The sequence below is a fragment of the Meles meles genome, chromosome X, assembly GCF_922984935.1.
Source record: "Meles meles chromosome X, mMelMel3.1 paternal haplotype, whole genome shotgun sequence".
Lineage (NCBI taxonomy): Eukaryota > Metazoa > Chordata > Mammalia > Carnivora > Mustelidae > Meles > Meles meles.
In genome coordinates, this window is record NC_060087.1 from 128,519,499 (window position 1) to 128,639,202 (window position 119,704).

The window sequence follows — 119,704 nt, forward strand, 5'->3', positions numbered from 1 at the left end:
CTGAAAAGAAATTTAAAAAACTAAATTATGAGATTAAAAAAATAAATAAAGGAGCCACAGCCAGGCCGGAAGCATGCTTCGACGCTGGAGGGCGGCCTTCCAGCTCCAGCTCCAAGCCTCCCTGTCCTCCCCCCGACACCACCACCCCCCACACTCAGACACCGCCCCCATTCACTGGCCTTCCCTTGCCTTCCCTCAACAGAGGAGGCAACGCAGGCCCTGGGGCCACCCGTCCTCTCAGAGCCCACTGCAAAAGCACGGCAGTGACCACACCGTGGCAGCAGTGGTGCCTGTGACAAGGAGCCCCAGCGGCCGGGGTAGCCCTGGGGCCCTGGGCCAGGGGTGGGGGAGCTGGTGACACATGTGCTCCACAGTTCCCGTGACAACAGAGAACCCTGGTTTCAGCCAAAACGCACAGGACGTTTCCTGCTGGGACAGTCACGGATCCAGGGGCCGGCCTGTGAACTAAGTGGGCCCGTCCAGACCTTTCCTGGCTCTCTCACCCAGCGGATGCAAAACGAGCAACCCCGCAGGCCAGAGCTGCTACTGGCGGCCGCGTTAGGGACCCAAGGGGACCCGGCCTCTGGAGGAGCGCTGCGGGTGACCGTGGTGAGAGGCAGGAGAAAATCTGTATCCTGGGGCCTGTCCCACCTTTGGACTTCCTGTTATGAGTTAATAACTTTCCTTATTGTTTCAAATTTTTAAAGTGGGCGTAAGGACATTGCAAGCTGAGGTGATGGACGAAGGCCAGGAAGCTGAGGTCTGGAAGGTTCCACAGGGCTGTGCTGCTAGCAGCGTGACAGGACCTTGGGCGGCAAGTTTACGATGCTACAAAGTAGGAGCCAGGAGGCCTCTTCCCAGGCCACTGAGGGCTGCTCAAGGCAGATCTGGAGCACACCGGCTCTGGCTTCAGGGACCCAGCCCGTTGTCCTGAGCGGCAGACTATGTTTCCCGGTGACTGGCAGCCTCTTCCAGAAGCCTCGTGCCTCCCCGGCCCCTCTGGACTCCAGCACCTGGCTCACTGAAGCGTCCTCCCTGCACCTGCCGCCCCAAATGTGTAAGCTCTGGCTGGAACGTTATCAAGCTCGAGTCTGGAAAAGAGGAGCGGGCCAAGAGTGTCCGGCAAGTGACAGGGAAAGAGGCTGGAGCCCAGATGAACCTAGGATCTACAGGCGTTCTGAAACGCAGGCTGCGGATCTTCCATTTGATCCAGAAGGCAATGGGGAGGCCTAGGGGAGTTTTAAGCAAGAGCCAGACTGTGCAGATCTGTACTTTACAAAGATCTCTCCAGCATCAGGAGGTATGATTGAAGGCTGTTGGTCAGCGTGTAGACCAGTCCCTGTCTGCTTCCAAACTGGATCTGTAGCAGTGTTCCAGGGCTGAGAGGGGCCGAGCAGGTGGAAAGCAGCAGCCCAGCCTTGGGCCCTCCCATCTCGAGGCTGATCGGAGGGCTGCAGCGACCTGTATACCCTGGGACCTGCCCTGGGAAGGGAAGGTGGTCCCTGAAAGCCTAATTGTTCTTTCTGAGGCTTTTCACAGACTCCCTGAGCTTCAGAGAGCATTGGGGAGAAGCAGGACCCAACACAGCATCAGTGCTCATCTGCCTATTTGCCCGCTAGTCAAGCCCATACTTCTGGATAATTCCACATGCTGCGGGCCCGGAGCAGAGATTGTTTTCGAAGTGACTATGTTCATCCCGCAGCAAAGGCTGCCTTTTGCTGTTCTCTCTGCCAAACTGAGCAGGAGCCTTCCTACACTTTGTGTGCCAGCCCCAGAAATCCCCGGGGAGGGGGGTTAGCCAGGTGTGAAAAGCCATAGAGGGCCCTAACCTCATATTTTCTGGATCCTGGTCCACAATGGGGTACAAATAGCACACGTTGATTTGGTGACTCCTCTCAAGAGTGAGAACAGCAAGGGGAAGTTGCAGGAGGACAACCGTGGGCTCACGTGGGAACCAAGTGAGCCTTCGCCTAAAACGGAACCTGAGGAGGACTTGCAGTCCTGGGACCTGAAGGGACATTAGGCTGAAAACGCAGCTTTTGGTTTTGAAAAGACAGGCGAAGCTTGCATGACGTCAAATTAACCATTTGAAGCGAACGATTCAGTGACATGGGGCACATACACAGTGTTGTAAGACTAAAATAGGTATATTTCCAGCACATTTCCACCACTCCAAGAGGAAAACCTCTGCCCGTCAAGCCATTAGTGCCCCAGCCCCTGGCAGCCTGTCCTCTGCTTTCTGTCCCTGGGGATTTGCCTACGCTTCCTATTTCAGAAATGGAGTTGTACAATCCATGACTTTTGGATCTCATTCCTTTTACTTAGCATAATGCTTTCAAGGTTCATCGGCATTGTAGTACGCATTTGTACATCATTCTTTTTTCCTATTTAGGTACAACTGACATATAGCTTCCTATTAGTTTCAGTGTACAACACAATGATTTGATATTTCCTTCCTTTTTATAGTCGAATAATAGCCCATTGTATGACAATGCCACATTCTAAGCTTCTAACCACAGATGAACATTTGGGTTGTTGCCGTGCCCGGGGAGCAGAGACACTACACCTGTGGGCGGTGTGGGGCCAAGCGCCCCAGGATGGACAGGCTCCCTCCATGCCCCATCCTGGAGCGTGGGAGAGCCAGGCCCCAGCCCCGCCAGCTCCTTCTAAGCCATTGCACTCCCCCACCAGGTACTACGAGGAGTGCCTCCCCCCCTCCCCGTGGTGGCAACTGAAGGACAGTTAGCAGGCGCTGCATCTGAAGAGGTTACGTTCCCCCTGGCATTTAACCCAGAGCCTGGTCTCCAAAGGGGCGGCATGAAGTGGGGAAGCCAGACTGGAAGGAACTTCCCAAGAGTCTGTGGCAGGAGGAATTACGAAGGGGGAGTGCAGCCGAGCTGCGGACGTGAGCCGGTGCGCCTGGCACGTGCCTTGGCCTTGCTTGCTCACCTCCCTCTAAATTCCCACCCAAAGCAGGTGTCCTCGTCGTGAGCTGAACCCCTGTTGTGTTACTCCAGATCCTACGAAGGCAGGATTGCTGCTCTAAGCCCCAACCCCGGTAGCGAGGGTCCTTCCCTTTGCATGGTCCTGAGAGTGGTCTTGCCCTAGGGGCCAGGCCACAGCCCAGGGCCACTGGGTCAGGACATATAACCCGCAGCCACTACAGGCCTTCTCCGTGCCAAGCCCTAGGCAAGAATGCAGCAAGGACAAAGTCACTCAGGAATTGACTTGACCTCCACATCCTGAAAACCTACCATGTGCCAAGAACGGGCCAGACATGGTCTCCTGGCCTCCTGGAGCCTCCTAGAACCCACATGCTGGGAGAAAGACAAGAAGAAATAAAAGCAAATACGACAAAGAGAAGCCACTTCACACCCTCGAGGATGGCTACAGTCAAGATGTGGAAAATAACCCTGCCCATTGCTGGTGGGATCGTGAAAGGGCTTGGCCGCTGTAGAGAATGGTCTGCCCGTTTTTCAAAGAGGTTACCATACAGTCACGGTTTGATCCAACAACTGACCTCTAAGGTATATAACCAAAAGAAATGAAAACATACGTTCACACAAAAACTCGAACACATGTTTACAGCAGCACTCTTCACAAAAGCTGAAAAGTGAGAACCCAACCGGCCATCACCTGACGAATGAACAAATAAAATGTGGTCTAGCCACACAATGGAATATCTTTCAGCCACAGAAAAGGATGAAACGTTGACACCGTGTCACAGCATCAGCGAACCTCGACAACAATGGCAAATCCGGAGAGAGGGAAAGCGGTTAGTGGGTGCCAAGGGTCCAGGGGGTGATTACTGATGGCCATGGGGTTTCTTCTTGGGGCGATGGCCACAGTTTGGAACCAGAGAGAGATGATGTTTGTACCGCATTGTGCACGTACTAAACGCCACTGCGTTGCACACTTTAAAATGGTTATTTCATGTGAGGTGAATTTCATCTCAGTGAAAAAGACATGATTTGATTTCTGCGGTGATGAGCACCATGTAGACATCGAAAGAAAATAAGCCGGTGCGGGTGGGTGTTAGACAGGGAGGTCAATAAAGGCCTCTCTGAGGAGGTGACATTTAAGCTGAGACTTGAAAGTAATGAGTCTGTCACCCAAGAGCTGGGAGAAGACCACTCCATGGGGATAAGATGAAAAGGACTCGGACTCCATCTTCACAGCCCTGTGAGGGAGACAGAGGCCGAGAAGCGTCACGCCCCAGGTGTCGTGGGACCCACAGGAGGGCACTGACCCTCTGTGTGAGGCGCCAACGACAGGGGAGGAGAAGGTGGAAGTTATGAACACGGAAACGATGATACCATCCCCGGTCGGAAAGAGCAGCACCTCCGGGTGCTCAGCCCTGGTCCCAGCCAGTTCTGGTCAGGCCACCGCTGAGGTGCTGCTGAGCAGGTTCTCGGCGGCATCTATGGGGAGTCTTGGCCACTTGCTGGGTCTCTGTAGGTCTGGGAGGGGAAAGCAGAGCCAGCCTTTCCCTCTGTTCTCCTGCTGTCCATGGGAGTGTTGGGTCCGGATGCAGAGGCCTGCATTTCATAACTCACAAGTATGTCCCATGTATTTTTGGCATGTGGCTAATCCTAACGCCCCGTTCCTACCCAGGCCTGGAGACCAGGAGCTCCATGCAGTAGCCCTTGGCCTGCACAGAAAGTGCTGTAAGCCACCAGGCCCATGCCATGGGGAACAGGCAGCCCACATGTTTTGCTGGCCAAGCTTTGTGATTTGAATGTTGGTCAGCCTTTTGCTTTGAGCCAAAGAATATCCTCAGAATTCTCTTTGCTGGTGACAAGCGCCTGCGTGAAAATGGTGAGTGAATTCATCCTTTCGGCAAGCTCTATCAAAAGAGAATCACTGGGGGGTACCTGCCTGGCTGAACCTGAGTTCGAGCCCGATGTTGGGAGTAGAATTTACTTAACTTCAAAAAAGAGAATCACTGGGAGAGATCTCCGGGATCACCTCATCTATCTCCTCCCCCCCTCCCAATTTAATGAATGGGGAAACTGAGGCCTAGAGCAGGGATTGAGCAAGCTGGTGGACACAAGGGTCACGTGCCAGGACAAAAAGGAAGAGTTAAGGCACTGAATTCAGAGAGAACAGTCTGAACCCCCGTGTCAGCACACACCTGCTGTATGACCCCACACGTACCGTTTTGTCTGTCTGGTCCTCAGGTTAGCCATCTGTAAAGGGGGAATAACATGGCCTCTCAGAGTGGTGAGGTTGTGCCACGTAAAGGGCGCAAGGCTTCAGAGGTGTTTGGGAAATTGACCAATCCTTCCTTTTTTATATGTGTTCCTTCGTCTGTGGCTCAGGCCACTCAATTAAGTGGCCTTTGTGCTTGGGGCATCAAAAAAGCCTAGCCAAACAGGGACCTCTGGAGAGGCAAATGGCCACCGCACACCCCTTCCCGGGTGTATGCCAAACGGGCCACAGGAAAGTGGGCACCAACCCCTGGAAGGAGCGTTGCAGAAACAAATGAAAGGGCCACTTGTCTACCAGTCAATATCCCTTTCAGAGTCCAGGCATGTTCCCGGTCAACATCAATAGAGCAAGGCAGAGAGCTGAAATTCACCGTTCTGTTTTCTTTTGAGTGACATGGAATGCTCTTTTTCTATGCAAAATAAAACAGAACAACCCATGCCATTGTTCTGACATCAATTCAAAGTGCCTTCGGTGGGAGCTGTCCCCTCCCACTCCGCCCCGCAAGGCCGAGGCCCTTCCAATCCCCAGCGGCTGGATAAGCTCCAGCTAGGTTTGCCAGGGAAAATGCAGGAGTCCAGTTACATGGGATGTTCAGATAAACAAGAAATAATTTCGTAGTGTAAGTATGTCCTAAAGATTGCACGGAACATACTTATACTACTACAAAACTATTCGTTGTTTATCTGACATTTAAATTTAACTGGGCATCCTGTATTTTTATTTGCTAAAACTGGAAACCCTAGCGCCAGCCAAACCAGGCAGGAGTTTCGACCGGCTCCTGGCCACAAATCTAGGTCACTAGGCAAATTGCAGCAGGGGATAAAGCCTGCCTGAGCTCCTGAGCTCCAGCCCCGGCCGCCCAGACCTCCAGAAGCAACCATCTCGTGGGACAGCACTGAACTAGGGACACAGCCAAACATGTTTGCTCCCATCTGTGCTGCCCTACTGACGCAGCTGAAGGGTGTTCAGCTCCCAGGAAGCGAGGTCTCCGCACCCAGTTCAAAAAGCACTCGGTCTCAGTGGTGGGTCCTTTTGGAGCCACTACGGCAGACTGGTCAGCCTCCCTCTCCCAGCCCAGGCAGCAGCCTGCAAACTTGGCCCTGCCCGGTTTGGGAACCGGTCCTGGTCAGGGAAGGCAGTGTGACAACAGATTTTCCTGCAGTGCCTACTCGCACCAAGCTATCTGGGAGGCTTCCGAGCCAGAGAGAGAGTGGGGAGCAAAGAGGATGCAGTCCCTACCCTCCAGGAGCCTGAGGACTACCATATTCAGAGGACCACTTCCGTGCTAGACACTTTCATAGGAGACATTGCGTTCGGGCCTCGGAATAATCCTGGTGCCACTATGGCCATCCATCTTAGAGATACAGACTAAGAGGCTCAAACACAAGCTAGGAAGTGCAGGTGCCAGGATTTTGGCCCAGGGTTTTCAGATTCCAGGATGCAGGACTGTGCCCAGAGGGTGCAACCACTGCACCAGTGTTCGGGGGACATCCTGGGGAGGGCGGGGTCTGTGGCCCTCCCTAGAAGGGGGCAAGGGGTTTCTAAATAAGGAGGCCTTTGATGCTGGCCTGTAGAACTGTAGGACCTTGCCCATGTGGTAGTCCACGGAAGTAGGGATGCAAGGTACACCCCCAGAACAGTGAGTGCCAGTGGGAGGGCAGTGATGCTGGAAACAGTGGACGCTGAGATTTGTTTTATCAAGTCGCTCAGGCTTACGGTGTCCTCTTAAAGTGGCCCCTGTAGTTATTTGGCACAAGCTCACCCCTCCTTAGCAGGAGAGAGCACGCAGCTTCCTCTGCCCCCGCCCTGTTTTACAAGCCGCACTGCAATCGCAACCGAGAGCTCACAGACCCTCCGGTGGGGACCCCCACAGTGGGGAGGCAGCCAGAGCCGCCAGGCCTCAGCCTCAGCAACAACTGGCAGGCTTCCTCCATCCCTCCTTTGTTTCTTCAGCAACAAACCCCGCCGAAGCACGTAGTAGGAGTGACGTGTTAGGTGTGCGGTGAGAGATCCAGCCTTGACCTTGAACCACGGCGGCCCTCCCTCTCTAAACTCATCTAGGGTTCCGGCCCCTCTCCCTCCGTGGGGCGCTCTCTCAGGGCCCGGCAAGGTGAGGCAGTTGCCCCCTGGAGCTTCCCCGACGGGGAGGCAGGCGCAGGGGGTGGGGTGGGGGTGGGGTCCCTGGCGGGCGGCAGCGTGAGGGGAGCAGGCCTGCCCAGCTGAGTCCCCAGGCTGGCGTCGGAGGGGCCGCCTCCCGCTGCGGCCGCCCAGGGAGTCAAGGAGCGTCCGGTTCCCTCCGGCCTTGGCTCGAGGGGGGAGTCCCCGCCGGCCTCCTGGCAGTCGCCACTGTGCCCAACCCACCCGCGCAGCGGCCCTCGGGGGCTGGGGCTCGTGCCAGGCGGGCAGCCCCCCGGGCGCCAGCCGCGGCCCGCACGCCGCTTCTCCGCCCCGCCCCGCCCCGCCCCGAAGGCCCCTCCGCCCCTCGGACGCGCGCCTCGGCGCCACCCCGGGCCCATGACCGCGGCCCCCGCCGCCTCGCTATTGGCCGGGCGGGTCACGTGTTCGGCCGCTGGTCCCGCGGGCTGGAAGCCTCCCCTCACGCCCTGGCCCGCTCGGGGAAGGGACGGGGACCGGGGAAGGGGAAGCTTCCCCAGCGGCCGGCCTTTCCCGCAGCACACGGCCCGGATCGCTCCCGGGGTCTCCGGAGGGCGCCTGCTCCTTCCCCGCGCCCGGCGCCCACAGCCCCCCGCGCTCCCTGCCCTGCGGCCTCCTCTCCCTCCAGCCCGTGTGGCGGTCGTCGGCACCCCAGCTCACTCATCCCGTGCCAGCCGGGGCCGGCCATCTGGGAGACGTGGGCCTCAGTCACCAGGAACACAACTGCGGAGTCCGGCAACACGGGTTTAGGGTGTCAAGCCCCCGCGCCAGGACCTGAACACAGAGTAGGGAGGGAAGCAGGCAGACTCTTGCCCATTCTACTGGATAAAGCCAGACACGCCAGGCCTCTCCTGTCACAAGTTACCCCCGATGTGAACAGAGGCGTTTGTCCTGGCGGATGTTCCACTCTTAGGGCGTCCCTGAGCTCACCCTGCCCTGAGCCCCGAATGCGGCGGGGCTCCCTATGGAATAGGAGAGGGTGGACGAGCCGGAGCAAGATGAACCAGTCCGCAAGAAGCTCCAAGCCCAGGCGAGAATACGTGAAAACCCGTAATTACCCTGGAAGCCAGTAAGTGCTGCTGGGGGAGGCGCGACTGTGCGCCCCAAGGAGGCCATGGGAGCAGGCCAGCCCTGTGCGGAGAGCGGGAGAGCTGAGAAGGGCGGCAAAGCTCCTACTTGCTCGCCAACGCCTGGGTCATCTCTTCCCCAGAGCAGGCCAGAGCCTGATTGGCTGCCCTGGGGGTGTGGGTCAGGGGTGTGCGGAATGCGGTAGGGGGTGGAAGTCTGGGCACAGTGGAATTATGAATAAGCAAACAAAAGGGTAAAATAATAATGATTCAACTGTGACCAGACTACGGCCCTAGCGTCAATTAGAGTCCCCAGGATGGTGCTCCCCTCAGTTGAGTGTCTCCCCAGCGTCTTGGGGCCGCAGAGCAAGTGCTGACCACGGGTGTCCAGCCTGTGGTTTGCGCCACTCAGCGTGATAAAGGAGGGGCAGCCTCCAGCAGGGGAAGGAAGGAACAGAGGAAGTAAGATGAGTCCCACCCAAGGAATAGCGGCCTGACGGCTATATGCTTTCAGGAGGATTTCTAAAAGGGGCTCCAGAGCCCCACAGCAGGCACAGTGCCCTGAGAGCTCCAGGTGTGGAATCCGTTATTCTCACCGCCCCGCCCCCCCCTTCCCCGCTTCAGGGTGCGGGGTGAAAAAGGGAGGGAGCCCAAGGGTGGCACTAGAGGGGGCAGGCTCTGGGTCCAGGAGGGGAGTGTGAACTGCTTCTGCCCCAGCAAGGACTCAGGGCTTCTGCAGTGCAGGTGTGGCCCCAGGAACCACAGCAGCGCCCAAAGCGGCTGTCGCTCTTGACACCCTAAGCCCCTGCCCTTGACCCATACTCTTGATTCTTGTGCCTCCTCTAGTCCCCTCTCCAAGGTTACCTTCGGCAGACCTGGCCTGCTTGTCCCGCGAGCTCTCCCCATGCCGGTTGCTGTGCAAATGGAACCTCTTAAAGACAGTTGCCAGGGAGCACCTGTGGTGGCTCAGTGGGTTAAGCCGCTGCCTTCAGCTCAGGTCATGATCTCAGGGTCCTGGGATCGAGCCCCGCATTGGGCTCTCTGCTCAGCGGGAGCCTTGCTTCCCCTTCTGTCTCTCTGCCTGCCTCTCTGCCTACTTGTGATCCCTCTCTCTCTGTCAAATAAATAAATAAATACATAATCTTGGGGGAAAAAAAAGACAGTTGCCAGGACTTTTTTCCATACTGAGGGCCCTTGACTGATGTTCTACGAACTACACTTGATGACCTTAACCCAGTCCAGCAGCTATCAAAACGCAGAGAATCATGGGACACGGAGAAAGGGGATCTGGGGTCCGTGGACACCAGTGTTCTCTGGACGCGGGTTATACAAGGCCCAACACACAAATGTACATGGTCCACATAATCTGGCCTAAAATAAAAATGCTAGCCACTGTGCGTAGGAGGAAATGACAAACTAGCAGGGATTTTGTTTGTTTGCTTTTTCACAAATTCGAGGCATTCAGGGGGGAAATTATTGGAAAAGTCCAGATCTCTCCGGAAGCAGGCACACTCCCAAGGATGACTGAGGCAATCAGTGCCTTCTTTTTAGGTCCCATAAATTAACTACAGAAGTTGGAGGCCTTGGGAAGCAGCCCATCAGTCTTGAAGGTGAACGTTGAAAAGACCAAGACCAGGGGCGCTCTGACTCCTGATTTCGCATCAGGTCATGATTTCAGGGGTTTGGGATGGAGCCCTGGGTAGGGCTCCGGAGAGTCTGCTTGTCAAATTGCCCTGTGACCTTAGGAAGGTCCCCGCAAGCCTCTGTGAACTTCCGTTTCCTCATCTCTAAAATGGGTTAATAGTCATCCTAACCTTGCAGGGCAGTGATGAAAATTTAATAAGATGATAAATGGGAAGATAGGTTCAGGGCTCAAGAAATGGACACCCTTGTCAGAAACAGAGCTAATAAATAACCCTCAGCCTAAAAGCAGTGGGAGTCAGGCTAGAGGCGTTTTGCTCACATAGTGACGGCTCTTCACCCTTCGCGTGTCACTGAGGCAGAGTTCTCATATGGGGTTTCCCAACAGTGGCTCCCCAGTTAGAACTGCCCGGACCCACCTGGCATGGGCTTGACCGTGCCCCACTTCCCATTGCCCTCTTGGCCGCCTGTAGGTAGAGAGTGCAGCACAGACCATGTGGTGCGGGAAGATGGGAACACGGGGCTGCTTTGGCTTATGTTCATCCACCAAGGTCATGCTGGCCAGCCTAGGGTGGTTAGGCTGGGGTACACAGAAGGGCCAGAGCTGCTGCTGAAACCACTGTGGGTGACACCTTTTTGCCTTAAGAAAGAAGGGGAGGGGGGGCACCTGGGTGGCTCAGTGGGTGAAGCCTCTGCCTTTGGCTCAGGTCATGATCCCAGGGTCCTGGGATCGAGCCCCGCATCGGGCTCTCTGCTCCGCGGGGAATCTGCTTCCTCCTCTCTCTCTGCCTGCCTCTCTGCCTACTTGTGATCTCTGTCTGTCAAATAAATAAATAAAACCTTTAAAAAAAAAAAAAAAAAAGAAAGGAGGGGAGGGGAGCAGAAACCATCCCGACTTGTCGCCCTGCTCTTGTCCAGACTTCTCTTGGTGGCGTTCTAGACCTGCGGGACTCCAGCACTCGTGGCCAGCCCTTGCTGAGAAGCCCAGAAAAGGCACGAGGGACAAGGAAGTGAGAAAGCAGCCAGTTTCTCTGGGGCGGCAGGGCTGGTGCTGGAGTTCACCCTGAGGTGTGGGGAAAGTACTGTGTGGTCTGTACCTCCTCTTCGGAGAGAAGGTTAAATAGAGGGTCTGGAAAGCCTTGATGGAAATCCTTTCTAGAGCTGCCAGAACAAGGTACACAAACTGCGTGGCTCAAAACAACAGAAACGTCATGTCTTGGTTCTAGAGGCTTGAAGTCCAAAATCAAAGTGATGGCAGGGTCATGGTGTCTCTGAAGGTTCCAGAGGTGGATCCTTCCTCACCTCTTCTAGCTTCTGGTGGCCTCGGGCACTCCCTGGTTTGTGACCCCATCATTCCGATCTCCGCCTCAATCTTCACATGGTCTTCTCTGTGTGTCTCTGGGTCCTCTCGGCTTCTTCTAAGAACACTAGTCATTGCACGTAGGGCGCACCCTAAATCCAGCAGGATTTCATCTCAAGATCCTCAACTAATTACACCTGCCCAAACTCCATTTCCAAATAAGGTCACATTCTGAGGTTCTGGGTGGACATGAATTTTGGGGAGACGTTATTCAACCCACTACACATTCCTAATGGAATTTTGCACCAATGTAGACATTTCAGAAATTATCTTTCTTAGGTATTATTTAGGAGGATGTTGTTGATTGAGCAAAATGTGCTTCAAGGTAGCTTCCAAGGGATGCTTGGGTGGCTCAGTCATTAAGCATCTGCCTTCAGTCAGGTCATGATCTCCGGGTCCTGGAATCAAGCCCCCCATTAGGCTCCCTACTCAGTGGGGAGTCTGCTTCTCCCTCTGCCTTTCCCCCTGCTAATTCTCTCTCTCTCTCTCAAATGAATAAATAAAATCTTTTTTTTAAAAGTAGCTTCTGTTCTCACCAAATTTCTCTTTGAAGGGATAACCACAAAAACACCCTGCTCACTGCTCTTTGCCAGTCCCCAGAAAAGTACCAGGTATGAAGTAGGCACTGAATAAATGTTTGTTGGACGAATGAATATAATTAAATTCATTTAGTGCCCAAATGGACTTGCCCTTTGGCTGAGAGAAGCTGGCAGTGGGCACAAAGTCCTAGGTTTTCCCAGCTTCTTACAGAAAGTATTTTTCAGACACATCCAACAAGTATAAAAACAGTCCGAGCTCAGCCTCTCTGGTCTGCCCCACCCATCCTCCTCCGGTCCCCAAGGTACTTCTGAGGGCACCAGGAGCCATGTGGAAACTCATATTGTAGGTCAGAATCAGAGGCAAATGAAATTTTTAAGCGCTGGCGATACCTTGCACACAGCACCATTGACAACCACCCCTAAAATTCACTCTGGAAAATTAAACAGCTTTTTATTCCACCCCACAAGCATTTACTGAGAGTCAGCCCCCACTGCGTGTTCTAATAGAGAGTGCAATTGTTGTCTTGCAAGCCGGGTGGTGAAAATGGTTTGAGAGTGAGGAAATACCCATTCTATTAAAGGGACCCCATTGTTTTGGGAATGCATATTTTGTTTTCTTTGATTTCCAGAGGGGAAGCGTAATACTAAAAAGGTATTTTTGAAACTGCGAGGAGAGGGGGAGAAAAGCCGAAAAAGCATTTTCCATGTCTAATTGGACTAAATTGAGGGTCTGGGGTGCTAGGGTTACTGTTTTGAAAGAGATCGTGCTGCGTGCCAGCTTGCCAAGTGGTAGTAATTCCCCATGACCTTCAGGATAGTCTGGGCCCTCTAGCATGGCATTCTTTGGCAGCTGTCACCATTTTCTGCCTTGCTCTTAAAGGCTGAATTGTGTCCTTCCAAAAGATGCTGAGTTCCTAAACCCCAGTACCTGTGAATGGAACCTTATTTGGAAATAGGCTCTTTTCAGATGGTCGAGTTAAGATGAGGTCATTAGGGTGAACCCTAACCCCATAAGACAGGGTGTCCTTATTAACAAAGGGACATTTGAACACAGAGACAGGCACACAGGGAGAAAAGCGTGTGAAGATCCCAGTTCTGCTGCCATGAGCGAAGCAACCACCAGAAACTTTCCTGCGAGGCCCAGAGCAGCTCCTTCCCTAGGACCTTGCCCGGGAGCAGGGCTCTGCCAACGACCTGATCTCAGCCTTCCAACCTCCAGGACTGTGAGAGGATAAATTTCTGTTGCTTAAACAATTCAGTGTGCTGTACTTTGTAACCAGCAGCCTGGCAGCCCAGAGGAAAGGAACGCACTCACCTTCCATCCCGGTCCCTTCCTCCATTGCCCATTGCGCCCTCCCACTGCTCTGTTCCCTAAATACTCTCTGCACACTGGGCCGTCATGTGCTTTGGCTGGGTGGCGGGGGCGGGGTGGGAATCCTGCCTCCGGGGTTACCAGGGACAGTCCCAACTTCTACTTGTCCCAGCATAATAGTGAATAGTATCACTTGTGATACTCTTCAAAAAGTATACTTTTCACAAGTATCCTGGTGTGGACCGTGTGTTCCATGGTCCCCCTAGCATTTGTCTGTGCTAACTCCAGCTTCCAGGGATCCTCCTCCCCTTTTCTACTGGGTAAACTTTTACTTGTTTGGTCAAAGGCCAGCCCAAACATCCCTGCCTCTGGGAAGCATACCCTACCTCCGCCAAGATGTCATCCATTCACTCTCTGGGTTCCCAAGGGAGTTACTACGTCACGGCAGCTCAGACGTGATCTTCTCAGAGATGCCTCCCCAACACCCTAACTGATCCGGTGCCTTGGTCACTGCTTTTGGTCCTGGACCCTCCTTCCTGCATGGCTTGTAGTCCAGATTGTGATGAGCTATCTGGGGGAGTTCATGTCCATTACAGTAACCTACTACTCGCCCCAACCTGTGGCGCTGGGGACCATGTCTGTGTCCTGGTGCACAATTTGAATGAAAAAGCACGTTCCTTTAAGTGTTTGTCATCCCCTATGAGGTTGTCAGTTCTTTCCTGTCTCAGCTGTATCCTCATCTCTGTGCCGCCCCTTAGCGCCTCATACTATGTTTAGAACATCGGAGGTTCTCAATGCCTGCTTATTGAGAGAGTGCTTAATTTAATTGAGGAACGTAACTCAGTGGCTGTACAATACTTGAATACTATTTGCTTCCCTCCTTAAAGGGATACCACATGATACTGGGGTCTTTCCGGACAACAAACACGACTGGGACGACGATCCCTCCCAGCGCGACTGTTCCACTGGGAAAGAGAGATGATATTGCTATAGTAGTCTCCTGCCCAGGATAGCTGCAATGTGAGAGAAGATGTGGGAAATGGCCCATTTCAACCTCTGATCCGGATGATTTCAGGGGAGAGCTGTTGTAGAAACGCACGATGAGTAACTACTCACATGTATTCAGTCACTGAGAATTTATGAAAGGATTTTTAATTTATCTGAGCTACATCAACACCTTTATGAACTAGCTAGGGCAGGAAAAGAAGGGCTGGAAGCTGCCTTTATTTAAAAAGGTCAAATTGCACGTCTTCAAAGTCATGCCGGTGGCTGTCCAGGAGGAAGCTTTTTTTTTAAAGATTTTATTTATTTATTTGACAGACAGAGATCACAAATAGGCAGAGAGGCAAGCAGAGAGAGAGAGAGAGAGAGGGAAGCAGGCTCCCAGCTGAGCAGAGTGCCTGATGTGGGACTCGATCCCAGGACCCTGGGATCACAACCCGAGCCAAAGGCAGCGGTTTAACCCACTGAGCCACCCAGGTGCCCCCAGGAGGGAGCTTTGTAGCTAGAAACTGGGGTTGTGTGCTCCGCTCTGCCGTCTACCAACGCAGTGACCTTGAGCTCCCTGCAGTCTCTCTGAGCCTTGCTTTCCTCATCTGTAAATGAGGGAGGATCACTTTATACATTTGTCTTCAAAAGTTGTTAGGTAGACCAGGTAACAAGAGGGGTTGAGAGTGGTTGGGGGACTTGAAAGCACCGGATATACTAGGGGCCTTCGGAGATGGTCCTCTCAATAAACCCAGAGAGTTTTAAAAGAAAGAAGGAAGTATGGTACTGGCATTAAGATAGACGTAGGAATCAGTGAAATAGAACTGAGAGCCCAGAAATAAATACACACACGTATGGTCACCGACTTTCAGCAAGGGTGCCAAGACTACTCGGTAGAAAAAGAACAGTCCTTTCAACAAATAATACCGCAACAACTGGATATCCACAAGCGGAAGTATGCAGTCGCACCCCTATCTCACACCGTACATGAAAGGTACCTCAGAGTAGACCACAGATCTCCACGTGAGATCTAAAACTATAAAACTCTTAGAAGAAGACAGTGGTAAACCTTCATGGTCTTGGATTTGACAACAGTTTCTTCAATATGGCATCAAGAGCACAAGTAACAAAAGAAAAAAATAGATAAATTAGACTTCATTGAAGTGAAAAGCAACCATCCAGAAAGTGGAAATACAATCCAGAGGATGGGAGAAAACTTTTACAAATCATATCTCTATAGTGGGGTAGAATCCAAAATATGTATTCTTACAAATCCTCAACACAAAGACACATAACTCAGTTTTCAACAATGAGCAAAAGATCCAAATAGACACTGTTCCAAAGATAATATGCAAATGGCCAGTGAGCTAATGAAAATACGGTCACCATATTAGTCATCAGGAAGTACAGATCCAAGCCATCACAGTGAGGTACCACTTCACACCCACGAGGATGGGGAGAATCAAAAGGACAATTAACAATTGTTGGTGAGGATGTGGAGCCATTGGAAGCCTCACACACTGCAGGCTGGAATGAAAAATGGTGCAGCCACTTTGGGAAATGGTCTGGCAGTTCTTCCAAATGCCAAGCATAGGGTTACCATATGATCCAGGAATTCAACCAGTGTGTAGCCAAGACAAATGAAAACAAGGGTCCACACAAAACCTTGCACATGAGTGATCTTGAAGTATTATTCACCAAAAGATAGAAACAACCCAAATGACCACTGAAGGATGAATGGATAAACAAAGTGTGGTGTGTGTATATGTAAACAATGATGTACTGATTCGTGTTATAACATGGGTGAACCTTGAAAACGTGATGCTAGGTGGAAGAAAGCAGACCCAAAATGCCCCATATTGTAGGATTGCACTTTGATGAAATGTCCAGAATAGGCAAATCTACAGAGAAAGAAAGTAGATTGGTAGTTGCCCTGGGATAGTCAGGAGGTAGAAATGGGGAATGGCTGCTCAGGGGTATGGGGTTTCTCTGGGGATTGGTGAAATGTTCTGGATTTAGATAGTTGTACAGCTCTGTGAATACGTGAAAAAAAAATGGACTTGTACACTTTACATGGGTGAATTTTATTGTGTACGCAATATCTCAATAAAGCTGTTAAAAGGGCACCTGGATGGCTCAGTGGGTTGGGCCTCTGCCTTTGGCTCAGGTCGTGATCTCAGGGTCCTAGGATCAAGCCCCGCATCAGGCTCTCTGCTCAGCAGGGAGCCTGCTTCCTCCTCTCTCTCTCTCTCTCTCTCTCTCTCTCTGCCTGCCTCTCTGCCTACTTGTGATCTCTGTCTCTCAAATAAATAAATTAAATCTTTAAAAAAATAAAATAAAGCTGTTAAAAGAGAGAGAGAACACAGGCAATGTCCTGTGTTGGGGGGCAGGGGTGAAAGGGATGAGTCCAGGACTGGGAAGGAGGAGCTTAGCCTAAGCGGGCTTCCTCATGCCGCCCAGAGACCAGGGCTTTCCTGGAGCTCCATTCGCTGTCTGAAAAGTTGCCAACCCCTCATTCCCAGGCACTTCAGCTTTGTTCGCATGAGCCCCATGGCTGAGGAAAGGCACGTGAGTGGTCCCCAGGCGTCCCTAGAAACACTGCCACTAGAAACATTAAGTATTTTACTCCCTCAGGGCCCCGACTGAGGCAGGGGTTAGGAGTTGGAGAAGTGGCTGAGGCTCCATCTGGAAGGTTTTTTCCAAAAGCTTATTTATTTATTTATTTATTTGACAGAGAAAGCATGAGTAGTGGGGAGGAGCAGAGGGGTAGGGAGAAGCAGACTCCCTGCTGAGCAGGGATCCTGATGTTGGGCTCACTCCCAGGACCCCAAGAGCATGACCTGAGCCCAAGGCAGATGTCTAACCGACTGAGCCACCCAGGAGTCCCTAGGAGGCAGTTTCTAGGGCAATTCCATTGCATGTTGTTCCCCTCCACACCCCAGCCTTTTCCCTGATGTTTTCTTCTGAGTGGAGAGGAAAGGTTTAGGAAGTCACTCTGGGAAAGGACCCACCCCAACAATGCCCATGAGTTTTGGGCGGTGACACAAAGAAGAGGTGGTAGTGTTTATTTGGAAAGGACCCGTGTTCTTCTTTCCCTCATCTTTCTGGGACTTGGACAATTGCTTACCTCTGGCTCCCTGGCAGAAGCTTTGTTTCTAAAGTGGGACACAAGACCTTCTGTCCTAGGTGGAGGCTGGCCCCTTGCAGGTACAATCACATCTGAGATGAACTACGGAGTCTAGGTTCTTGGTCCTCTTAGTTCAGACTATTGTGGAGGCTTAATTAATCTTTTTAAACAACTGTGATAAAACACATATAACCAAATTTACCATCTTAGCCAGTTTTAAGTCTATAGGTCACTAGTGTTAAGTATACTCACACTGTTGTATGCCGATCTCCAGAATTCTTTTCATCTTGAAAAACTGAAACTCTAGCCCCCATTAAACCAGTTCCCATCCCATTCTCTCCAGCCTCTGGCAACCGCCATTCTTCTGTCTCCATGAATTTGACTACTTAGGGGCCTCATATAAGTGGAATCATGTAATAGTTGTCCTTTTGTGGCTGGTTTCTTTCACTGAGCGTCATGTCCTCCAGATTCATCCATGTTGTAGAATGTCTCAAAATTTCCTTCCTTTCTAAGGCTGAATAACTTTCCATTGTATGGATAGACCACACTTTGTGAGGCATTCATCCATTGTTGGGCACTTGGGCGGCTTCCATCTTCTGGCTATTGTGAACAATGCTGCTGTGAACATGGATATACAAATACCTCTTTGCAATTCGGCTTTCAGTTCCTTTGGGTATATCCCCAGAAGTGGACTTGCATATAGTCATCCTATGTTTAATTTTTTGAGGAGCCACCATACTGTTTTCTACAGTGGCTGCACACTTCACATTCCCACCAAGGGTGCACAAGGGTTCCCATTCTTCCACAGCCTCAACAACACTTGTGATTTTCTGTTTTTTTGAGTTTGGTTTGTTTGATAGTAGCCATCCTAATGGGTGTGAGGTGGTATCACATTGTAGTTTTGATTTGCATTTCCCTAATGATGAGTGGCGGTGATCCCCTTTTCTTGTGATTATTGGTCCTTGTATATCTTCTTTGGAGAAATGTCAATTTCAGCTCTTTGCTGGGTTTTTTAAAAATATTTATTTATTTATTTTTGAAAGAGAGAAAGAATGAGTGGGAGGGGCAGAGGAAGAGGGAGAGAATCTCTGAGCACGGAGCCCTACGCAGAGCTCAATGTGGGGCTTGATGTGGGGCTCGATCTCACAACCCTGAGATCACGACCTGAGTGGAAACCAGGAGTCCAGCATTTAATGGACTGTGCCACCTAGGCACTCTCTTCGGTGTTTTTTCAAATTGGGTTATTTGATTTTGCTGTTGTTGTTGTTGTTATTATTGAGTTACAGGGGTTCTTTATCCATTCTGTATATTCATCCTTCATCAGATATGTGATTTGCAAATATTCTTTCCCATTCCATAGGTTGCCTTTTCACTCTGTTGGTTGTGTCCTTTGATGCACAGAAGTTTTTAATTTTGATGTAGTCTAATCTCTTTTTACATTGGTTACGTAAGCTTTTGGTGTCATAGCCCATAAATCATTGCTAAATCTGATATCAAGAAGCTTTTCCCCAGTGTTTTCCTAAGACTTTTACAGTTTTACCTCTTACATTTGGGTCTTTACTCCATTTTGAGTTAACTGTTTGTATATGGTGTCAGGTAAGCACCCAACTTTATCCTTTTGTACATGGATATCCAACACAATTTATTGAAAAGATTTATTGAAAAGATTATCATTTCTCTATTGAATGGTCTTAGTGCCCTTATCAAAAATCATTTGACCATATATGTAAGGGTTTATTCCTGGCTTCTCTATTTTGTACCATTGGTCTATATAGTCTCTTTATAGTAGTACCACACTGTTTTGTTTACTATAGCTATGTAATATGTTTTTAAATCAGAATGTGTGACACCCTCAACATTTTTCTTTTTTTCAAGATTGTTTTAGCTGTTTGGGGTCCCTAGACATGCCATATACATTTTAGGATGCATTTTTCTATTTCTGCAAAACAAACACCATTGGGATTTTGATAGAGATTGTATCCAATCTTTGGGTCACTTTGGATAGTACTGGTATTTTAACAATATTAAATCTTTGAAGCAATGAACATGGGATGCCTTTCGATTTATTTGTGTCTTCAACTGTTTTCAGCAATGTTTTATAGTTTTCAGTGTACAAATCTTTCACCTCCTTGGTTACGTTTATTCCTAAGTATTTTATTCTTTTTGACTGATTAATCTAAGTAACAAAATATCATTCATGCTCAACAAATATTTGCTGACGTTTGGGTTTTTTCCTCTTTCATTTCTCCCTTTCTCACATATTCTGTTTCAAGTTTAATGTTGGTTCTCCTACTCTTCCAGAGTTTGCAAAGTAGCATATTATTCACTTCAAATGAATCAGGCAGCCCCCTCAAAGTCAAAGATAAAGCTCTTTTTAAAAATCTGTTTTGAGTAAAACACACTCGAATGTATCATGCAACAGTTCCTCATAGGGCTTCCTTCCTCAAAAAAATTTTTTAGTGTAAGACTGAGATTAAAAAAAAACTCATAATTGGCAAGAGAGGGTGGGCATCTTGTGAGCTGGTCTTTCTTCTGAGTTGCTTTGGTTTGATTTGTGATATGACTCGAACCTGGAGCAATTTTCTCACCAGGCTGCTTGTAGACTAGACCTCAAAATCATCCCTAAACACCCTACATTTATCTAGTGATGAGGGATACAAACAAGGCTGGCCCTTGGAAACCCTGTGATGTCATAACAATAATCTCTGCATGTCTGGCCTCTGTGTCCAAGAGGCCCTGGGACCAAAAAAAAAAAAAAAAAAAATCTGTGTTTCTCTTTTATGTGTTTTCATGTTCCACTACTTGGCTGGAACTTCCACCCAGCACCTGGGAAAACAGCCCCTGCTGACCAGCAGGACCTGTCCAAGGAGGCTCCAAACTCGACACTGAGCTTTATGAGAAAGTAGAAGGCAAACACCAGCAAGAAGCAAGAGCGCTCTCATCTGCTGTGAACAGAGTCCAGCTTGACCCTTCGGTGTTCTGGAGCCCCTCCGGGTGCTCCAGGTCACTGGAAGTTTCCAGAGAGAAGATGGGGGAAACTTCTGGTTTCTAGAGTCTACAAGTGTCATGCTCCCTCTGTCCAGACTCACCTCCCAGGTAACTACTCTCCTTTTCACCCCCATGGGGCTTGGCCACCATCTTCTTCCGGTGGGGCTTTTCCCTAGCCCCAACCAATCTCTTGCCTTGTAGCACACCCTCAGTATGTGTAGGGCAAGCCTCATCACCTTCTCCCTTTCAAAAACCAGGACCTCTTAAAAACAACCAAGCAACCAACCAAACATAAACAGACTGACAATTCTGGGCGGTCTCCGCAACTTACCAGAGACTACTCACCTTCCTGCCCACACTCCTCTAAACCTCAGCTTTATAGAAGTATAACCTATCCACAATGAAATTTACTCATTTCATGTTTAGAGTTTAATGAGTTTGGGCAGCTGTATACCATCACGTAATCACCATCACAAAGCATAGAACATTCCCCTCACCCCTAAAATTTCCCTCTTGCCCCTTTGCAGTCAATTCCCTTCCCACGTCTCTGGTTCCAGACAACCACAAATCTGCTTTCTATCACTATAGTTTTGCCTTTTCCCAAATGTAATATAAATGGAATCATACAGTGTGTAATATTTTGTGTATTATTTATTTCATTCAACGTAAGGTTATGGGGGCTCATTCATGTGGGAGCGCGTGTCCTTCCTTTGTATCACTCAGTAGTATTCCACCATCTGTGCATATCACTGTTTCGCCATTCATCAGCGCATGGGAATTTGAATTGTTTATCTTTTTGACTACTATTTTAAAAGGCTGCTCTGCATATTTGTATACAAGTCTTTTTGTGAGCATACACTGCCATGTCTCTTGGATAAATAGCTAAGAGTAGTATTTCTGGGTCCTACTTTTAACATTATAAATCACTGTCAAACTGTTTTCCAAAGTGGCTGCTTTGTTCTGCTCAGGCTACTTTTTAAATAAAGAGTGAGGGAGAAAGAAAGAAAGAAAGAGAGGGAGGGAGGGAGGGAGGAAAGAAGGAAGGAAGGAAGAAAAAGGGAGGGAGGGAGGAAGAAAGAAAGGAAGAGAGGGAGGCAGGGAGGGAGGATGGGTATGAGGAGGAGGGAGGTGGAACCACTTACAATAAGCTTATAAAATTAGGTACTAATATCCCCATTTCCCAGAGGAGGAAACTGAGGTTTAGGGAGATGTACTTCCTGAAAGCCACACACCTAACAAACATGGAAGAGATGGGGTGCTCAGGGGCTTTCTCCCACCTTCTCCCACCTCTCTTCCCACTGGCCAGCTTGGCAGCTTAGGAACACCTGCTGCCTTGACATTCTAGACCACCTTCACCAGGATCCTTACTATGCTAGGACACAGTGACCATGAGAAGTGGCATCTGACTCCTTTTTCAGAGGCAGCAGCTAATGATTAGAAGTAACTTTCCCAAGGCCAACAGTTTGCTCCTCCTGACAAGGATGCCCCTTCCCCTCCTCCACCCTAGGCTCAGTGTAATGAACCTGGTAGAACAAAGTGGTGGCAGTCCCCAGCCTGCAACAGGGGTGGGGACTGGTAGGGGAGAGCATCAGCACTGGGCCGCGGGGGAGGATGCTGAAGGAGAGAAGCAGGAAACAAACTTTGCCTTTCTCAGGCCTGCTTCTCACCCAGGAGGCTGGGAATGGGGAGCACGGGTACGCCTGGCGAGGCCATGGATGTAGATTCCTCCTGGTCCTACCTGCTCCACTTGCCCAGACTTGTGAGAACAGGCTGAAGCCCCAGGGACAGGAGGTATCTTTGGCCTGGGTCTTAGCCAAAGCTGGGGGACCTTGGGGAGGGGGGGAAAATGGGTGCAGGATGTCCCACCCAGGAAGGTTACTGAAGAAGGAGCATTATGTCCCATCTCTTGCTGCCCCCTTCCTATTGTCCTGGAACCAGCCACCCCCCCACAGACCCCCATGCCTTTGGTGTATGCGCATGTGCCCGTGTGTGTGTGTGTGTGTGTGTGTGTGTGTGTGTAAAATGCAGGGAAGCCTGGAGAACCCACAAACAGTTATACACACTCATACTTCGAACTCAGGCACTGGAGTGGTGGAGTCAGTTAAGTGACTGACTCTTGGTTTCAGCTCAGGTTCTGATGATCTCAGGGTCCTAGATCCGTCCTCGTGTTGGGCTGTGCCCTTGGTGTAGAGTTTGTTGGAGATTCCCTCTCCCTCTCCCTCTGCCCTCCTGCTTGCGTGCTCTCTCTCTCTCAAATACATAACTCAATATTTTTTCAAAAGGTTGGGGGCTAAGCGCCTGGGTGGCTCAGTCAGTGAAGCGTCCAAATCTTGATTTCAGCCCAGGTCGTGGCTCTTACATGTGCTCCCTATCTCTCAATAAATAAATAAATAAATAAATAAATAAATAAAATCTTAAAAACCACAAACCACAATACCACAACCTCCTCCATGGCAAGGTGGGCAAAGAGCTTTCCCCTCTTCCTTCAGCTGATCGTCACACCCACACCGCAAGGCAGGGGTCACTGTCTGCGTTCCCCAGGCCAGACGCTGGCCTTCTTACTGGACTTTTCTGCCTGAGCTGTGTCCTTCAGAGCTGGAGCTGGGGTAGCCTCCTTAGGATGAGGAATGTCCCTGCTCTGAGGTCCCCATTCCCTGGTTGAGCAGAGGGCTTCAGCCTCGTCCTTGAGTATAGTGCCTAGGACGCAAGCTCTCGCCGATCTGGTGTCTGCGCTGTCTCCGTCCGCCTCTCCTTCGGTTCCAGGACTCACAGCTCAGTCAGGAGCCCAGCAGGGAGCTGCTCTCGCATGCAATTCATACAGCCAAGAAGCATCCACCGAGTGCTTTTTGTAATCCAGTACAGACGTGAATGTGATTCAAAGGAGTTCACAGTCTGGGGAGGGGAGCTGGCAAGGCCACATGTAAGCAAATGATCACATCAGTGCGATGAGAAGGGTTCTGGGAGGGCGAATTCTTCCTGGCCCAGGAACAAGTGCTTCTGCCGCCCTTCCAGGAGCTCGGCCAACCCAGGAGAAAGAAACGGCAAAAGCGCAAGGGGCTGGAAGGAAGAAAGAACATGGTGCATCCAGAGAACAGAAAGAAGTTTTCGGTGATTAGACCAGAATTTGGAGCAAGGAGAGAGAAGAGGCACATTGGGAGAGGAGGAGGGTTGGACTCTGAAGGGCCTTGTTACTCACCTAAGAAGTCTGGACTTTGCAGTAAGTTTAGTGTGCGTGTGTGTGTGTGTGTGTGTGTGTGTGTGTGTGTGTGTTGTGTGTATACATACAGTGATATATGATTGTATATAAATATGAATACACACACTGGTATCAGGTAAAACACTTGTTTTTAGATGAAGGGTACTAACTAATGAAAGAGCAAAAAGATGTTAAAGTGCTCCTATTTACCATCGTTTACTTGAACTGTTTGTGTGTGTGTGTGTATCTATATCTGTGTATATATATATATATATATATATAATTATTGTTGCTGCACAAGGAATATCACACCTATTCTTCTCTGTGTCACGTTAAGCTTGTTTTATTTGATTACACATGGAATTCTCTTCCTGAAGTTGTCTTCCTTCTGTTTTTTTTTTTTTCCTTTTCCTTTCTTTTTACTGTGTTAATGATCGCCTGCCCCCAAACCTCAGAAAAGCCGAAGGGACTTCGTCCTGAAATGTTTCCTTTCAGTAAGTCTCAAGAGAGTTCTTGGAAAGATGCTGGCGCAGCATGAATACACCTCAGCGGCTCGTTCGGGTTATGAGTTGTAGATTGCGCGCCCGAGTCAGTGACATCTCTTCTCCACCCCCCCCCCGCCTTTTTAAAAAAAAAAGATTTTATTTATTTATTTGTCAGAGAGAGAGAGATTGAGAGAGAGAGAGAGTGAGTAAGCACAAGCAGACCGAGTGGCAGAGGGAGAAGCAGGCTCCCTGCGGAGCAAGGAGCCAGATGTGGGACTCGATCCCAGGACGCCGGGATCATGACCTGAGCCGAAGGCAGCTGCTTAACCAACTGAGCCACCCAGGCGTCCCCCCACCTTTTTTAAAGATTTTTTTTAAGATTTTATTTATTTATTTGACAGAGAGAGAGAGATCACAAGTAGGCAGAGAGGCAGGCAGAGAGAGAGGAGGAAGCAGGCTCCCTGCGGAGCAGAGAGCCCGATGTGGGACTGGATCCCAGGACCCTGAGACCATGACCTGAGCCGAAGGCAGCGGCTTAACCCACTGAGCCACCCAGGTGCCCCTCTTTTTTCCCCTTACAGTATCTCAGCTTCACGCAGCCCACCATCCGTGCCCGGTAACAGCTCCATTTGACAGCTGCTGAAGTTTCATCTAGAGAGGTTTTCCCCCAGGATTTCCCCATTACTGAAGGAAAACAAGGGGACACTGAGGAGTCCTGGAACTACGCTTCGCAGCGGCCTCCGTCGGGTTCCTACTCCAACTTCCCTCACAGGGGCGGCTCCTTAGCTTCTGGGCCCTGCCCACTGGTATCGCATTTAGAACTACAACTTCCAGATGCCTCCACGCGCCGGCCCCTTCAAAGAGGGCTTCCCAGCAGCCTCCCGGGTGAAGAGCCCCGCCCCTTGGGGCGCCCGCAGAGGCTTTCCCGGCGCCTTCCGCCCGTCTTATCCATGTCACGTGGCGCACCCCCGCCAACCGGCGCGCGGAGGAGGGCTGCGGGCGGCGGCCAGAGGCGGGGAGGCCGCAGGGGGCGGGCCCTGAAGGGGGCGGAGCGGGGCCCGGGAGCAGAGCAGCCTGGCAACGGCGGTGGCGCCGGGAGCCCGAGGTGGGTGCGCGCTCACGGCAGGCCTGGCTCAGAGCCGGGCGCTGCGGGGACCTACGGTGGGGGGCCGGGAGGAGGAAGTTGGGACTCCCTGGGCCGACGGGGGCGGCGGGTCCTCGCCGCACCCGCGGGTGTAGATGGCGGAGGGGGGGGGGGGTTCGCCCGAGCGCCTCGCTGTCCCTGCTGGCCCGGGCTGAGTGAGGCCAGGGAGCCGCAGGCAGGTGTCTCAGGCTTCCTCCTGTTCCCCCGCGCCCAGGGTCCCAGGCCGGCGACGGGCGAAGGTCGGGGCGAGGATCGGGCCCGAGGGGGGAACTCTGGGGGCGTCGCGGCCGCTCCCCGGACTTTGCTTCCCTGTCCTGGGGCGGCGAGCGGGCTGGGCGGCCGTCCTGCCTCCCCGGCGACGCGCCGCGGCTGGTCCGTGCCTTGGCCCTCCGCCTGGGGTGGGTGCCCGCCGCATCCCCGTGGGTCCTGCGGAGCTGCCGCAGCCTGGCGCTGGCCGGGAAGTCCCATGGGGTCTCTCTAACAGAGTTTCGGTGTCACGCACGGGAGGTTTATCTGTTTTTGCAACAGTTGAGAGGCGATCTGAGAAGGAACGGTTAGTTCCCTGATACGCAGTCGGAAGTGTGCACAGGCACGAGCAAGCGCCCTTTGCCGGGTTGCCTCCCTTAAGTGTCTTTTGCCGTGCTCAGGAAGTGAAAACTAATTTTAGTTTTTGCCTAAGCAAATATGAAATGAATCTGCTGTAAAGATTATATTATGGGCTTTATAGACGCATACAAAGTATGAGGTGGAGTGAATTGTGACTGGTTTTTAAATAGACGTAATAGACCTTCACAAGAATGAAATCATGGCATATTAGAATTGACTTGGACCTTGAAGTTCATAGTAGCTCATTTCCAGGATGGGGAAACTGAGGCCCAGAGAGTGTAACCCTGTATGATATTATAATAATAGGACCCAGGATTTGGGCAACCTAATGGCAAAGCTTGTATCACAAGTCAGGTCTCTGGGGAGTATCTTGGCTTCTGTGGAACCCAGGCACTTTTTAATTTTTTTAAATTTATCACAGCTTAGTTTTGTTCCTTGTGAAGTCTCCACCTTAGAGCCTTGAGATTGAGCCAGTGATTTTGCTGTAGTTCAAACCATTTTGAATTTCCTTCAAAACCAGTTTAACAGCCAAATAAGACAGTTAGGCTTGTTAGTTTATAGACACATTTTGCTTTCATCTGACATATATTTTGGGCACGATCACTTATTACCAGACTTGACTCAAGGACTTTTGGCTGTTTCACAAAACCAAATGTATCCTTGAGACATTCCGCACCATGGAGTAGATTCCAACCACTGAAAGTAGAGAAGATTCATTGGGTCTTTTAGATTCTAGTTATTAAATGCTATTAAACAATTGGGTCTCCTTACCTTAAAGTTCTAACTTATATTGACCAAGTTGTCAGCGTCTTCATTTACCCTTTAAACCCAGAATGCCCATAGTGTGCCTGTGGCGTCCCAAGTACCGTGAAGACAGCAGATAGCACCACTAAGTCCCTGCCTTACAGAACTTATTTGTGGGGAAGCAGACAACAATTTCAACAATAAAAAAGCAATGATATATTTTCCAGTAGACATAAGCACTATGCAGAAAAATAGAGCGCTGAAATGTCAATAAAACAAGCTGGCATGTTTGAGATTGACTTAGGAATTACACTGAATTGCTGGTTTTAGAGTGTCAGCTGCTGCTCCATTAAAGCAAATAATGAAATCCAAAAGTAAATCTGTCTAAATCAAAGAGGTTCTATGGAGTCACCGCTTCTCCAGCGATTGCCTCTTGGATCATAAATTCACCCCAGCCTCATTTTTGCATTTTTTCCTTTTACATGCAAACAGTAAGTGCTTTCAAACACCTAGGGAGGGGACCTTCCAGTCACTCCCTGTCTCAGTAGTTCCCTTACTCTTGCTACAGAACGCTGTGCTGAGGTTTGTATTCCTTGTTGATTTCATGCCAGTGTCTGCCTGCCTCAGGCTACCTTACACAGAGATTTTTCTTCCTGCACTCTGGTGTGTACTGAGAACCTACCACCTGAAACCGTGGTCATTCTTTGGATTGTGCGGTTTGTAAAGAGACAAGTTTATTTGATGTTAGTTGTAGTGTAAAGAAGCATTTAACTTCTTAAAAACTAAAGCGCTAGTCAAATGGAATGCATGATGGCTTACTGTGGAAGTTTGCCTGTTTAGTACCTTTTCTGTTCTCTCATATGCTGTATGTTCAATGGCTTCAAAGCAAATTTTTTACATTTTTACAGGTTCTGAAAAATGACTAAAGTTATTAAAAAATACTCAAATATTCTTTGTTCCAAAATGAAAGGAGGACTAACAAAATGTAGTTACTTTAAAAACCACTGAAAGAACATGTGGTTCTTGCTCTTATTGAGGGCTCCAAAATCAAGAGAAAAGCAGAGCCTCTTCAAGGCTTAGTAGGCGACACTCTGAACTGGTGGCCAAAGGATTTCAAAGGCCAGAGTTTTTTTGTTGTTGTTGTTATTTCTACAGTTTTTTTTTCATTTTATAGAAGAATAAGAGGTTGCTTTCATTATTCTTTAGTAATTTCCCTTCCCTGCATCTGACCTCTTTGAAGTTCTGCTTTCTTTATTTTCTAGTTTCTCAGTTCATTATTCTTTTTTGGCAGATGGGGGAGGGACAGGGGCTGCCATTTGCATGTAAGGTGTTGACTCTGGATTTGAGTCCTGGCTCTAATATTACCTGCGTGACTTTGGGTGAGTTACTTATCCCTGTGCCTCAGTGTCCTTACCTGTAACATGAGAACAATAACACAAATGGTACCTACCTCAAAGCGTTGTTGGCCAGACTGAATAATCTATGCCGAGCACTTAGAATAGTGTCTTGCACATAGTAGGCACTCAAAAAAAGTTAACTGTCACTGACTAGAACCGCACGGAACTCCCTTGTTTGCTTTTAAAGATTCACTGATTTATTTGAGAGAGACACAGAGAAAGCAAATGGGGGGAGGGGCAGAGGGACAGAGAGAGAGAGAATCCTGGGCCGACTCCCTGAGGAACATGGAGCCTGACACCGGACTCCATCCCAGGACTCTGAGATCACCTGAGCCAAAATCAGGAGTGCGATGCTTCACCTACTGAGTCACCCAGGGACCCCCTCCCCTTGTTTGCTTTTAAAGAAAAAGAAAGGGGCACCTGGGTGGCTCAGTGGGTTAAAGCCTCTGCCTTCGACTCGGGTCGTGATTCCAGAGTCCTGGGATCGAGCCCCACGTCAGGCTCTCTGCTCCGCGGGGAGGGACCTTGCTTCCTCCTCTCTGCCTGATTCTCTCTGCCTACTTGTGATCTCTGTCTGTCAAATAAATAAATAAAATCTTCAAAAAAAAGAAAAAAGAAATGATTCTAGACATGTCCTAATACACTTTTGGATGTCCAGTCAGTGTGATTTGTTTTTTCTAGCCATTTCTCTGCTTTTCATGGTTGACTCGAGCTTTGAGTTTCAGGTGACATTGGCAGCAGTGGTAAATTCCCTTTGCTATTTGGACTCAGAAATGACTTGAGGCCATATTTTGTTTGTTTCTACAAACATGACTGGGGCAAGAAAGGCCTTCTAGTTCCTCTGCTTTGAAAGCAGGAGGGTGCCAGGAGACCCAGCAGAGAGCTGGTCAGGTGAGACCCAGTTGCCCCCTGTAGTTGGAGGAGAGTTTTTCGTGTTAAACGTTTACAATGTATTCTTCCAGCTGAGCACCTGGACAATCTCATTCTTTTCTTTTTAAGAATGCAGCCGGCGCCTCTTTAAAACATTGGCACCATGCACTAGCGCTTTCTTTCTGTTTCTGTCTGAGGAGCAAGGAATCGTAAAGGAGCCCTTGGTTGGTGTGAGGTGGCCGAAAGCTTCATGAGTTTGGATTCCAGATGCCAGGTTCACGTCCTATTTCTGCCCCTTCTTAACTCTGACATTGGATAAGTCATTTTACTTCACCCCAGCTGCCTCTCCCCTTTGTAAGACAGAGCAGTGAGCCCTGCCAAGCTCCCAGAACTTTCCAGAGAATCGAATATGCATCAGTGCCCCTTTGTAGGCCGTGCAGCATCATTATTATTGCATTCGTGTATTATATAGGCCGTCGCTGTTGGGAGAACTGGTGTAAGAGAGCAGAGTCCTTCCTGTTCGTGGTCCTCTTGCCCCACAGCTGTAGGTTTTCTCTGCCTTGCTTTCCCTCTTCTGTCAGCATGGAAGGATGCAAGCGTTTGATTGCCTCTCTCAGATGGACCTGGAGCCGCTGGTTCTCACGAGCGTCCGTTTTATTGATTCTTAAAACGTAGTACTGCATAACCAGCAGTCACAGGGCGACAGCAAGGCAATCTCTGTACCAGGGAATATTGCCTGCCTTTTTCTGAACTGCTGCAGAATGAAAATCTTTCCTTTTTCGAATCAGCACCTTACGTTGGCGCCTTAATGCAGCCTGAGGCCCTGCCAGTCTCCTCCATCCGTATTAGAGCGGCTCCTCTCACTCGGGGGCTTAGGCTGGGAAGATATGCAAGGCCTTGATCGCTCTCCAGGTCTGTGCCGCCTTTCACATTCCAACAGAAGCGACGCAGAGTGCTCTTTTCTTGTTGTGTGGAGTTGTTTGTTCATCCGGTATTGCCCTGCCTCCGCTCTTTGTCTTCATATGTTGCACTTGCAGATTTCAGTCTTGCTTGTTTCATCTTCCAAGCTTGTGCAGAAGGGGGCTGAGGTTGGAGACGTGTTTTCCTGGGCAGGTAAAGCCCAACACGGCCCTCCTTCCACAGCAGACATTGAGTAAATGCTCTTTGACTTGAACTGGACGGGAGGGGATATAGTTCAGAGTTGGTTGGATGTGTTCATTTCGACAGACTTGGTTGGATGTACAGAGACCATATCCCCTGACTGCAAGATGAAACGTAGCTCACACTCAGCCTGTTGTGGTCAATTAGCAAATGAGTAAGAAAGTTCTTGGAGTCCAGTGATGGGAGAGGTCTCACACGTTGCCTTCCCAGCCTCTGGGTTTTTGGACTACTGTCATGAGCACTTTTAGAATAGGTTCATTTTTGCTTTGCTTGTTGGCGTGTTTGGGGGGCGGGAAGGAGTAAGGAAGTTGAAGGGTAGTAATTGGAAGTAAAAATAAAAGTAACTTGTTTGTAACTCATTCTGTCCTTATTCCCTTGCCTACAGACCTTGACAATGCAGTGATGTCCTTTCTTTAGCTTGTGATAATTGTTATACATTGATATCATGTCCTTGGGCTTTCCGTGAGAAGGAAGCATTGTTGCCAGACCCTCTTAAAACAGAACAAGCTGCTACGTCCTAGGAAGGAATGGGCTGCTACGTACGTCCTGGCGCTCTGCTTTCCCCTTCAGGGGAGCTCTTGAGGCAGAGGTGGCCGTGAAAGGGATTCGTGGCATTAGATGGTGGCACCCGAAATGCCCTCATCTGACCCTTAAGTTCCTCCACGGCCCCGAGCTGACTTAGGTGGGGAATCAGGAGAACAGGGACTGTGCTGGCAGGCTTTATTCCAGCAGGCTGGGAACCGGCCCAAGCTGTTTTGCAAAAAGAAGAAATGTACCTGCAGGGAAGCGACCCCCCAGCCTTGGCTTGTCAGTCGTGCTGGTGGGGCACAGTGACAAGCAAGATCCACACTTAGTTTCAGGGAGACCCAAGGAGGACGCTGCCATCGACCCTAGTTAGGCGGCGGCCGGGATATGTGACACTTCCGTGGACACTCCGTTTTGAGCTTCCTGGTCCTAACATGTTCCATGCCCACACGGATGCTTCCACATCTGAGAGAGAAAGGGAGTCCCTCGACGGAGGGCAAGCGGAGCTGGCCCTCACCTCTTTGGAGTTCCTGCTGGGAGCAGAACAGCTGAGTTTTTAAAGCTGAGGTCAAGTAAACCCTGCTGGCCATTTCCTTTCTTTGCTGTTATCAGCTCTGACATGACATGGTCGTGTCTCCAGAGGTCCCCATCGCTTGTACACCACAAAACAGTTTTTCCTTGTTGCTGATTTTCCGGATGCTCCTGGCTTTCCTCGGCTCCTGGGAGCTTAGGGAGAAGTGCAGAATCTGAGGCCGCTCAGATCTGCCCAGCCAAGAATCAGCGTTTTAATGACATCCTTAGGTGATCTGTATGTAAATTAAAGTTTAAGAAGGCTGGCTTAAGTAGTAGTTCACATCCTGGCTTCCTCATGAGCCTTTGAGACCTTGTGTTCCCTTCAAAAGATAATTCGAGGGGCGCCTGGGTGGCTCAGTGGGTTAAATCCTCTGCCTTCGGCTCAGGTCATGATCCCAGGGTCCTGGGATCGAGCCCCACATCGGGCTCTCTGCTCCGCGGGGAGCCTGCTTCCTCCTCTCTCTGCCTGCCTCTCTGCCTACTTGAGATCTCTGTCTGTCAAATAAATAAATAAAATCTTTAAAAAAAAAGATAATTTGAGCAACATGTGTAACCCATTTCCTCGTAGTCTCATAATAGAGAAACAGATGAAGTCAATTTTTATAATATATTTAACCTAGTATATCCAAAATATTGTCATCTCAACGTGCACATCAGTGTAATGATTAGTGGGAGGTCTCCCCCTGCCTTTTTGTGTGAAGTTGTCAACATCTGTCACGAACTTTACATTGACAGCGCCCCTCAGGTTGGACTAGCCGTAGTTCAAGTGTTCAGGGGCCATGTGGACTAGCGGCCCCGTGTTGGACAGGGCAGCTTTGAAAGATACATCCTGGCCTCGATTTGCTGATGATGTCGTCAGATTGGCTGTAAGTGCTTGGAGAGCAGTGAGAGCCGGGGTTGCCTCAGTAGTAACTTGCGTTAACCACCCACGTAGCCTGTGGCAGACCCTTTGCCCGTTGTGATTATGTGTGTCCCATTTGAATCTGCACAACCTCCACTGAACGTCACTGAAGACCGCGGCTTCCCCCGTTCCAGTTTGAAGAATGAAGAACTTGCCAGCGGCGTTTGTGTGCAAGGCAGGCTTTTTTCTTGGTGTATCTTCAGAGAGCTCGAGGATCGCAGCCTTCTTCTCTGGCTCACCCCAGGAGGGTGCGGAGTCCCTAAATGGAAGTTTCCATGTGCTGGAATACTGCAGGTCCGGCTGGCCATACCGGCCACTCGTCAGAATCACCCGGAAGCCTTAAAGACCTGCTGCCCAGGCCCCACCCACTGACGCTCAGATGCACTTGATCTTGGGGGAGAGCAAACGTGTGCATTTCGCTTAACTGGGAGAGCAGCTGCTGTAGGAGCGAGTCTCCAACCTGGCTGGGCCGAGAACCACCCACACTCTGGGTCCAAACGTGGATTCTGACTCAGTGGGTCTCCGGGGTGCTCCAGCCCGCTTCAGCTGCGGCGAGCTCCCAGGTGACGACCGGTGGCGCACCTACCAGGCTCCTTCGCTGGCACTTTGACTTTGGGTAACCAGCTGCCCCGGGAGCACCTGTGGGCGTTTCCCACATGGCAGGTTCCCTGGTGACAAGCTTGGAGTTTTTGATTCAGGGGGTGGGGGGCGGGGCCCAGGGGCCGCACTTGAGAAGGCACCACATTTTCCGTATTACGCCACAAGGTAATTAGGTTTACTTTAGGTTTTGTGTAGGTATACCTCTAGTGCATATTTGCTTGGGCCTGCGTGGGTGTTGAATGATATCAAACCCCTTTTCTGCCTTTACGGAGTTCTGTTTTGTTTCCTCTTGGCACCTGTTAAACTGAGGGGGTGTTTTAAGGGATTTTCTAATACCACGTTGTAGCATTAACCCGGGTTGCCTGCTGGCGCGACACTAACGTGTTTCCTGCTGCCGGGCTTGATCGGTAGTATTTTCTTCCGGATTTTTACATCTGTGTATTTGAGAGTGAGATTTGGCTTTCCTGTACTGTCCTTGCCTAGTATTGGTTTGCTAGCCTTGCAAAGTGAGTGACAGCATTCCCTTTTTCTGGTCTCTGGAAGTTCCTGTAAGATTGAAATGACCTGAATTTTTGAATGTTTGGTAGGACTTGCCCCTAAAGCCACCTGGGCCTGGTGGATTCAGTGTGGGAAGATGTTAGATACCTGTTAATATCAGCCATTTCTGCGGTTATGTCTGTCTTTTCATTCTTTAAAGATTTGTTTATTTATTTGAGAGAGAGAGAGAGAGAAGGAGTGGGAGGGTGGAGAGAGAGAGATTCCCAGGCAGCCTCTGCCCTGAGCCAGACACAGGGCTCAATTCCACGACTCCGAGGTCAGGACCCCAAGGTCAGGACTCGAGCCGAAACCAAGAGTAAGACGCTTAACCGACTGTGCCACCCAGGCACCCCCATCTTTTCATTCTTAAATCTTAATATTGTTTATGCCTTCTTTCTGTTTTTTTTTTCTTAGTCTTACCAGAGGCTTGTCAGTTGTGGTTATGCAGCATGGTGTTTGTCAGTATGTGGAAATGAATGAACATAATTGTATTCTCTAGTTTCTTTTTCATTTTTAATGAGTAAAAACTTTATATAATTTTAAAGTCAAGTTTACATCACCATGTATTCCGAAAAGCCTTACTTCCATCCCTGCCTCTTGCCAGGCATTCTGTTTCCCCTGTGCCATCCCAGGTACTCAACATTATTAGGTTTTAGTTTACTCTTCTGTTTCTTCTTTTTTTATATGGAACGCTTCACAAATTCATGTCTCATCCTTGTGCAGGGGCCATGCTAATCTTCTCTGTACCATTCCAATTTTAGTGTATGTGTTGCCGAAGCGAGCAGTCTTCTGTTTCTTCTGTACGCTTGCTCTTGTGCGCGCACACAAACGCGCACACACACACATTTGCATTTCCCCCCCTTATACCAAAAAAGCATATTACATACACTATTTAGTCTCTTTTCTTTTCTTTTTTTTTTCACTTAAAATATGTCCTGGAAATCACTCTTCATTTTCTCCTCTCTTTGGACTTATTTTGTGGTTTGGATGTTTCAAAACATTATTATTCTTTAGTTTTAGTATAGGCTCATTTCTGTTGTGATCATTTCATTCACCTTTGGGTTCAGGAATAGACTTTTAAATTTGTAAATACATTTTCTAGGTATTTTTAGAACTGATTTCTAACTTCACTGCATTATGGTTAGAGGCTGTGGTCTGAAGACCGGTAGTTTTTTTGAGACGTGTTGAGGGTAGGTTTATATAGTGTTTTGTGGTTGGCTTCTTTCACTCAGCATAAGGCTTTGCAGATTCATCCATGTTGTCGCACAGACCCACAGCTGGTGACTTTCTCTTGTTGAGTAGTGTTCCACAGCGGTTTGTTTATTCACTAGTTGATGAACATTGGAGTTGGCTGAGTTTTGGGCCACGGTGAATAAAGTTGCTATGAACATTTGCTTACAAGTCTTTGTGCGGACCTGTGTTTTCATTTGTGTAAATACTTAGGCGTGGCATTGGTGGGCAGTGTGCTTAGTGTATGTTTAACTTTACAAGAAACATTCAAACTCTTTTCCAAAGTGCTTGTGCCAATTTGTGTTCCCACTGGCAAAGTAAAGTATGAGAGTTCTGCTTGGGCCCTATCCTCATCAACTCTTGTTATTGTCTGTCTGGTTAAATTGTAGCCATTCTAGTGTGTGTGTGATGGCTGCTCACCGTGAACTTAATTCGCATGTTCCTAATGACTAATGACGGTCAATGAGTATGTCTTCATGGGCTTATTGGCCATTTGTGTATCTTCTTTGGTGATGTGTCTGCTCAAATCTTTTGCCTGTTTCTTATTGGGTTGCCTGTCTTACTAAATTATAAAGTTCTTTATATGTTTTGATTATAAGACGTTTATGAGATCTGTGATTGGCAAGTACTTTCTCTCAGACTTCAGCTTACCCTTTCATTTTCTTAATTGTGCCTTTGAAAGAGCCAGGTTTTTAATTTTGATGAAGTCGGGTTTATCGTTTTTTTTTCCTCTTAAGCTTTATCCTTCTGTGTTCTAAGAAATCTTTGCCTAATCTAAGTTTCACAAAGATTTTCCCATGTTTCCCTCGAGGACTTTTTGTAGTTTAGATCTAAACAGTTTCTGTTTAGATGTCTTGTGTCCTCCCCACCCCCGCAGGTTCATTCCCTGTGCAGTCCCCTTCCCTTGAGTTTACAGCCTTGTGAGACCTTGAGAGAATCCAGCTACACTGCCAGCTCCTGACCCACGACCCATGGAAACTGCATGATAATTAATGTGTGTTGTTTACCACTAAGTTTGTTATGCAGCAATATAAAACTAATACTTTTTTTAAAGATTGATTTATTTATTTGAGAGAGAGCCAGCAAGTGCATGCAAGCAGGGGAGGGGAGGGGCAGAGGGAGATGGAGGGAGAGAATCCCAAGTAGACTGCACTCTGAGTGCGGAGTCCGACATGGGGCTCGATGATCTCTCGACCCTGAGATCACAACCTGAGCCAAAATCAAGAGTCAGATGTTTAACCGACTGAGCCACCCAACCACTGCCCCTAAAACTGGTACTTCTATGCTTTATTTCAACTTGATTTTGTATATTTTGTGACGCAAGGGTCAGTATTCACTTATTTTTCTGTATGGTTATCAAAATGTTCCAGCATCATTGGTGGAAAAGGCTACCCTTTTCCCACTGAATTACCTTGCCGCATTTGTTGGAAATCAATTGAGTGTTGCTAGGACCTCCAAAAGATGGGCCTATTCCTGCAGCCAGTCTTTGGCAATTCCTTGGGACACTTTTCTAACTATTATGGCAAACTGCCTGTTGGGGCAGGCTAACTGTTCCTGCCAATATCACACTGTCTTGATTACTGAGACATTTTTAGTAAGCCTGGAAATTGGATAATGGAGGTAACTCCAACTTTTTTTCCCCCTTCAAGGTTGTTTTGGCCATTCTTGGTCCTTCGCCTTTCCATATAAATTTTGGAATCGTCCTGTCCGTTTCTGCAACAAAACCCATTGGGATTTGATAGACCTGGCATCGGATCTCTAGATCAGCACTACCATTGTAACAATACTGAGTCTTCTGATCCTTGAGCAGGATATATATTTTCATGTATTTAGGTTTTCTTTAATTTCTCTCAGTAGTGTTTTATAGTTTTCCATGCATGGTTCTTGTACACATTTTGTTAAATGTATCCCTAAAGATTTCATTTTTTTTATATTATGCAGATGATTTTTTTAACACTTTCATGTCCATTTGTTCATTGCTGGCAGTACAAATATCATTTAATGTTGACTTGCATATCCTATCATCTTCCTAAATGTACTTACCAGTTCTAATAATTCTTCTATCGTATTCTTGGGATTTTTTGCGTACATGCCCATGTTGTCTGCAAATACGACTTTACTTCTGCCAATATGTTATGACTTTTATTTCTTACCTTATTAGACTTGCTAGGATTAGACTTGTTACCTTGTTAAAAACTTGCTAGGATCTCTAAGAGCTATGGAATGCAAGCAGTAAGAGCAACCGCCCTTGCCTTGTTCCCACACTTGGGATGGAAAGCATTCCATCTTTCATCATTAAGTATGATGTTCGCTATAGGTTTTTCATAGGTGCTCTTGACTATTCCTAGTTTGCTGAGGGTTGTTTTTTTTTTTTTTGAAATCATGATTAGATGTTGCATTATGTTTGTGGAAACCATGTCTCAGATACAATCTTTAGGAAGACAGTGTACGTCATGAATAGCCTTGGCCACTCGACATCATCACCAGATTATTCTCTATTACGAGCCACCATTATCTAGCTTTTCCTCCTGGTGTTGATAACAGAATTTCCTTCTGGAGCATGGGAACTTTCCTAATTCGTCTATGGAGCAGCATATATTGCTCCTTCAAAAGCCATGGAAATTCGCCATCAGATACATTTATGTCATTGTTCTAGTGCTGGTATTTCTGCGTCTTCTCTCTGCTGTCCTTCTCACACTCATTTTGGCTTCTCTTTATCTCCTCACCTTTTTTATCTCTGCCTTTTGCCTTAGATTATTTTCTCACGTCTATGAAAACCTGCCCCCTGCTAATAGCGCCACGTTTCAGAAGCGTCTGTGTGTTCATGCATTCGGGCCCTCACCTTCTTGTGCAGCGTGGGTGAATGACCACTGTATTTATGACTGATTGCCCTGCTCGGGGTCACTGCTTGTCATTCTCTTTCTGAGTCTCTCAGGCATCTCATGAAGCCAATCTTTGGAGATCCCTTTGGACACTCCTCTTAACTATCATGGCAAATTGCCTGTTCCGCAGGCTAGCTAGTCCTGCTGCTGATCTTGGCTAACCTTCAAGGTCCACCTGCTCTTATAAATTAGGACTAGTAGAGATGTCTCATGCACAGCATTTGCAACAGTTGGCAACATTGAAAAACCTCACTTGTGCTTTTTCCTTCTGGCCCGTGTAGAGAAGGGACAGGAAACTCCAAACTATCCAGCCCATTTCTGGAACTCTTTGGAATTGCCTTCTGGCACCTTTTAAAAGATATCCTCAGTGGTGTCAAATCTTTGCGTGAGGACTGGGCACTTGGCTTCAGGCCAAAATAATTTTGATGCTCATGTGTTAAATAGAGCAGCCACCCATGCTGTGGGAAGCATTAATTTTCATCGAAGAACTGAGATACGGTAAAATTCACGAGACGATGTCTTACGTTGTTCTAAACTCTAAAAGCAGTTTCAAGAGAAGAGCTGGAAGGGTACTGTGAATAGTGCTGGGGCGTCTGGGTGACTCGGTCAGTTAAGCGTCTCTGCTTCGGCTCGGGTCATGATCTCGGGATCCTGGGATCGAGTCCTGCGTCGAGTCCTGTACCAGGCTCCCTGCTCAGCAGGCAGTCTGCTTCTCCCTCCATCCCCCACCCCACTCATGCTCTCTCGCATGTGCTCTCTCAAATAAATAAATAAAATCTTGTAAAAAAAAAACAAACAACCAAACTTTGAATAGTGGCGGTGTTACTGGAGTAAGGGCAGACCAGCAAAAGGGACTGCTTTAAAGAACTCAGCTACACATGCCCTCGTAGGCATTTTAACAAAGGCCTCCTTACATCACAGTTGTATTTTGTGGGGTCTTTATTTGATTTTTGTCCGCTAACAGTGAGGTTTTTCCATCTTTCTGATATCCTCTGAAAATACTGTTCCATGATACAAAGTGCTGTCGAAGTGGGCAGACAAGAAGGAAGGTACTGGTTCGGTGTGTGAGGGAGGAGGCACTGTTTCTTTACTCTTCTGTAGAGTGGAGGCTAGAGTTCCTATTTGTGACCATCCAATTTTCTCACGTAGAGATGGAATTCCAAGAAAACCTTTGTATCCAGCTCTGAAAGCATGAGGCATTCCTCACTTGACCGTCCACTAGAGAACCAGAGCCACCAATATCTGTTAGTGGGCAAGAGGGCCAGACTGACTGCGTTTGAATTCTAACTTTGACAGTTCTTAGTGGACACGTTCTTTAACCTTCCTGTTCCCTGGGGTCGGGTGTTTTGATATGAAGATAGTAATAGTAGGGTTGTAAGGTTGTTGGGGGGGATTGAATGAGGTCATCTGTGCTTAGAACAGTGCCTGGCACAGAGTAGGGGTCGGTAAATGGAAGCCATGATCATTAGCCACGAGCGGATGTTCTACCTTGCTTTTCAACCGTGCAGTGCCGCCTGTATGATTGGCTTTATTACCCTTCAGTTTCTATATATTCATTGTCTTTATTGCTATTTTACTTATATTTAATCAGCTCCCCAACTCATTTGCTAGCTCCTTGCAGATCTATCTTTCTTTCTTCTTAGAACGTCCTGCTGTGCCCCCGAGTAGTTGCCCAGTATGTAATTATCAACTGATTTTGGACCTCTTTGGAAGTAATGACATACGCAGAGCAAGGAGTGTCTCTGAAATAGTGGGCTTGGTGTCATTTCATTATTTCTTCTCAGAAGCTGTATTCATATTTTAGTGCTGGTTAATTTAATGGGTATTTAGTGAGTCCTTATAGATGGACTGACAGACTAAATTGTTCTGAATGTAACCATATATTGATGTGACTGTATTGTAGACTGTTAATTTCTCTAGTTAATTTCTTGCCTGTTAGAGGTTGGATTGCATGCCCCCAAAAGATACGTTGCTAGACCTAGCCCCCAGTACCTTGTAATGGGACTTATTTTGAAATAAGGTCTTTGTCGGTGTAACTAGTTGAGATACTGGAGTTGGGTAGGCCCTTCATCTAGTATAACTGATGTCCTTATAAGAAAAAAGGAGACCATGTGAAGACACAGACATATGGGGACGGCTCTGTGTGACAGAGATCGGAGTGATTTAGCTACAGGCCAAGGAATGCCAAGGACCACCAGAAGCTAGGAAGAAGCAAGGAAGGATCCTCCCCTAGTGCCTTCAGAGGAACATAGCCCTGCACATACCTTCATTTCGGACTCACAGCCTCCAGAACTCGAGAGAAGAAATTTCTCTTGTAAGCCGTCTGGTTTGTGGTTCTTTGTTAGAGTAGCCCCAGGAAACTCAGAAACTTTCCCCGCCTTGCTGCTCGAATCAGAGCATTGATAACCCTAAGATTTCATCTCAGATGGTCGGTTTGCCTATATTTTCATCCATTATTCATCTTCTCCGTATAATTAAAAAAGATATTTACAGCAAATCAGACAAAGGTATTGGGAAATCCGATATAAAAATACCATTGCCGTTCTCCTACAACTGTGCCGGAAGTGGGAGACATAAAATTTATAAGATGTTTGTAGCAGAACGGTTTGTAATAGGGAAACCTGGAACCGGTTCGGAAGACACAGTGTGGAGCAACGGACTTGTATGCAGCGGTGAAAATACGACCGTGCCGTGCGAGCAGAGCGACGGGCAGAAGAATGTGGAATGATTCCATTTATGCGTAAAAGGCCGAAAGCAACATCATTTAGGGATATTTACATTGATGAAAAATGACGCAGATAGCAAAGGAGTTATAAACACACACATTGGCCCTAGGGAGGGAGGTGGGCATACCTTTAATAGCTGAAGACTAACGTCTCCAATGTCAGGAAAGTTTGTGCGGGTGATACTGCCTTCGTGGATTCACAGACTGAGTGCCCGGGCTGCCGCATGCTGGCGCCACAAGGGGAAACAGCCCTCGCTCTGGGGAAGCGCAGCTCGAACGGTACAAGTCGTCAGTGGTTAAGTACAGTGTAGTGTGAGAAGTGAACTATTAGAAATCTGGACGGTGTGCAGAGAAGCAAGGTGTGTGTGTGTATGTGCACGCGGGGAAGTCAGGGAAAGCTTCCTGTGTCTTGAAGCTGGTACTTAAGGACCTAGTACCAGCAAAGCCGCTGCTCCTCCTCCGGTCAAAAGTGCCTGGAGGAATTGTTCTGAGTGGAAGGTTAGCATCTCCGGCCTTTCATCCTCTCCCTTTTTTTCTAGAAGCTGCACATCTGCTCTTTAGTTCCTTTCTCCTCCTCCCCCTTCAGCACTGATCTCAGCTGGAGGAATCTTTGTTACGAGTGTCAGTCCGAGAAGGTCCTTGGAGAGTAAGGAGACGTGCTGGACCAGCACCTTCGCGACTACTGTGGTTGGGACTGTTTCCATACGTTTACTCTTGACTTTCAACTATGGTCTTAATGTTTGCTTGAGAAGGGACTTTTCACTCACTAAGTGAAAACGGACCTTTCTGCAGTAGTTTCTCACAGGGAAGAATAGTTCAGCACAATGAAGTTGTATCATGCAGCGCATTAGCTGGACTCATGAGTTCTGAAATTGGCAGGGGGACGGGGAACTTGATCTTGTTCCTATTTTAAAACTTTGTTTACTGGTGGGTATTTGACAGTTACAAAATCCATTGGTGGATTTAATGATTTGTTTAAATGTATGCGATATCACTAGGTAGCCTTTTTACATGAAAAAAGTTAACCAGCCGGTAATCGACTTTTCTAAGAGTTTATGTAGCATACCGATTTCAATTCAGGAAGCGTTTTGAAAGTTACCTTGTTCCATGGCCGCAGCTCATGCTGCCGAAGCCAGCCAGCTGTCTTGAAGATGTGCCATTTGTCAGGAGGGGAACCAAGGAACAGGGCGAGTGGATCAGTTCAAATCCATCACTAACCACGGGAAAAAATGATTCAGCAAGCATTCTACACTGGATCTGAATTGTATTGCTTTTAGCCAGAGGTCTTTGCAACATTTAAAGAAGTAGAAATAAGTGTATTGTGATCTTTAAAGTGAATAGTAGGAGTGCCTGGGTGGCTCAGTTGGTTAAGTGTCTGACTCTTGATTGCGGCTCAGGTCGTGATCTCAGGGTGGTGAGATCGAGCCCCGAGGTGAGCCCCCTTTCGGGCTCAGTGCAGAGTCCGGTTGTCCTTCTTCCTGCCCCTCCACCCCTCTCTCTGCTCATGCTCTGTTGCTCTGTCTGTCTCTCAAATAATTTTTTTTTAAATAAAATGAGTAGTAAATATCAAACTGGTACAAAGGGTGAGTTTCTAAATGAAATACTATTTAACATTTTATAATTTCCAAAGAAGAATCCTCAAAATGAAGGCCCTTTAGCCCTGCGATTTTCTGTGGCTGAGACTGAGGGGCTGTGATGCAAGCAGTGGCATGTGTCTGTTTGAACAATAAGCCACCTGGCTTGGCGGGCGGGCACTGTTCTGGGGTAAACAGAGATTTACTCTCAGAAACCTCTAGCATGTCTCTAGATCCTTGAGCCAAAACAGAATGTAATGAGGTGAGGTCCTCGTGTTAGGGATCCTGTGGAAAGTTTCCCTGGGCTAGGAGTTGAGTATTCTGCTTTTCTATATATTTTTTATTTTTATTTTATTTTATTTTTTAAAAAATATTTATTTATTTATTTATTTTCAGCATAACAGTATTCATTGTTTTTGCACAACACCCAGTGCTCCATGCAGTACGTGCCCTCCCTATTACCCACCACCTGGTTCCCCCAACCTCCCACCCCCGCCCCTTCAAAACCCTCAGGTTGTTTTTCAGAGTCCATAGTCTCTTATGGTTCGCCTCCCCTTCCAATTTCCCTCAACTTCCTTCTCCTCTCCATCTCCCAATGTCCTCCATGTCATTTGTGATGCTCCACAAATAAGTGAAACCATATGATACTTGACTCTCTCTGCTTGACTTATTTCACTCAGCATAATCTCTTCCAGTCCCGTCCATGTTGCTACAAAAGTTGGGTATTCATCCTTTCTTTTCTTTCTTTCTTTCTTTGTTTTTTTTAATAAACATATAATGTATTTTTATCCCCAGGGGTACAGGTCTGTGAATCGCCAGGTTTACACACTTCACAGCACTCACCATAGCACATACCCTCCCCAATGTCCATAACCCCCTCCCCCTCTCCCAACCCCACCTCCCCCCAGCAACCCCCAGTTTGTTTTGTGAGATTAAGAGTCCTTTATGGTTTGTCTCCCTCCCATCCCCATCTTGTTTCATTTATTCTTCTCCTATCCCCCTAACCCCCCAGTAGCAGGAGAGGAGATATTTTATTTTTAAGATTTTATCCATTTATCTGACAGACAGAGATCACAAGTAGGCAGAGAGGCAGGCAGAGAGAGAGGAGGAAGCAGGCTCCCTGCTGAGCAGAGAGCCCTATGCGGGGCTCGATCCCAGGACCCTGAGATCATGACCTGAGCTGAAGGCAGAGGCTTAACCCACTGAGCCACCCAGGCACCCCTCTCTATATTTTTTAAAGATTTTATTATTATTTATGTATTTGACAGACAGAGATCACAAGTAGGCAGAGAGGCAGGCAGAGAGAGAGGGGGAAGCAGGCTCCCTGCCAAGCAGAGAGCCCGATGCAGGGCTCGATCCCAGGACCTGAGATCATGACCCGAGCCGAAGGCAGAGGCTTTAACCCACTGAGCCACCCAGGCGCCCCTGCTTTTCTCTGTTTTTAATGGAAATCGGCATGCTTTGAGGATGAACTAATTTGAGACTATTCAGAGCCTTGCCAAGATCAGGTGGATCATTTTAGAAAGTTGTATGCAGAATGGTTAGGCAGTATTAGACATCATATATTTTATGGAAAATGCTGCTAAGTGTATTAGCATCAGTTTGAGGAATCACTTTGAGTTCATCAGACATCTCTTGGAGGACGAGGACACTTGGTATCTGAGTGCCTGTGTGTCGCCGTCTGCTGTGGTGGTATCAGGCCCATTTCACAGACCAGGAACTGTCGTTTGTCCAACGGTGCATAACTGTTACTGATCAAGGGACAGTGTTGGGGTTTGAAGCGCAAACTGGTCTGAATACAGAATCCTTTTCTTTTTTGTACATATCACACAGTTTGGCAGCTGGTCACAGTGCACTTTTATAAGGTATAAGCTATGGATGGGGGTTGGCTAAAAGCTTTTATTTTAGTTAAAAAAGACACGATTGTTACTTCCTCTGGGCAGAGAAAGCTTATTTGGAAATCATACATGTTAATAGTTTAAGGCAGAGAGTGACAGCCTGTGTCTGTGAATAAAATCTTACTGGAGTACAGGCACACCGCTTCATTTCCGTATGGCCTTTTACTGTTTGATTGATTTATTTTCTTAGTAAGCTCAACGCCCAACATGGGGCTTGAACTCATGCCCCCGAGATCAAGAGCCGCATTCTCTACTGACTGAGCCAGCGAGGCGACCCTGCCGTTTGCTGTTTTAATGCTACGACACAGAGTTCAGGAGCCGTAACAGAGTCCATATGGCCCACAGAGCCTAAAATTGTTACTATCTGTCCCTTCACAGAAAAAGTTTGCCAACCCCTGTGCAAAGGAAGATGTATAAAAGTGAAGGAAACTCCCCGTTTTACAGAGTGTTGTTTGTTTTCGTGTGGGTTGAGCACATACCGACCTTGACTTGATCATGTACCGGGTCTCAAAATGGCTGCGGTATGAACATTCCTTTCGTGCAGAGTGGTTTCTCAAGGCATCCTTTCCATTTTCTTGCCTCCTACGTGGTCTGTAGTCAAAGCAACTGTAATGCAAAAATCGGAATAAGTTAATTTAGTAAATTCTGTATGTACGGGCACTCTAAGTACCCAAGGGAACTCTCGAGTACTTCTCATTTGGGGTGACACTCCCCCTAGAGGCCAAATTGGAAATGGGGGTGCTTTTATTTTTGGTGTAATGTATTGAAAAAACACATTATTTAAAAAAAATTTTAGGGGTGCCTGGGTGGCTCAGTTGGTTGAGCTTCCGACTCTTGGTTTCAGCTCAGGTCATGATCTCAGGGTCTTGGGATCAAGCCCCGAGTCTGCTTGTCTCCTTCTCTCTGCCCTTCCCACTGCTCACACGCACACCCACTCTCTCTCTCTCTGCCTCTCAAACAGATAAATCAATCTTTAAAAAATAAATAGATGTTTGAAAAGAAAAATACAGATTTTATTATAAATCACTGTCTTTTCGTTTCTCCTTTATACTGGAATTTAGGCACTATATTGATGATTTTTTGAAATTGTGTTTAGGTTGATAATATCTATGACTTTTGTTTCAGGCTAGCAAAGGGGGTTTACGGGACTTTGCTTTAATAATGAAGGGAGCTTTGTGTCTCATGGTATTGAGCGGCACTGTCCTAAGTCTGTGGCTTTTTTTTTTTTTTTTTCAAAAGCAGACTTCCAAGTAAAGAGGGTGCCTTCAGAAAGATTTGTAACTCTGGACCCAGAGGCTGCTAAGCACCGCCTTTGCTCACTGGCAGGTTTCAGAAGTGGGTTTTCAGACTGGGTAGCTTTCCACAGCTTTCAAGGGAGACTCTAGAGAAAGACTATCTTTAAACTTCATTTACATGTCAGCACAGAGTAAGAAAGCACACTGAGTCAAATCCAAACAGAAGGGCTGCTTTTCTCACTGTTTATACCTGGAAAGTTGGCAGAGACTGCTAATTGAGGGCCCTTGGTCTCCAGTGAGGTGGCCACGAAAACTCGAGCTTCCCCTGGAGTTTAGATTTTGTTTACAAAGGCCCTATGAGGTGGAGGTCAAAACTTTGTTTGTTTGTTTTTAGAAAACTGTTTTCTAATTCTACTCTTTCTAGATTTCTGTAATAAGAGTAAATATGACCCACATTTGTTTGAAAGTGTCTGTAGTTATGTTTGCTGCAGGTGTTTTCTAGCATTCCATTTCTCATATGCAACAGAGAGGGGACTAGGTTCTTAGTTGGGAAGCTGGGTGTGGTGGAAGAGGTTTCCGTACTTGAGTTTGGAAGGTCTGTTTCCCGGGAAAAGTCTGTAATGAGGATCAGTAGCACTCCAGTAGTTTGTGGTACAAATTGCTGCAAAGCATCTCAGTTAATGGGGCCACCCTGCTGCCCAGAGCCACCCTGCCCCAAGCGTCTTGATTAGCTAAAGATTTGTTCTACCATTTTCTTAGGCTTGCGTGAATTTCTGGCTCATGTGAAATCTTGGGTGAACAAGCTTTGGCCAACTCTTTATTGCCCAGTCCATTTATTCATTGAGCCCCTCTTTACTGAGTACCTGCTGGGTGCCAGGCTCCTCCACGGGCGCTGTTACTGCAGCGGGAAGGACAACCAACCGGAAAGCCCACCTGCTGGGGGCAGGCAGGCAGTAATAGCACATTCTCTGCAAGGTGGTAAGCGCTCGGGAGAAGAGACGGACAGAGAGAGGCAGAGAAAGAAGGGTGGCGGTGGGAGACAGACGGAGGGGGGAAGAGAGCTGAGGACAGCCTAGGAGGGGCAAAGAGAGTGACACCAGGAGACCTTTGAGTTCAGCTGTCTCCAATGTGAAGAGAGATCCAATTAAGGCTCTGTTGTGACTTTAACATTTGATTTATTCAATCAGGCCACCTTTATATAGCTTTATTTGAAGGAGTTCGGGGCCCCCAATGATTGTTTGCCTAGACGAGTTGAATTTTCTTAACTACTCCGTAGTCTAAAACTCCTTTTCTGCTGGGATTGGCACCAGTCACATCCAGTGTGCTTTCTTCAGAACAGAGACACTTGGAAGCACTTTTCCCTAGGTGGAAAGGACACTCCACTGTTAGTACAGAGGCCTAGGCTAGAGCTGATCCTGTCGTTGACTGGCACCAGGCCTTTTCACACATCCTCTGGGCTCACTGGTCGTCTTCTCTGTCACAGAGAGAGGACTGGGGTGTAAGCATGACAGAAGTTTTATTCAGGATCAAAAATGAGAGATGTCTACCTTCGGTTAGATTCCTACAACGTGTGTGTGTGTGTGTGTGTGTGTGTGTGTGTGTGTGTGGCTAGAGATACAGGAATTAAGTTTCAATTTCATTTTAAAGCCAGGGTAGCCTCAATTCAATGTTTTTTAAATAAGAAGGATGAAAACTGGATCTTTAGGGGTCCTGAGCAAAATATAATCAAAAAGGATATTTTCATGTACTTTTTAAAGAGAAGCTTTATAACTAGGTCACCACCGGCCACACACTATCCCTGTGCTAGTTAACTTTCTACCTAGTATTTATAGGGTCAGGACTAATTTGTAGAATAATTTGTTACGATGTCAGCATTCAATAACTATCTTTCCATAATTGAGACAATGCGAATAGTTTTGTTTGTTTGTTTGTTTATTTACAGCATCACAGTGTTCATTGTTTTGGCATCACACCCAGTGCTCCACGCAGTGCGTGCGCGAATAGCTTTTTAATGTATATACCATAGCAGCCCTGTTGTGAGTCCATCCTATGTATTAGTCTATACATTTCGCCCATCTGCGCTGCAAAAACACGGAGACAGTAGCAGCCAAAGGCCCGAACAGCGGGAGGGTGGGTCAATCCACCTGAGGCCGCATAGTGAGTCGCAGAGCGAGGATTTGAACAGAGTTGACCCTCACATCCGTGCTCTCCATCATCACGCCGTGCCAGCTTCTGTGCCGCTCAGGGATCAGCTAGAACCGTTTGCCAGAGAGGTTCACCTATGACATCTTAAAGGGAGCCTCATGGAACCGACCCATGTTACTTAGACTCTTGGATTTCTCAGATCTGTGTTGATTCAACTTTTAATAGTAGCAGTTTCTGGTGTAACTCTAAAAAATCAGGACTTTAGACCTATTCGTCGAGCCTTGAACAACACGAGGGTTGGGGCATCAGCCCCCACGCAGTTGAAAATGCACATGTAAGCGTGTTAACATTTGACTAGCGTGTGTCTTGTCTGTTGTGTATGTTCCGTACTCTTACAATAAAAGTGAGCTAGAGGAGCGCCTGGGTGGCTCAGTGGGTTAAGGCCTCTGCCTTCGGCTCAGGTCATGATCCCAGGGTTCTGGGATCGAGCCCCGCATCGGGCTCTCTGCTCTGCAGACAGCCTGCTTCCTCCTCTCTCTCTGCCTGCCTCTCTGCCTACTTGTGATCTCTCTCTGTCAAATAAATAAATAAATAAATATCTAAAAAAAAAAAGTGAGCTAGAGAAAATACTACTAAGGGGGTCATAGAGAAAATACACTTGCAGTACTCTACTATAAAAAAATCTGTTTGTAAGTGGGCCCACGCAGCTCAAGCCGGTGTTGTTTAAGGGTGAACCGTATATGATTCCTTATATAAATGTCCGGAATGAGCAAATCTATAGAGATAGAAGGCAGATTTGTGGTCAGTTAGGGACGGGGAGAACGGGGAGGGCTCCATGACTAATGGGTATGGAGTTTGTCTCTGGGGTGCTGAGAATTTTCTACAGCTTAGAGTGGTGAGGGCCACACAACACTGGGTATACTGAACACCATTAAATTGTCCCTTGAAAAGGGTGACTTGTGTAGCTAGTTGTTGTATCTTATTCGGTAGCTAGAAATAAGGGGGATGTGAGGACTTTTCTCTGTTGTATTTAGTTCATTTTAAATTGAAGTCTTTATTTTCTTTTATTTTTTTTTTTTTTTTTTTTTTTTTTAAGATTTTATTTATTTATTTGACAGAGAGATCACAAGTAGGCAGAGAGGCAGGCAGAGAGAGAGGAGAATGCAGGCTCCCTGCTATGCAGGGAGCCCGATGCGGGGCTTGATCCCAGGACCCTGAGATCATGACCCGAGCCGAAGGCAGAGGCTTAACCCACTGAGCCACCCAGGCGCCCCTCTTTTAAAGATTTTATTTATTTATGTGAGAATGAGAGACTTCTGAACATGAACAAGAAAGTGAAGACTGGATTGACTGTATAACCCAGCATTTTAAATTTCTTACATTGACTTGACAATAGTAATTTAATGTTATTTGAAGACATTGACTTATTATTATTAAAACGTTTTAAGTACTATGGTGTCTGATTATTAAAAAGTAATTTCATATCTGTTACTGAAGAAAGTCCCCCAGGTGTATAATCTTGTTTAGTGCATAGACTAATTTCAGGGCAGAAACATCTAACTTGCTCTCACTAGTCTGTCTCATCCATTCTGCTGTCTCTGAGAATAATGAGTTATTTCACTTGGTTGTGAACTTGAAGGTTTTTCAAAGGTATTTTTTTTCTGAGCTTTGATCTGAATTTCACTAATTCTCAAATTACTCATTAATCTTTCTAAGAAGTCATTTCTAATTTTAGGTTGTGCTATCTCTTAAGAGTTGCAGGTTTGAGTTTATAAAGAAACATTTTATTTTGCCATAATTTAAATTTTAAGCCTCAGGGTAGTGCCCTCGGTCCATTGTTTTAGGATTTGGTGAACCAGTGTACAAGCTTACCCCATTATGATGTTTCACAATATCGTGCGTCTTGTATATAATCATTCGTTGACCAAATAGTTACGAGTGCCAGCTGTGTGCCAGGATGCAGCCATGACCCAGATGGATGCCCAGCCTTGTCCTTGGTGAGCTGAACTCTGCTGGGGGATGCCTGGCAGTCCTAATCCTGTAAGGTTGTCCTTACATTGCCATTCTTGCCTCGTTATCCTGCTGGTCACCCTTACCAGCATCTTTGTCACCTCTCTTGGGCCTTACTTCTGGACAGTGACCGGCACTGTGCAGCTTTCAGATCACTAGGTTTTGTGCAAACGTGTGTTAATATTCATCGTGCCAGTTTTTGCGTGGTTGCTTTTTTAATGAGCCTGGCGAAAAGATACAATGTCCATAGTCACCTAGTTGCTGCGGTTCACCTCCTAGTGACTTCATATGGGTCTCTTTGTGTCATTAACTTTGAAAAATAAAATAACTAAAGCATCAGTTAGTTTTCTGTTGTTCACACATCTAAATCCCTGTATTAAAATATCGTGTATGTTCTGAATACGATGCTTTCATTTATGCCTGAATTGTGATGAATATGCATTATTTAAATGAAGGATAAACTTTCCCTGGAAAATACTGATCAAATCAAATCTTGCTAATTTGATTTCCATCAAGTCCATGCCACTTTAAATTGCCTCGATTTGGAGAAGACTGAATTCTTAGAGGCGAAAAGAGTGTGAGTTCAATTGTCTTCCCTTTCTACCAATCTGCTTGGCTGCTTCTAAATTATCTTTAAAAATTAAGAAGTGGGGAAATTTGAGGCCTGGTGCACAATTACTAAGCAGTACATTTTTGGAGGTGACAGTTTGAACTCTACAGATAACCATTCTGGGAGTGTGCATAGTGGCTCCCACTGAGCTCCCCCAAGTACACTTAGCTGCCATTTCCTGTTCTCGCCCGGTTCCCAGTACCTTTGCTGGAACTCTTTCATGTGACCTGTGCTGTGTGCTGTGGTTAGTTCCTTGTGTGTCTCGTTCCCACTGGAGACTGCTATGGAAATGGGGCCTGTCAAGCGGAGTACCGTTTGTTCTCAGTTGCAATATTTAAATCTCAGATGCTGCTTTGTTGGAAATTGCATACCAATTCCACTGATACTGAATGTTGTCTTTTTTTGCTAGAGTTTCCAATATGGCTTCTGCACCAACTTCTAAATATAATTCACACTCCTTGGAGAATGAGTCTATTAAGAGGGTAAGTTTTCGGATTTAATTCGCACCCCTTTCTCTGCATTTCTCTTCTCATAGTTGCCTGTTAGGTATTCGTTTCGGGCTTACTGAGTTATTAATTTCATTATTCACGTAATGTACATTCTTCAGTATATGTGGTTTTCTTTATTATCCTACCTTGTTCCAGAAAAGACAAAATGCCATGTATGTGTTACGTAAGTTTTGCATTTGTAAATCCTTTCATGTAACTTCATTTTTGAGAACCTCTGTTTTCTGGACTGCTGCCAGACAGAATATTTAAGATACTAGGCAATCTCTGGGTCTTGAAAGCTTTCTGAAGGAGATAGTGGAAGGCCAAGGCCCACTGAGCAGGTTCTCACACCTTCCCAAATATTTGCCTTATGTTCTAATTATGGTGATAAAATAATTGTCTGAGCGAAATGAGTACAGTGTTAAGAAAAAATTGTTCAAGGTGTGGAGAAGAAAATTGTATAATTAGAGGGCGATTTTGAAATATATATTGAAAGGAAGGGGTGAATTTAAAATAAGCTTTATTCATGGCCCTTTGAAGCCTTGGATACATTTACCAGTTATCTACCAGGAAGGTTCATTTACACTCCCACCAGCAGTGTACAGGGGTGCCTAAACGATCAGAAGGGAGCCAGCTAGTGCCTTTTAATTTGTAGCTCCATGAATACTAACGAGGGTGGCCTTTTTTAAAAAAAAAAATAGTGTTTATTGTCCATTTGTATTTCTTTTTTGAAGTGGCTGTTCATGTCCTTTGCCTGTTTGCTTTTTAGGGTGTTTGAGGGGATACTTTTCTGTTGATTCATAAGTGTTCTTTACATATTATGATAATCAACTCTTTATAGTAGGCATTACAGGTCTTTTTCCTAGCTTATCATTGGCCTTTTAATTATATTTGTGCCATTTTGATTTTGAAACACAGAGGTTTAACTTTTTTATGTGATCACATCTATCAGTGTTTCATATTTCATGTTTTCGGCTTTGGGTGTCATGTTTACAACAACCTTTTTCATCCCCAAGATTTTCTAAGTTTTTATTATAATAGTATTGTTATGGTCAAGGATCAGTTCTAAACACAAAAGTTACTTCGTAAAGCTAATTGTAAGTCCTTGTGGAATGTGACTCTAATATAAAATATATCCTGTGTTAATCAAACACCTGTTTCCCCAATTTTATGGTTGAATTGTGCCTAATTCTCCGGACCCCGAACTGTGGTCCTTAAAAGGTATAGTGAGTATTATATTTGCTCATTATACTTGTTTTTAGTTAGTGAGAGGCAGTGTTAAAGGATGCTGATGATTTCCGTCCAGTCTTCTCATGCATGTAAGTTGTGTGGTTTCAGTGCCCATCAGGGAAGGCATTCCTGGCTGGCAACAGTCGGTCTTGCCCTCCCAGTTAAAATGCATAGCTTGCAAGCACCAAAACATTGAAAATTGGCTAGGAATTTTGACTTTGCTCCTGAATAAACATGATAAAACAATTAAAAATCCAGCAGAGGACCCAACTTTGACAGCTTATATCTTAGTTAAATACATAGTCCCACTTCTCTTATTGCATAATAGTTTACGTTTGCGTAACCCGTGATAATTCCCAAAAGTGTACTTGTGCATTTTGTTTCACTTAATATTCACAAAAACCCTCAGAGGGAAGTATCTACTAACTTTGCACATGAAGTGATTGCCCTCCTAGTAAAAATGCTCGGCCGCCCTTTCCTCTTATATAGTGACCTATGTGGGAAAGGAGCTCAGTAAAATAAGAAACCTGATGGGTAAGAAATAATTTTCTGACAGTATAGGAAGACTCTGTAATTACTGCTATTCAGTTAAGTCCCCCTTGAAATGAAGTTTTCATTTCTACTCCTAACATAAGATGACTAAATATTTAATATGAAAAGAAGCTGCCGAAGTATGCATGTTTCTATAGAATATGCTTAATATTGACTTTTCATCACTTTCCTGAACACTGTTCACTGTAAAGCGCCTGGAAGAGGTATTTAAAAATTAATACTGAAAAGTGTGCTAATGTTATTTACAGACCAAAATGTAACACAGCTAATGAATATTGATGCTAAGTTGTATTTTTTGGTGGTTTTTTTCTGTGCCACTTTTCTGTAATGGTAAATATCACTCTAATTTTTTTCTTTACAAAGGATATTTCTGATTGCTTGTGTTCCATGTTGCTTAAAAATCTGGACAAATGTAATGTCATTCCTTCTGATGTCCCTGTTTCGTTTCCAGACTTCTAGGGATGGAGTTAATCGGGACCTCAGTGAGGCTGTTCCTCGACTTCCAGGAGAAACTCGCATCACTGGTAAGGGTCCTGCGAAGTTTGCATAACTCGATGACAGTCCGAGCAGGAACAGGTGGCTTCAATCCCTCTTTCTCTTTAGAACTCAAATTTAGGCACACAGGCGAGCTTTGTTTGAAAGTGGTAACATAAGGAGAACTCTCTGCATTAGTTTCTTGAGCAGAGTTCTTTGAGGAGTTTCACGCTGTCCAGGGTACTGATACTTTTCCCTCTGTACCCAAGACTGAGAATTACTTGCGGGGGGAGTGGATTCTGTCTCAAATGTCCATCATTGGAGGTCTAAGCTCTCATGGTTTGAGGTTATAAGAACAAAATAACATTAAGGTTTTCCAAACTAGGGTGTGTGCCTCAAAATGATCAACATGGAGACTTAACGTCTAAGTAGTCTTTTCTTTGTAATGTAGGAGACCACATTGGCTTAAAGAGCTTTCATTTGTCCGATAACTGGAGTTAGTAATATTGATGCATTATTTCAATTGTTGGCTTATTTTTTCATGATAAATTCACCCTAAGAGGAAGGGATCTACTTTGGAAGGACCAGATCATTCTGACTTAAGGATACTGAAGGATCTGGCAGCTTCTAAGTCAAATGCTGATGTTGTGGGCATTCACATTTTATATTAGGGTCAACACCCTTGCCTCAGATTACCACGTATTGGGTGGTGATACAGTTACCATCATTTCAGGGAGCCTTTTGGTTTATTCACTGAAGTCTGGATCGTTTAGCTTCAGTGGCTAAAACATGGTGTAAGACATGGTGCCTTTGTGAGTTAGTTAGCCACGCACCATGGGACACTCTTCCATGTCCACAGACTTGCACATGGTGCTAGTCTTGAAAACCAGTGGCATGCATCCATCCCGATTTCCGGATAACTGCAAAGAGGATGGCTTACTTTGGGTGGCCTTCATATATGAAATTTTAGTGCTCTGCCTCAGTGTCAAAAGCGTAACTGAGGTAGTCCTATATTGAATTTGCCTGAAGTCGCCTTACTGGGTATTTTTCATTTCACACCCCGAGGAGAATGGGATTTCAAAATTGTTAAGAAGAATTAAAAGCTGTTAACACATTCAAGGACATCCTTGAGAGATAACAGAAAGATCTTTTTATGATAATAAATTAAGTCTCCTGATTTAGTTTCTCCTTATGTTTGAGTCTACTAAAGATGTACTATGCTCTTGGCCATCTGTTTTCTATCCCTTAAATGATCGAAATGAATCCAGCTAAAAACTCTTCTCTGGGCTATTAGAAAGAATAGACTGTAGGAATATTTCTATCACTGACATTCGTTTATTTAAAACATAGTGAATGTTTGCACGATTAGAGGTTGGCCATCCTCAAACCCTATCTGGTGTTTAGTCCACGAGACTGTCCTGCCCGAACGGCCATCCTCTGGTTGAATAGCTCCTTAGTTACCTGTACAACCGCCGGGGGTAGTGGCAGCAGCCCCGCCTTCAGTTCTGCTCTCCAGCTGCTGCCGCCTTGCCCCAGCGGTGCCAGCGCTTTGGTCAAGCTCAGGGAAGTGGTGCCGGTACCTGGAGGTGACCTGTGGCCCCACCTGACCTGGCACAGTAACGTAGAAACATGGCCAGTGCCTGCTTTTCGACCTTCCCAGAGATCTTTTTTTACCACAGTTATTCTTAGCCACATAGTTGATATTAAATGAGTGCCATTTGTTGTGTATCTTGGTATATATTTCCATTATTTTAGGGTACTTTTTTTATCTTAATAGACAAAGAAGTTATTTACATATGTCCTTTCAATGGCCCCATTAAGGGAAGAGTTTACATCACAAATTATCGTCTTTATTTAAGAAGTTTGGAAACGGTAAGTAGAATCTAAGACCATAAAGATGACCCTAACTGTTAAAGATAATGCTAAACTGTGTCTCTCCTCCCTGGCAGCGTTGCCTGTGGATCAGATTAACATGGGGGATGTATTCGCTTCTTGGCTCTTAATTTTTGGCTTATGCAGAGCTCATTCATCACTAACACCTGCGTACATAGGACTAGTGTGGATTTAAAAAGTAAGAAGTTTTCGTCCTCAGAACACTGGGGAGGGATTGGTAACTGGACCTATTCACTAGTTGGGAGGAGTTAGTAGAGAATAGTGGTTCTTTATCAGAAGCTTAACAGACGCTACAGATGCCCTAGATGTTCCGCGTCCCAGCGTCCAGGCCCGTAGTCCAGGTACAGCTGTAAGTTTTAAGACTTCACAGAGGAGGATGCTGATGCGAATCCCTTGTTAAGGCCCATTGCTCCAGAACTTTCCAAGTGGTCACGTAGTACTAGATAGCGGGTTAGCACTCGAATGCCTGTGGGATGACTTTGCACATTCTACCTCTTCCTTCCATGGCCATGAAGTGTGTGCCTTAGCATTTCAAGGAACGTGCCACTGGTGGAACAATGAGAGATGGAGACGAGGTGCTCCAGAAGGGAAGGGACAAGTGAAGAGCTGCCGTGGCTGTCGCCCAAGGACCTACGGTAGATACAATGGGTCGCCGTTGTCCAGGCCAGCCTGAAGCGGTAGCTGTGCTTGGGGGATGGGCCAAGGAGGAATGGATGTGCAGGGTCTGTGGAAGAGTAGCCCAACAGCAGTTTGTACACAGGAGATATAGAGACTGTTGGGGGACTCCAGCTTGTGTGTCTTTGCTTTTACCCCATAATTTCTTTATGACTATGTTATTAACACCTTGTCTTGATTAACTTGAGGCATATGACTAAGAAACATGGGCTGAACGGTGGTGGTACATCTAGATGGAGTTAGAGACTGTGCTAGACTGCAGGGTTGGGATTTGAAACTGTCTTAATGCACTAAGGTATCGGAGTGAACCTAATTGATACAACATCTCGTGTAGCTAACATTTACTTTATACAGACTTGAACCCTATTCGATCCAGGAATTGGGCATGATCGATGACAAAGCTAATATCCGTATAGACTCAGCTAACAAAAGTGTAATGTAATGGCCAGCAGAATGAGACTGTAGTCCCATCTCAAGTGTTGTGTGCAAATCCAGGTGCCATGTTTTAAGAGGGACATTGGCAAACCAGCCAGGGTTCAGACAGAGGGAACCAGGCTTGCGAAGGGGCTGCAGTATGAGCACTGATCAAAATAAGTATTGATGTTTCATCTGAAGAAAAGAAGACGGAAGGGAGGCACGACAGAGCTGCCTTGGAATGTATGGCTCCCAAGAGTCAAATGGGACAGATTGAGAGATTTTCTGTTAATATATGCAAGAGTCGTCCAAAATGAGAATTAAAGCAAGTGTTACAATGCCTTTCCCCTCTGAGACTCTTGTTTTGTTGGCCGGCCACACGTGCCTGGTACCATTTGATGCTGTCACTGATGATGAGCTGGGGAAATTTTTAAAACCATGGTGCCATGACAAGATTGTATGATCTCAACTACGTGACCCAGGCAAAACTGGTCTGTAGAAAAGAGGCCGGAAGGAAATCCAGCATGTGTCTCAGTACTTGGGACATCTGGAGAGTGGACTCAGGCATGCTCTGTTTTCTCCCCTCCACTTGGAATGAGCACGTGACTTTGGTAATTAATTGGGGAAGCACATAGCAAGCTTTAGCTGGTTTTCATATGGCACCACAGAAGGTGGGGATTAGTACCAAATGGGTACGTAAAAGGCCCATTAGACACCAACTACTAACTTGTTTCTTCTTCTACTGTTTCACATAGACATTTGACCAATTGGCTATAACATTTAGTCCAAGTATAAGAGCAAGAAGCTAATGATAGAAAACATCCTATAAAGAAGGCCACATAAGTGGTCATACAAAAACCTTAAAACGTAGTCCACACAGTGTTTGTTAAAGTCCTAAATAAGAACATCAGTTGTGGATTCTGCTGCAAACTGTGTGTTTGACAAAGAGCTGTCCTCTCACTGGCATTTTGAAGCAGACATCTGTTCGTTTCAGGTAGGTAAACCCTGCAGTGGGAACGCGGTCCGACTGGGGAGTCCGCTGTCCCATTTGTCGGGTGTCAAGGGCAAGGTTTCCTGCCTGCCCCGTTCCCCAGGACAGTAGAAGCACAGTGGTTGTTTCCTTGGATTGTCAGTGTGGCCCTCCTTCGTGGCCGTCTCCCCCTCCACTCTGCCCTGCATGCTGCCTCCAACTTCTCCAGTCTAAAACTCCGTTGGCTCCCCATGGCCCAGAGAATGAAATCCACTGTCCCTCACATGGCGTAAAAAGCCTCGTGACTTCTCTTGCTTTGACTCCCGCCACTGTTGCCGGTGCTGTTGTAAGACCAGGACCTTCCCTTCTCCCAACGGGCGAGGCCCCGCCTTGCCTCTGTACTGGAGCATCGCCTGTGCTGTTCTCACCGTACCTGGAAGCCGCTGTTTGTCCTTCAGAAGCCACCTGAACGGCCACACCCTCTTCGGAGCCTCCTCCAGCTTCCCGGGAAGGAGCCCTTCCCTCTTCCCGTCTGCATAGCCTCTCCGCACACCTCTCTGGTAGTGCTCAGTGCCCGAGAGCCGCCCCCTGCCCGGCCAGCACGCCCGCTTTCGTTTCCATGTTCGTTTGTTTCTCCTGAGCACTCTGTCAAATCGGATTTGACATCTTGCACTGCTTCCTCTTGTTCCGTGGTGGTCTGAGGCCAGGGATGCTTGTCTGTCTGTGTTTGGCCTTTATTAACGCTGAGTCCTTTCGGTCTTCTGTGCCCGGCTAGCACAGAGCCGAGCAGACAGTAGGTGCTCAGTAAAAACGTATTCTGTGAGTGAACTCGGGAGGGAACAGGCTTCATTGCTGCGGCTCGATTGCCGTGCGGACCTCACTAAATCGTAGCATCTCAGATACCACCATTGCTTCTGGAGTTTGGAAGTCTCACCACCACCCTTTGACCTTGAGGGGGCTCAGGAATTTGGCTTGGGGTCGATCTCCTGACCACAGTGGGGGCACTTTAGGCATGTAATACTCCGTAATCTGTAGACTATCAGGGGGAAGACGGCTTCAGCTTCCTTTCTAGGAAACACCTTGGGCTCAGTTGCTATAGTGGGTGAGAAAGGCAAAGTAACCCTTTGTGCGTTCAGATGCTTATAACTTTATTCCAGAACCTTCAGCACGCAGCGCGGTGAACTAACGCCGAGCTCGGTGAACTAACTATCGCCGAGCTTGGTGAACGAACGACACAGAGGCGAGTAATTGGGGTGTGATATGACAAAGCCTTTAGTGGTTGCATAACGCTGTGAGGCTGTGAGGGAGACCGTGACTCACCCAGTGATGAGTCATAGCATGCTTTGTAGAGCAGGTGATATTTGAGGCAAGTCTTGAAGAATGGAAACAGGTTCCTGGACAGGAGGGGAGAGAGGGAGGAGCGTGTCAGGTAGGGCGTTTCCCTCTCACTTGTGTGACAATGCGGAGACAACCACATACGTGGCAACAGTTGGGTGGTCTGTCGGAGCTGGGGCACAGGGTGGAGGGGGCGTGGGGTGGCAGGAGCTGAAGCCTGAAGAAGAGTCGGCCCCAAGAGTCTCGCAAGTCACAGGTCAGCAGCACAGAGCTTATGGGCAGAACCACGTGATGGGTGTGGCTTTCTGGAAGGGACACCAGTTGCAGTGTGTCTGATGGATTAGGGAGGGAGACTGGAGGCCGGGAGAGCAACGGAAAAGCTAGTTGCCCAGGTGCGCAGCCAGGGCCTCGCACGGTGGTCATCGCGCCAGGAGGAGAGAAGAGCGCAGAAGGTTCGGGAGCATGGGGTGGCCATTTGGAGGCGGGACTTGGAGGATGGACTCGAGTCTAGAATGATGCCTGTGATCCTTTGCCTTTGAAATGGACCTCACGGGAGAAGAACACGTCGGAGATGAGCCCCCGGGGATTCTCAGAAAATGTGGCCTTAATAGCTGTACAGCCACTGAGAAGAGATGTCTCTGAAGCATTTGGAAACGTGACTCCGAAGCTGGTGAAGTTGTTAGCAGGTCTGTGTCGGTGAAAGCTGCATACATCCACACAATTACCTGAGAAGATGATGTGACAAGGAGATGCGCACTGAGGGGCACGAACATTCTCCCGGGGCGGGGCCAGGGTTGGGGAGCAGGAGGAAATCGGAGCAAAGGCTTTGGTGGGTGTCGGTAGAAGAGAAGAGACTCAGAAAAGAAGGGGGCGGACCACGGACAGATGAATAATGAGCAGAGGCCACAGAGGGTGGTCATTAGGTCGCTGGGAGCCCGGGTGGGAACCCGTTCTGTGGATGCGTCAGTCTGATGGTCAGTCTGATCGTTCTCTCTCTCCTCCTTCCACCTCCCAGGCGGCTGCGCACTTCTCTCTAGTCCTGCTCCTCCCCAGGGCTTGTCCGCGCCCCTGGGGCGGTGTCTTCTGTCTGGACAATGCTGCCTGCTGGCCGCTCCTTCCCACAAGCCGTCCCCCATCTGGCCACACTGACAGGCAGAGCCATCCCCTCGTCGCTCCTGGGATTTCTTGGGTTTCGAGGGCTGCCTTTCTTCTGGCCCCTTTCTTGTCTTTTTTTTTTTTTAAGATTTATTTATTTTTGAGAGAGCTAGAGTGAGAGCCAGGGGTGGGGGTAGGAGGGAGAGAAGGCACAGAGGGAGAGAATCCCCAAACAGATGCTGCGCAGAGCAGGAGCCCAAGCAGACGCAGGACTCGATCCCACGACCCACGAGATGAGGACCTGAGCTGAAACCGAGAGTCTGACGCTCAACCCGCTGAGCCACCCAGGCGCCTCCCCGCTTTCTCATTTCTTACTGCCTGCCCAAGAGCCCTCCCTGGGCTTTTCACTTCCCACCCCAGATGCATGGGCCAACTCGGGAGTCTGGCTCTTTCTCCCGCCCCAGTCCATTCTTCTGGTGTTCCCGCTTCTCTGGCTGGTGCTGCTTGTCCCCCAGTGGCCCTGGGATCCCTGCCCCTGTCCTCTGTTCTCCACAGTCTTCACATGTGCCCCCCCCCCCAGTCCACGGTCTTGTCTGGGCCATCACAGGGGCCACACATTGGCCTCCCTGCCCGCTGCTTCTCCCCACTCCCTTCTTTCTGGCTCCTGAAGTCGTCTTTATAGTTGTGCCATCCCCATGCTCAGAAGCCGTCCGTGGCTCCTTTCCTCCCTCGGCTTCTAGGCCTTAGCCGGGGAGTAAGAGGCCTGGCACCTTCCCACTTCTCTCCTGTGTGCCCGCCTCACACTCTGGCTCAGGTGCTCTACTCAGTGACCGCTACCGAAGCCCTGTGCTTTCTCCTCTGGACTTTCCTTCAGGCCATTTTTTTTCCCACCTAGAGAACACATCCATCCCCACCCCGTTTGAAAAATTATTTTGAAATATTTAAGATAGGAATTTTATAAAGAAACCCCATCGCCCCTTTGCCCCAGAGACGACCCCATCTGAAAGTGGGTATTTCTCGCTCGCGGTCTCTCCACACAGCCTGAAACTAGAACGGCTGTGGCAGACGTGTGGTAGCTAGCAGTGAGGCTGTTGGGCCTTCCGACTGAGTCATGCTGATGAGATGACAAACGTCAAATGACTTACCGACATTTTCTGACGGTAAGTCAGAAACAGTGTGTTCTTCCTGGATTCAGTTCAAGGAGCGATGTCTCTAAAAGCTAGGAACATAATGATTGCATTTTTCAGGCAGAGTATCACCCAAAGATTCTTTAGCACCGTTTAAGACCCTCTGTAAAGATGGCACACATTCCTCTGTAGTCGGTAAGGTATTTCTTCAAGGGACTAGAAAAATGAGGTCTGTTTACTTCGCCTTCCAACGGCTTACCAGTGTGCAGACAAGGCTTGGACAGGTGAGATGGATGGGTGACTGTGTGTCAGTCAGACTCTGTCTCTCAGATACTCAGGTCTGAAACGAGCTGGGAGCAGGTGCTCCGGGTCCGTCGCCTCTAGCTGGGCGTCTCGCAGGTGGGGCGGCGCTTAGCTTCCGTGGTCGCTCTCACTGACTGCAGCTCCGAGCCTTGAACGCCGCCCTCTCCTGTGCGGACCTCGGGGGCAGATCTGTATTCTTTCAAACCAGGGGGAAGGCGCATCCAGTTCACTACAGGGATTCTGCTGTTCACTACTAACAGGATTCCTAGAGGGGTTTTCTTTTCATGAAAATACAATGGAGATTTTTGAGATTGTCCTTCTTTAAGTTCTTCAGAGTAATAGTTCACTACTGACAGGATTCCTAGAGGGTTTTTCTTTTCATGAAAATACAATGGAGATTTTTGAGATTGACCTTCTTTAAGTTCTTCAGACTAATAGTTCACTACTGACAGGATTCCTAGAGGGTTTTTCTTTTCATGAAAATACAATGGAGATTTTTGAGATTGTCCTTCTTTAAGTTCTTCAGACTAATAGATTTCGCACCTCTTTTCCTTTCAAGGGGGCTAAAATAACGCTAAAAAGACTGTAACAAAACATCCTCATGTGTCTGTAATAGGACTTAAGTGGGAACAGAGGGTCGGACTGTAGGTATTGTGTTAAGCTTCAGTCTTCAGCCCTGTCCTGCAGGGCTGCTGCAGAATGCGCGCTGTTTGCAGGGGAAGCGATGCCCGCGGGCCCCTTAGGTTCTCTTGCCCCTTGTTGCTGTGTGTCCTTCCCAATTTGCTGCCCCCAAACTTGAGAGACTGTGGGTGACTGGGCCCTGCTGTGCAAGTCACGTGGATTTAATGCATTAGTTCATTATGCATTAGTGCAGGCTTTCAGGCCTCAGAGTCTCCCCCTCCTTGGGCAGTTCTTTTTCATCTCAGGTTGACTTCTCCTTCCTTTCCCGACTGCCTCACTGACCAGCCCTCCATGTGCTGCAGCCGGCCTCCTGTCTTGTTCGGCGGGGCAGTTAAAAGCCCTCGTCCCTGAGCTCCCAGAAACCACCCTCCTCACTACCTGCTGCTGTTTTCACCCATGTTCTCCTCCTCCTCTCATCTGAGAGGAGGGGGCTAGTTGCCTTTTTCCCAAAACCAAATTCCCCTCCTTGAGCTTTCTCCTTTCGTCTTTTACTCTTAGAGCCTTCGGTCATCCCGCATCTTCCATTTGTGGTTTTAACTAGTAGTGTGCACGGCAGACGCGGGCTGTCCCCCGTGCAGCTTTTGTGCTGATGGGACCGACAGGGATCGGATAATCACACAGAGGGTATAACAACAAGTTGTGCCGAGCGCGAGGAGCCCAGGACCGAGTAGTACAGGAATGCAGCTGTTCGAGGAGCCTGGGAAATGGTCCTGAGAAAATGGTGTTTGACCTCTAGTCTGAAGAATGAATAGGAATTACCTAGATGGTTGCCCAGGGGTGGGTGGGGAGGACCAGCTGAGGGAATGGCTAGAGGCGCTGAGACCAAGGGGAACGTGAACAGACGAGCCCAGGGCTGCGTTGGGGGCAGGGAGAACAGCAAGGAATGAACGGGGGTGGGGGAGCGGGCAGATGACCAAGGGCCTGTAGACCCTGTTAAGGATGGAGTTGAGCAGCCAGAAACTTGGGACATGATTTAAGCAAAGGAATGATAGCATCAGATGGACTTCTCTCAGCGATCACCTATGCCACTGTGCGGAGGGCAGACTCCAAGGGGAGCACCAGTCCGTGCAAAGAGACCGCTGTGCCTGTTCCAGTGGTCTGGGGACATTGGAGAGGGGGTGATAGGTTCAAGAGAGATTTAAGAGGTAAATGTGGGAGACGGGATGAGGGATAGCAGAGAAGGAGATGTCAAGGATGACTCTGAGGTTTCCAGCCTTTGTAATGGGACAGATGGAGCAGCAGCCACTGAGAGGGGAAGACATAATTTGGGGAGAGAAACATCATGTGGTTAGTTCTGAACATTTCGAGTTTGAGGGACCTTTGGAATCTCTCCCAGTTCTGTAATTGCAGCTGCCTCCTGGTTATCTGTACTTGACTAATTTATCATAACCTTCAAGCCACTGTGTCTCGAAGTGACAGTGTTACTCTTTCTCCGAAACCCCTTTCTGTGTTTTCCCCATCTTTTGCTGGGATCACATCTCCCGTCTAGGCCTAAATCTGAGTCCTTGCCGGTGCTTCCCTGGTGGCTCATTTTCTCCTTTTGCTTCCCTCTTAGGTCACTCCACATTCGGGTTCTCCTGTCTTCTCCACTTGCTTTAAATCAGTAGCTTCCAGGGTTCCCAGGATTGGGCATGGTCCCTTCCTTGCTACTGCACAGCACTCAGTACTGCAAAAGGGACCTTTAGAAAGCACTGGTCTGTCCTTGTGCTCCCCTTCTCGAAACACATTCCAGGGATCCCAGTCACCCTGATCCCAGCCCTGGGGTGCTCCCAAGGAATTCCCCTGCCACCCTGTCATAATAAGCCTGACCTGCTGTTTTGTTGTGTTGTGTTTTAGTTTTTATAAACTCCCCATACTTTCCCACACATGTGGCTGATGTCACTGTCACTTGCTATTATTCCGTCGTGTAAGGCTCGTCTGTAACATTGCCGTTGCCACAGAACCTTCAGAAGAGCCAATCGATAGGAAATTGTTCTGTCCTCCTCTGAAGTCTCATCCTGTTAGTCTGGATATGGGCTGCGTTTTGTTTTGCTTTGATGGCTCTTGGTACTTGCAGCCTGGCTCCTCGGGTACACGTGTCCCATCTCCCATTCGCACGGCACTTGTATCTTATTTATCTCTGTGTTTCCTATTATCCAGGATGGTTTCTGCTACTCAGTAGACACTCGAGAGAGATGGGAAATGAAGTTATCTTTTCTAGATTGTTCTGTTTACTTCTCAACTATTTCAGATCCTTAGAGGTGCAGAATTTTGAGTTCAAGGGACCTTTGAGAGTTCTTCAGTATTTAATGATACTTAGGTAGTAACAACTCAGGTTTCTACAGAGGTAAGTTAATTTTCCTATTTCTGGATCTTCCAGTTTGGCCTGCTGGGTTGTCTGATCTCGAACCTGTCATTCGGGGAGAACATGGCAAAGAGCCTCATCAAACTGTGGGTGCCAGTGGTCAGGAACTGGCCAGCTGTCCTCAGTTGTCCCATTTTCTGGGTTGTGTTGGGTCAGGGTTATCAGAGCTATAGAATTTCCTCTATTCAAGGACAAAGAGCAGTCAGGTCTCATCTTTATTGTTTACATTCTTGCTTCCATGTTGATCTTAGGGTATCGGACTTTTATTTAGTGTCTAATCTGTGTGTTTCCAGGTGTAAGTTTGACATTTAGGAATACACTTGGGCACTTGTAAATCTCAATCCAAACAGAACAGATTTCCTGGTGGCATGTTTTTAATAACTAGATTGTATTGAGAAGTAAACATGTTATAACACACAGCTGTATATGTACACAGTTACTGAGCAGTGTCTTTTTTTTTCTTCAGGCATTCGGATTTGAGTCACACAGTGAGGTGTCTCACCCCACTGCCACAACTAAAAAATGCCTCCTTGGGGACACAAAGGGAAAGATCCGTGGCTGCTGGCGAGAGTGCACGGATCTGCTGCATTTGCAGAGCACAATTATGTCTTTCAAACACGCAGATATTCTTTGTGATAATTATGATGAGTTCCATTGTTTTCTAGCTACCCTGTGACAGGCTTAAGTCCATGAGCTATAATCATCCCTACTTTACAAATAAACATGGCTTGCAAAGGTTATCCAGCTAATGTCGAAACTCCGTTTGAACCGATTTTGTTCAGTGTAAGAGCTTGCACTCTTTTCCCTATACCACGGTGACTGTACTCTTGCGCTTTCTTTAACTTTCTATTTTGAAATAGTTATGAATGCTCAAGAATGTGGAGAACTAGTGCTAACCTAGCTTCTCCAGTCACTATATTGCTTGATCAAAACCAGGAAATTAATGGCACCATACGGTTAACTGAGACTCTAACCGCACTTGAACTTTACCACTGTTTCATGCACTCATTTTTCGGGGGTTTCTGCATTTAATAATGTGCCGTTTCACCTCGTGTATAAAGTCATGGAGTCACGCACTGACAATCGAAATCTGCGACTGTTGCTGCCCCTGTATAATCATGCCCTCCTGGCAGCCATTTCTCTGTTCTCCATCTCTATAATTTTATCACTTCAAAAATGTCATAAACGGACTCCTACAGTACATGATCTTGTGAAATTGGCCTTATCTGCTACTCGGCATGGTGCCTTTAAGAGCCCTCTGCGGCGTCGTGCGCATCCGTAGTTCCTTGTGTTTTTGTAGCTGAGTAGTAGGGCCGTGGCATGGACGCACCCAGTTCTCAGACTTTTTGAATTTCTAGAATACCCATGAGCTATATTTCTACTCTGTAAAGAAATGCTTAGTTTTTGTACTGTACAAAGGAGAAGGATTTCAAGGAGAAGCCAAACTTTATTTGTATCCCCCCAAAGGAACATCTTCTAAAGAACAAAACTTCAAGAAGCACCTTGAAAGTATTCTCTTTATTATCAAAGTCATCACAGCACTCAGGAAAACATGGGACTTCACCAATTTCTGTAGGCCTCCTTATCTTTGTCCGTGTGGGTATGTATCTTACATCACTGTAGCCAGTGTATTTTGTGTGCTGCTTTTCTCCACGTAAGCTTATTTTTCTGCGCACTTCGGTTCTTTTCGGCGCTGCAGGCTTCATCCTTCAAGCTGACTAATAGTCGCTTTCTCCACGCCGACGGCCCCTCTGGCTCCACTGAGCACCTTCACACATGTAGCCGTTCGTCATCGTGTGCAGTAGCTCTAAGAGAAGCTCTTCAGAAGGCAGTTACAGAGTCAAAAGGCTGGGACCATTTGTCTGGCTCTTTTGATGTGTGTTCCCAGACCTTGGCTCAAATCTCAATCCTTCCCCCATTTACCAAGCAAGTTACTGAAGCTTTCTAAAGCCTCGATTGCCACGTCGGGAAGCGGGAATACTACACCAACATCCGGAATGGCCGGGAGGATAAAATCTGAACGATGAGGCATGCGGAGCCCCCGTCGCAGCACCTGGCACAGGCGACTCACTCCATGCGTGGCAGCTGCTGGCAGCTCGTGATGACCGTGGTGTGACATCATGAATGTGATTCTGGCTCGCCAGCGCCTGTATGGACCCCTTGCACCCAGCACTGGATGAGGAATGATGGAGAGGCATCGCTGTGCATCCAGGCCCTTCTCGGGTGGGAGATGCACTCAGGCCTCAGCTAGGCGCTACTTGCAGAGGCTTGGTTCCAGGCGTGGGGAGAACATGGACCTGTGCATTTCCGGCAGATATGGGAAAGCACGTGGCACAGCCGCAGTCTGAACCAAGCCTTGTAGAACTTCGGAGGCGGGAGTGGTCTGTTGTGTTCTGTCTACTCGGGAAGCGGAGCTTTGTTAGAGGCGGTGTTTGCTGGACCAGGGCTTAAGCCATGGGGAGACATCTGGTAGTTGGGGAAACCTAGATCACCCTGGGCAAAGAGAACACCGTGCATGGAAGCGCAGAGGCCTGACTGTAGACCATGCTTGAGGAATGGCGAAGGTTGCCACATAGTTGGGAGTGCGCACCGGCGTGGGAGAAAAGCCTGCGGAGGCCAGCTGGGAGTGACAGCACGAGGCCCTTGAATTGTGTCCCTAGGAGTTTGGTCTTGATTCTGTAGGCGCCGCGGATGTTCAGGGGTGCGTCTTGGTTGCGTAACTGGCTGTTCTCATGCTTGCTCTTTCCTGTGTGATCTGTACCCTATTTTTGTTCATAGAAAGTGGTAAAAAGGGCCAAGGTAAAAGTGCCCTAAAACATATGGTTTTTTGAAAGTGGTTTTGGTGTTTTAATGATACTGACAGAAATATTGACTTTTGCATTTTTGTCCATTACAGGATTCTGCTCTAATACTTGATGTTCCTCTGGGTGTGATCTCCAGAATTGAAAAAATGGGAGGCGCGACAAGTAGAGGCGAAAATTCCTATGGTCTAGATATTACTTGTAAAGTAAGAGATTCAGTACTTTCTTATGTGAAAAAAGACACATTAGTGTTGAATGATGAGTAACAGTTAATGGGGGGTTTACAAAAAAAAAAAAAAATCAAAGACCCTGGTTCATCTAAGGCCCGAGAATGGTACTTCCCTCATGATCAGGCTTCCAAAACCTCCTGGGAAAGTAGTTCCTATTAGAGACCTGCGAAGACTCAGACCTGTCCTTCTGTCCGCTTGACTGGATGGGAAGAAAACTTTATGGATAGAATTTTCTCACTTTCTAGTTTTTGCCCAAGTCTGCTCCCAGTGTCCCATTATGTGACGTGTTACCAGCTGGACACCTTCACACCGTGAAAGGAAAGAGAATTGTGAGAGATTTTACCCTCTGTGAATAGGATATGCCTCTAACAACCTTTCTAACTTTTGCTGAGTTTTCAGAGGTAACGTTTTGCCTGCCCGTTGTGCGTCGGCACAGTGGGTAGCAGAGATTTCGTGATATAATATAATATAATATAATACCATGACTATTACCATTTACTCAGCTGTAATAGTAACTGTTCATTGAGCATCTGTGTCGGTGCAGACGCGTGCTACGTGGCGTCTCCATTTTATCCTTATGAAGCCTTGAGCCTAAGAAGAGTTCAGTCACTGAGCTGAGATTACCTGACAGATGTCAAGGTTGGGATCCAAATACATTTTGCAGACAACAGGGTAAACCTTCTGGCAAGAATACAGCCTTTCCAGGTATTACGTGTCAGATGGTTACAATCCGAATAGAATAATAATAGAATAGAATAATGTCCAATCCCAGAAGGAGCTGGAAGGGGTGTGGAGGCCATCCGTTCCAGTGGTTCTAACAGCTAGATCTGGGAGATGTGACCTTGGCTCAGGCACTGTGATTTCTTAAAACTCATCTCCTGTAGTTTTGTTTTGATAATGAATATGGTATGTTTGTTTTATTGTCTCCAGTTTGTAAAAGTTGAAGACGGACTAGTACACTCTATCACAAAGCAAAGGATTCTGTGGTTATTAAGCCTGAACTGAAATTTTCCATCACTACCCACTTTGGCTTCTTTCGGTTTTTGTTTTAATCCAGGGTACCTTAAATGCCTTATTTATGATCCCAGCTACTGTCTTCACTTTGGTGCCTAGAAATACAGGGATTTACTTTGAAGGAAGTAAAGTTTTGCATTTTGCGCAAAGGGATCCATGGCAGTAGAGCGTTATGTTATAGTACTCAAGGGAAAATGGGGTTGCTAATACTGATGACCTTGAAAGTGACTTTCATTCTAATAGAATTTTTGTTTCAAAGTGCTGTTTGTCGCCTTGTCAGTAGAAAGAATTTGGATTTAAATATCAGTGTCCCCAAAGTTAATAAGATAAAGCACATTCTTACCCTTTAACTGTTTATTATAAAGACAAGGGGCTTCGGGACAACTCAGCAGGCATGACTCGCAGATGTTACACATACTTGTAGTTTTTGGAATTAGCGCTAAGCCCAAAGATGACGGCCTGGAACAGTGTCGGAGCTCAGCCTCTTCATTCCGTTATCTCCCTGGGAGAGGCAAGTTCCATGTCCTCAGAAGCAGACCCGAAGGTGATAGAAAAGGAACCTGCTCTGGCGGGGCAGTATCGCAAAGGTCAGCCCCAGCTGGGGTCTAGAGCCCTAAGACCGCTGTCGCTCTAGGGAGACGTTGTTCTAAACCCTACAGATCTGGTCCTACTAGCTCTGGGCGCGGGGATTTCTGCTCTCCAGCAGTGCCTTTCAGCTGGGGCTTGTAAGTCCCAGTGGATGTCGTCTAGCAGCAGAGGACAAGATAGCTCTCAATATGTGAATGTGTACCCCCAGGCACACCAGCCCCTTCTGCCAACTTGGAGCCTTAAGGGGTTGGGGGAGATGAAGCCAAACCTTAACCACCAACAAACCTCCTGTGTCTTCCATGCCTCGCCCCTGTTTACTCGCTTTAAAGGCTGTGGTATTTTGAGGTCAGCAGCGATGGGTGGTGTTTCTCCAGAGAGGCTTATAGGAATGATGTCTCCATAAAGCAGCCCTTCCGTATGGTTGCGTGGCGGGGGGTGTTTACTCGGACTCGTTTATTACAGCGAGGCTTGGTGCATCGCCACGTGACCCACTTGTCAGACAGGCCAAGGCGGGGCTGTGAGGCTCTTTGGCCGCAAGGCTCTTTCTCAGGGGCCCTCCCCTGACTAGTCAGCCTTAAGGAGACCAGGTGGAACTTACCACGTAGGATATGCTCCTATTTCTGTCGTAGATTTGGTGAGCTGCCGCCCGTGAGTCATTTGCCTTTTCTATTCCAGTTGTCTTGTTGGAAAGATGAGGTAGTAATTCTTTCTGTCCTTTAATTACATCTGAATCAAGTGGTTAAGAACAGTGGTTAAGAACAGTGAGTTAAGGGAGTGATGGTACGGAGTTATCAGCTGACCCCAGGCTGTGAGGAGGAAAGTTGCACACAGGTCTTTGAGCCCCATGGAGCCTCGGCTGCCCAGCGCTGTGCTGGTGGCTCGGTTGTAAAATCCTCTGGAGGCTCGTCATCTCACTGAAAAGATTATTCCCCTTCACTTGACTACCGCTTTGCATCATGAGCCAACAGCTGATATCCCGGTTTCCTTGGAATATGCTGTGAATTGATTTTTGGATTTTATTCAGTTCTGTGCTTCTAGAAATGAAAGCACAGCATCCTAGAGGTGGCAAGACCCAGTAGATGCCAATCGTTTAGAGAGTGAGCAGTCTTGGGTCACTCGGCCGGGGTCTTCGGGTCTAATTCTCCATACCCGCCTCTGCTGCCAGAGGCGCTCTGGGATGCCCCGTATGTAGCAAGGCCTTTGCTAGTCCTTTGTGCCAAAGGCTTAGGAAGCTTTGCTGTGCTCCTGAGATGCTACATGAAAAAACGCTTTGAAAAAAATGTAAAGATCGTGACATCCAAAAGGACAGGGACCAACCCAGCCGCCTCCTTCCCGAAGTCCCCCAGGGTCCAGGATGGAGCTCATTTTTCCGAATTGAGTTGGTGTTTTGAGTGTTCAGCCACTCGGTCACAGCACCGTGATTGATTCAGGAGACAACCTGAACAACTCTGGCTTTAAAAGGAAGACAGAACGTTATATATTTGATAGGTGATGCAACTTGATAGTTAAGGGGGCTTTTGTTGTTGTTGTTGTTGGTTTGGTTTCAGTGTATGAGAAGTTTTTCATGCTTAGCAAAGAGATATGTATTGAAAGCCCCTTTTAGAATCCAGTTTTGAGCGTTAGTGTTTAGTTCCTGAAAGCACAAGGGTACTCATCTGTGGTCTGTTAGAACACTGTGTAAGACAGCTTGATGGGAACAACAATGTTCCATCTCCTGGATGAGAGCGCAGTGCCAATCATTTCCTGATTAGACTGAGACGTGAGAGGAGCATGAGGGAGAGGGAGAGAGCTTCGGTATTTTCGTGACATGTTTGACAATTTTGATCTCACATGTGATGGCAGGTACACATTTGAAAAGTTCTGTGAATAAAATGCTCTTTTATAGTGAAAATGCCACAGAAACCAGTTGAAGGAGACACCGTGGATGGTGTGCAAGGCCAGGCCCGATTTTTCTTCTCTTTAACACTAGTTGCTTTGTCTTTACACTCCTGACTGTGATGGCAGTATTTTGAAGTGTTCTTAAACTGGATATTTCCAAATGTCACACAAAAACAAAGTGCTTTCTTAGTAAACTAGATTAACTGCACTTCCAGGTAAGTGAATCTTCCGCTCCTTTAGTTGAAGAGATTTTTTTGCTAAGGATTGACACTTTATCTGAAGACTGAACTGTCACATTTCTCTGCTTTCCCCCCTCCCCCCAGGACATGAGAAACCTGAGGTTCGCGCTGAAACAGGAAGGCCACAGCAGAAGGGATATGTTTGAGATCCTCACAAGATACGCCTTTCCCTTGGCCCACAGTCTGGTAAATTCCAGGGTTCTCCACAGCGCCGGGAGGTTCTCGGGTGTCTCCCCTTTCATTTACTCTCTGCGCCGCGCTCCCCGGCCTGCTGTGAGTGCCAGGGTGTTCATTAGAGGTGATGGAAGCGTTCCCAGGAGGAGCAGGCCTCTCCTCTGCTAGTCTGTGTGGGACGGGACAGCCCGGCCCAGGTGACTGAAGCGTCACCCACGGCAGCTTGTGCTCTCCCTCCCCCAGCGCGCCCCCAGCCCTGGCTCATCCTCTGCAAAGCCAGGAGGCCGTGAAGCGGACTGCGGGTGCCTTCCTTTGGCCACCAGGCCTTGCTTGCATCCTCTCTCCTCTCTCCTTCTCCCCTGCTTGGCTCTAAACAGACTTGGAGGCAACTGCCTGCTAAGGGAAGAGCAAGGAAATAATTCTTTAAGAACAAATGTGCGTGTGAGTCTAGGGTAAGTACGCCATCGCATGGACTGAAGGGGATGGAGGAGATCATTTGTACCGCAGCCCTTCTCCCTGAGGCTGTCTTTTAGGTATTTTGGCGATAACGGCCTGCGATTTTTTTTTTTTTTCCTGGTGAGACAAGGTTTCTCTCTTCCCAAATTTCATCAGCAGTTGTTCCGGGCAAAGGAAATTCATGGTTGATGAAAGGGACAATTACACAAAGACTGGAGGTCGAGAACGATTTATGAAGTACTCCTCATGAGTGATGTGTTGATTACAGATTCAAATGTCATGCTTAAAACAAGTGTGATGATAAGGAGTGGAACACATTTTCAGCCCTTTCTCAGTTTTTGATTAAATGTGTGAGGTAAAACCTATTTCAGTACTTAACAATTTCTTTAATGATTAGGGCAAAAGAGTTTTAGGAGAACACGTCTTTGGAATATTTATGAAAGTGAGAATGTAAGTCTTATCCATGAAGATTCAGTTAGGGAATGTGTTCTATCTTGAGCTTTGTGTATCTGGCCCCAAATTAGCAGAAATTTGAAGAATGGCTCACACAGCAGGTTTGAAGAAGCAGAGGGCTCAGTCTGTCTCCCATAAGATCCCCTTTCTCTGACATCTTTTGTCTCTTTCAGGGTTTACTCCCCTAAAAAGTCAAGTATTAGATCCGCTTTCTCCTAAACTACTGGCCCATCTCTCGCCTCCAACGACACCTCTGGAAAGAACATTGTAGTCTGTTCTTGTCTCTGGTTTATTCATTCCTCCAACCCGTTTTGGTATCCGGCTTCACCGTAGGCACCTTCCCGGAACGGAGGTCCTCTTAATGGCTAAATCTAGTGGCTCGCTTCAGTCTTCGTTCTCTTTGTTCTTCCCCCGGCATTCAGTGGTTTGGAGCACCCCATTCCAGCAAGTCCTGGTTTCTGTGTTATTCTGTTACCTTGACTGTCCTTCCCATCTCCGCTGCTCCTGTCCTGTCCTTCGTGGACCACCTCTGCGGTGGTCCCCTTTCAGCTGCCCACTCCCGCTTGCCTTGATGGTTTCGTTTCATCCCATCGCGTAACTTGTCACTGCTGTATGGGTGATTTCGAAATCCAGCCCCAACGCTGGCCTCTGATGGACGTCACCAGTCCAACTCTCAGACATCTTCCTCTGGAAGTCCTCGAGCCTCACAGGCTTGTTCTCCTCCAGCCCCCTCACTGCTACATCCCGCAGCTCAGCGAGCAGGATCCCCGGTCGCTCAGGTTTGAGAACTTAAAGTCAAGTGGCTTCTTGTCCCCGTGCCTTGCCTCCCAGAGCCACATCTGTTCCAAATCCTGTAGGTTCTCCTTATCAGTGACTCTCCCGTGGTTCTTCCCATTTCTCCTTGGGCTTCCTGTTTAAAGCAGCACTTCCTGACTGGCTTCTCTTCTTTCAGTTTCTCTCCTTCCGATGTCGCGTTCACGGTGCTGCCAGTGGTTATTGTTTTGTTTTTTTTAATTATTTCTTTTCAGCGTAACAGTACTCATTGTTTTTGTACCACACCCAGTGCTCCGTGCAACGCGTGCCCTCCTTAATACCCACCACCTGGTTCCCCCAACCTCCCACCCCCCCCAAAACCCTCAGATTGTTTTTCACAGTCCGTAGTCCCTCATGGTTCGTCTCCCCCTCCGATCTCCCTCCACTCCCTTCTCCTCTCCATCTCCCCATGTCCTCCATGTTCTTTGTTATGCTCCACAAATAAGTGAAACCATATGGTAATTGACTCTCTCTGCTTAAACTGCCAGTGGTTTTGTCACTGAACTGCAATCACGTCACCGTGCCCCACTCTCTGTAAAAACAAAAACAAACTCAGAGACTTCCCACGGCTTATACTGTACACTCCAAGCACACAGGACTCCCTGTGCTCCTCCGATATACACAGAACTTTCTCAGAGCGGAGTGTGGTTTTTCTGTCCCCTGTACCTGCAGGCTGCCTGTCTCTTTAAAGCCCATCCTCCACCGCCTTGCTGAGCCTTAAGTCCTTTAATATACCGGCTGTGGTGCCCCCTGCCCCCCCTGCAGGATTTGTCTTTCCTCTCGCTTTGCAGGTCCCTCTGTGAAAGCACGTCCCTCAGTCCGCCTTACATAATAATTATGTGGGAATTGCCTGCTCCCTGCTATACTCTGGGCTTATCAAGGCGGGGAGCTGCCATTATTTCTCTCTCTCACCTCACCATAATGACTTCTGCACGGGGGTTGTATAATGATGGCTTTTTTTTTTTTTATTGAACTCAGGTTTAGTAGCAAGTGAAGGAAAATTCCATTTTATGGAAACATACAGGACACATTTCTGGGTGTTGTGGATTTAGCACCAGAGCCTGGGGGCGCGGGGCGCTGTCGCTGGAGCAGTCGGCACAGGGTTGCCTTCTCGTCTGCGCTTCCTGGCGCTAATTTTTGTGCCTGCACTAGAAATCCCTGCTTCTTCCTTGGGAAGTGACAAACTTGAGAAAAAAATGTCAGCCAGATTGCTTATACAAAGTTTTGGGAAATTATATTCCCTAACTTTTAACCACTCAAAGTCATCTCTAAAAAAAAAAAAATTAAACTAGTCACTGAAACAAGACAAGATACAGGTAGAAACAGATCAGCTATTGCCATGGCTTTTGGATTGTCTGTTCCTGCTTTTCAAGTCACCGTGTACAACTGTCTCGTAAATCAGCTTCATTTTGGGGTACTGTGTTGGGTGGTGCCAGGGAGCAGGGAGGGCAGACGAGGAGGAGGAGGAGGGGAGGAGGGACTGATGCCTAGTCCCGTTCGGGGATGTGACGGAAGTGCTAGGACACACGTGTGTGGCCCCCATGTGGAAGAGTTACCTTTATGCTGTAAGAAAAATGCAGAGGAAGTCCACTGGGGAGTCCCAGGGGGAAGAGAACACGTCCAGCCTGCATGGGAAGGCCGTATGAAATTGGAGTCATTTGGGTTTAGCCTTGAAGGATGGTCATCCTTTCCGGTGGAGGAAGTGGAGTTGCAGGCAGAGGCGAGCCCCTGGCCCCGGCAGAGCGGAGGAGAGCGGGACACGCTGCGGAGTGTTCACGAGGGTGGCCGGGCGCTCTGGGCTCATGCGGTGGATGGTCTTAGCTCGGCTCGGGAAGGAGCTAGTAACCGGAGACGTGGTGGAGACCTGCAGAGGGTTTTGGAGTGAGTGAGAGCTGAACACAAGGTCGTGATGACTAGGCCGGAGCAGAGAGCTCGTGGAACCCGGAGGTGGGGGCGGTCCGAGGGCCAGGCGAGAGGTCCAAGTGCCTGACTGAGGACCCGGTGGTGCCGGTGGCCGGGCGGGGTGGGGGACGACACGGTTGGGCAGCAGTTTGGTGAGAGAGGACAGCGAGGGAAGCTGAATGAATCGTCCTTCCCTCGGGTTTGCGGGTTGAGTGGTGAGGAGGATGGGGCGCTGTTGACAGCAGGAACGTCAGACAGGGATTTTGTTTGAGGAAAGAGGTAGAAGACAGGGCAAGGAGGGGGGCATGGGGAGTTCCGTTTTGTTCGTGTGGCCGTTAGCGTTGTGACTTTTTGACAGAATTGGCAGCAGCGGTTTTGGGTCTGCCCCTCAGAAGAGGATCTAGAGATGTAGGTTTGAAATCGTGGTTCTTAGTCTGTTTGGAGCTATGGATTCCTTTGATAATATGACACAAATTATAGTTTCTCATCCCCTGAAGAACGCACTTAAGTGTAAAACTTTACATAGAATTTTAGGGTTCCAGCCCCTCCGAAGCTCATCTGCCGGTCCCAGGTTTGGTAAGTAACCCTGATGTGTAGCAGAGAAGTCCAAACCCGTGTTTCGCTTGGAAGCTGAGGAAGGGGAACGAATGTTATCTGTGCGGAGCCTTGCCTCTTCTCGAGGCAACAGAGAGAAGGGAGCTTTCTGAAGCAGGATCCTAGGCAAGGCAGAGAGGGATGGGGTTAAGCCCACTTTTGGAAAGGAGAAGGGACAATTATTCCTCTGAGACAGGAGGGAAAGAAAAGTTTTCAAACTGCCACCGTGGGGAGTGTGAGAGTGTGCCAGAAAGGGATTTCCCGGAAGCCTAATCTAAGCCGGATTGCATGGAACAGGACAAACGGCCCTGCTTGGAAAACGTCACTTGGTTAATATTATTGAAAATGTTAAATCAGCTGCATATTATCTCAGTGATTCTTTTTAATTGCAAGCATTTGAGGTCAGAAGTAAGGTTGCTGTTGTACCTGTGAAATGGTGTCTGAAAGCCTGAAGAGCTGGAACCCACCAACTCCAGCCGGAGGGTGAATGGTGTACGAGTGGGCTTTTTGCTCTCAGACCATCCCTTTGGCTCCGTATGGCCTCCTTCCCCACTAGCATTTTCACAGCTCAGTGTGTTCGAGTTCGGACTTAAACTTTGAGTTGAACTTGAGCAGGTGAGCCACACACAGTCGACCTTAGCCTATTAATTTGCGGGTTTCTGTATTCTGTCGGTCCAGTCAGACTTGGGTGACCCATCAGGGGCTTCAGGGTCCGACTCTTGGTTTTGGCTCAGATCCTGACGTCAGGGTCCTGGGATTGAACCCCGGATCGGGCCCTGCACTCATCCGGGAGTCTGCTTGAGATGCCGTCTCTCCTTTCCCCTCTCCCCCGACCCCCGCCTCAAAAAATAAATAAATCTTGAAAAAAAGAGACGTGCCAATGCTTCTGACGTAATTTTTCAAAGGCAAGAACAAAAACTGTGTAGATCTGATTAGAGCCTGACAGAGCTACCGAAGAGAGTAAGTAGTTGTTGGGGTGGCTCATGCAATGCCAGAGTTCTTTCACTGATTGCCTTTCTTGTGTGCTCATCTTCCACCCAGTTGGGATCACCAGAGAGAATATAAATTTCAGATGAGTGTTTAACTGTTCATCCCAACATATTACTGAGTCATGAAATCCATTTACTAGGTTGCAACCAGCATTTTTAAATGGAATGGAAGAAAAAGTACTAAGAGTGTAATATGTACCACAGGTACATGTGGTTTTGTCAGACATTTGTTTCAGAGGTGTGTGGGTGTGTGTGTGTGCGCAGGGAGGTGGTCATGGTGCAAAGTGTATGGCTTAATATTAATCATGATCTAGAAAGTTTGAAAAACAACCTTTTAGGTAATGCTCAAATACATAGAATAAAATGGGCTTTGAGTAAATTTAGGTTAGTAAGGGCACTTTCTTCTCTCTTGACAGTACAGGCATATGCATGGACTTTCTTGAATTTTGTTGAAATGAAGGGCTTGAGTTTTGACAAAAACCATGGAGTGTCTCAGAGTCCAGTCTCTCATGGTTTGTCTCCCCCTCCGATTTCCCCCAACTCACAACTGAGGGTTTTGGAGGGGGACAGTGGGAGGTGGGGTGAGCCTGGCGGTGGGTGCTAAGGAGGGCACGTATTGCATGGGGTACTGGGTATGATGCATAAACAAGGAATTTTGGAACACTGAAAAAAATACAATTTGAACAAAAAACATCATGGAGTGGGGAGCCTCACATAGGGAAGTGGTGAGCTGGAAGGAATGGAGCCTGGGGCGCCGTTGCCAGACTCATGGCAGCCACGGATGAGGGAGAGCCAGGGAGAGGACTTGTTTACAGAGTTTACCAGCAAGGTGTGTGCTCACGGCACGTGCTAGGCAGTCCAACGGCCCATGTCTGAATCTGGCTCGGTCGCTTTCCTGCGTGACAATTTGGGAAGCCACGTAATATTTACGTGCTTCAGTGTTCTCATCTGTAATGGGGGATAATCGTCTCCACCCGATAGAGTTTTTGTGAGGATTAAACGTAAACTGTGTACAAGTTGCCTGGCACACAGTTAAGTGTCCTTTGACTGTCCACTATGCAGTCGCACGCCATTTTCCCAGCAGGTGCAGAGAAGAAGGATGATTGCCCCAACACACTTTTTTCCCCCAGAATATTAATAAAGTAATCGTGATAATATGTGAGACACTTTAAGGCCCGTAAAAGAAAGACGCCATGTGGATAAGGTTACTCTCCTTATTAAGAAACCATTGGTTGTACTTGGATAAAGGATTGGTTGGAAGTCTTAAATTTCAGTGTGTTAAATGCAGAAAGCATCTTAACTAGAAATGTGACATGGGCGCAGCAGTGATCGTCTTTAAGAAGAGGCCTCCCATTGTTTCTTTGGTCCACCTTTGGTCGCCGGGCAGGCCTCCCACTTCCAGGGCAGCACGGCGCATTTGGGCGTGTACGCCCCCGCGCTCTGTACTTCCCCGTGCCGTGCTGGATTAAGCTCTTGGGCATCACAGTGTTTTCTGCCTCTTGTTACACTGTGAGCTCATTAGCACTCGTGTGGTTGCAAAGGGTTTTGGTGTTTTGTCTGCTTTGGTAAACCTGACCTTTGGGTGGGTGGTAGGAATAGGCACAGGAGAGCAGACTGCTGGCTGTGCTTTTGAGAGCGAGAAACAGCTGGCCTTCGGAGGCTTTTCTGTGGAGACCAGCAGCCCTCTGCAGACGGATAGCGTGGCGCTTCCTGCAGCGGGCAGCGCAGGGGCGAGGTGCTCTGGACAGCCGCTGTGCCTTCCAGGAGAGGGCCCCGCTGTGCGTGCAGGCCTTTGAGATTGCTGCCTTCGCTTCTCAGAATCTTAGCCGCTCGCTTCTTTTTGCCTAACTTTGGTGAACCACATCAAAACTTGTCCCCACTATTTAAGCACTGTGTCATTTCTACCTTGTGTCCACTCTGGCTCCTCTCCAATTGTACTTGCTTGTAAAAATGATTGCATGAAAATTACCGAAGCGGGTGATGGGGGCGCACATCTTTTCAATTGCCCAAATGAGAGTAGAGGATCCTGTGAATAGGCAATTAAAGCAAGGCTGCTCTTCCCCCGCCCTTCCGTTTTCAGTCTGGAATTGGGAACATTTTTTAAATTGTTTTGAGATTTTAAAAATCTCAGACTGAAATTTAGTGGACTTTCTAGGGTGGCCACGGAGTAGATAAAAGCGAACAGCTCATTTTCAGAAGGCAGCTGAAATGAGAAGCAGTACTGTGTGTGTGCACACACACGCACACACCATACCTGCCTGCTTTTCAGCCTAGATGCGGCTTTAGGACTGAAGCAGGTGTCAGTCCTCAATCTTCTCTTTGCCTAGGACTCTTTTTCTTGGATAAGCGGTAAGTGGCCAACTGAGGGTCTCACCATGCTTCCTGCCGCCTTCAGGCCCTGCCCCTTGGTCTCATTCGGTCTCTCGGTCTCTCTTGGTCTCTTTCAGTCTCTTTCAGTCCCTCCCTTCTCCTGGCACCGTGCCGCCCGCAGGATGGGCCCCACGGGGCCCTCCGTGGTCAGAAGCCCAGCACTCTCCGCCTGCCCGCACGGGCTCGGCAGCCGCTCCCCGCAGAGCTCTTCCTGCTTCTCGCCCTCCCATGCCAGGGCAGCCGCTCTTTTGAATGGGACTCAAGACCCTGCAAGTACGCAAGCCACCGCTCCTTTCGAAGGTTTTTTGAGCTACTGAGTAGCCTCAAGAGGATGTTTGTAAAACATGTGAAGTGTGAGGTGGTCTGATACCCGGAGTGCCCTCTGGCTCCCAGGGTGTCATCGTGTGTCCTTGACTTTATCCGCTGTGGCGCTCCTCGGCCGGGCCCGCTCTGCCGAGTTCTTACCTGCTGGCTCACGGTGCCTCGTTTCCCGAGATGTCTTGTGCTTCTTGCTTCTGAACTCCTATTCCTTGGACCTTTGTGGGAGTACTCAGAGGCCAGGACCGGAGGCGGCTTGACGTTTCCTTCTGCCGGGCACCTTCAGGCACTCCCGGTGTGGGGCAGTTACAAAGTAGATTCCCTGTTTGATGTGCTCTGGACCATCCACGTTTTCTGCAGAGTGGCTCTGTGGCTACAAATTGCCAGTGGGGGACAGCAGCGGAGACGTTTTTTCCTCCCTCGATCAACACCCATAAGCTGGAAAGGTGACTTCCTTGGAGGCCCAGGCGCTTACTTCCTGCCCGTCCTTTCCGCGAGCTTGTACGCACTTGGGAGGAGGCCAGCCTCCACTGAAGGCGGTTTCCAGGCTGATGCCCGTCGTGGCATTTTGGGTGGCCCTGGGCCTTCATGTCCTCTACCTCCTGTACCCCCAAGAGGCCGTGAAGAATCTGTTCTGTGAGCGCTCTGAGGTAAAGGCCGGCACTTTTCCCCCTGCTTGTGGTTAGTATTTAGCTTCTGAGTATTTGTTCCTCGCTGGCTAGCTCAGTAGGGCATTTTAAAAAAGGTTCCTGTTTTACCCAGCATTTAAAGATTAAAGAGCCTTCCAGCAGAAGGCTCAGGGCATCTATACCAGACGCCTCTCCCTGTAGCTTCTGAGATGGGAAGCGCCTGGCCCTCTACCTGTAGCTTCCTTGCAGGTTCTGCTGCTTCCTTCTGCTGTCCAAGCGCGGGTCCTCCAGAAGTCGGTTCTACCCCTCCTTCTTGCTCTGTACCATCCCTCGTCAGTCGCTCTTCCTCTCCTGTCTTCCGGCATTGCCCGTCTGACCTGACTTCCAGATCCAAAGCTTCTGTTTCCCTTTAACTCTCTAGAACTTCAGCTGACACCAGAACGTTCCTTTAATATAATCCCTCCTCTTTCCCTTAAACCTGCCCTCGGTGCTCCCAGTTTCTCATGGTATCTTCTCTTCCTCCAAAATCAAGGCCACCACCGGAAGATTTCCCTTTTCCTGAATGTTTACTGAACCCAGGGTTTTTGTCTCCTCTTTTCTCAAGTGGTGGAATAGTACTTGGGCTGGTTTTCCTGCTTCCTGTCTGTCTCCTGCCCAGTCCCCCCTTTGCATGTCCTCTCCCTGGGACTCGGCTCTCATTCCGCCGTCTCCCGAGACATTGGTAGTTCCTCCCTCTCTGTTCGTGTAAATGCAGACTTCAGTCTTCTCCACTTTTGTGGCCTCACCTCTCAATCGTCCCCACTTTTTCCGACCCCCTCCTGCACTCTGGCCTCGTATTTGCTAAGTTTAGCTACCGCTTATGCCTTTTTGTCATCATTGTTATTATCATGTCCAAGGTCATCTTACCCTGCAGGGCCATCTCTCTAGAAGTAAGCTAGGCATTCTCTCTGGAGCCGCAAATGCTTTATCTGTGCTCTCCACTTGTCGTGACCAGTAGTTGTGCCCTCCTTGTCACTGTCCTTTGGAGAATTTCTGACCCGTTAAAGACAGTGCCTGTGTCTTACTCATCTTTTTCTCTACTTAATACCTTCTACTGAGGTAGGCCCTCAGTAAATGTTTGTTGATAATATACTAAGGTCAGGAGAGTGAATTAAGAACCAGCAGCATCAGTAAGAATATTCTGTTTAGAAAGGGCGTTTATTCAACAAGCGCTACTTTATAATTTTGAAAATAGCTAATCTGTGTCCATAATTGAAAACTTGGGACCTGTAGAAGGTAGTGCTACGGACTCAATGTTTCTGTCCTCCCAGAATCCTGTGCCGAAGCCTGAGCCCCCCAGTGTGATGGTGTTTGCAGGTGGGGCTTCGAAGAGGTGATTAGGTTTAGATGAGGTTATGAGGATGGAGCCCCAGGATGGGAGCACTGACCTTACAGATAAAGGAAGGGACGAGAGCTTGTGCCCTCCATCATGTGATGTACAGCATGAAGGCCGCCCTCTGTAAACCAGGAAGTGGGTCTCACCAGAACCCAGCCATGGCGACTCCTGGACCTTAGACTTCGCAGCCTCCAGAACTGTGAGAAGTAAATGTTCATTGTTTTAAGCCAGCCAGTCTGTGGTAAGTTGTCATAGTGGCTGAACTAAGACAGGTATGTAGTGAGAAGAGCCCAGCATCCTTCACCCATCCCATTCCCCTCCTCACAGATAACCGTGTTTCCAACCCGTTACTGTCTACCCAGGGGTAGTTTAAGCCTGCTCATGTAACTCGTTAGTCGTAGTGTCCCCCTCTGACCCCGGCGGGAGTAAGCTGTCTGTGTTCTTCCATACCTTGCTTTTACATTTACCAAAAGCTATCGCCGGATGAGAGGGCCGCTTCATCCTCTCTCTGACCTCTCTGGACGGATACCGAGATCATCTCCGGGCGTCTGCCGTTGCATAAACGGCAAGGCATAACCTTGCACATGCATCACTTTGTATGTGCTCGTGTATGTTGGAGGATAAGTCCTTCGAAGCAGAGTTACTGCTGTTACCACATATCAGGAAAAGAAGATGTACTGGCTTCCCCGGACGCACTGCATGTGGTGGGGGAAGCCAGTACAGCGTCAGAGCGCCTGCTTCCAGACATCTCCTCCAACTCTGTTCATTTCCTGTAGCTGTGAGGACACGTGATCACAAACTTGGAGCCTTAGAAAAACACGAGTCTGTCATGTTACAGTTCTGGAGGTCAAAAGTCCAAAATGGGTCTCACTGGGCTAAGTCAAGGGGTGTGGTGCTGCGTGTCTCCTGGGGATTTAGGGGAGAGTCCATTCCTTGTGTTTTCCAGCTTCTCGAGGCACCCACGTTCCTTCGCTCATAGCCTCTTCCTCGGTCAGCGCCAAAGCAGTGGTCGAGTCCTTCGAACTACTCTGGCTTTATTCCGTCGTCACTCCCCTTCTCTGATTCCCAGTCTTTGGCCTCCTTCCACATCTTAGGACCCTTACGATGACATTGGCACTCTTGGGATGTCCAGGGTATTCTTCCTTTCTTAAATGAGTCAGGAGATTAGAAATCTTAATTCCATTGGCAGCGTAATTCCTCTTTGCCACGTATGGTAACGGAACATGGGTCACGGGGAGTAGGGCTGCATCTCTGGGGGACCGTTCTGCTGACGGCACCAATCCAGGCTACTTCCTGATCTTGTTGATCTTCACTAATAGGTGAAAATGTGGATTCATAGTTTTCTTTTGTATTTATCCTATTTGACTAGAATTAAATATTCTTTTTTTTTTTTTCTAGAGAGAGATCACAAGTAGGCAGAGAGGCAGGCAGAGAGGGGGGAAGCAGGCTCCCTGCTGAGCGGAGAGCCCGATGCAGGGCTCGATCCCAGGACCCTGAGATCATGACCGAGCTGAAGGCAGAGGTTTAACCCACTGAGCCGCCCAGGTGCCCCAGAATTAAATACTTTTTGGTTTGAGCTATTTGCATTTCTATTGATTCTCTGTGGCTTCTGCCTATATTTCCTTTGGGATTTTGGTCTTTTGCTTGTTAATTGTAGGAGTTCTTCATGTAATGGCCATACTTATATTACGAGTTGCAAATATTTTCCCCACATGTCTTCTGACTATGGTGGGTTTTGCTGTGGGAATTTTTAAAAATCTTTGTATTTATCAATTTTTTTCCAATGGGGTTGGGGTCCCTAAGACCACCCCAAGTTGAATGATTCATTCAGAAAATTCAGAAGATTTAATATAGTCATGCTTACAAGTGTGATTTATTATAGCAAAAAGGTATAGAGGAAAAGCAGCAAAAGGAAAAGGCACATGGGTAAAGTCTGGGGGGAACCAGGCACAAGCTTCCAGAGTTTTCTCCCAGTGGAGTCACACAGGAGACACCTATTCCTACAGCAACAACTTGAGACAACACATGGGAAGTATCACCAACCAGGAAGCGCAGCACCGTCTGCCTAGCAGGTACCCGGATCACCGCATCTCAGGAGGAAAGCAGAGGTTAAGCATAAAACACGCTTATACAGGGCGCCAGGATGGCTCAGTTGGTTAGGCGACCGCCTTCAGCTCAGGTCATGATCCCGGAACCCCGGGATCAAGTCCCTCATCAGGCTCCCAGCTCCATGGGGAGTCCGCTTCTCCCTCTGACTTTCTCCGCTCTCATGCTCTCACTCTCACTCTCTCAAATAAATAAATAAAATTTTTAAAAAACGCTTTTATACAGTTGAGGCACCATAAACCCTTCTGATCAGTTAGGGAGCGATGGGAACTCTTCCGAGAACCCAGCTTCCCAGGGGCCAGCTGAGGGCCAACCTCACGAGCAGACCTGTCTCAGGAGAGCAGCCGGGCCTGCTAGGTTAAACTCTTGTCTGCGGAGTTTCCTTTCATAGCTTCTGGGTTTTACATCCCTGTTAGGGATGTCTTCCCTGCTCAGAGTTGTAGAAGAATTATCCCTAGAATATTCCTTTAAAACTTCAGTTTCTTTTTTAAAATGTAAATATTTCACTGATTTGGAATTTATTCAGGGCTCCCGTATATGACACACCTTTACCGCACACACTTCTTTGTGTTTGATTTTGGAACATTTCTTGTCAGTCACCCTTCAGGTACCAGTAACATTCTTTTCACCATTGAGGCTTTATGAAATGGAAGGTCTGCCAGGGCAGGCCCCTCCTCATCCCTCCTCTGTTTCATCCTTTCCTCTCTGTGTTTGCTCTGCAGGCATTTACACAATGCCTGCCGGCCTTGTGGCTAGGTGCGGGGAGCTGGGGCTCACGCCCACTTGTCCGGGAGGACAGACAGATGCACACAGTACAGATGCCTGTGCATGGGATATCAGGGGAGGGGGGAAGTAAGGGGCTTGGTGTCAAGGACAGCTTCCTACAGGAAGTGAATGCTGGAAGATGAGTAGGAGCATTGGCTAGGCATTGGCCAGGCAGAAATGGCCATGGCCAAGTGCAGGAACGGTATGTGCAAATGTGAGGAGGCTGGACACAGACTGGACCCACATGTGAGTTGGTGCACCTGTAGGGGTAGTGGTGAGAGATGGTACTGGAGGGGAAGGCTGGGCCCCAAAGCTCGTGGAGCCTGCCATGCCCCACCAAGAAGTTCCACTTCGTATCTAAATGGGAGGTGAGCCGTTCAAGGGGTTGAAGCAGGAAAGCGACATTAGATTTTGATTTCAAAAAGATTGTTTGGGCTGCCGCATGCAGACTGGATGGAGCGGGGCGGGAGTTTATTTCCGGGCATGTTTGTTACTCACCCAGGTGCATGGAAATGAGTCCTTGAAATGGGGCAGTGGAGAGGGCAGGAGGGAATGGATTTGAAGAGGACCTAGAAGATCAATAGAATCCACGGGTCATGTGAATGTAGTTACGATGGGGGATGGCACGATTCGGAACTCAGCCTGGATGAGTGGGGGGCAGGGTCAGCAGTGGTCGAGATGGGGAGTACAGGAGGGGAGTGAAGAAGAGGCAGCGACTTCCATTTCAGACACGCGGAGTTGCAAGTGTCTGTAGGACGACCAGACATAGACGTCTGTGGCTGCACAGACCTGGGGCTCTGGCTTGGGGAGAGGTTCAGTTGGTGGGCCCAGATGGGATCATTGGCGTTTTCATTGACGTGGCCAAAACTGCCGGGAGAGACCATTACAGTGAGAGGAGGTGCGGCACATGAACCCTGAGAAATGTCCCCTTAAATGGTTATGATTTTGGACAAGTATGAAAGAAGGTACTTTTTTCCAAATGGTTTCAGCTTGCGTTTCAAATGTGCTTTTGGGGTCTAATTCTCCTGAAGAAGTGATTACGTACATGGTGATGGCAACCCAGAAACATGAAGCCACTTTCCCCAGGGAACATGGTAGAGAACTAGGAGAATTATTTAAGCCAACGGAAGTGTAAATGGTAATTTATGTGCTAGCCGCTTTTGACCTCGGAGGCTTTTGTCACCCTTTTGGATGAAATTACTTTTGATGCAGTTACATGAAAGATGTTACTTTGAACTGAAAAATGTCCAAGTTTCAGTACCTCCTATAGTTCTATCTCAAAATTTTTGCCCCCCCCAACTTTAATGAAAGCATTCTTTTTCCTTAAAGAGGTCTTGTTTCTTAAGTGTAACCCGAAAGATGAAAATGCGGTGATTTTTCCATTGCCACACCCTGAAATGGTAGATGGAGTCTTTTAAAAAGGCAGGTGTCTTCAATTTCAGAAATGAAGTTTAAAAAAATGGCCACTGAAGTTCCTGTTCAGACTCTGCAGAATTCCATCAGGGAAGAAGTGAGTGAACCCCTAGATGTTTAGTGCTAGGTTGGGTGTTCAGAGAGAGTTTGCTTGTTTCCTAAAAAGGGTCTGCTTTTCCTCAAACTTGTGTCCGTGCTTGGTGGCAGCATCATTTGAAAGCACCGTTAAATCTGCATAGCTTATCAGTTCATTCCCTTGGGTACTATGAAAATAGTTCTGAGACACAACACGCCAATTCTTTGGGGGAAGAGGCTGTCTGAGAGGGGCTTCGTGAGATCTAGAAACTCTAATTCACGGACAGACAGCTCTCCCACCTTGAAGAAAACTAAACGAGTCGCTCAATATTTATAGAGCCTATTAAATAGCAATAAATCCAATCTAGGTGTTTTAAGTGAGCTGGTGCATCTTCACATAGGGGCTGTTTTAAATAACAGCTAATTAAATGAAATCTAAAACTTGTTGTCCTTTCAGGTTTGATTCCCCCGCTCCGCAAGACAACAACAGTGATAAATGTAGGAAAATTTAAATGACAAGTTACATTCTCTTTGTCAGAGCTGTTTTTATCCCTAGTGTGAAATCAGAGATTTTCATCTCAACTTTGTCCTTTAACATTTTTCAAATGTTACATTGTGCTATTTTTAATCCTGGAAAAAATGCACATGATTGCTTTTTTTTTTTTCCTTAAGTCTCCATGCATGGTATCTCTTGACTAGTAGGAATCTGAATTGGTGAATTGCCCGAATACTAGTCTAGAGCCAAGTGAAGGCAGGCCTGCTCACTTGAAGCCAGGGGAGGCACGGAGTGTCCTTTCATGGTTTGGATACAGTGCCCTGGCTGTGCGAGGTGTTCCCGCTGGGTCAGGCTGAGTGAAGGGGGCATGGGACTTCCCTGTACATTTTTGTAACTTCTTGTGAATCTCTATTTCAAAATTACTTTCTAAAAAAAAAAAAAAAAAAAGTGGAGCCGCCCCCCAGCTAGCCTGTGCACATAGAAGCCTTGGGTTGTAATCCTGAGTGTGGTCCTGTATCCTGTATGGCACATGGCCCTTCAGGATCAGGGCCCTGAATGGGGGCAACCACCCCCACATCCCCCCACCCCTGGAAATTCTGGCTCTGCGGGGAGGGAGGGCAAGGTGGGGCCCAGCACCCACGGGCACCTCTGGAGAGTGCCTCTAGGCACCCGCCCCTGTCGCCCCAGCCTGACTCTGAGGTTGAGCATGGCCAGCCCTGTGGAGGGCCTCCCGAAGCCCCCATGGCGCACCACTGTTCTGGGCCCGGGGGCGGAGCTGTTCCCCCCCACCCCAACCACACACACACACACACACACACACACACAGTTGCACTCCTGCTGCAGGGTCCCCAGGCCATGAAGTCATGTCACTGCCAGGATGGAGTCACTGTTACGCGGCTTACGCGCCCGGCTCCCTGCTCCATCCTCAGAAAGGAAAGTTCTCGCGGCGCCTGGGTGGCTCAGTGGGTTAAAGCCTCTGCCTTCGGCTCAGGTCATGATCCCAGGGTCCTGGGATCGAGCCCCACATGGGGCTCTCTGCTGCACAGGGAGCCTGCTTCCTCCTCTCTCTCTGCCTGCCTCTCTGCCTAGTTGTGATTTCTCTCTGTCAAATAAATAAAATATTAAAAAAAAAAGAAAGGAAAGTTCTCTTCGTGGCACGTCCGGTTCCCAAAGAGAGGCTCCCAGGCGACCCAGGGACAGAGTTAGGAATCCCTGGAAATGGCAGCCCTCTGCTAAAGTCCAAAAAGACTCAAAGCCTTAAAGAAGAGAAAATAAACGACAGCTAAAAATCTCAAGGCATGTAACCCATTAACCTTAGGTTTTAACAGTGTTCAGACAGGAGCTTAAGACTTGTCACAAGTCACCACTGGTGGGGAATTTTGTACTTTGTAATAACGAGGTACAGGTGAAGGGTTTTGTTGCTTTAATACTTAGTAAGTAGTTTTGGTAATAATCCACATTTATGTTACCCTGTTGAGAGCTTGTGTTTTAAAACTCTTGCTTCGTTCTCTTACCTGAATCTTTAAGAGGAAAAAAAAGTAGGTAAAAATGGAAATACCTGGGAAATAAGTCTGGGTCCATCCAACTTCAGAAAATATCCGCATGGGTTCTTTTGGAAAGCTTGCCTCAGTGGAGCCAGATACCAACAACTTCGTGTTCGAATTGTGTTTTTCTTTAAAAACTGACAAGTAATACTTTTAAAAAAATATTTTTTCCTTGGGGCACCTGGGTGGTGCAATCAGTTAAGGGTCCGATTCTTGGTTTCAGCTCAGGTCATGAATTCAGTGTTGTGAGATTGAGCCCTGTGTTGGGCTCTGTGCTAACTGCAGAGTCTGGCTAAGACTCTCTTCCTCTCCCCTGCCCTGCTTGTTTTCTCCCTCTCCCTCTTTCTCAAATAAATAAATAAAATATTAAAATGTATATATATATTTTTTTCTTATAATTGTAAGCTAATTTATTTGGATGGTTAAAATACTGGTTTAAACACCTGGTCTTTTTGACCTTACGCTCCAGTTCAGTATTTGATATGCTCCTGTGTATTTCATGACCAGGACTATCTGGCTATTGGTTGATTCATAAATTTTCCTGAAATATCTGAGCTCCAAGTCTGGCTCTTAGCTCTTAACCTGGGAGCTGTTTCCATCACAGAGTTCTCAGAGGCATGTTTCAGAGGTAAATGATGCCAGTTCATTGACTTGTCCTGTATATCTGGATGTCATTTAGAATGTGCAGTGTTATTCCAGAATGATTTCTTGAGAAAGGCTGCCTGAGATGTTGCTACCATAAGGACACTGGACCCACTCTCCTATTAATGACAATTTTTTATATTACTTGTATTCAGAGTTCCCTAAAAGCAAACTTATTAAAAAAATTATAGGGGTGCCTGGGTGGCTCAGTGGGTTAAAGCGTCTGCCTTCGGCTCAGGTCATGATCCCAGGGTCCTGGGATCGAGCCCCGCATGGGGCTCTCTGCTCAGCAGGGAGCCTGCTTCCCTTTTTCTCTCTGCCTGCCTCTCTCCCTACTTGTGATCTCTGTCTTTCAAATAAATAAATCTTTAAAAAAAAAAGAAATAATAGACGTAATTTTGGTTTGGGCTACATAACTTTCATCTTCTGATAATAATTTTATAAAGTTATATTCATCAGTAATTTTAATATAAGATACAAGAGAATATGTGAAGAAAGAAAGGGGTTGCTTTATTATTCATAACTGAGAAACAGTTACATTGTAAATGCTGCTGGCAAATCAAAGGACACTGATGGCATTAACACACATGACGATTTTTCTGGAGAGAAAGAAGACTTTATCTGGCCTTCAAATTAGTCATTTTATGCTGGTTTTAAAAGGCCGCCATATTCACTTGAGCTCCATGGGAAAGGTGCAAATAACTAAAAACAAACAAACAAAATGAACCAAAAAAACAAAACATGGAGGTCAGGAACTCATTTCAAGAAAGCAGCATATAGGTCTTGTAAAGGGGGTGAGAGCCCTGTGTCTGAGACCACCTGCCGTCTACACGTACATGAGTGGCGCAGTGGCGGGCGGAGTTGATCATACGCTGGCCAGTGCTCAGAGGTCACCGCAGAGCGCGCTGATGCGTGCTACAGATTGTTCCCATCAGAAGTCCCTCCGCCTTTGCGTTAAACTTCAGGTGACAGGAATCACTCATATCCCGCAGAGGTAGGAATAATTAAGGACTGCCGAGGATTCTGTGTCCGTGTGAAGCCTCAGCAGATTGCTTAGCGAGCTCGGTATCATGTGGTTGGTGTCCTGCCCGCCATAGACTACACAGCGCTCGGGACTACCACTGCCTGCCCTGAGACCTGCTGGGGAGCCCCGTGCTTCAGAGAGTTCAAGAAGACAGTCCGGAGAGCAGTCTCCTGGTCAGTTTTTACCTTAAACCTCTGGCTTTTTGAATACATAAAGCTGTTGTTGCTGAGCAAGGCTTTTCCAGAAATGCCGTGTAGTGGAGGGGAGGGGAGGCTGGCGTGCACAGTTGTAGGATGACAGCAGAGGAGAATGGGTGGCGGGGAAGATAACCGAGAGGAAAAAGTGCCCAAACCCGGTGCTTCCCGAGAACGTGGTTGTACGGGGGCTGTATAGACTGGACATTTTCTCTGGGCCAACGAGTATGTATTCCGCCTACTATGGACCAGATACCATTCCAGTTGTGGAGGATACAGGATGTGACCCAAGCAGGTGTCTCTCTTTATGGAGCCCATGGTCTAGGGCAGGGAACAGTGGGAGTCTAATGGTGAACAAACAAGGAAACACGCAGTCGGTCAGATGGTCGTAGGTAATAGGGGACTACGATGGGAAGGAGACGAGGGGTGCTGTTCTGGGAGGGGTAGCATGTAGTTTCTCTGTAGGGTGTCAGAAGTCTCACTGACTAAGGTTACATTTGGGCAGAGATGCGAAAGAAAGAAAAGGGAAAGCCATGGGGGAAAGGGATTCCAGACAGCTGGATGGCAGGTGGAAAGGCCCTGATGTTGGCATGTGCTTGGTGCTTTGGGGGAACAGCGAAACTGGACGTCGGCGGGGCTGGAGTGGAGGGGCAGTGGGAGAGCAGAGGCCTGGGAGGGGCTGTGGCCAGGTGGTGGACAGCTGTGTGTAGGCCACTGGGCGGGCTTCTGCCTTGACTCCAAGTGAGATGGAAAGCACAGGGGGATTCGGGGCAGAGGAATGACTCGAGCTGACTTAGGTTGTGACACTATTACTCTGACTTTAGAGGTGAAGAGGCAAAGTAGGGGACCAGTTAGGAGGTCACAATGATGCAAGCAGAGATGGTTGAGGCTTAGGCCAGGGCGGTGGCAGTGAGTCGATGAGGATGGCCCCAAGGTTTTGGGCTCAACTAGAAGGATGGGGCTGCCATCGACTGAAGTGGGGGAGGCTGGAGAGGAGCAGGATGGGAGGCGTTCAATGGTTTGGCTTTGGACATGTTCACTTCGGAGTCTTCCAGATGCCTCTGGAGGCAGGCTGGAGTTGTGGAGCGGTCCCTTGGACAGCCAGGTGTGTAGCTCCAAGTCGGGGCTGGAGAGCCAGAAATACTTAGGGGTCCCTGGAATATAGATGGCAGTTGAAGCTGTGAAATTCGTCAATATTGCCTCCAGAGCGAGCACAGGAGCGCAGAGAGGCCTGTGTCCTGTCATTGCGTGGAGGTCAGGGCATCGATTCAGAATTCACCGAGAACAGTTAATTAAGAATTTTCCTAATGTCCTGTCCCTTTTAAAATAGATAAACATACTATTGTTCGCTTGTGAGACAGTCATCTGTTTAGTGATTATTCCTGAATTTCTTTTTTTTTTTTTTAAAGTGGCTTTTACCTGATCAATTGCTAATGCTGTTCAAAATAGATAGGTATGTTTTGGTCTAGAAATCTGATTTTTGTGGAACATCACTTTTAAAAAGAAAAATGAAAAGAGATGTTTGTAGCCGTAGAAAATTGGGGTCTCAGAAGTAATGCTTACTCAAGCTAGAAGGTAACATTAAATCTGGTCTGCATTTCCCACTCTTATTCCTTTTTTTGAAAGTCTCGCTTGGGTTGTGATTTCATGGTAGGCAAACCCAGAGGACATGGAATTAGTAGACTATCAGTTCCGTCACGTGGAACTTGAAATTCTTTTTTTTTTCCTTTTGCCTTTTCTAGCCCATATTTGCATTTCTAAATGAAGAAAAGTTTAACGTGGATGGGTGGATGGTTTATAACCCAGTCGAAGAATACAGAAGGCAGGTAAGTCATGTGGCGAATCGCAGAATGCCGGGTGACAATATTTTGTCTGTCATGCTCTTCGAGCATCAGTGAAATCTTTGCTAAGTGTAGCTTAAATGGCAGTTATAGCTTATTTTATCTATTACTCTGTAATTTATGAGCTCATTCCATAGCCATATGATATGTTGTTCATGAAATGAATCAAATATTTGGAATCTAGAGGAGTCAAACTTCTATACCTTACTCTTTAGGAATTCGTGTCACTAAATATTTACATATCTGGGAGCTTAACTCTCTCTGACAGCTAGATTCAAATGATATTTATTCTGGTTTGCAGATTGAAATGAATTAGAATGTTTTCCCTGTAATGATGACTTTTCCAAGAAAGCTTTGATGCATGGATATGAAAATTGCTTTTACTGCTCTCTTCTGTAAACCTCACCCACGTGCATGGTTGTTGTGCTGTAAGAAAGGCAAGAGGCTTGGTACGGTGTGTCTGTCCAGGGACAAAAGTCTCTCGTGGCACTTTTGTGAAGAAGAGCCTGTGTGTTTTATGTCCAAGAGCCACAATTTGACCTCTGATTTAACCAAATCTGTAGGCCAGCTTGGAGTTATGTGATGGAGTTTTTCATAGTTCTCATCCTACACAGCTCTTAAAATAATTGGGAACTTGTCAAGTGAGTTTTGAGAATCAGATCAAGCCTGATTGCCTTATGTGAAAGGGCAGTGAAGGTAAAGAACCCTAGACTTGAGAAGAACCTTCTGGCCACCACCTCTACTACCAAGCATCTGTGTTGATTTTCTCTTCTCTTTTTTTTTCTTTTTCTTTCTTCTTCTTTTTTTTTTTTTTAGTCTTGACCAGTGGTGTGCATATTTGTAAGCAGATTCGATGCTCAGGAATGTGGGTGCAGGAGTTTAAATCCCATGTATGAGGTAGTATGTGCTATGCTTCCAGAAGTCAGCTTTAGAGCGTTGAGTTTCCGAAGGCTATCTATACCTCTCATTTTTTAATGACCTCTGTTCTGGGTCAGTTATTGAGGCAGAAGAAAGAGCATTAAAACATTTTGCATGTATTGAAGACCTCTGTAGCGTTATGTATTTAAATATCTGTACCTTAGTTTTGGAGTGTTACTGACATATTAAGACTTATTTTTTAGATCAGTGTTCCTAGCTTGAAACAAGACAGTTCCTGTTTAAGATTGCATGCATATATGAACTGTTGAAAGGTATCTTGTTTTAGACTGCCATTATATTTCATCTTTTCTTCCTATAACTTTCTCATGGGACTTATAACTCTCTAATTGGACTCAGCATCAGACTCACCTGTTTGGTCCGTGGTCTATAGGACCAGACCTAAGGAAAAGGTACAATGTCTGTCCCCAAAGCAAGCACCCACATAGCTCACCTTTGTTTGTGTATTTGTGTATTTGTGAGTATGGGGAGAGAATATTCCACCACCTCTGGATCTCGTCCATACTAGATACGGTTTTGTGGGTGGATGACAGGATGGGAGGTGTACTCCTGGTCTCCCTGTCGCTTTAGCAGTGTGCTTAGAATGCAGATGACTGTATTCCTCACACAGCCTACGGAGCGATCACCGATCCCAAACCACTTGATTGAAAAAACTTGTAGGAGGTGGCGAAATGAGCCTCCCCGGAGGGGTTTTCCTCTATTTCCCCTCTGTGACTTTCGTCATAAACTTCGCTTCTTTCTACTTTGGAGCAGACTGAAGCATTCACTCTGTTTTGAGTAGGGAAAAGAAGTTGCCCAATCTCTTTTCTATCCTCAGTTAGACACAGGTTGAAATTACATGATGTACTTTTCTTTGGGGTGGGGGTGGGGTACACAGGTGGGGGATGAACTTGGGTTTATCTTTATTGTACAAGTAGTAAGAGATAACTTGACATGAAATAAAGGAAGATCTCAAATTCAAGAGAATCTGTATTCACCAATGATATGCTAGAATTATGGGAACCACCAGTGTTTTGTCTTGTGTTCTTATGTTGTCTGGATTATGGATTTGGCTCCCTTTAGTGTAAATCGGTAGATGGTCACTACCCTGTGGTCAAAGAGGCATGTGCAGATTCTGCTAGAAGGAAGAAAGGAGACCCAAGGCCAAATCCAGATACGAAGTCATGGAGTACTGACTTAGACTTCCTTTTTTCCTACAGGGCTTGCCCAATCACCACTGGAGAATAACTTTTATCAATAAGTGCTATGAACTCTGTGACACTTACCCTGCTCTCTTGGTGGTTCCATATCGTGCCTCCGATGACGATCTCAGGAGAGTTGCAACTTTTAGATCCAGAAATCGGATTCCAGTGAGTACTACGGTTAATGTTTTCCTCAGAGATTGCCTTTTATCCCATAAAAGCAGTCAGGTCAGAGAAACAGTCTTGGAATTGCAGTCCACAGTGTCATTTTTAAGTGCCTTCTGAGTGCAAAGTACTATGCCTGCTGGGAAAAGAACTAAGACAGCACCATCTTCCAGAGCTCACAATCAAGGTCAGAGAATGAGCGCAAACTAATTCTTACTTGAGAGAGGGTCTAAGTAATGCATAAGTCAACCAAGAGCTAGCTGGAAGGAAAGAGGGAAAGACGGGGGTTTCTGGTTTTCACCTTTGTTAATAACACACGTGATGTGTGATGGGCTCTCCATGAGCTTCGGCTCAGTCATACTGGAAATGACACATTGCCTGTCTTCTGTTATAGAGCACATGGCAGCTTTAGTAAGTCTAGCTTGTCCTCATCACATTTGCAAGCTCCCTGAATGCAGTTAGCAAAGTGGAGCCAAGTGCAGATTACTCCAGACAGTATACTTACGGTATCATTGGACCTAGTTCACAAAGTTCTCTTTGGCTCTTAAATATTTATGTATGAGTCATACTGTCTACTTCGTGTGCATAAATTTTATTGACTAAAAATTTAGAGAATTTTTTCCCCTCTTAATTTTTAGGACATGTCATAATAAGTACATTGTTTTGTTTTGGTTTTCTAAATAACAGATTTTGGAAAAACAAGGATTGAAGAAATGAAGATTTAATGTCACCTTGCCTTTAACTCCAAGTCTAGACATTTTTTGTCCTTAAAAGGACATTCATGTGAAACTTTTGTAGAGTGTCAACATAATAGGAATCACAACTTTTAAGATGCACTCGCTCCTCTGATTATGAGTGTCTGTTCATATGTTAATGATCCATATCGTACTCGAACATACGTTCTTTAGCTCGTTTTGCTAGAGTACAGTGCCAGCGAGGCTGGAGTTACAAGTTTACTTACTCCTCTTCTGCTCCGTTGTGACATACTTTTCTGTGCCCGCTGTCTCACCCACCGGAGAACTAAGCTAGGGTAGTGTGGATGGATTTTGTTTTGCCTTCATTCAGTTGAACATGTACCATGTCAAGTGTGTGTGTGTGTGTGTGTGTGCGCGTGTGTGAGAGAGAGAGAAAGCGAGAGAGAGACTTTCATGGGCTTTAGGGCAGGAGAAGAGATGGAGCAACTGAGCCCAGTCTGCTGTGCTCAGCTGCCATCTGGACCGACTAGTCTCTGCTACCCTGAGTGAGCAAGAGTCGCCTGTGGAGCCAGTAGACTGCTTACCTTTTTACTTATCTCGCCATTTTATGGATCTTCTTCCTTCATAACGGCCACCAGTCTACCTGTATTTTTCCTAACAAAATGAAGGCTAAGCTCTCCATCGTGTCTATATCTTTGTAGAGTACCATGCTTAAGAATGTTTAATAACAGATGATGTCCTCTTTCTGACATACCTTCTGACCACCTGACTTTTGACTGTACACCAGAAAATGTATTTGCTTTTAATGCGAAATCATTAATATTTGATACTCAGTTCTTTTTTAAAAGCCCATATAAAAACACAAAAAGAGTTGATGAGAAAGCACTCTTGTTATTGTGTGTATAAATAGGACAAGAACGATGATAAGATATCGTTGAATGACAAAATGATCCGCCTGAATCAGTGTTTGCATGAATGCATACATCTGTTCTCCTACGCATTCCTGTGTTCTCAAACAGGTTGGTCTTAAAGTTACAGAAGTCCTTGGGCGCCTGGGTGGCTCAGTGGATTAAGCCTCTGCCTTCGGCTCAGGTCATGATCTCAGGGTCCTGGGATCGAGCCCCGCATCGGGCTTTCTGCTCAGCAGGGAGCCTGCTTCCTCCTCTCTCTCTGCCTGCCTCTCTGCCTACTTGTGATCTCTTTCTGTCAAATAAATAAATAAAATCTTTAAAAAAAAAGTTACAGAAGTCCTTGACATATACGTAACATAATTATTTTAGACATTTTACAAAATGCCGATAAGCAAAAAGGACTCTGCCACCTAGTGAGAACCACAGTTAACATTTTGCTCTACGTCCTTCCAAACTTCCTTCCATGCAAACATATTTTTATTTGAAAAAAAAAGACGTTCTTCTGTATGCCAGGGTGTAGGTGTACCATAATGTATTCTATCCATTTTCTGTTGTGAGACATCTGGGTTCCCTTTAATCTTTTATTATTATCCACAGTGCTGCGATCAACACCTTTTTGGTGGCGCAGTATGTGTGCACATCCTTAATTATCTTTGGCTTCTAGATACTAACCTCAATCAGAACAACCTAAGACGGTACCCTATACTTTGAAAGCCGTCAGGGTAGTTGGTGTTGTGAAGTGACCATTCTCTATACCTCTGAGCCAAACAGCAAGCACCCTTTTTTTTTTTTTTAAGATTTTATTTATTTATTTGACAGAGAGAGAGATCACAAGTAGGCAGAGAGGCAGGCAGAGAGAGAGGAGGAAGCAGGCTCCCTGCGGAGCAGAGAGCCCGATGCGGGGCTCAATCCCAGGACCCTGAGATCATGACCTGAGCCGAAGGCAGCGGCTTAATCCACTGAGCCACCCAGGCGCCCCAGCAAGCACCCTTTTTAAGAAGGTTGTGGAGATCCCAAAAGAAAAGGAAAGAAGGAAGCAAAACAGCTTACAAAAGTATTGTTTGTTGATGGCGTGGTGACTGCAGCCTTAAATCTCCCTGGCCAGGAGAAGAGGAGTGGAGGGCGGGAGACCAGTGCTGGTGGCACACGGCAGTTTCTTGCCTAGGACCTGATTTAAATTTAAAAGTTGCTGCGGGTGTTTATGAAATAAAAAGAAAAAGTGGTCTTGCACGACAGCAATGTGTTGTACGGCTTAAACTTACACAGTGTTGTAGATCACTTACATCTCAATAAACCTGAAAAATTAAAATACATTCATACTTGCCTAAAAGGATCTCCTGTCTCTGATGTGTCTCCAAGCAAGGGCGACAAGGAGGCAAGCTGGGCCGGTGTCCCCTCCACGGTGCCGGTTAGAAAATGGAGGTCCCGGAGAGCCAGTGGTTGTCCCGGGGCTTCCCGGTTCTGAGCCTTGGGACTCTCAGGGGCCACAGTGGTGTTTTTACTGGTCTCTGGCATGGCACAAAGACTCCTTCACGCTGTGGTATAGTCTTTTCTCACTAGCCTGTTGCCACTGTCACGCCTTCATGGAGGGGGTAACTTCAGAGATGACAGCGTGTTTGGCCTTGTAGTAACTGAGTTCTTTGGTTCTTGTGTCTGCTTTTCACAGTTTTCTGTATCTGACTTCACAGGCTACCTGGCCTGCCCCTCGAACGTACCTTACATGTTTTCTTCCCTCATCCCCCCAGCAGGGCCACGGAGTCACGTTCACCCCCACATCTGATGAAGTAGGAGAGGGGAGCAGCAGAGGCCGTGAGCTCTGTGCCCAGGTTACAGCGACGGCAGAGATGTGCCTCGCCCAGAGCCCACACTGTTGCTCACCACACTCCCTCCTGGCTCCCATTTCGTTTTTTAACAGCTTTGAGATCTAATTCACCTACCAAACAATTCACCCACTTAAAGTGGACAGTTCTGTAGTTTTTATTGTATTACTTTTTAGCTCCCTTCTCTGGGTGTTGTTTCTCCTGCACCGTGAGCCTCGAAACCAGGTACCCCCTGTGCTAGGCTTGTGTGCAAAGTGCGGCTCCCTAAGCTTCAGTGTGGGAACTTTGGCGGCTCTGCTGTCATCCTGAGAGCTTTTGTTTTTTCTTTTCCTAGAATTGAGACGGTTGGGTAGATGACCTGTAGAAGTGAGTTGGTATTATAGAAACGTATTGTACCAGAGATGATTTCCTTGTTTCTGTCAGAGAAATCCAAGGCAGGCTACAGAACTGAAGTAATCTCAGAAGCTTTTTTATTCCCTTGAAGTGATAGAACTTTTTTTAGGTAAGCATTTAATCTCTGTGAGATGTGCTAATTAAGAAAAGACTGATTAAAGAAATTGGTTATTCTAGTTGTCTCTTAATAGTCCTCATTAAATGTGTGTTGCTAGGCACACACCGTGAAATCACAGGTAAACAAGTTTCTGTTTTGGCCAAATCGGACTCACGTCGTCATGATGGTTAGTGCTTCATTTTTTTATATTTCTAATAGTTTTGAGATTTGCTGTTTTCTTGATAGCTTGAAATTTCTGCACCCACCATAGGTGCTGTCATGGATTCATCCAGAAAACAAGACCGTCATCGTGCGTTGCAGTCAGCCCCTTGTTGGTATGAGTGGTAAACGGAATAAAGATGATGAGAAGTATCTTGATATTATCAGGGAGACTAACAGACAAATTTCTAAACTCACAATCTATGATGCAAGACCCAATGTAAATGCAGTGGCCAACAAGGTGAGTATATTCAGTGACACGCTAGACGCGTATCTTACGGATATCATGCCATGCTTTACGAGACTGTGTGTGCACGGTGTGTCCACATGTGGGCTTACATGAATAGCGAAACTTAGCTGAAATGGGAAAACTGGTTTGCTGAAGTAGGAGGTCATTTTATTTATTTTTTTTAAGATTTTATTTATTTGACAGCAAGAGAGATCACAAGTAGGCTGAGAGGAAGGCAGAGAGAGAGGAGGAAGCAGACTCCCTGCTGAGCAGAGAGCCTGATGTGGGGCTCTATCCCAGGACCCTGAGATGATGACCTGAGCCGAAGGCAGACGCTCAACTCACTGAGCCACCCAGGCACCCCAGGAGGTCGTTTTAATCACAAAATGTATCTTGAAAGTCAAATCCATTAAGATCAAATGAGAATAACCTTTAGGTAAACTCGGTGAGTATAGACTGTGATGAACTTTAATTCTGGCAAATGTCGGAGCTTCTTTGGAGCCCTTTCGGTGATTCCTGTTGATGGTTACAGTGCTGTAGCAGCTATGAGGAGCTGTGGGAAGCCGGAATTGTTAAAGTCCTCAGTCTGTAGCTTTAGCTGGAAGGTCTCTTCGCTATCCTCATGGATGGGTCTTCTCCTTTATAGAAGATAATTCAAAAATGAGTCCATCTCTGCACGTAGATTTTAGGGTCATGTGCACACGATATTAGTGGGTTTTTTTTATTATTTTATTTATTTGACAGACAGATCACAAGTAGGCAGAGAGGCAGGCAGAGAGAGAGGGGAAAGCAGGCTCCCTGCCTATCAGACAGCCTGATGTGGGGCTCGATCCCAGAACCCTGGGATCATGACCTGAGCCGAAGGCAGAGGCTTTAACCCACTGAGCCACACAGGCACCCCGATATTAGTGTTTTCAAAGACATCTCTCTCCGTTGTCTTGTTGGCCTTACTCAGAGTACACCGAGTGCCCCTCAAGTTGATCGGGGTCATCACTGTGAATATCAGTGACTAGGTCGTGTCACTTTCAGAAGCTTCCACAAAAGCTGCCGCAAGGTATAAGGCCATTTGTCTGTGCGCTGAACGTCCAACTTCTCCTTTTTGTTTTGTTTTTTTCCTTCTCCCGTTATTGCCAGCTGTCAACTTGCAAGTGCTCACAGTGGGTCTGCCCAGAGGTGTTCATCACCATTCCGCCTTTCAGATTTCTTGTTTCTCATCAACTGTAGGCTTAAATTTCATCATCAGGAACACTTATCCCGAGGTCACTTTTCTGGCATCTTCAATTATTCATAGGGCAAGACAAGAACCTGAAAACAAAACAAGTGGTCACGCGGCTTGGAGAGATGCAGCAGCTTCCTAAATGGAAGGGCATGTAAAATGGCATGTGTGAGCGGCTCTCCTCGCTGTTACTTGTGCGCGAATCAGGCATCTTACCCACTCACGTCTGCTGAGTTCCCTCTGCTCCCTGTGTACCCTTGGCCCAGCTCTCCGTTAATTGCGGCTGATTTTTGTTTCAGTAGTGGAAATGATTTTGAAATTGTAGGTAAAGCAATCAAAGTAAATTAGGAAGTAGAATTAAAACATTTAGGAAATTGAGTCTAAAGATGAAAATTTTGCATTCTTTGTAATGTTAGATGTTTCTGTCCCATCGCTTCTATATAATTCAGAGTTGAATATGTGTATAAAATGCAGTATTTCTATGTACACATTTAGGCTGAAATAGATATGATGGGAAATTGTAATGAGGTATTTAGAAAGATTATTTTAAAACATGAAAATGTATAAAGTGATTACCTTCATTTATTAACTTTAAAGCTTATTGTGATAGCAGTAGAATCTGCCCCCCCCCACACCCTGCCCAGCTTCACAGCAGTAGAATTCTTGAATTCCTCTTAAACACTCAGGAAATATGCCTGTGTTACTAGTGCTCTTAAGAATGAAGGGAAGGAAAAAATGAAGGGAAAAAACCCAGGCTTTAAAGATCTCTGTGGTGTTCTTTAAAAAACAAGCTCTCGTTCCCTCCTCCCTCCGCTGTGTCTCTCCCCTAGTCATCTATATCCATAGCAACAGGCCCTTGAACCTCTGTGTCGCCGTACTAGATAATCAGGGTTGTTCCTTTTTGTTGAAGAGAAGGAAACTGAAAAGACTTCAAAACTAGCCAGAGATGGAGAATTTGAACTTTGGGAACTCAATCTATGCTTGGCTAATTGATTTTTACCCTTCAGACTTCTGCTCTCTTTGGACCTGATTGTTCCTCCCTTGGGAACATTTAGAAATTTACAAGCCCCCCCCCCCCCGCGCATAATAAGCAACATTACAGCATTATAAAGTAAGCAAAACCCAGGCGTTGACAAGCGCCAGCACTGGGCTGCTTCAGTTTCGCAGCAGCTGACCGCGATGAGTCAAAGTAGAGCGGCATAACGTCCGTCTTCGCTTCAGCAGGGAGCGATCAGTACGTTTTGCCTTTTATCTGTCTGCATATTATCTTCAGTTATTTACGAAAGAAACTCCAGCGTTGAGAATCTCTTGAAAATCGCTGTAACTCTTTAAAAACCACAAGGGTAGAGAAGCAGGTCATCCAGGGGATGGTGACTTATCGTTGCATTAGCGGCTCACAGCTCTGGCAAAACTCAGGCTCGCTCTTTGCTCCCAGCTGGACGCCTGCGGTTTCCGCACATGACTGCTAGGTGGGTAGGAGCATCTCTGTGGGCCTCTGACCAGAGCCTTGAGGTGTTACGTGCCCGGAGACATGGGTAGGAGAGGGAAATAGGGCTCATCTGTCTATGTATTCATTAGCTAATAACTTTTTAAAAAACAACAAGGTTGAATGTATGTTGTCTACTTATACTGATGCTGTTCGTGACAAGCTTTAAGCACGTATTTCTAAATAAAACCTATTTTCTTACCTAGAGACCAGGAAGACCAACATCTCTGGCTTGTAAGGAGGACTTTACATTTGAAATTCAAGTGGTTACCTTCCTTTTATTGCATAGGAAACTTGCGTGACTAACCCTGGGAAAATTTAAAAAAAAAACAAAACAAAACATGGGATGCATTGGCCCTTCTGTTCTGAGTTACAAGTTATATATTCTTTGTATTGTTGTAAATAAAAAGAAAAGAGGCAAAATGTAGCAACGGCACATTTGTTCGGTGCCTCCCCCTTCCATTTCAGCTTGGAGGACTTTGCTTTCTTGGCAAGTCTCTGAATTATTTAACTTTTCCTTAAAGGGCCAGAGGCCACATGCTCCATGGCATTTGGAAAACGCGAAGCAGAGTGCAGCCAGGTTCCTCCCATTCCGTTTCTTTTGCTTTATATGGAGAATGGGTATCTCTGCCGTGCTGGAAAGGGGTGCAGCGCTCTGTCCCCGGTGTCCGCGGGGCAGACAGATGGTCACGGTGCACTAGAAGAGATATGGGCCTTGAACTCAGACACGTGGAGTCCTACTGATTACCGTGTGACTTTGGGGATAGTTAAATAGAATCTCTCCTCAGTGACAAAATGGGGATAGTACTCTCCGGCGGCGTGGCTGTAAGCGGGGGGTGGCGGCCCACTGAATGGTGGCTGGGGTCAGCTGTGGTGGAGTGTGACTCCTTTTAAACCTGTTCAGCCTGCCGAGTCTCCGAGGCTCCAAGAGGTTGAGTGCCTCCCCTCCGTGGCAGGTGGGGCTGTTAGAGTCCGTGCGGCGCCTGCCCTCTCCCGCTGCCGGAGAGTACTGCTACAGAACCCATCAAGGAAAGGGACCCGTGACAACTCTTGCCTTTCTAGACCCAGAAGAGCTAGTAATTATGGAACATTTGAAGTGATTCTTTTTTCTTGCAAATACAGATCCCCAGCAGACTGCCAGCCTGCTGGGTTGTTTTTCTTTTCTTTTCTTTTCTTTTTTTCTTTTCTCCAAGCTCAGCGTGTGACTGATGTCGTTGAGGCTCCGTGTTGGATGGGAAGTCGGGTCCCGTCGATCGCCGCATCCAAGCTGGAAGGTGGAGATTTGGAGGACCAATAACTTGAAATTTTCATGTAAGTTCTCTGATGAACTAGAAAACCCAGCTGACTGTATGTTTTGCTATTTTTCAGGCAACAGGAGGAGGATATGAAAGCGATGACGCGTACCATAACACCGAACTTCTCTTCTTAGACATCCATAACATTCACGTCATGCGGGAATCTTTAAAAAAAGTCAAAGACATTGTCTATCCCAATGTGGAGGAATCTCACTGGCTGTCCAGTCTGGAGTCTACACATTGGTTAGAACACATCAAGGCAAGTGTATTGTGAAAAAAAGCTGTCCGTACCTAAATAAGAAAGTCATTGTAGAGTGGAACAGGGATCTGTTTCAGTCCCTTCCATTCTAAAATTGAGTGGTGAGAGCTGAAATAGTTACATTTGATAGTTTCGTATCTCTTCAGAGTGTGCTTACCTTTAAGTTAAGGGTTTCACAGCATCTCACTCCAGAACCGTTTCACAGTCTGCGGAGCGGTCACTTTCTATCTTGCCAATAGTAAGTTCTGTCGTCCACGCAGACTTGTTTAGAAACAGCCAACTTATTATCCAACTGTTGCTGGGTATGACCCTCAAGGCCCTGGAGAGAGGGTTTTTTTAATTGAAACCAATCTCAAATTGACTTACTTTAAAGAATGAACTTTGTGCTTCGATTATACTCAATGTTTCATGTTGATAAAAGCAGCAACACCCCTCCAGTCTCTACAAGTACTTGAAGCTATCTGAGGGAACTAACACCTTTAGAAGCTACCTTTTTGTTGTGGAAACAAACAGAAAGCCTACTTTAAATAGGTGCATTATTGATATAGATTGTTTTCTGGTCACATTTTACTTTCAGACTTGATAGGACACACATTTTCGTTTGGCCTCTCATTTTTGTCTTCATTTCTCATTCTCAAAGATAAATTGCAAAATCAATTAATTGTAACAGCTAAGGGAACGTGGGTCCTGGATGAGATCCTGGATTAGAGAAAGGACACTGGGTGAAAATTAAGGACAGCTGGATCAAGTACAGACTCTATTCAAAATAGGTTAGGAAGTTTATTAATAATTTCATAACATGTTAATATTGGCTCACAGGTTGTGGCAAATGTACTCGAGTATACGCAGACTTTCTGCAGTATCTTTGTAACTTTTCTATACATCTAAAACTACTGTAAAATAAAACATTTATTTTAGAAAGTATCGCACTCCTAAAGGCAAAGCAGCACGCCAGACCCCATGAATGGAAGAAGGTACGACACGTACTTCCTGCCTTTCAGGAGGTCCGTGCGGCTGAAGAGGTGGCGGGCGCGTGAAGCGGGCGGTGGAGCTAATGCTCCACCGTGTGGCGTGTTATACATGCCACAAGCCTTCATAGCAAAAGGCAGTGGAAGGAAAAGGGCCTTTGGGATTTGAGGGGCTTGAAAGCAGAAGGGACGAGGGGGCCCATTTCTAGAGAAAGAGGCAGTCTGGCCAAAAGCCCAGGAACAGGCCTGGGTAGGGCCTAGCTGGGAAGAGTTAAACCCCTACTGTGAGCTGGATAGGAGAGAGACTGGTCAGAAGTTGGTCTTCTTCAGAGGCTCAGGTATCTGAGGAAATTAGGAGTCCAGGCCATCTTTATAAGATGTGGAATGGAAGTTAGGACCTACAGAATATGGAAAAGGCTATAAAAGGCCCCTGTCCATTTTTATAGGTTTGTCCAAAGAGAAGGAGAGAGAAAAGAAATGAAAGAAACTGCCAGTGTTCTCTGAGGAGGCCAGCTGTAACAGGAGGCCCAAATGGGCACCTTAATGACCTCTGACTCAGGGTTTCTCAGGCATAAGTCCCATCGGGCCAGAAAACGGGGAGCAGAGATACGGGTAGCCTTGAGCTGGACCTTGAAGATCGGGCGGGAATCAGTGGTGGGGGGCACATTTGGGCTGTGCTCCTGGAAGCCCCAGGAGGAGCATCTGTCCTTGCCTCTTCGAGTTCCGGGTGACTGCTGGCATTCCTTGGCTATGGCCAAATCACTTCATTCTCTGCTCCTGTGGTCCCATTGCCTTCTCTCTGTGAAATCTCCCTCTGCTCCTTCTTATCAGGATACATGGGATGTAATTTAGGGCCCTCCCCCACGATCCAGGATAATCTCTCCGTCTCAAAGTCATTGTCTTGATAACATCTGCAAAGTCTCTGTTTCCATGCCGGGTGGTTTTCACAGATTTCTGGGGGCCAGGACCGGGGCAGCTTTGGCTGACCCACTGTTCGGCCTCGCACACTGTTTTGCAGCCCCAGAGCTGCTGCTAGACGCACGGCCTGGCCACCACGACCCTGCATTCGGGCGAAATGGCCCCATGACTCTGTGCGAAACAGGGCAAGCTTCACAGGCGAGGAGACCACCCCCATTCTAGTCCGTCAGCGGAGCCCCAGCAGGGTAGAATGTCTCTGTGGTTTCTGGAGCATACGGTTTCTTTCTGTCCTTCTCAACACTCTTGCCGTGTAGCCCTTCCCATTTGGAAGTGACGTGTCGCTGTGTGTTTCTGAGAAGGCAGCTAGACGGCAACCAGCGTTCACGAACCCGTCCTCTGTGTCGTCACTTTGTGGGGATTCTTCCTTTCGGGCCAAGACAGGCTGTGCTGGGGATACCGTTCCTCCTCCCGCTTCAGTGTGTGGCATGTCAAAAGCGGCGGAAGGAGGTTTCAAACCCAGGCCTCGGGCCACTGAGCCAGCGCGCCGCACGCCGCCTCCCCGTGAGCCACTAGGCCATCTGATTACGCAACAGTTGCCAGGGATGGTTTTGAAAATCTGATTTCACTTCATTAGATAACTAGCAGCCTTCCTGGCGAGAAACGGTGGTGGGAATTCATACTTTTGGGGACAACATCTAATATTTTGAAAGATCACAGGCTGAGGCTGCCTTCGTTTCTCATGGCGAGGGGAGTGTCTGGGGTGAAGCTGCCTTGAGTCGCATCCAACAGCCCTTTTGTCAGCGGTGCCTCAAATTAAATTTGTCAACAGGATTTTGAGGAGATGCTTAAAACACTTGAAGAACTAAAGCTGCTCTAGTCAGTTAAAAGCAATGACTTCTGTATGAATAATTGAGGTCCCCTCACCTGTCCTTCTCGGCACTACTCTGTCCACTTCTCTGCAGTTACTGTTTACACCAAAATAATGCAAGTGCGGATCTTTAGAGGCTCAGTGGGTGGAATATGGGACTGGCGATGGTAGGGTCGTGAGTTCAAGCCCCACACTGTGCATAGAGCAGGCTTAAAAAAAATAAGTAAATCCAGTTAAAACAAATAACAAAAAGTATGTGTCTTTAAAGTTCTCTCTGCCAGATCATTCACTTAGTCTGATTTTGCCTTGAATCCATGAAAACAACTGTAATACATGACCGTTGCAGAGCTGTTAGGACTTGGGGAGCTCCAGAAATGGCATCACGGACGTGAATGGCTGATGAGCACATGAACAGACGGAGCCCTCGTACACTGACGGTGGCAATGAGAGATGGTCCAACCACTTTTGAAAACGGCTTAGCAGTTTCCTAAAAAGTTAAATAAGTGTACATGTACCGTGTGATCCAACCATTTCACTCTTCGGTATTTACCCAAGTGAAATGAAAACTTAAGTCCCTACAAGTCTGTGCGTGCAAGAGTCTGCAGCAACATCATTCATTCATAAGTTCGTAGTAACCAAATGCAAGAATCAACCAGGTGTCGATCAGCTAGGGAGTGAATAAATAAAATATGACCTGTCCATACAACAGCATACGCCTTGGCCGTAAAAAGAAGGAAGTACTGCTGCAGGCTACGACATGGATGGACCTTAAGAACGGAAGTGACAGAAGCCAGACATAAAAGCCCCCCCATTCTGGGATTCCATTTAGATGACGGCTGTGGTAGATGCAGACCTGTAGAGACAGGAAGCAAATCAGTGGCTGCTGGGGGCTGAGGGCGGGAGCAGGGCTTGACCGCAGGTGGCACACGACACTTTCTGGGGGCCATGGAAGCGCTCTGCAGCTGGTTTGCGATGATGGCTACACGGCTGTGTACATGTGTGCGGTCTTATCACACTGCACACTCGTGATGGGTGAACTCTGTGCTTCGTACAGGGTAACTCCGTAAATACCTAAGTCACCCAAAAATGACATCCTAGCAATAACTCCTGTGTACACAAATTGCGTGGTATTTCAGAGTCTCGGATGTTTACAAGAAGGCTGTCACTTTATCTTGATGTAAGTATTCTACTTACAAGCCACAGAATAGATCATATTTTGTCAATTTAAAGGCTAAAAGGGGATTTCCATTGTATCAGGCCTATAAGGTCTAGACTAGACCTGTTGGGCCGGTGATTTTTTTAAAAAATGATTACTGCTGTAGGTTGAATTGAAACCTCCCCCCTAAAAAATTCCATGTATTGAAACCCTGACCACCCCCCTCCCCGGTACCTCAGAGTATGACCTTTTTAGAACTAGGTTCCTTGGAGGTGCGATGAGTGCAGATGAGGTCATACTGAAGGAGGACAGGCCCCCGCTTAGGTAAGACTGGTGTCCTTATGCAGAGGGCAAATTTGGACACGGAGACACAGACACAGGGAGAACACCACATGAAGACTGGAGTCTTGCTGCCATGAGCCAAGGAAGTCTACCAGAAGCAATGAGAAGGTCTGGAACAGGTCTTTCGCTAGAGCCTTCAGAGGGAGCCAGGCCCGGCCCACACTTCGATGTAGGCCTTCCAGCCAGACAGTACACTCCTGTGGTTTAAGCCCCAGGCTGTGGTCCTTGGCAAGGACAGCCCTCATACACTACTGTAGGCACAGGCACAACAATGAGTTGGAAATGCAGTTTAGATTTGTGTGCATTGAGTTTGTTGTTGTCGTTTGTTTTTATGACCTAGTCTCACTGGAATGCCATTGCCCCAGAGCAAGAGCTGCAGTCCCCAGAGCCCCTGCTGTTCCATTCGCAGAAGTTTTTCTGTTCTAGACAATAGCAGTTTTTGAAAACATGACCTTTTCTGGGGTTAAACACGATTATTTCAAGTTTTAGCCGTATCTTACAGCTGCCTACTAATCATGTGATCTTCTTCTTCGCCAGCTTGTCCTGACGGGAGCCATTCAGGTGGCAGACAAAGTTTCCTCCGGGAAGAGCTCTGTGCTCGTGCACTGCAGCGACGGCTGGGACCGGACCGCGCAGCTGACGTCCCTGGCCATGCTGATGCTGGACAGCTTCTATCGGAGCATCGAGGGCTTTGAAATACTGGTACAGAAAGAATGGATAAGTTTCGGACATAAATTTGCATCTGTAAGTGAACAGTCAAGCTGATGTGTTCCATGTCCATGTTTGAGATTGAGAGACTGGCTGTTAAGCCATATATTTGCTTTCGAAAAGAAAATCTGAGGAGTCAAATGAAAAGAATGTGCAGTTCCTCGGGGGTCATGAAAGTTGTTTCAGGAGACTGCTTTCTCCGTCTGTCCTATTTACAGTTTGCCTTGAAAATCAGACCAGGAGCCTGTGTAGAAGTGTGGAAATTGAGACTGTGTGACCATTCTTTCTCAGCTACAATTATAGCCATTAGAACCAAATACCTTTTACAGAGCCGCTAGACTCTTTTCAAGGCTTTATTATTGTTACTATCATTATTATTCTCTGACACACAATTTGAAAATTGAGAGAACCTATTAAAATTCATATTTCCAGGTCTGAAAAAGCCTTTAAAAAAAAAAGAAAAGAAGATTTATTTAGTTATTTATTTGGGAGAGTGAGAACACATGCAGGCATGAGCAGGGGGAGGTGCAGAGGGGGAGAGAGGCCTCCAGCAGACTCCCTGCTGAGCGTGGAGCTCGGTGCAGGGCCTAATCTCACCACCCTGAGATCATGCCCAGAGTCGAAGAAGTCCAGAGTCAGACACGCTTAACTGACCGGGCTGCCCAGGTGCCCCTGAAGAAGCCTTTTTAACAAGCTCCCTCAGATGATCCTCATCCACGCTTCTGAAGGAACGTGCAGAACATTTTCAAGTAGAGAGAATCATTGTTAATAAAAATAAATGGTGAGGCTTTTGTCTTGTTCTTAAGAGAGAAAGAACTTCACTTACTAATGACCATACCATTTTGGACGTGGACTTGAGGCTTCGGCCGTGAGGGTTGGCCCCTCAGCACTGCTAACTTAACGGCAGGCTGAGCTGATGGCATTGGGATATTATAGATATTTATGCTTGAATTCCGGTATTTCTAAACCTTTGCACATTTCTATATTGCCAAGGAAAAACATACACCATTTACCCTCTGAGAAATTTGGCATTTGGAAAGCAGATTGATGAGTTGTATTGTCACAATTTGTGGGTTATATAAGCTTTCTCAGTTTTGTACCCGTAACTGAAAACAAATCATCTCCATCCATTCATTTCAGAGAATAGGTCATGGTGATAAAAACCATGCCGACGCCGACCGGTCTCCTATCTTCCTCCAGTTCATTGACTGTGTATGGCAGATGTCGAAACAGGTAAGGGATGTGTACGGGATAAAATTATGTTAGACTTCACGTTTAAGTATTTTGATCTAGTGTCCGGGATTTGCCTCACAGTACGCAGGGCAGAGATAGAGATGAAATGAGTCTGGCCCTGTGTGAATCACTGTTGAAGCTGGGTGGTGGGTACGTGGGGTTTGCGGTTTTATTCTCGCTGCTATTTATGCCTGGGATTTTCCGCAATGTTTTAAAAATTCAGTATTTAACTGCATCCTCTCTCCTAACGGAATCCCAACTCGTCTTTTCTGTTGCCTCGGGACCGGCCTATGCACATAGGACACCATCAGTGCTGGAACTACCCATGTGCCTTGTACACTCAGGAGAACCCAGAAAATCAGCTTGTTTTCCTCTTGATCCCTTTCCTTGACACTCCTTCGAACTCCTCAGTCCTGTGCTGATCACTGAGAAATGAGCTCTAGGGCGTATGCAGATGGCAGCCTCTGCTAGTCCCAAGTTTTCATGCTTTGTGGGCGTTTGTTTTTGTCTAGTTCCCTACAGCTTTTGAATTCAATGAACGATTTTTGATTACAATTCTGGATCATCTGTATAGTTGCCGGTTTGGGACTTTCTTATACAACTGTGAATCTGCGCGAGAAAAACAGGTGAGTGGAGATGCTCATTCTTTTAGTTAACTGTGTCTTGTCTTCCATGAAATAGAAAAAAAAATTATTTTTTTCGATAGCTTGGTTTGTAGGAAACGCAGAGGGTTTATTGAGTGTCTGGCATTTTCTGCGGGGGAGGGGGTTAGACTTTGACTTTGAGAGTAGGAATGACTTTAAAGGTATGTAAGGTCCCCCTCCCAAAACACCGTAAAAATGTCAGGAAAGGGCATTGTTTTAAAGGCATAAGCCTACAAGAACCGGGAAGATGAGAAAGGAGACATAGCCACCAAATTTGGGGACTCTGACAGAGGTTTCTTCACGAGAGAGCACGAGAGTGGGCTGGGGACCTGCGTGTCATCACAGGGTGAGGTGAATGGCAGTGAACCCCAGCTGGCAGTTCCTCAGAAGCTCAGCAGAGAGTTGTCCCGTGACCCGGCAAGTCCGCTCCCAGGCACATACCCAAGGGCAATGAAAACAGTTGAAGCGAAAGCACACAGATGTTCAAAGTGCTCAAAGGTGGCAACAACCCGGGCCCGTCCACCGATGACAGGATGAACTGAATGCAACCTAGCCACACGCCGGACTAGCAAAAGGAAGGAAGTTGTGCCCCAGGCTACAGTGTAGACAAACCTTGAAAACACACTCATGAGGGGAGCCAGATGCAAAAGCTCACAGATGGCATGAATCCATTGCTAGGAAATGTCCAGAATAACAAGGACATCGGGGCAGAAAGCAGATGAGTGTTTCGGGGGGGCCTGGCGGGAGGGGAGAATGCGGAATGCGTGCTCAGTGGGTATGAGTATTCCATTTGGGGTGCCGAAGATCTCTCAGAACTGGGGGGGGGGGGCGGTGACACAACTGAATTGTAGACTTCAAAGTGGTGAATTTTACAGTACGTGAACCCCGCCTCGATTAAAAAAAAAAAAAGTCATCTCTGGGGAAACGGACTAGCCCAAGAGAGGAAGGACCGAAAGATACCAGCACCTGCGTTTCCCCACAGCGCGGCTCACGTCGCCAAGCCTCATGGTCCCAGAGCTTCCAGTCGGCTCTTCAGTGCTCGCCTCTTAAGTACTAGCGGATAGCCCAGAGGGAGAGAAGCCACTTGGACAGAATGGCTACCAGGTAGGGAGGGGAGAGATGTAGACAGACAGCTAGCATCAAATACCCCAGAAAGATAAGTAAATGTTGGTACCGTGATGTAGTAACAGGATATTGTTTGGGAAGACTGTAGAGATCAGAAAACAACTTGAAATGAAAAGAGGTTAAAAATCCAGAAGAAGAGTTGAAAGGTGAAGTGGAAATCTAGAGACAGAGATAGAAGATGGAACGAAGGTCAGCAAACTAGAGGACCTGTCCTGGAGTCCAATATCCAGATAATAGGGCTTCCAGAAAGAGAAAATGGGGAGACCCGAGAGCAGGAGGTCACTGAAATAATTTGAGAATATTTCCCAGGATTGAAGTATGTAAGTTTCCACACTGAAAGGCCTGCCACGTGCCCAAGCATGGTGGACCAAAACAGGCCCGAGCTAAGGCCCGTCTTTGTGAGGTTTCAGAACACCAGGGACAAAGAAAAGATACTTCAAGCTTCCAGACAGAAAAGGAATGGGTCATTTGCAAAGAAACAGATCAAGAAGGCAAAATCCTTTAATGGCGGTATTGAAAGCTGGAAGTCAGTAGAGCATTGCCTTCAGAATTTTAATGGAAGATGGTTTCAACCTAGAATTCTCTAGCCACTGAACTGTCAACCAGCTCTTTAGGCAGACCAAAGATATTCTCAGACATGCATGGCACCAAGAGTTCCCTCCTACACCAAACCATTTCTCCTGGAGTGTTGGAAGAGTTTCCTCCCACACCAAACCATTTCTCTGGAAGCTCCTGGGGTATTGGCTCCATGCAAACAAGAAAGAAGACTGTGGAACTCAGGAAGCCGGAGCTGCAGGAGAAAAGCAACAGGGGATGCTTGGGGCGAAACAGAGAAGCCATTGTAGGCGTGTGGCTGGCTTTCCCCTGAGGAGGAAACGGGGAGTGCCTGGGGTGCTAAGTGTCTTGACAGAAGTTTGAGATGTTGGAGGAAGAGTTGGGGGCTAAATTCACAGTAAATGCCAAGAACAGATAATAGGATACGCAGAATAGATGGTGGTTAGATGGAGGGAAGACGACAAAATTCGCGTAGGAGAAGAAGTCACAGAAAGGGACCGCAGGGCCTGCCTGAAAGTAGTATTTGCTTCGTCACAGGGATCTGGACACTAAATGTCAGCCTCCTGAAAGCCATGCTTCCTGCTGGGAGTACAGGGTGGGACAGAGAGCGCGAGTGCCCAGAGCTGCACGGTCCCCCGGCTGGCAGGGAAAGCATATTATTTAGAGATACGGAGGTTAAGTACCAGACAGTCAAAGCAATCAACTTAAAAATATCAAACACTGTTGCTTGTGGGGAGCTGAGAGATAGCTGAGGGTTTTTTTTTTCTTTTTTATCCATAACAAACCTGTGCACGCTATATGACTTTTTAAACTATGTGCACGCAGGGGCACTTGGTGCCTCAGTTGTTAACTGCCTGTCTTCGGCTCAGGTCAGGATCCCAGGGTCCTGGGCTCAAGCCCTGCACTGGGCTCTCTGCTCGGCGGGAAGCCTGCTTCTCCCTCTCCCACTCCCCCTGCTTGTGTTCCCTCTCTCGTGTCTCTCTCTGTCAAATAAATAAAATCTCTTAAAAATTATTAAACTATGTGCATGGATAAAACTAAAAGCAAGCATGCAAATGAACACAACCCAGTATAGCTTGAGGCATCGGAAAGGTACCAATGAATGAAGTTTGAGGTGGATTCCAAGGAAGACAAATTTACACTGCCGTATTTCTTGTTCACATTAATGAAATATATGTGTTAAAGACATTTCTTCAGTCACTTATTTCAAGCCATTCTTTTTTAGCTCCCAGTTTTAGCTCTTTGGTCCTTGCTTATTGAAGTTGTTACTGGGAAGAGTCTCAAAGTCTGCCTTTGGTAATTTTAACAATTATACCTTTTATTTCCCAAGCTTTAGGGTTTTTTTTTCTAGTTTATGCTCAAAATCAGTAAAGATCTCTAAAAAACAGTGAAACCATGGATCTCTGCATGAGATCATGGACACCAAGTGAGAAAGTAACGATTCAGGGAAGTCAGTTACCCAGGTGTCAGCGTGATAGCGAGCGAACATCTGGATGCTTGGTTAAAAACAGCTTTCTATCTGGGTCCCTACTGTCAAGCAGGCACAGGTTAAGATTTTACAGTTCTAACATATACAGAAATGAAGAAAGCCGACAGGATTGTGTGATCGTTGTTCTTTCTGCTGAACTACAAAGAGCATACTGCCCATATGTTCCCAGATGTTTTACCTAGCCAGGAAGAGTCGTCTTAGCTCAGTGAATTAACATTTAATGAGACAGCGTCCTGCTCCTCTGTCTTCTGGCAGAAACAGTGGCTCTCCAGCTAGGCCATGATCTCTGCAAATATCAGTAAGCGGCTGCCGAACACTCATGGCCCATGAGGCTTCTTGAGTTATTGTGGGGCGAACGTAAATGTTTGATTCGAGTTGAGGCTCAGCTGCGGGGCCGTGGGCCGAAGGATGGTTTGTCTGCTTGTGTGTTTTGACTTCAGCTTCCTGCTTTCTCGCTCTCCCTAGAAAGTCACAGAACGAACGGTATCTTTGTGGTCCCTGATCAACAGTAATAAGGACAAGTACAAAAATCCCTTCTATACTAAAGAGATCAATCGAGTTTTATACCCAGTTGCCAGTATGCGTCACTTGGAGCTTTGGGTGAATTACTACATTAGATGGAACCCCAGAATCAAGCAACAAGTAAGTGAAGGGAGGTTGTTAAAAGGCTATTAATAGAGTCTGACTTTGGATTTAGATAATGTTATTCAATAGTGCTTTTGTTTTAATATCATGAGAGGGGAAATGAACTAAAAAAAATCACACTTGTTTTCAAATGCAACTTTAATTAAATTTTGTTTTTAATTATTAAGCCACTTTGGTTATTAAACTTCGATTCTTTTATATATATATTTTATTTTATTTTATTTTTACAAAAATGTAAACTGGAAGCTCTGGAGAAGTTTTGGGTTTTGGTTGCCAAGGATCTGCTTCAATTAGTGGACACTGTTACACATAATAAGACAATTCTTTCCAGTGAGTGGACTTAGAGGAAACAAAGCAGTTTCTTCTGTCTGCTTCACGTGTCTGTACCGGGTCAGCTCACATCAAAGTGCTCTTCACTGAGGACCTTCGCTTCTGAAGTAAAGATAATTGATCTGTCGGCAGGTAGTACACTCGGTTGGCCATTTAGCAACCAAAAAGGGAAATAATGATTTTTGCGGCGAAAAAGTCCATATCTTGTTGAAGACACACTCGGGCTTTCCACTCTCCCACTTGCACTCCATCCGGAAGCGGACGGGAAGCGCAGCCTGTGTGTGTAAGGGCTCAGGAGGGCCTCCGGTCTGTGACTTGTTTGAAGCACTGTCAATATTCCATATTTGCAGCTGCTCCTTTGTGAAGGTTCGCACCTTCTCCTGTGGTTTGGGTGGCGGGCTACCTGTTCGCGCGGGCCAGTCTTGCAGAACTGCCAGCTTTTATCCCACTAGAAATTGCGGGCCGACGGCCGGGCCCGGGCGCTGCGCTCTGTCTCTTAGACTGCTGATCCCACTCAGGCAGCTGGCCGCACGCCAGGCTGTGCCCTCTCCCCCCGCTGGGGACTGCCCGCTTCAAGCCGGCATTCTCGTTTCAAGGTCTCTGCTGCTCCCGTGAAAGGCTTCTGCCATTCAGGAATGGTGGAAGTGTGTAATCTCTCGGAAAGCGACAGATTTCAGGACTTGAGAACGCTCGATTGTTTAGGTGGGGATTTGAGAAGCACAGTGAGGGAATTTATGTAGCAGTCATTCTAGCCTTTGGAATATCAAATAAAGAGGAAACGGGCATTTTGCCAGGGTTCTAACTGCTGTTACAGGGGGCATGTTCCTTTTCTAATAAAAAAAAAAAAATACATATATATTGGGGCACCTGGGCGGCTCAGTGGCTTAAGCCTATGCCTTCTGCTTGATCCCAGGATTGTGGGAAGGAGCCCTGCATCAGGCTCTCTGCTCAGCAGGGAGCCTGCTTCCCCCCCCACTTTCTGCCTGCCTCTCTGCCTACTTGTGATCTCTCTCTCTCTGTGTCAAATAAATAAATAAAATCTTTTTTTAAAAATACATATATATTATATAGATATGCAATGTCTCCTATAAATTGATCCTTTTCTGTATTTATTGTGACTTTTTTGAAAACATTAGTAATTAGAAAATATTGGTAATTTCTGTACAGATTCTTTAATCTCCCCTCACCCGTTTGTACTGGAGAAATTCTTAAAATTCAAAGAATTTAGAGCAATTCGCTTCTGAACATATAAAGGTAATAATTGTGTGATAAGTAGGAAAGAAATCATTAGAATAACTTACTACAGTGTATCTACCCCTTTATTTTTGTAGAGCTGAGCAAAATGGACCTGGGCCAGATAGGAACACGCATTTCTATTTTGAGACAGTAATTGGTCTGTATTATGATCTGTGAAATTTACTCAAAAAGGAAAGTAACTTATCCTTTCTATATAGATTTTCAGAATGTGGAGGGTACTACATGTATCTTTGTATTCTCAGGGCTGTGGGAGGGTGGACACAGAGATTAAGAAGAGGTCATCTCTGGCCCCAGGAGCTCCCAGGCTGACGGGGGAGCCTAGGAACATGAGCCGATGATGATAGTGCTCAGGGAAAAATGTCATAATGGAAGTGTGAATTAAATGCATTGCATTTCCTTAAAGATCTCCCGTAGAACATTATTTCATACAGAAATAGATTTAAATCGGATCACGTAGGACTTTTTAAATTATAAAATGTAAACCTCAAGGAATATACTTAACCACTTAAAAGTTCAATTGTTGTTCAGTTGTGTGGCCCAGTTGGTATACAGACAGTTACCGGGTACCTGTCGTATATATACGAGCAGTACTGAAAGCAACAAAAGCAGATACAGCCCGTCCCTCTCATGAGCTCTGGCCTAGAAGAAGGAAGGGTTCGTGTGCATTTTAAAAGCAAGAACCACCAATCGTTGCTGCGACATAAAGACTCAGTGGAGTTGGTGGAAAGAGCAATGCTTACCTTTGAAGAGCTATGGGGAAGCCCATCTGGTGCATGTATGGAGTCAAGGGAGTTGCTCATCCCGGAAGCGGAAGTATCCCGCAAGTCCTGTTAGGAGCCTGAATGAGGCGGCCCAGGCCTCGGGCCGCCGGGGAGCCTCTCTTGGACTCCCACAGCTGCTGAGCAGGCTCACACTGCCGCCCTCCTGTCTTTGCACTGCGATCGCCAAAGCATGAGAACAGGGGCAGTCAGATCGAAACAGGCTGACCCGTGTGGTGCTTAAGTCATTTCTGAGGGGAGCGCCAAAAGGAATGTGACCCTAAAAACCGCCCGAAGGCCATGATGCTTCCTCCCGTCGCTAGCTGTACTGTGCTGTGCGGAGCACGTGCTGGGTTCCACGTTCGGTCCCGGGGGAGGGGCTGGGCTGTGCCTTTGCAGCCACTTGACTTTCAGCTTCATTTCTTGTAATTTTGTGTTTTGGACTCTTTCCTTGTATCCTCTCAATGGTTTGTGTTTTTCTGTAGGCTAATGGCTTCTGGGTATTTTGTACCCATCAGCAGACTGAATTCTCTTTATTCAGAATCATTCCTCAGTCTACTCTCTTGAGATTTCTAATTATACAGCCTTGTCATCTACAAAAGTGGTTTTTACCTCTGATTCCTTTTTCTTGTCTAATTGTCCTTGCTGGCATAGTAACAAACTGATTCTGGTAGTCATCTGAAAAAAAGCGGAATTTTAAAAATAGCCAGGACAGCTTTGGAGGAGAATATCGAGGAAGAACTTGCCCTGCTCTTTGCAGGGGTCGAGCCTGGAAGCAGACAGCGCAGGCGGGGAGCCCCGGTAGGTGATGCAGAGGGCAGAGGACGGATCGTCCTTGCACGGCAGATCAAAGTGGACATGTCTAAAATGGATCCGCTGGTCCCCAGAACCTATCCCTGCTGCCATCTTTCCCATTTCGGCTCTTGGCCACTCCTTCCTAGTCGCTGTGGCTAGAAACCAGGGAGCCCTCCTCGACTCCCTTCTCTCTTGCACCCCTTTATGTGGTCTGTCAGCGGAGCCTGCTGGACTTGACCTCCAAAACCCATATGACCCTAGACCCTCCGTACCAGTCCTCCCGCTGCTGGCCTGGTGCGGGCCGTGCGGTGCTGCCTGACTTCTAGCTGGATGCCGGAACTCCACCCTTCCTTCCCTGCAGTCTGTTCTCAACATGGTAGCCAGAGCGGTCCTGGCAAATAAAGCCCGTCCCAGATCCCACCGCCCCTCCACTCAAAACTGTCCCGGGAGCTGCTCGGCTCACCCGACACCAAAGCCCAGGTCCCTGCAGTGGTTTCCACGGCCTGATGTGGCGCCCCGCCAGCCCTGCCCCTCTTACCCTGCTCTGCTTCCAGAGTGTTCCTCACCCATGAACAGCCCCTGTCACTCAGACTTGTGGTATTCTTCATTTGTCTGTCTCCCTCTGCTGGAAGGAAAATGCCATAAAAATGGGGATTTGGGCCTCTTCCTTCACCAAGGGGTCCCAAGTGCCCAGAACAGCGGCTGCCCGCAGCGGAATACACAGAGAAAAATGGACGAAAGACAGTAGCCGGTTGTGCACAGTGCCTGCTGGGTGTCAATACACTCTACCAAGCACCCCTGCTCTTTTTTTAAAAAAAATTAAATTTATTTGAGAGCATGAGAGAGAGTGCCCATGCAGGGAGAGCAGAGGGAGAGGGAGAAGCCGACTCCCCGCTGAGCGGGGAGCCCGATGCAATGCGGGGCTCTATCCCAGGACCCCAGGATCTTGACCTGAGCCAAAGGCAGACACTTAACTGACTGAGCCACCCAGGCGCCCCCAAGTATTCCTGTTCTAATGCCTCGCATGCCTTTCTGGAAAACTTCACATTCTGCGGTCACAGTAAAGGAATAGGGCTTACAGGAAGACTAGGATTAGGAGCAAGGAGGAGACCTCTTCTAGCCTGTGGACGTTTGTAACTAGAGCTCTAATGGACACACCGGTGCGGGCCCCTGGCTGGCTCAGTCGGTAGAGCAAGCAACTCTTGGTCTCAGGGTTGTGAGTTCAAGCCCCGCTCTGGATGTAGAGGTGACTTAAAATCTTTAAAAAAAGAAAGAAAAGAAAAAGAAACCCCAGTGCCACTAGAAATGCATGGCATTTTTCCCTGGCCTCCGTCAACCACTCCTTGGCAGACGCTGGGGTGGGCTGGTGTCCCCCCAAAAGACATGTTTACTCTGAAGCTGGAATGTGACCTTATTTGGGAAAGGGGTCTTTAGAGGCGTTACTTAGTTAAAGATCTGAAGATGCCATCCTCCTGGATTTGGAGTGGGTCCTACATCGTGTGACAGGGGTCCTTAAAAGAGAAAACGGAAGGGGATTTGAGCCACAGACACTGGTGGAGAGAAGGCCCTCTCTCCTGTCTCCTGTCTCCTGTGAAGACAGGCGGCGGCAAGGATGTGGCCATAAGCCAAGGACACCTGGTGCCACTGGAAGCTGGAAGAGCGAGGAAGGAGCATCCCCTGGAGGCCCCAGAGGCAGCACAGTGCCCCTGTTGTGTTAAGCACTGCCGCTGTCCCCCGGGTTGTGCTCACTTGCTGTGGCAGCCCCAGGAAGCTCAGACATAGTCTTAACCCCCGGGGCTCCCGCGCCCTCCTCAAGGCCATGACCCGGCCCGCTGTCCTCCACACTATGGGCCCAGGCCAGGGCACGGCCTGCTTCATCAGCGCCGCCTCCACAACTCCCTTGTTGGGGCCCAGAGCCTAACGGGTAGAAAGCAGGATGGTCCCAGAAGCCACTGGTGCCGAAGGAATGGACTTTTTGGTCTTTTTCTTAATGGGAGAACGGAGAGCAACTATAAAACGCCTGTTAGGAGCGAATCGAGGCCAGGTGGGGGAGCCGGGAAGGGATGTCCATACATTGTCTTCACTGCTCAAGCTTTCTAGAAGCTTGCGTTTGATCACCCCAACACGCTGGTGAGAGAGCCTCCGGGGGGCTATCGTGTCACGTGTCTTGGCCCGCGTGGGTGACGGCATTAGTGCACATCTGTGTCAAGGCTCGCTGAGCTGACCATTTCGAGATTTGTTTGCATTCCCGGTGTAATGTATACAGCCGTACAGGAGTTCAAAGAGTTGGTGTGCTGGGGAGAATCACATTCTGTCCCCGCGTGACTTCTAACCTCTGGAGTGCCGCGAGACCCCCACTGACCCGTGAAGGAAAGGGGCGGCACGGCGAAACCGACCATGAGGGCTGACCTCGCTCTGCCGGCCGCCCCGTGAGGTCTGTGCCGGCCGCACTCCGTCTCCCTGGCAGGGAGGTGCAGGCTCTCGGGTTAAGTCCTCTGACTGCTGAGCGGCAGACCCGAGCTTCGCCCGGAGGCTAACGGGCCTGGGACTCCCGACTCTCCATCGCTGCGGGAGTGCGGAGATGAGCTGTGCCTTATTCACTTGGGGACTCAGCTGGGCTCGAGCGCAGAGACACGGGTCCGGACGCCAGTCGATACAGACAGGATACAGAAGAACACCGTCAACGGAGGCCTCGACAAGAGAGACGAGAACGGCGTGCTTCGCTTCCCGATACTCACGTATAGGAAAAGTGTCACGAGTCTACACGGGGAAGAAGGCCACACGCCTACTGGAGGAGAGTTGTGGCCTCCGGAAACGAAAGAGCAGTGGGCTTGGGGCCGGAGCACGTAGGAGACTGGAGCCGTGTCTGGGTAGATAAACCTTAAAAAGATGGTGAGGCAAATGCGTGGCTTATGCCTTGGTGGCGAAGAGCTGGGTGTTTCACCCTTTGTACTTTTCTGTATTTTTGACCAACACTGAAGGTCAGTCCAGGGGTTTCCTGGGAAAAGCCCTAATGCCTGTCTATGCTTCTTTGCAGCAGCCCAACCCCGTGGAGCAGCGCTACGTGGAGCTCTTGGCCTTGCGCGACGAATACATACAGCGGCTCGAGGAACTGCAGCTCGCCAGCTCGGCCAAGCTCTCCGACCCCTCGACCTCGCCGTCCGGTCCTTCCCAGATGAGGCCCCACGTGCACACTCACTTCTAGGAGGGAGCCCCGGTGCTGCGCCAGAGCTCCGGGTAGAGGAGAGACTTGACTTTCACTTGGGGGCCTCTGTACAAAGTAGATTAAAACATTTGCCTCCTTGTAGAACTTGAACTAACATAATCTTAAACTCTTGAATATGTGCCTTCTAGAATACATATTACAAGAAAACTAGTGTCTACAGGGCAATCAGAAGAAAGGAGCCAAGATGGGGTTGTGGAAAATCCTGACACCTTTCAAGGACAGTTTTTGAAAGAGTAAATTGAAATTGAGTTGACCTCTTTCGAAATACTGTGTCTACAATGTGTATCTTGTGGGCCTAATTGGAATGACATTATTTTAAACTGAAGTGAAACAAAATAGGTTTGTGAACCGGATTTTCCTTGGGCTGCTTCTCATAGTTGCTTGGTGTAAAACGAGCCCAAATGTGAGAGATGTTGTTGCCAAAACCAAATCGAGCTCATCCTCTGAGGCATCATCCAAAAGCAAGGTGTTGAAATAATTGCCAAACTTTATACCATCGTGAGTGGTGGCTTAAAGAGAAATAGCTGTGTAGATGAGTTTTTCGTTCTTTTGAAATTTTGGAATCTGAAGTGTTTTCCCGTAATTTTCAAGAGGAGCATATTTTTATATTACACTGATGGGGCCCAGTCGAATATGATTTGATTTTTTTTTAACTTTTTGCCAGTTCTGTTTTCTAAGTTCTTCTATCAGCTTGCCTGAAATTCTGACCCATTTTCAGGTTGTGGAAAAGCCCTTAGCACTCTCGGAAGATGTCGGGGGCGCTGTGCTGCTTAGGTGAATGTTTTAGCAAACGTCGCTCTAGTCCGACCAGCTTATCTGCCAAAGCGTAGGGCTGGCCATCTACGATGCATGAGCTGTCGCTAGAGCATCGTCCTTTGAAATCGAAGCCGCAGATGTACATTTGTCGAGCGTGCGTGGTGTTGGCTGCCCCTCCCCCCAAGTGTGCATTAAACTGGTTCTACACATTTTTACTTGAAATGTACCCGGCAGTTTGTGTTTTCAGGTTTTGGGGGAGTTTTGTTTTGTTTTTGTTTCTGTTTTTTGTTTTTGTTTTTGTTTTATAGTCGTAGTGCTAGTGGTAAATGAAGTTTCAAATACAGTTCTATTTGATATCTGAACTAATTCATTTAGTTACGTATATTTGTAAAAGTTAAGGCTAGAGTTAAAAGAATTAATGTTTTCCAGTGATTTGTAAAGGACTATTTATAGCTAATATGGTTTTGTTTTCAATGAATTAAGAGAGATTAAATATATCTTTGTAAATTATTTTATGTCACAGCTTAATTGGTCTACCAAATAAGACATCTCAAATACAGTAGTATCATGTATAAATTTTGTATGTATAAGAAATTTTATTAGACATTCTCTTGCTTTTTGTAAACGCTGTAAATATTTCATAAATTAACAAAGTGTCACTCCATAAAAAGAAAAAAGCGAATACTAATAGCTTAAAGGATTTTGTGAAATGTTGTGAAAATCATCATGACAATAATGACTAAAGACCTGCTGTAATAAATGTATTAACTAAAATCGCACTCTGTTTTCGGGCTGTAACCGTGTGTGTGTTGTTGGGGGAGGTAATGGGTGTCTTCTTTTCTGCCTCTACGTCACATGCTCTTGGTCGTACTAGCAACTTGCAGGGCTCTCCCCAGACTGCAGCAGTATGGCACATTTGACTGAATTAACAGTGCCAAGTTTAAGCCGTAGCTGTCTTAACGTCCGGAGAGCTTCCGCGAAAGAGCCAGGGTACATGGACGCGAGACATTAGACTCCGGATGCAGAACACAGCGGCCACCGTTACGGGACGGTGAGACCTTGATGGAAGTAAGCCATAGTCGGTGTCTCCT

The 119,704-nt window shown here is 47.3% G+C and overlaps 1 protein-coding gene and 1 non-coding gene across 5 annotated transcripts; one reads left to right on the forward strand and one right to left on the reverse strand.

The window, feature by feature from the left end:
* Window positions 1-23,534: 23,534 nt before the first annotated feature.
* On the forward strand, window positions 23,535-119,392 carry MTM1 (myotubularin 1). Of its 4 annotated transcripts, none has more exons than XM_045995088.1 (15): window positions 23,535-23,603; window positions 49,844-49,916; window positions 52,156-52,228; window positions 53,956-54,050; window positions 65,912-66,022; window positions 69,850-69,951; window positions 89,840-89,923; window positions 92,074-92,223; window positions 96,408-96,596; window positions 100,655-100,840; window positions 105,630-105,836; window positions 106,941-107,033; window positions 107,546-107,659; window positions 111,312-111,488; window positions 117,669-119,392. In XM_045995088.1, exons 2-15 carry the CDS (start codon window positions 49,854-49,856, stop codon window positions 117,834-117,836), a joined length of 1,812 nt encoding a protein of 603 aa, XP_045851044.1. In that variant the 5' UTR covers window positions 23,535-23,603; window positions 49,844-49,853; the 3' UTR covers window positions 117,837-119,392. The 4 variants fall into 4 exon arrangements, with proteins under 4 accessions (XP_045851044.1, XP_045851048.1, XP_045851046.1 ...); XM_045995090.1 differs by lacking the exon at window positions 23,535-23,603 and adding an exon at window positions 25,113-25,172; XM_045995092.1 differs by lacking the exon at window positions 53,956-54,050 and having other exon boundaries at window positions 23,558-23,603.
* Window positions 33,804-33,908, reverse strand: LOC123935659. The gene has a single exon (XR_006816947.1). It is a non-coding gene; the product is annotated as a U6 spliceosomal RNA (small nuclear RNA).
* Window positions 119,393-119,704: the final 312 nt, after the last annotated feature.

What these genes read in the sequence shown, in the direction of transcription:
- MTM1 (XM_045995088.1), top strand. Translation starts at nt 49,854, where the DNA reads ATGGCTTCTGCACCAACTTCTAAATATAATTCACACTCCTTGGAGAAT. An exon ending in TTCCCTTGGCCCACAGTCTG is followed by an intron (nt 69,952 to 89,839) that starts GTAAATTCCAGG and finishes TGCCTTTTCTAG; the next exon opens with CCCATATTTGCATTTCTAAA. An exon ending in TATGGCAGATGTCGAAACAG is followed by an intron (nt 107,034 to 107,545) that starts GTAAGGGATGTG and finishes GTTTTTGTCTAG; the next exon opens with TTCCCTACAGCTTTTGAATT.